This window comes from Pleurodeles waltl, chromosome 12 (assembly GCF_031143425.1).
Source record: "Pleurodeles waltl isolate 20211129_DDA chromosome 12, aPleWal1.hap1.20221129, whole genome shotgun sequence".
Lineage (NCBI taxonomy): Eukaryota > Metazoa > Chordata > Amphibia > Caudata > Salamandridae > Pleurodeles > Pleurodeles waltl.
The window spans coordinates 157,128,894-157,273,072 of NC_090451.1; positions in this window are offsets into that span (position 1 = coordinate 157,128,894).

Below are 144,179 nucleotides of genomic sequence, written 5' to 3' on the forward strand. Positions count from 1 at the left end.
ATGGTGATGTCATGGCTTTGTTTACTGTTTGATATGGTGAGTATTTCATCTTGTGTTGTCCAATGTGAGCATGTATGGTGTTAGACTTGTCACCATGATATGGATCATGCATTCATCTAATGTGTGGTAGCTTGAGTTTTGTTTGTGCAGACATGGAATGTGTTGAATTGTGCTACCTTTGTTTGCATTTGACTGTGTATGTGTCCATTTATCTGTGTGTGCCTTGCAGCTAGTTCATATAGATATATGTCCTATGCAGTTGGATTTGTATGTGCTTTGTTGACTTGCACTTCCACATTGTGCAGAGAGGCATATCATTTGGGTCTAGTATTGTTTGTTCCTGAGATACATGTAGGTCCAGTTCCTGTGCAAATGTTGTTGAAGGGGCATGTGCAAAGTGAAATGTGTCACGGTGCAGCCTTCTTCCCTGAGTGGTCCTATTATTTGCATTGTGAACTTTGTATATTTATCTTTCTATCTATTGTGCATTCCATTGTCCTTCCACTGTGTTGCAATGTGGGTGATGTGTGTGTCCATTGCACAGCTGTTTACTGGGAGTGGTGTTAGTGTCCCATGCCACATTCATACAAATGTGTGTTGAATGTGACAACAGTCCATGGCATGTGAGGAATGTGAGTGTGTTAGTTGTATTTGTAGCTCTGATTTTGCTGTGTTTTTGGTGTTCTATGAGACAATATTGGGTGCACTTCACTGTCCCTGTGCCTTAGATGGTCAGTTGTGTGCTTTTGTGTAGTGTTGTGGTGCAGTGTGAGTGACCTGCGCAAAGTGGGCATATTGTGACTGTGAATGTGTTCTTCTTTGTGTCTGAATTTGACCCGGGACACAATGACAAGGGTGCGTGAGGCCCCTAGAGTGACCCCCGTATGATGAGGATGATGGCGCAATGATCTATTGTTGAGCTTGATAACAAAGGTAGGTGTGTGTACTTACGGTCAGTTGTGTCCATGGAAGAGTGAATTTTGTGCTCCATCGATGATCATCAGCACTGACTGGATGTGTTTTATGGACTCCATGGTGGCACTAGACATGTGAGGCTGCCTGCAGGTGAGTGTCTCCCTTTATATTCCCCGTTTCCACCTGCTGAGATATGGTGGTTAGACTACCATGGTCACATTGGCAGTGTGCAACCTCATACTGTGTCCGGCGGCAACAGAGGCTCCGACGGCTAGTTTTGCTGCTATATGACTGTGGTGGTCTGTACTGTCTGGTGGTTCTAGAGGGACCACTGTGGTCTTTGTCCAATAGGCCCGCATTACTCATAATGGCGGTTCGACCCCCTACACAATGGCGATTGGACCTCCAATGCTGCCATGGTAGTCCACGGTCCACCAAACTTGTAATGAGGCCCTAAGTATTTCTTCATTTCCGTAGTAGAATGAGTTTTATATCAGTACATTGTAGTGATTGGCTACTTCTGTGACAGGGACATATGCTAGTGCTATCATCTTTTTATTTCAAAGGCAAATTTGCTATTTGAGGAGTGTTCTACACTCAGTGCAGATTTTAGGAGGTGTCTCCATATACTTTGATTGAAATGATAGTAACAGCCTTGCATCACTGCGTGAGGGTATATTTTAGAATGGTTTGAATCATGGCTTGCTCAAAGTCCATGATTCCTTTTGGAGGGTAGTCATTGTTTGTCTTATGTTTTATATGGTTTAAGAGCTTGCAGTAAGTGCTGCTTTGTTTATTTGATAGTAGGGGACATATAAAAGGGACATTTGTGTTGTGATATTCTCCATGTATGGTGTATATCTGAGTGAGTGGTTTGGGACATATTTTGAAGGTCCCCTCCATCATGCAGGTGTGACATTGGCTAAGTTTAATTATGTTGTTAGCTGTTGTGAGTATTAAGATTTGTTTATCATCATTTAGGTTATCATGTATAAGGAAAGGTTCCTCATTTTGTGTAATTGTTAAATATTCAGGTATGTCTATGTCTTCGTATCCTTTGGGGTGGTGGGTGCGATTGGTTGCTTTTTTAGTGTGTGCAATTAAACATTTTAAAGTGGGGATAGGTGATAGTTGCCCTGTCATGTGTTTAGGAACTGTAGGTAGTATATTGTTAAGATTTTTGATTGTGGGTTCCTGGGAGCCAGTGCTTTTCTCTTTTATCTCCTGCAATATTTCTCTGACTTCTATTTCTGTCACATTTGGGGGGTGGTTGTGCTCTTTTACATGAAATAGAACATCATCTTTTGTTGTTCGCCAAATTATAGCATGCATTGGAGTAATATTTAGTACATTTCCAGTTCACAGTTTTTGCTGTTGCACTTTCTTGGCTTGCGACGTAGCCCATGTGGTTTAGTAACTGCTTTTCTGCCTGTACAGTGATACATTTGTCGGCCTCTGTCATTCCATCTGTAAGCAGTTTAATTCTACAAATGTATATTATATTTTAACTGTTGCTCATTTGTTAGTAACGTGTTAAAAATGCAAGTACTTTTTTAAAAACTTATTCTGTTGAGAAGGTTTTGCAGCTTTTCCTGTGAGGGTGTTCTAAGGTGGAGCAGGATCTTTCGTTTCTGTTGAATGACAAAAATCATAAGTGTCATTTTAAATGTCACCTTGCTTGTAGTTTGTAGAGGTTGAGATCAATAGGTTTATTTTTTGCTCGCTATTTGGGTGACTTTATAATTTGTTATTTATTCATGTATACTTACTTTCCTATATCTTTTTGCTGGTATTTGATAGTTGTTATTTTCTGGCAGCTTATTCTTCATGTTGTAGATTTTTTCTTATAGGAAGTCTAAGTAAAATGATAAAAGTTGGAGTATGTGTTAATATTTATTTGCAATTTTTATTTTTAAGTTTAATAATAGTTACATTTGCATTTAAAGTAAGTATTGCTTAGGGCCTGATTACGACATTGGCGGTCGTAGGAGTGCGAATGCCATGGTGGCCGTCGGCCAGCCACACTCCAGGTGGTCCAGCTGCCACATTATGACCCTGGTAGTCGGATCACCAGAGGACCAGTGTGCCCGCCAGGAACATGGCTTATGAAGGGCTAACGGCAGTAAAAGTCATAGTCAGCCATGGTGGTGCTGAGTTAAGCACTGCAGCACTGATCAAGAGTCCAGTTTCCACCAACCTTTGGACCGCACCATAAAAAGGCTGGGGGAAACACGGTGCCGGGATCTGCACTTCCCATGCCTATGCCCAGCATCCTCTGGATGTGCACTGTCTGCTTTGCAGGCAGTGCACATTCTGAGGGTGCTGTTGGCTTTAGTATTGGCCTCAGATCCCTTAAGGGAGCTGAGTCCAATACCGTAGCACTGTTACCACCGGGCTGACCTGTGAGAACATTGTAATATAATGTTCCCACCAGTCAGCCCAGTAAGAGCATCGGAATACGGCGAGGGGTGAGGCAGCCAGGTTGGCGGCTGCCTCATCTCCGTGAGTTTGGCGGTCAGCTCTTCCGAACGCCAAACTCGCAATGAGCCCCTTGGTTATTTAGTTGTCAGATGTATATTTTTCTACTTTCACAGTTTGTTGAGAGTAACCAGCAGCATTTTCTCATCTTGCAGCATTTATCATTTTTGAATTATTTCATTTTTATATCAGTGTGCCTTTTTTATTTTTTTTTTATTAAATTTTTTGTTTGACTTTATTGGTTAAAGTTGTTTGCACTTTTATTTTACTGATTGGCACCCTCCAGGAGGACACCAGCCCCGCCAGGAACATCATTCCCGACGGGGTGATGGCAGTCTGAGTTGTAGTTAGCCATGGCAGCACTGAACTCAGCACTCCCGGCCTATTACAGCTCAGTGTTCTGACAGCCTTTCCTTGGCAGAGGCCCGCCATGGAAAGGCTGACTGAAAGCCAATGCAGGGTGCCCCCCTGCCCAGCACCATTGGAATGTACAATGTCTGCTTTGCAGACAGTGGCTATTCCGATAGTGCTGATATGCTAGGATATTGGCCTCGGTGACCTTAAAGGGGCTAAGGCCAATATAGTAGTACTGTTACCGCTGCTCAGCCGGTGAGAAAGCGTAATACAATGTTCCCATCTGTCAGCCGGCAGTAACATTGTAATACGCTTGGCGGGAGCACCACAGATATGACTGTGGTGTTCTCCCCACAGCTTTTGCGGTCCGCTTTTAGGACCGCCAAAGTCATAATGAAGCCCATAGTTTGATATTTTTGGATATAATATTATTTTTAAATATTTATTAATATGTATGTTGGTTTTTATATGTTTGTATTTAATGTTAATGTGTGGGATGTTTTATATTATGTATTTTTGATACATATATATTTTGGGTAAATGGTTAATATTTTTTGATATAATACATTTTTGTTTCATTTAAATATGTGTATAATAAGTTTAGAGTTTATTTGATGCAAGTGCTTATCTGAAAAGTGTTTTTGTCTTTTAATGAATGATTATTTACTTTAGTGATAATATTGCAGTCAATATTGCGTGGATCAGTATTTTTGACATATATGTTTATTTAAAGAGAACAAGATTTTTGTTTTTGATGTTTCTGTTTTTGATATTAGTACAAATTTAAATATTTAACAACAATATTTGTGTTCTCGATGTTTATTGTTTTTGTAGATAAGCATAGGGAATCAATATTTGTGTTATTTAATTTCCAGTATTTTTGTGTTCTGATATTTTATGGATCAATATTATGTCAGTCATCTGCATGATATGAAATGTCTTGCATAGGTCAAGTAGTCTCTGAAAGCATATCTTTACTAAGTAAATATTTTGTAATGGGCTGGCATGTGACAAATCACCATTCTGTAGCATGATTGAAATATTGGCAATGGTTAAAGTAAACCACTTTCCAGGTGTTGTACTGTCGCAAGCTGTAGGAAAATCAGTGCCTAATTTGTGGTGGTAGTTTCAAGTGGTGGGCTCCAGCCCTCATTTCTGGTGACCCGGTCTTATTTGTCATCACCAGACTTTGACCCAGAACTAGAGAGACAAAGGCAGAAAAGGGAGAATGAGGAAGATAAAGATAGGAGAACAGTGATAAAGTGATAAAGCAGGGATGAATATTTAGGTGTAACAGTTGCATAAAGGATAAGAAGTGGAGAATTGAAGAAGAAAGAGGCATGAGGTGGAGTCAAAATAGGCAATATTGATATTCAGCAACCTCTTCATTCACCTGCACCATCACCTGGTTCCTAAATCATACTTTGGACCCCAGCATTTTTTTAACAATCTGGGCACTGAGGATATTTGACAGTGAGTATATTTCAGATCTCAGCTTCTACGCTTGGGGGGGTCATTACGAGTTCAGGGGTCTCATGACCACCCTGTTGGCGGTAGCTGTCGTACGTCCAACAGGCTGGCAGAGAAGGTCACAACATTATGACCATGGAGGTATTCCCAACAGAATACAGCCAATCCACCGCCAGCATGACTGTAGCCACCTTCAGGCTGGCAGAGACCACGCTCCCGCCAGACAGATTACAAGGCTGCACACCACCAATGTTTCTGTTGCGATCACACCACCATGGAAACCCTCGTGGAAACCAACTCTATAAAAGGAGGCCCTCACCTAACACGTACCCATCCAGAGCCACCATGGAACCTAAGCTACACAGCTTCCTGCTGCTGCTGCTCACCCAAGGGATCTGGAACTAGTGACAACGACGAGGACAGCAACCATGAGCAGGCACACTTGCCTATCACTGTGGCACAATGCCAATGTGTCCATGCACACACACCATACACATCCTGAACGGGTGGCGATGGTGACACACACGTACCCTCACACTGACAGGCATTCCCACACACAGCCACATTCATGCACGCACATACATAGTACACACACTACGGCCACCACACACACACACTTCCAAAACATACACCAACCCGCAGATAGACAGCACCAGCATAGGCAAACACAACAACACAACCAAATGACACTACACCACAACCGCAACACCTCAAAAGCACCGTTAAGCATCCACAAGTCACACCTCTTCTTGACAAATCATACATACACCACTACGTAACAACACTAGAGAACCAACAAAACACAATCACACATCCACCCAACGAGGCGTACGTCATACCCTGCAAACACACATCACAACAGATCTGACATGCCAATTACCACACACACTCAGGCACACAGTACAACCCCACAAGGGCACACAACACTCCAAATAACACGTCAGCACATTGTAACCTTAGAGCCATCAACTGGTTGGTCTAGATGTATGTCAAGAAATAAATAGATATACAGAACTATGTACAAAAGAAGAAGGCCATAGGCTGGTCCAAACACATCTGTGCATAATGTACATATGGCACTTCCAAGTGCCCCTACTTGACTCCTGACTGCCATATAACCTCCACAGGCAGGGGCACCTAGGAGGCAGGCAGGCACCTCACGGATTCGAGTGGGTGGGGGTGTTTAGGCTTAAGTTTGGAAGGGGGATCCTTGGGCTTGGGCTTGGGAGAGGAGGCTTAGGTTGAGGCTTAGGGGAGGGCAGGGAACTCTTGGCGGGGTCGACTTTGTGGCAGGGGGAAGAACATGGCTTCCTGTAGGGGGGGCATGGAAGGACTTGGAGGTGGAAGGGCTGGACTTGGGGAGGGACACAGGTCTTTTGGTGGTCTCACGTGGTGGGAGAGGATGTCCCGTGATGGTTAAAACAACTCTATTACAGACCACACAGCACCTGCCATTCGAATCACATGCTTGGCAGAACTCTCTTTACATATATGCCATAATGGATACAATCACTGATTTAGCCACAAGTGGCACTCCCATACAGGTGACATTTGATGTGCAGAATACATGTCTGGAGAACACCCATGTCACTACATGTACCAAATGCCAGAGGGATAGCTGCAGACACTAAGCACAAATATACCACCTCACTTCATACATGCATGTGTAGCTACAGTGGCCTACATAGCACACATGAGCCATCCACTGACAATCACTGAGTGCAGTGAAAGAACAACTAAACATTATTCAGCCACAAAATACATCATAGGGCCCCTGACATTCCACCTGATATGCAACTACAGTTCCACGACATGACTACATGAGTAAACCAAGATCACTCACACCATTCCTGACATGTGATCACCTGTACCTAAGTCCAGACAACACACATATCCCACTGAAAAGACATGTACACATGATGTACACATGGACTTATACAACTGCTATTGCACTGACAACATATCCCACAACAATAACACCTATATTACAAATAGTAGTACAGCTAAACATTACATTTTGAAATAAGAAGTCAATCAATACCAATTACTGTCCAAACTGGCCACATCAGCTAGGCTAAGGGTAGCAATGACTGTCCCACTCTATAACATGTGCCCCCAAGTAACCATAGAGACATGATGTAGGCAGCTAATAACATATGTTGCACAGCTATTGGTAGGGAATTGACACACATAGCATGGACATTGCATACTGTCAAAGGCTAGCTCTGCCTAGCCACTTACATTCTCTAGAACAAAGCCATTGGGATAAAAGTGATTTGCCCACATGTCAAAGGCATGGAAATGCATGAAAAGGGCCAATAGACAAATGCAGTCACCCAAAGTAGAATTGCCTTCTCTCACAATGTTCACATATCCCATAGTATGAAGATGAAGGGACAATGGGGATACATCTACAAACTCATACATACAGTCCTATACTGGCCATATCTGTGGAGTGATTGAGATGCCTGCCTCATATAGAGTTAATACCCATACCAGGACAAAAGATAAATAGCCCCTGTACCATATATGTAAGGCATCCAGTTGCAAATGCAGGTGATCAAGACCGATGAGAGTGGTCAGGCACTTTAGAGATACTAAAAACACATATGCTGATGGATGGACCTGGAAATACTCTATGGGTAGGACGATACAACAGCTTATATCCATATAAATGGCTGGGTGGAGTCACACATGGGGCATTGTCAATTGAGCATCTCCACATGCAGTCACAGATATGTCTTGGCACAGGTGACCTAAACGTACACCTGGCAAACCATGATGCCAGATCACATCTAATAGTCAGGCAATGTGGGTACTACGTATTCCCACTAGTCTACATACATGTAGCACCTTACGTTTTCACAGCTGCTACAGTGTGACTGCAAACACCATACAACCTAAGCCAAGTACAAGGATACAGTCAGTACTTACCCCCTTTTGGCTGTTGTGCTGCCCTCAAATGCCCATCCACTTCAGGGTAGGCCACTGCCAAAATGCAGGCCATTAGGAGGGGTCAGGTTCAACGGGCATCCCCCCCTCATTGGGAGGACATCCACAGCTGGGCCTCAGTGGTCTTCCGAGCCCAGCGTCTCAGGTCCTTCCACCTCTTTCGACACTGGGTGCACCAACGGCTGTGGACCCCCAGGGTCCGCACTTGCTTGGCGATGGCACACCAGATCCCCTTCTTCTGATGGGTGTTCACCTGCATGGATGACACAGACAAAAGCAGAAAGTCATGTACACATGCACCATTCCAATAGGAGTGGTCACTACACATCTGTCATAGCAAGAAGGCACACATACCCACCCTCCCTGTTTAAACGCCTTCACAATATGCCATCATCATGCATCTACACCAGTTTACATGCTCGAATCAACATCACTCACAACACCTATCATGCATGGCTGGGTCATTGGACTCACCTGCTCCTCTGGTGCCCCATATCGCTCTTCATACAGGGGTAGGACCTCCTCCACTGGCTTCTCCAGCTGTTCCGGAGTGAAGGCAGGGGCCCTATCACCTGCAGGATGTGTCATGATGGCTCCCAGAGGCAGAACACAGCAGCTCATGGTGTGGAGGTCTTGCTGGCAACAATGTCAGGAGTCAAGTGAGTAAAACTGCATAAAGTGGGGGTCACAGCCACCATGTACAGAACTGTCACTGCCGGCGGTCATGGCCATTGGCCGCAGTCTGCCAAAGGTAGGAATGTTAACCAATGGAAAGTTGCACAGCGATTGGGACCGCCATGACAACTTCCATTGGTGGATTTAGGTCACTTCCAGCTGTCCACTAGAGTAGGTCAGGCACTTGCCATTTTGAGCACATGTAATCGATGGATGTATTTCAGTCACTTATTCCCCCAAATGTCAGGGTAACCGTATGTTATGCCATCATGGTTCTGCAACATAATGGCCCTCATTTTTGACCCTGGTGGTCCGAAGACTTCCGGCGCCACGGGGGCAGTCTCACCGCTGACGGGCCGGTGGTGAAGACCACCACATTATAAGTGGTGTGGGTTGGCCTGTGCCAAACCACCGCATCCCCGCTTGTGCCACCAGGGCAGTTGGACAACTGGGCCAGAGATTAGCTACCGGCGACAGGAAATTTCTTTCCTGTCACCGGCAGACGACTCCCCAACCTCCGTACTGCAAACCGAAAACCCCACCCTCAATACCAGCACCCACACCCCCCTTCCACATGAGTACCCCCACCCCCACCCATTCCATACCAGCACTCCCCACTCCTACCCCTCCTGCACACACGCTCACACACAGCCACACGCACCCCGCATACACTCATTCACCTACATTTACATACATACATTCACTCACATGCATCCATGCACACATTCACTCACACACATCCAAACTTGCATTCACTCACATGCATCCATACACACATTCAATCACACACATCCATACTCGCCTTCATTCACACGCATGCATACACACATTCACACAAAAATTCCAACACGCAATCACTTCAACATTCATACATGCATTTAAACACCCATACACACAAGCATACACACACGCATTCAAACACCCATCCACACATGCATGCGCACTTACATTCACACACACAGACAACACCCACTCACACACGCACACACAACATACCCCTCGCTCTGAATCCCCTCCCCTGTTGGACGATCGACTAACCTTGTCTGGTGAGGAGGCAGTCTGGCAGGAAAAGGGGAACAGGCGCTTCCACCTCCAGCAGTGCCCCACCATAAGGACACTGCCAGGCCGTACTACAGGTAGTAATATGGCTGACGTAGTCCTTTTTGCGGGGTGGGGCTGATGGTGTAACCGCCTCTGCGCCTCCGACCGCCAGCACGACTACTGGAGGATTTCTGCACGAATTGTGGTGGAAATCCTTCAGTACTCATAATGTGGTGGTCAGAAGACCACCAGCACTGTCAGTCTTCTGGCGCTCGTGACTTCGGCGGTCTTCTGAAAAGACTGCCGAAGTCATAATGAGGGCAGTTGTGTCAATCTTTACACAATGATGTGTTGAGGCAGTATATATCCTGAGAATTATGTTAAGCTACTCTGAGGTACATATGCCATGGATAGATATAGATAGATTCCAAAACATATGTGTGATTAGTGCAAGACAGCTAAGTTATCCACACATGTACAATTACATATGTTTTATATGTACAATTAAATTTATATGTTAGTCAATGTGCAGCTATGAGGGTGAATTAGGTACATATCTATGGTCTGTATTGTATATGTCAGCAGTGCTATGCATCGTCTACAGATGTTAGGTGTCAGGTAATGTACAATGTTTTGATTATGTGTGCATACTGCATAAGTCATTGTACATTCTCTCCTCTCAACATAGATGTCCTGCCATGAGGAGAGTGAGAAACCATCAGTGTACCATCCACTAGTAGACCTGACAACCATGAAGGACAGGCCTGTCATCCAGACATAGGCCCTCATTCCGACCCTGGCGGTTTCAAACCGCCAGGGTGGAGGACCGCGGGAGCACCGCCGACAGGCCGGCGGTGCTCCAATGGGCATTCCGACCGCGGCGGTAAAGCCGCGGTCGGTCCGGCAACACTGGCGGTCTCCCGCCAGTGTACCGCCGCCCATTGGAATCCTCCAAGGCGGCGCAGCTAGCTGCGCCGCCGAGGGGATTCCGACCCCCTCTACCGCCATCCAGTTCCCGGCGGTCCGCCCGCCGGGAACCGGATGGCGGTAGGGGGGGTCGCGGGGCCCCTGGGGGCCCCTGCAGTGCCCATGCCACTGGCATGGGCACTGCAGGGGCCCCCGTAAGAGGGCCCCTAAATGTATTTCACTGTCTGCATAGCAGACAGTGAAATACGCGACGGGTGCAGTAGCACCCGTCGCACCTTCCCACTCCGCCGGCTCGATTACGAGCCGGCTTCATGGTGGGAAGGTCGTTTTCCCCTGGGCTGGCGGGCGGCCTTTCGGCGGCCGCCCGCCAGCCCAGGGGAAAAGTCAAAATACCCGCCGCGGTCTTGCGACCGCGGTACGGTATTTTGACGGCGGGACTTTGGCGGGCGGCCTCCGCCGCCCGCCAAGGTCCGAATGAGGGCCATATTGTCTGAATGGTCATACCATCAGGGATCTATTTACATAGTTGGAGCCAGATCTGATGCCAGCCATTCGCAATCCCTATTGCATACCTCCTATCGGGTTATATGACGGAACACCGAATCTTAAACTACTACTAACCTTAACAACGAGGTCGGAACACCGACCTCGTCTTTACTACTAATGATTTTACCACGAATGCCTTAACCACGATATTTCGTTGTAAAGGCATTCCTGATAAAATCATTAACAATAGGCACCATTCACCCTACATCCCTCACCCCACCCCCCCAACCCCACCCCAAAACCTAAAACCCCCTGACCCCCCACCCACTCCCCAAAACCAAAAACGCCCCACCCCCCAACCCCACCCTAAAACCTAAAACCCCCTGACCCCCCACCCACTCCCCAAAACCAAAAACGCCCCACCCCCCAACCCCACCCCAAAACCTAAAACCCCCTGACCCCCCCACCCACTCCCCAAAACCAAAAACGCCCCACCCCTCCAACCCCACCCTAAAACCTAAAACCCCATGACCCCCCACCCACTCCCCAAAACCAAAAACGCCCCACCCCCACAACCCCACCCTAAAACCCCCTGACCCCCACCCCTCCCCAAAACCTAAAACCCCCCACTTACCTGATTCGTCACCTTGTCATCTGCGTCTTCCTCCTCAGCCGACTCCCTTGTTTGTACCTTAACCATGCATGTTCGTTGTTCAGGACATGCGTGGTTAAGGCACAAAATAACGAAGTCGTGGTTAAAGAAAGCGTTGTTCCGCTTTCGTTAACCATGACTTCGTTATAAAAAATTCGGCATAAAGGTTGTTTACCCTCCTATCGTATTGTCAATACTACACTTCCTGGCCACAGGGTCATTTCAGAATACTGTCGCCTTAACAGCACAGATGTCTGAGCCCATGTTCAGTCTAGCATTGAAGTATGTACTGTGTGCATTGTTGAAACACGTGGAGAGCTACATCAGGTTCCCCCAAAGAGCAGATTTGGCGTATGTGACGGCAGACTTTTATGAGATGGGACACATTCCTCATGTGGTAGGAGCCATTGATGGCACCCATGTAGCCCTGGTCCTTTCCAGTGCCAATGAACAGGTGTGGAGAAACAGGAAGGACTACCACTCAGTCAACATAGAGGTGGTGCGTCTGGCAGAGCAGTACATCTCACAAGTCACAGGCAAGTTTCCTGGATCAGTGCATGAGCCCTACATAATGCAGAACAGCAATATCCCATATATGATGGCACAACTACAAACAGAGAGGGCCTGGCTGCTTGATAAGTATGCATTGTTGTGTGTGTTTCAGTGTTAAGTCACCTGTCATCACAATATAGCTAATCGCAGCACCTATTTATTAATTGTGTATGTCAGGTGGACCTTTACAAGTGTTGAATGTGCACATTTTGAAGTGGATGGCTGCCATTACACCTCCTGGCTTGAATCATCAGTGGAGGAGTAATGAGCTCCAATGCTTACGTGTGAGTTGTGGAAGTAGATATATAGGGCCAGATTTATACTTTTTGAAGCAAAACTGCACTAACGCAGTTTTGCGTCAAAAAGTTTAACGCTGGCTAGCACCATTTCTTAATGCCACCTGTGCATCATATTTATACTTTGACGCTGGGTGGCACTAAGATTAGAGTCTGTTTTCTGATGCTAACCATTGCGCCTTGTCATATGACACAATGACGTTAACGCAGGAATAATGACTCTAATCTGGTTTACGACATGGAAACATGTTGCAAAATGGATATGCGCCATTTTTCACCGCAATAGCATAAAAAAGCGACGCAAAAGGAGCAAGCAGTGCTAAGGAGCCCCAAAATGGATCCCAGAAGCCAGGAGAGACCACAGGGAGATCTCAGACAACCAGGAACCTGCTAGGAGGGCACAGACAAGACCCAGGGGAGAGACAAGAGGAAGAGGAAGTGTCTGGTGAGAGAGGTGACGAAGCACCAGCATCCACTCTTCATCACTTCCAAATTGCCAATTGGGAGGAGAGAGGCAATTTGGCAACAGATTGTGGACAAGATTAACAGTGTGCCAGAGGTCAGGCGAACTGTCACTGAGTGCAAGAAACATTGGCATGACTAAAAGTGGAGGACAAAGGAAAAAATGGCAAGGAACAGGAAGGCAGCACTGCAGACAGGAGGTGGGAGTCCAGCACCGCAAGTGGACTTGGACGAGATGGCGGGGATGGTTGCAGCCATCATCCTGGAGGAAACTGATATCGCAAGAAAGCTCAGACTACCAGGAAACAACACATATGCAGGACAAGTTGCATGTGGGACCAAAATGCCTAAATGTCAAGTACAAGTAGGGGGAGGCACATACCTACTACACAATGCATATCAGCCCTGCAAATCAGGCAGTGGAAAGTGAAAATGCGCACGGCAAGGGTCTCCCTGCACTCCCCATGCCAGGTTCATGGGCTGTGCAGGGGCATCCAGAGGCACAGCACAACACAACACTAACAACCTTTTCATGGGGGTACACCGCCATGCCAAGGCTGCTGGAAATGCTGAAGCAAACCAGGAGGCTAAGGTACAACGTAAAACTGGTCTGGTGTCACAGGACAGCTGGTATTGTCAGAATATAAAGTAGAGGACAATGCCCAGTCTCAGGCCATTGGCTCAAGCGGCATTCACCATTGACAACATTTGCCACAACTACCTGTACTGTGTGCGCTGGTCAATTAGGAAATGGCTGTTAAGTGTCCATGGAACAAACACACTTGAAATGAGGGTTCAGTATGACTACGTGATCAACCCCATCAATCCCTACCCAAGTGCAACTCCTGTCAACTGGTCATGTCCATAGACTCAATATCCAGCAGGCACTGTCACATACATAACGATGTACACAGCAGTAATCTCATACCCATGCTGTCCATCCCTGGGTTTACCCCTGTGCCTGTGTCACAATATCTGCAATGCCACCATGCAACATCTCAGGTTTCATAGTGCTAAGACAACCGCATTGAGAGGAGGACATATGTGTGTAGGTAGGCAAACACACCCGCACAGTCACAAGAGGAAATAGAACTCTGCCAGGTCCATCAGTGCAATTCAATGTAGCACACATACGCAAACATCAACATGAGAAACTACCAATGGTAACATACGCATTGTCTCATGGAAATACCATGCATGGTGTGGTGCTAGGTCTCAACACCGCCTAGGTGTATGAGAAAAATGATAGACTGGGACAGGGCCAGATTTTTATGTGTGATGCTGTGGCATCAACACAACAACAATCATTGCAAGGCCTCACCATGCAAATGGAAGTAGAGGAAGGGTTGATGAGGACAAGAAGGTGGCAAGCCACAATGTGGACAGAACCCACACCTAGAAGATGTGATGCAGACAATTGCCCAAACTGCCCACACTACATGTGACATGCAGGTTGGGCATAGGGCTGAGAGACTGCATACATTATTGACAGGAACAGTGAATGGGAACCAAGACGGTAATGTACCACCAATAGGAAGTCAGTGACGTCACATTACAACTGGCACAACACAGACACACTAATTGTACAATATCTCATTGCAGAGGACAATGGCTTTTCTGTGGATCTGCCTGTCCTGGACTACCCTGATGACCTGGATGACTAGCTGACAACCATCAGCCAGGAAACCCTCCAAGATGTCCTGGGAACCCTCCAGACACCACCTCCAGTTGCAAGGAGGAGCATTCATGTAGAAACCATCCCAGAGGATCCACCCACCACCCCAATACTACGACCTGCCAGCTCAAACACATCTGAGGACTCTGATGACACAAGGATCACCTTTGAGAGGACAGTTGTAGGAGTACATCAGGAGCTGGCCAAGGAGGTGCAGGTAGGGATGCAAACTATGGCAGCCAGCCTTGAGGGGATATGCATGTGCATGATGACGTCTTCAGAAAAGACAGCAGCCAAACAAGTCACAGAATCCCTTCTGCATGGAGTCCAAAAGTATGTGAGGGACTTAACCACTGCTGTGAGGGAGTTGCCACAACACCTGCCCTCCCAATCTTGCTGCTGCATGCATGACAACAAGCTGGACTGCATGCACCGGGAACTGGCCTCCCTCAGGGCAGACATGGCTGCCTACCACAGGGATGTTGCTGCCATACTCAATAATCAGCAGCTCCTCCTTGCTGCAGTGATGCCATATGCAGTTTCACAGATGGCAGCTGCCGTGAATTTGGTGTCCACTTCACCAACCACTGAAGTGTGTGTGGCCGCCTCAAACCCACCAGCACCACCATCAAGGGCAGAAGAGATGACACACACATCAGAGGATGAAGATGTGGAACAGATCATCTTCACCCGTAGGTGTACCCGGTAGCACCAGTCCATGCCACATGGGCACTGATTTTCCTTTGTCCTGTGCTTGACAACATACCAGTGTTGCTACAGTTGGTAACATGCACTCTTCACCGACACACTGTTAACCTTTCCACTACGGACTGCACTTGTCTCTCACTACTCAATTGGCAATTCATGTTCCTCTGCACTGAATGACACTTCATCTCAGCATGTCCAATGACATGTCCCTCAACCTTCCACTTGTGATGCGTCACAATAGAATGCTTTACACTAATGGGGTCACAGACCTGAACTATGTAAATATTGCACTACAGCACTTTAAAATAAATAGCACCTACACATCCACTTTGTCTCTGTGTAATGTGACACATCTACTTTGCTGGAGATTTGTGATGTGTGTTACATGTCTATGAGTACAAAGTGTCAATACCAGAGTGCAGAAATAATGTGGGCAGATATCTACGCACAAGGTATCTACAAGATGAACGTCAATGCTGGCCATATCCCCTACAAGCAAGTCACTGTGTATGACGTTTGCTTTAAAAACGACATGCCTCACCCACAACATACAGCAGGAATGGCTGTGTAAGAGTGCTCGGCCAATAACGTCAGCTGGGGGTACAAGTAAAACACATTGGTGTGAAATCTGTATACTTGACCTCGTCTGAAATTGGCACTACTCAGTTTAGCAGTGTTCACATGAATTTCATGCTGCAGGCAGACATCCCACAGTGCCCAACATCACGACACATGATCAAAACAATTACAGCTTAAAAAGCACACCTACCTGTCCAATACATGGGAACCATAGTCCCGTTGAGTGGTGGGTTCAATGGATGGCAGATGCATTGAGATTGAGATTAGACGAGACACATGCAGGACAACATATACTAACCTAAGGATATACTATCTATACTAAACAAATATATATTTTTTATATTGTTTTTTTTTTTAATACACAAAAGCCCCAACATTAACATCCTACCCACCCACCCACAAACTAACATGTAATAATATGAAAAACCACCCCAAACCTACTTATCCTATCTAAACAACTACCCTACTCTAACCTACCACTAAACCCCTTAAACGCACTACAAAACTGGATGAGGAATGAGGACGGAGGCAACTGAATTAGGGGTTAGGAGAGGCAAGAGTTCACAGGTTGGCCCTCCTCAGTGTCTTTTAATTACCTTCAGTCTCCATGTGTTTTTGTCCACATCCTTTTGAATGGTGTCAAGCTTTTTTAACACCTTCTTCATGTCCCTCTGGAGCTCAGCAATTGCGGCCATGTCCACTGCAGCAGGTATGGTGGTCTGTGTTGCAGAGGTTGATGGGGCAGCAGGTGTGAAGGTCTGTGGTGCAGAGGTTGACAGTGCAACAGATTGGGCAGATGTGACATTGGTTGCTGTGGTACTGTGTGTATTTGTGGTGGTGGCTACAACCTTTGTGGCCAATGCCAGTCCCCCTTGGCTGAAAGCCCACCATTCCCCTGTGTCTCGTTCTCTTTGATTCTTTGATAGCGTCTTGACATCTTTCGATACCCAGACTCCACATCCAAGATGTGTCAGTATCTCACTGCCTACTTCTGGAAAGCCCTGATTTCTGGCATATCCATGTTGGCAGCTGTGAAAATGAGACAGGCAACCATCAGTGTCATCATTGTGTGATGCATGTACAGATGATAATCTAACACTCTGCCTCGATTTGCACATGCAGTCCAAATCACATTCCAGATAATACAATGTCCCTGATGAATGTAATGGCAACACTGTCTACCCATCATGTCTTTTACACCACAGCAAAGCACAACAAGATTTGGACCAAGTAAAGTGATCTGTGCATTGATGTAGTGCAATGTGTCACAATGCAAAGACAGCAACTATTTCACATGGGCCAGGCCGACTAATCTTTATCATCTGAGTCAACTTCAAAGCACACAAAACCAGTGACTTGTAGATGTAATTGGCAAGATGGTATGCAGTTGCTAATCATAAGGGGTCAGTGTTGTTTGGGACACATGCATGCTTAAATGAGATGACTGTAATCTACACTGTGACCATCACATCTACCTACATATGTTGTTCCCCTACCCCTGTGCCTCAGGGTGGATGGGCATGCAATATATCATCACAACTGTCGAGTACAACCACAAAAGCATGTTCACTTGTACATGGATTTAGTGAGTGGGACATATGTGAGGAGGGTTGCCACCTAGGAAGGTCATTGACATCTACATTTATGTGTCCAGTTGTGGACAACCATCAACATCTGATCTGTAAACACAATTCCCAAAACACCCACATAGAGGCCACCACATGTCTGGCCTTTACCTGCATGCACACCTATTGCCTACCACATATGTGTCAAGTAAATGGAGTGCAACTAATAGGGCTAGATGCTGAGGGACAGTTACCCATACAGTCTTACATGTACGTTACAATACAGGGATGCACAATTTTGTGTGGAAAACTGATGCATCACTGTGTTGTGAGAATGAGGGTATGACTCAGTGACAATATACTGACACTGGAGCACTTCCAAGTCACATGTGGGCCTACATGTGGCTAGTAGTCACCTTGTTCACACTCTGCTGCCTATTGCGCAGCACAAGACCCCCAAGATATGGCTCTCTGCCTCTGATTGTCTAACCCTTGCATGGAACACTATATCAACATCCAGCCAAGTAATATATCAGATCACGTGCCAGCTCATCATATCTTGCAATGAGTGCAACACACAAGAGTCACTCACACAACAGCTGCAATCACGACACAGGACAGACATTATCACACTTACTGGATATGACTTTGTCCTGAAATTGAGCCACTTCCCCGATGGTATAGGGGGCAGGTCCACCTGTAAGATATGGAAAGGAAATATATGCTCAATGTCAGATCACTGTACAAACGTGTGAACAACATATCATAGTGTGTAACATTTCACATGAGTGGGTTGGTGATCCTGCATGTAGACAGTCCAACAGACATACCACTGCAAACTCACATTGACGCTGACACTCCAGTGAGTGATAGCCACACATCTGCACACATGCACTGGGCCTAACAATCAGGTGGTGCTAAACCCGACTACAACCATTAGTAGCTAATCCTTTTCAGATGGTACTCCATGGCATGATTTGTATTTTGGTGATAATTTCAATGGCACTTCCCTGGTGCACTGCAATATAAGTGACTCAGGTATTGTGGCTTGTGCATCAAGGGACACTGAGTTACTGTGTGATGAACATGTGGCTCAATTTTCAGTCTGCAATTATCATGCATTCAGTGGTCCATGACAGATGTGGCACATTTGTATGTAGGTAACAAATGCCCCATTAGCAGTGTCCCCTAAGCCGTGTATGCCCCCTTTGCCAACATAATGGCAGGGATCATGTATGTAATGATGACAATGTAGTGCTAAACATGGATTGGCCACTTTGCTGTCCTGATAAGTGAAATGTGGTATGCTGACACTGTCTTACCTGATCATCATTGACATAATGCATGGCACAGGTGTTGCCATTGCACCTGAAATGTGTAACTAAGGGCTACCTGTACGAAGATCAGGTTTTGTGAGTCACACATTGCAAGACTTAGCAACTCGCAATTTGCGAGCAGGATAATCTGATGTACAACACTGTCAATAACACTGTTTGCAAATCCCAAATGGGGTAGCAAATGCCCTACCTCATGAATCTTAATGCGGTAGGTTTCATTTTGCAAACCCCTTGGAAATTGCGGCACTCACAGGGATGCTGGCCTGCTGGGCTCAGCAGAACACTATGCCTGTTACTGCTTTCAAATAAAGATGTATTTTATTTGTTAAAGTGCAGCCTCATCTTATTAAGGGTAAACAGAAAGCATGTCAAAAACAAATATTATAAATGTATTTTATTTTTAAAGCAGTCATTGATCAGTGGGACCACGGCCTGCTCTGAAACAATTTTTTGGCATGCATTCACAAAGGGGAAGGGATCCCATGGAGACCCCTTTCCTTTTGCGAATGGGTTTGCACCAACTTGAAACTGGTGGTATATGCAATTGTTTTGTGACGACATTCACGGTCACCAAACAATCAATCAGCGGACTGCGACTCGCAAATAGGAAGGGAACGCCCCTTCCTAAATGCCACTAGCAAACCCTATTTTGTGATTCGGTAATGTGATTGCAGAATTGTAAAATTGGGTGTGTGCATTTGAATAAACATTTTCTCTTGACGTAAACACACAAATTCTGAAAACTAGGCTGTTTGTGACAATTAAAAATAGCTTGGTACATATTGCCCTAAGTGATAGTCGTACATGACTCAACAAACCTCAGGATTGCATTGTTAACATGTATAGACATGTGGACTCCATCTCAGTACATGAACACTAACACTTTGGCCCTCATTCTGACCCTGGCGGTTCTCTACCGCCAGGGCCAACGGGGGCGGGAGCACCGCCAACAGGCCGGCGGTGCTCCCTTGGTCATTCTGACCGCGGCGCTTTGGCCGCAGTCAGAACGGGAAAACCGGCGGTCTCCCGCCGGTTTTCCACTGCCCCTTAGAATCCTCCAAGGCGGCGCAGCTCGCTGCGCCGCCGAGGGGATTCTGACCCCCCTACCGCCATCCTGTTCATGGCGGGAAAGCCGCCATGAACAGGATGGCGGTAGGGAGGGTCGCGGGGCCCCTGGGGGCCCCTGCCGTGCCCATGCCCAAGGCATGGGCACGGCAGGGGCCCCCTAACAGGGCCCAACTAGGCTTTTCAGTGTCTGCGATGCAGACACTGAAAAGCACGACGGGTGCTGCTGCACCCGTCGCACGCCTTCCACTCCGCCGGCTCGATTCCGAGCCGGCTTCCTTGTGGAAGGCGCTTTCCCGCTGGGCCGGCGGGCGATCTGAATCAGATCGCCCGCCGGCCCAGCGGGAAAGTCAGAATACCCCTCGCGGTCTATTGACCGCGGGGCGGTATTCAGGCGGCTTCCGACGGGCGGGCGGCAACCGCCGCCCGCCTAGGTCGGAATGACCACCTTTGTGTTGCTTGCATTCAACATGGCCACAAACATTGCATGCAACACGTCAAGATGTCGTCTACTGCCACTCAGAAGCATTCTACTGTGCACATTTGTCAATGTGATACTCACCAACAGGGCCACCGATCACCACACCCAGGTGGTCCAGCATATCCTGCTCTCTGGCCACCAGGTCAGGCCAGCGATACTTCAGCTGGTGCTCATTCCTGCTCGAATGGTAGGCTCTTTTGAGGTGGTAGAGCACCTTGCCCCACCGCAGCCACCTTGCCTTTGTGTGATACCCCTGTATCACACACCCACCCATCTCCAGCATCAAGAGAAGGAAGTGGCACACCAGCCACACAAAGCCCCCAAGCTCCTCCTCCCCCATGCGGGTCACCCTCACCCTTCCCGACATGTCCTTGCACAGCAAATCAAAACTGAAAAAGTGTAAAAAAGAAGGAAAATAAATTTAGAAAAAGGAAATTTACAGCCCAAACCTAGGAACCTCATCTAACTCAACTAATCTAACCCCCAGACAGATACCCAACAGTACAAATACAATCTGAAAGACACTAAACTGCACAAAAGCACATACACATGTACAATAAACAGAATTCACAAACGACACAAGAGAGACACCACAAAATATAACAAATCGAGACACTGACAACACGGAGACACAGTCAAGAAAAAGCACAGACTGTAAAGTGAAAGTGAAAGTACACTCACTGTACCATGCCTGTAAACAGGATTTCCTATTACATCACTTCCGGTGCCCTTTTGAGGCCCGTTTTCCATCATGCGTGTATCTTTTTGACACATACAATGTTTACATGAATATCTTCAACGCATAACATACAAGTTCGTCAAAATACCACGCTTTACCTGTAGACTTCAGTTTCAATGGATATCCGCATACGTGTGGTGCTCAGGTGGAATTCACGCTAAGGGCCCATGTATGGTTAGTTAGTGTTTGTGTGATTTTTTGACACATTTGCATCAACATTTTTGACTCAATCTGTGATTGTGTGATTTTCAAATATTTTACTTGCATGCACCCTGTATCAACATGAAGATAGAATGGTATGGCCTGCAGTGGGTGGTATAGTGGTTGGCTACCTGTGGTAGAGCATGCAACTGTGTGTTTTGGGTGTGAATCATCTGTAACAACAATATGTGGGTTTCTGAAGGAACGACATGCAATACATTGAACGTAATGCTAATGTATGAATGCGTTCCAAATGGGTATCTACATCTGATGGCAATCAGTGATCTATAACAGTCATGATATGTGTTTGTAACATGTGTTGACTCATGTGATGAGTGTAGTTTTTGACTTTGGGGACATTACATTTCACATGACAAACAAAACTCAGGGATGATTGAGGATGGCTGTTGAGTGCTATGTAGGATATGTCATTAATTGTTGGATACAACTTCATGGTGACATGTGTGAACTACACAAATGTCGGACATGTCTACATGTTTGGAACGTACTGTGTTGAGACACTGTGCTTTCCACCCAGAAAATGTTTCGTACACAATAGTTTGACTCATAACAATTACCTATGTTACTTGTGCTGCTCTGGTGGACCTGCTGCCGTGGCTGCATGTGTTCACATATTTTCAGATGTGCATTCCACAGAAGTGCCCAGTTCAAGTGTGTGGGCATGTGTACACTGTGTCAGGAATAGGCTCTATGGTGTTACGGTTTCGGGTGGGTCTAGTCAGGACTCTGTTAGGGGCACCCTTTGAGTTCACAGAGTATCTGTCAGAGTCACCAGATCCTCAGGGTCTGTACACGTTCCCAACACTTCCACCACAAGACAGCTCCAATACTCTGATTAGAATTGTCACAGAGTCTAAGAGAGTCCAAGTGGGGAAAAGGGGATTAGGAAGGGAACAGCTGGGAAGGAGACCTGTAGGAAGCAAAAAAGTTAAAACACACAATATCAAAATTACATCATATGAATATCAATACTAGGCTATGACCCTAAGCATTGTCATTCTGAAAACATGGACAACCTATGCATTGAACTTAAAATGATTAGGCTTCAAGATGACTGGATACCTGTGAGGGAATCAAGAAAGGTTAAATGCAATTTTCAAATTCAAAAATGATCATTTACATGAGGATCAGGAAAGAATCTGAATGATTTCTAAACCATCATATGAATCATGTTTGAGAAACATATTAGGAACACACAACATTACATCTAGAAACCTGGGGCCAGATGTAGCAAACGTTTGCGACTCGCAAACGGGCCGATTCGCAATTTGCGACAGTGCAAAATCGGAAATGGGATGCAAAAAGCCCATTTCCGACTCGCAAAAAGCGATGGGACCCGTTTGCGAGTCGCATCCGTTGCGACCCCATTTTGCGACCCGCAAATTGCAAGTCGCAATTTGCGAGTCGCAAACCTTATGCAATTGCAACTCGCAAATTGCGACTAGTCGCAAAAAGCCCAGTTTGCAAGTCGCATTTACCACTAACTCAGAGCAGGTGGTAAATATTACCAAAGTATAAAAGGAGACCCAGAAGGCATCTGGGTCACTCAAGATGGCGGACATATACCTGATAGCAGTGAGGAGGAGAGTCTACGCAGCCCAGCAGAGGAGGAGGAGGGGCCACAGACAGGAGAAGATATATAGAACAAGGCAGACCCTTTTACAGCAAACTGAAGAGGAGATCTATGATAAATACCGCCTTAGCAGCGCTGGCATTCTAGAATTAATAGATTTACTAAAACCACAGCTAGAACACAAGACTCTGCGTGGCTGCGCCATCCCTACGCATGTGCAAGTACTATGCGCACTGCACCTCTTGGCCTCAGGGAGCTATCAGGGGGTCATTGCCGTGGCAGGTGGGGTATCCCAAAGTGCAGTGTCAAGGTTCCTCAGGGCATTCCTAGATGCCTTAGTAGCGCACAGGTCTCAGTTCATATACTTACCAAGGAATGAGGCAGAAATTAACAGCACGAAGCTGGACTTTTACCGCATTGCCCACTTCCCCCATGTAATTGGATGTGTAGATGGGACACACATTCAAATATGCCCCCCGCTAATCTGGAACATATTTTCCGCAACAGAAAGTGTACCCACTCACTCAACATACAGGTTGTTTGTGATGCCCATTACGTCATCACGGACATCGTAGCTAAGTTTCCAGGCAGTACCCATGACTCATACATTTTTAGACAAAGTGGGATACATCAACGCCTGGAACGTGGGGAGTTTGGAGACGGATACCTCCTAGGTAGAGCTGCATACACCTTGCAGACATACACACAGGTCACTGTGCACGACTATCTGGACTTCCTTACCGTGTACTTTTGTGCCCAACAGGTGACAGTGCATATGCTCTAAGGCCATGGATCATGACTCCATTTTTAACACCCAGCAATGATTCAGAGAGGCAATACAACAGTGCGCATAAGAGGACCAGGAACCTCATAGAGCGCACCTTCGGACTCCTGAAGGCAAGATTCCGATGCCTCCACCGCAGCGGAGGCGCCCTCCAATACACCCCCATTACTGCTTTCAAAATTGTGGTTGCATTCGCCATCCTCCACAACATAGCCACCCGACGTGGGCTACCTCTCACCCCTGCAGACCCAGATCCTGATGATGAAGAGCAAGAACAACCACATCGCCATCATGGGGATAGGAGTCTAGCTAATCAAGGCAGACTGAGACGGGACCACATTGCAACGCAATATTCTGGACGGTACGTGTCAACTCCCACCATACTCACCTATTAACCATTTGTTAAGTGGAACAAAAATAACTGTTTTATTAATGTCATGAAGAAACTATATACAAGTTCAAATTGTCCATGGGCAGGAAAATGCCAACCAGTCATGTGGCACATTAACGCCATGTGCCACATGAATCTGTCCTGGCTGTTATCTATGATCTCCTGCCCCTCCTGCCAGCCTGGCTGGTCCCTGCTGCGTCCATGGTGCTGTGCCTACCACTCCTCAGCACGCTACTGTGAGTGGCAGAGACACTGCTCACTGTTGAGCCCTCCTCCCAGGTGTATTTGGTAACTTCCTGGCTGTGATGTCATCATCATGTGCCAGGAAGTGTTTCCAGGGTGTTCTGGTATGCTTTCTGGTGTGTTCTGCTGCATCTGCAAGCAATTTTGAAGGTATTTGCAATTTGCGACACCCACTCGCTAATTGCGAGTTCGTTTTTGCACACTCGCAAACAGCCACCTCGCAAACTGCGGACTCGCACACAGCGTTGCGAGTCCGGCTGCGAGTCGCAAAATCGGATCGCTTTTTTTTCTGGCATTCCACTTTGCGACTCGCATTTTGCGAGTCGCATCAACTCGCAAAATGCGAGTCGCAATTTTTATTTTTGCTACATCTGGCCCCTGGTTCTTTGTTCTCTCAAATTGCTGGAACATGAATTGCGCACATTGCAGATCTTTACATAGGTAGTAAAAATACCATAGGTTGATTGTGCACCATGAATAACACAAATTAGTCTCAAGAAATAAATCATGCGACTTGCCAACTCAAAAGCCACCAAGTAAATGCCTTAAAATGTTAGCGCGTAGTGAACACCGGGATTTTAAGCACAGGAAATTAATTGCGTGTCTTGCCGATTCGAATGCCACCATGTAACTGCCAAGGAAAAGTAGCGCACAATCAACATCATGAATTAAGCACGAGAAACGAATTGCGCGTCTTGCCGATTTGAATGCCACCATGTAACTGCCAAGGAATGGTAGCGCACAATGAATATCATGGGTTAAAGCACAAAAAAACGAATTGCGCGTCTTGCCGATTCGAATGCCACCAGGTTACTGCCAAGGAATGGTAGCGCACAATGAATATCAAGGGTTAAAGCACAAGAGAACGAATTGCGCATCTTGCCTATTCGAATGCCACCATGTAACTGCCAAGGAATGGTAGCGCACAATGAATAACATGAATTAAGCACGAGGAAAAGAATCGCGCGTCTTGCCGATTCAAATGCCACCATGTAACTGCCAAGGAATGGTAGCGCACAATGAATAACATGAATTAAGCATGAGGAAAGAATTGTGCGTTTGGCCGATTCGAATGCCACCATGTAACTGTCAAGGAATGGTAGCGCACAATGAATATCAAGGGTTAAAATACGAGAAAACGAATTGCGTGTCTTGCCGATTCGAATGCCACCATGTAACTGCCTAGGAATGGTAGCGCACAATGAATATCAAGAATTAAGTATGAGAAAAGAATCGCGCGTCTTGCCGATTCGAATGCTACCTTTGTAAATGCCATAAGATGGTAGCGCACAATGAATATCAAGAGTTAACACACAAGAAAACGAATTGCGCATCTTGCCAATTCGAGTATCAGCATGCAAATGCCATGAAACAACCAAGCGCACATTCACACGCACAAGAGTACTATAGATTATCATGCAAAGATTAGGCCCAAGAACTCAAGAGTTTTCGATAATGGGGTCGGGGGCCCAGCCCGACCACCGTCTTACAGCCCTGATCTAGGATCACCAATGAAAGTGCAAAAAGGGGAAGGTCTGGAAGATCAAAGTCGGCCGCCGGAACAGGAGCTCAGGAAGTTGCTGCTGCTCTGCACCGGGACCTCTGAATAGTGAGCATGTGGAGCTGGGCTGGCTCCCTTTTATAGAGTCTTAACCCAGCCCACCGACCACACCCAGGCATGCTGCAGGGAAAGCTTCTAGAAGGCCCTGGAAAGGGACCACACCCTGACACAGTCTGAAAGCCTGCAGCAGTACATTACATGAGAACAGTATTTATGTGCATGATGAACAGAAGTCCTCAGGATTAAACTCTGCAATGCAAAAGGTTAAACAACATCATACCAGCTCAATGCATAAATTATGTTAGCTGGAAATTATTAGGTTTTTGCATTCTAGTTGCCCGTAGAGCGCGCACTGCCCTGATGTTGACAGTATGTCACAAGGAGGTAGTGTACCAAAGCAGAAGAGCAGCTAAAGGCATACAAGGGGAAAAGCTAGCTATGGTAAAGCAGAGAAAACAGAAATGTGAAGGCAGGGGGACCTGTCATGCTGAGTCACTCCTGGCTTCACTACGTCTTTCTTCCTGCAAGGACAGGCACTCAGACATGCTTTCTCTGTAGGAAAATATGTTTTTTGGCACTAGGCGATCCTTCATCTGCTTCAGCAAGAAATGTAGATTTCAGATGATTTTGCCTCACCTCTAGGAAACCAGCAGCCATGCAGAAATAAGCCCTGGCCACACAGCAGTATCTTGAATAATCTCTGGAGCATTCCTTTCCTTGGTCATGAAGAACGCTGAACTGTAACAAAGTGGGGTAAAGTGCGATGGTTTAGGACTCACTTTTATCTTCATTTACCAGACAGGGGACAAGATTATTCTCTTTCAAATGTACCTTTCTTGTTATTTCTCAGATACAGCTTTTGTGCAAGATGATGGCTGTCATAGCTAGCAACAAGCAGAGCTATATAACACCAGGGCACAATGAAGTATGAGATCTTTGCTCTTGGCTATCAATAGCCTTTCAGAAGCATTAATCGGGGACAGACTAAATGACAGACCCTGCCAAGAAACCCCTTCATCGTGAGAAACACATACTACAGTCCCACCTTCACACCTATGATTCACCAAATGGTAGTGCTTAGGAAGAATTAATCAACAGTCAGTCATTTGATATCAAAGACCTTTCAAAGTCTGCACTGGTCACAGTCCTCCATCACCTCAGTGTTTCAGTCTCCACCCTCCAGTCTCAGGAAAGCAATCAACAGACTTCCACTGACTGTGGAACCTATGCCCATTTGCCATTGTATTCCAGGCACTAGACATTGGAAAAGGATCCCACTGGTACGACAACTCAGTTTCATACCACACAAAGTATCCTACAGTCATACATATCCTACATAGTAACTGCATATACATGCACTCAACTCACACACATGGAATATCAGTTCACGGGTCTTGGGTGTACCTAAAAGTAGAAATTTATAAATGAGGGTCATTAGATTGTGCTATCCTTTTATTCAGGAAAAAATATATAGTCATTCTAATGAATCACAGTAACCCATTACACTGCCAACACAGCTTTATGTGACTTTTCCAAGACTTAGGGCCAGATGTAGGTAGCCTGTTGCGCCCCGCAAACGGTGAAAAATGCTGTTTACGAGGTGCAAAAGGCCTCACGCGATGCAGAAACACATTTTGCGAGTCGGTACCGACTCGCAAAATGTGTTTCAGACTCGCAAATAGGAAGGGGTGTTCCCTTCCTATTTGCGAGTCGCACCGCGATGTAGAGTTGATTTGTGACTGCGAAAGCGGTCGCAAATCAACTCGCAGTTACCATCCACTTGAAGTGGATGGTAACTCATTCGCAAACGGTAAAGGGTCCCCATGGGAACCCTTCCCCTTTGTGAATGCTCACAAAATTATTTTTTCAGAGCAGGCAGTGGTCCTATGGACCACTGCCTACTCTGAAAGAAACCGAAACAAAAAGGTTTCGGTATTTTTTTCTATTTGCAGCTCGTTTTCCTTTAAGGAAAACGGTCAGCAAGTAGAAAAAAAAACTGCTTTATTTAAAAGCAGTCACGGACATGGTGGTCTGCTGTCTCCAGCAGGCCACCATCCCCGTGAGTGCCTAGACTCGCTATGGGGTCACAAACTGCGACCCACCTCATAAATATTTATGAGGTGGGTCTTTGCCACCCCATAGTGAGTCGCAGAAGGTGTCTGAGACACCTTTCTGCATCGCGAATTGCGAGTTGCAATTTGCGAGTCGCTCTGACTCGCAAATTGCAAGTCACAATTTGCCACTTACCTACATCTGGCTCTTAGACAGTAGACCTATGCAAGCTATGAAGGTACACTTGGTGTTCTTCTTTAGATCACAGAACATGTCCTGGACCTCCAGTTACCATGGACAGCCTGGGCCTCTGTGCACATGAAAGACTAATGTGATGGCATTGCCAAACAAAAAGTTATGATAGTTTAATTTGCAGTTGGGTACTAAGGGCAGGGGTACATGTCCTTCTACCATATACGTGGCATTCAGAGCTGCTGCTGTAATCTTTCAACAGAAATCTTGTCAGGAGGGGTACTACTGGAAATGAGGCACCCCAATTTCCAATGGTGAGTTTCTGATTATCTTCCTCCCTGAGAGGTGGTGCAATGCTCCCTTTCAGCATTGAAAAAAAGGTAGCTGCCTTTAATACGCAGTGTCAAGTGGCCTTTTAATGTCCCTGGTGTGGGCAGATGGATGGGGTCTCTGGTTACCCAGAGAAGGGAAAATGGTTTTGAAATTATTTATGTACACCTTGGTGGGAGTCAGCTCTATCCCAGGAGGCTGCCCCACAAAATAACTTTGTGCCCCTGTCTCCCCTTTCCAATGTTGTTTCTCTCATTGCCTCAGCCCACAGTGGTCATAGAATGCTTCTTTGCACCCTAGTGAGAGAACCTGACCTCTGTAGGGGAAGGTAGTGCAGAGGCCATAGTGAAAACTCCTGCAGTATATGGCTTAAAAGCATACATCTCATTCAAAATAAAAAGAAATATAACATTAAATATAGACAAAAATGTTCGAATAAACATGCTATCTTTGCTAAGAGAACAATTATTCACTCACAAACATAGAGGTGCCCCCAAAAGTGTTAAATGTTATTATATATTCTGCACACATATTAGTGTGTAATTGAAAGAAACTTTCTTTACCTTTTTGTACCAGATTAAAATGCTTTCTTTCAATGTTTTCTATTCCCCAGGCAGGTACACTGGAACATAAGGCTATAACGTTCTAGGTTGAATAAACAGAAACAAATGTAACATTGTGACATTGTTGTTTCCATGCATGGAGATTTGTCAAAAAAATTATTGGCTATTCTAGACTTCAAAGACAATCCAATCCAAAGTGTTCCTTTGAATGCTGCAGGGACAAACACAAACTAAATATACAGTAGTTTTCCTGTGTTTCGCAATAAAAGTTCTCTGCCTTGCACTATGCTTCCTTAAGATGCTTCAAAGAGGACATCTGCCTGTTGGACACCTATATTAATGACTGGAGAGGGTTCATCTCTCAATTGCACTTGTAGGAAATTGGGGTATTAGTTGGCGGGGTTAGGTACCCACTTTATGTACTAACCACAACCCTTGTTGGGGTGAATCACTAAAGCCACTAAAATACTAGAGCTCATCCCCCTGGTAGCTAATGTCTGAGAGTAGATAGGCTTAACCTAGAGGCAATGTGTGAAGTATTTATGCAATATCAAAACAGTAATAAAGGGCCTGATTATGAGTTCTGCAGATGGGATGACTTGTCGCTGAACATCTGATGGGGAGGTTTCCGCCTTACTGGCTACCTCCCTGCCAGACGTATTACGACTTTCCCACTGGGCTGACGGGCAGAAACCAAGGTTTCCACCCATCAGCCCAGCAGGAAAATGGTGGCAGCATTGTTGCCAGCTCGTAATCGAGCCGGCCACAATGCTGCCACCCGCAGCGGGCACTGTCTGCTTTGCAGACAGTGTGCATAGCGAGGGTGCTCGGCATGGGGACCCCTGCACTGCCCATGTCAAGTGCATGGACAGTGCAGGTGCCCCCGTAGCCCCTGCACCTGTTCTCGATTAACCTTTTCTTGGTGGTAAAACAGCCATAAAAGGGCTGGCGGAGAAGCAGGTCGTAATCACAGGACAGACCTGCACCCGCCAGAATCTCATCAGGATCACTGACTGGTCCTGACTGACACCGTGAGTCTGGCGGTCTAGCGACCGCCAGACTGGTAATCAGGCCCATAGTCATAACACAATACAAGCAATATTTAAATAAATAAAATGACCTCAAAATGGAAGTTTTAATAAATAAAATGACACTAAAGTTGGAAATGTGAATTTTAAAAGTTTCAGTTGTAAAGTAGCACCAAAAAGTGTTAAGCACTAAATGCAGTCAACCTTTCATGGTAGACTGGTACCTAGTTATAAATTAAGGCTGACCACTATGGAGCATGGGTAAGATATAGAAATTAAGTTCAGTCCAATAGGAAGTTTTACCTTCCTACTTATGGCCTCATTATGAGTTGGTGCTCCTTGGACCGCTGCAATCCTGGCAGTCTGACCACCAGATTACCACCAGGAGACCCCCACCTCCACCAGGATCAGGGATCCCAATGGGTTTGTGGCAGTTAAAGTCATGGTCAGCCACAGCAGTGCCGAGTTCGGCACTGCCGTGCTGATCATAACTTTCCTTTCTGCCAGACTTTCCATGGTGGGGTCCCCGCCATGACAAGGCTGGTAGAAAAGCAAAGTTGGGGGCCACAGGAGGGGCCCCTGTACTGCACATGACCATGTCGTGGGCAGTGCTGGTGCCCCCAGTCGGCACCCTCGGAATGTGCACTGTCAGGCAGTGCGCATTCCAAGGGTGCTGTGTATGACAGCAATGGCCTAAGCTCCTGAGAGAGCCAATGCCGCTGCACTGTTTCTACCGGACTGAACGGTGGAAACGTTGGAATATGGCATTTTCAACAGTCAGCACAGTGGAAACATTCTAATACAATGTGGTGGTGAATGGAAGTAAAAGATCCTCAGGGGTGCAAGGCAGCTGGTTGTGGCCGAAGACCGCTCCATGTCATAGCATAGTTGCTGGATGAGGTCTTTGTGAAACTGCTGACTTTTGGCAGGAAAGTTCCAAGCTGAAGTAATTTGAATTTTACGCCCATAGAATGTCCGTTGGGGGTCACCTACTTTTGGCACCTTGGCCTGATGGAGATTTCTATGTTTGAGTTATTCACTTTTTTGAAACTCAGATTCTTCCAGTGGAGCAAGGATTCAGGCTGTAGCCGAAGAGTGCTTCACAAGGCTAGATACTTTCTCTCTGTGGTCCCGCTAAATTGGAGTTGTTCCTGCAGAAAAGCTCTGAATGGGAGCAACCTGAATCATTGGCTCAGTGACAATACATCTTCATTAGATCGGATTGGTAGGTTGGTCCTGGTCCCCAGATGCCATAGAAGCCAAAAAGTTTCTAAGTTCCAGGTTTCAGGATATGTTAGGAAGAGTGCACTCTGACACCAGCTTAGGTTCCAGGATCTGGGGAGAGCACTTGAGTGGGGGGGGGTTAAGATTCACTCCAGCAGATGCCAACAGCAGGATCTAGGCCAGGTTAAATTATTCTATTTAATAAGTGATATCTTTCAATTGGGAGCAAGTAGGAATGTCGAGTTGGGTGTCTAAAGGATTATAATTTAAAACCCTCTTTGATGGTAAAGTCAGATGTTAAGTCACATTTTTTAAAATGGCACTTTTCAAAAGTTGCCATTTTCTTGTTCCTTCCATTTGCTGCCTGCAGCCTATATCCGGGATCACTTGACTAGGTGTAGCTGGCAGTTGGTCTTTTTGTATTGCTCAACACAGTGAGACACAGGGGGAATAGATGTTGGCAGGATAGGCCATATCTGACTTGATGAGTGGGAGGAGCTGTCACCTACCAAATTTGCACATTACAAAGGCTTTGCCTGAACAAACTCACAAAGGCGTTGACTGTAGTCCTTTGTGCTCCCAGACAAGCTGGGTCCAGGGCTGGGAGGAAGAAAATTCCAAGCACCTCCAGATGTAGACACCCCCAGAACCATCTCCTACTTCAAAGCTGGCACCAGGTAAAAATATTAGACTCTGAGACCCAACTGTTCAATACACCTCTGGACCGGTGGAAGACTCAGAAGGACTGTAGTATGGCTCTGCAAGAAGGAATGCTGTTCTGCTTGTAGGAAAGTGGGTTTCTTTGCAGATGCCCCCCATTTTTTGTCCCCTTTTAGAACTACTGGATGCTAGTTTTTGACTCTGCAGTGCACTGAGGCCTGCTAAACAGACGCCAGTGCTATTTCCTTAAAAGCAAGTTATGCCTAATTGTTTACAATTGGCACAGGACTTTAGCATCCCCGTATGTCCCTTGTAAATGGTACCCCTGTTACCTAGGGCATACATACGAAAGAAGGTCCCTAAGGGCTGCAGCATACCTTGTGCCAACCTAAGGGACCCACACACATATTGCACACAGCCTGCCATCACAGACTACGTGTCAGGGTGCAAAACAGATAAGGCATGCGTCCATGACCACTGCCTTGCCACCATAAACAATTCAGTCTTGTGTACTGTGTTGAGTATAAACTTTGCCACAAGCCAAAAAGTGCAGTGCAAGCACTCAATTTAGTGGATGCACTCAAATTCAGCCCAATCAAATTCTCTATTCAGGGGAAACAACATGCTAATGGAGCTTAAACCCCATTACCATTAGGACCATGAAACCTCGTTATTGTCGTTCACAAAAGGTCAAGGGGCAGTTGTACTTTCAAACCAAACCTAAATATTCTCATAGATTATTGCAACCCTTTGTTCTCCAACACAAAATTGCATCCTGAAGTCTAAAGTTAATAACTGCCTTGAGGGTATCAAAGGCTTTCTGACAGGCCCCTGTCAAGATCACCAGTCTGGGCTGCTTCATTGAAGTCAGCTCTGCTAAGGGAGCCACAGTGTTGCCATATCCATTAACAAACTTCCTATAGTATCCTGGGAGCCCACCAAAGGCCTCCACCTCTGTTGGTGTTTTAGGTGGCTGCCAGGTCAGGATAGTCATCATCTTGACCTTTAGGGCTGTATCTTGCCTCGTCTACCATGTGGCCTATATAAACCATAGAACCCTACCCTATCTGGCACTTACTGGCGTTGATAGTCAGGCCCACCTGTTGCAGAGCCTGAGTCACCTCCTTGAGGTAGTACAGATAAACTTTCTAGATGGAGATGTAAATGTCATCCCGGCAGGCAGCACAGAATGCATCCTTCCCAGTTAGGACCTTGTTGACCAATCTCTGAAAGGAGTTATGGGCATTCTTCAAACCAAAGGACATCACCCAAAACTGAAAGTGGCTCTCTGAGATTGAGAATACTGACATCTCCATTCCCCTTAGTCTGCCAATACTCTGATGTCAAATCAAAAGTAGTGAGAAATGTGGCAGTGCCCAGGCTCTTTATGAGCTCATCACACCCCAGTCAGCCAGTAACCCAATTTCTGACACAGGTGTTCAGCGGTAATGGGTTATGCATCAGTCCTCATGATGGAATTGAGACTGTGATAGTCCGCATGGAACCTACATTCTGGGATGGTGCCCGTTGGGGCAGCCTTGGGTACCACCACCCTGGGGCTGGACCAGGGACTGTAGGAGGGCTCAATCACCCCTAAAGCCAACATCTTGGAGACCTCCTCCTTGATACTAGCCCTTGCCCTATCTGACAACCTGCAAATTGTATTTTTAACAGGTGGACTATCCCCAGTGTCATTACCTTGGATGCACAAGTGTGTGAGTCCAGGGGTGAGGTAGAAGAAAGAGGCGAACTGCCCCTGTAACAGGCAATAGTCACTCTGCTGTTGTAGGCTCAGAGTAGGGGAGAGTTTGCCACCCTCCACTGACCTATCATGTTTTTGTCAAGACAGGAGGCCAGGGAGAGGTTTGCTGTCCTCTTCTACTATCTCATCTGTCACCATCATGCTTATCTCGGAGCTCTCAAGCTCAAGGTTTGAGGCGGTTGATGTGGAACAACCTAAAGGGATTCCTAGGGCTATTGAGATCCACAAAGTAGGTAGACTCCCCCTTCTTCCCCTTCAACTCATATTGACCCGTTCAGCAATTCTGGAGACCTCTAGGCTCCACAGGCGCCATAGTCTAAAACTTCTGGCCAGGTTGAAACTTACCACAGTGGCCTTCTCGTCATACCAGAATTTCATAGCATCCAGACTGGCCTCAAAATTACATTTTGCCTTTTTCCTCACACAGTGCCTTTACAGAACTCCTTGAGCTGAGTCATAGTGTAGGACTCTATGTTTGCCAACTCCATTTCCATGCTTGTAGAGGTGGATTCAGGTGCCACAGACAGATAATTTTGAAAAAATCAAAAATGCCAGTCAGGGAGAACTTAAATTTGATTTGACTTTGGATATGGGGTGGCAGTGTATACAAAATCATTGTATGGCACTGCACAAACACAAGTCTAATCCTCAAAGCTGAACACCTATGTCAGAAATTGGGTTACTGGTTGATTGGAATGAGAGCCCAAGTCAAGCAGCAACCACAGTCATTGTCAGGGTAAGGCACAAGCAAACCTAAAATTAGCCTGTGCTCAACACCCTGGTAGCTTGGTACAGAGCAGTCAGGCTTAACTTAGAGGCAATGTGTAATGTATTTGTGCAACACTTCAAGCAGTAAATCAGTGAAAACACCACACAATAAGATCCCACGCCAGGTGTGAAAAACAGAGCTTAATTTAATAAATAACACAAGACCAAAATGGCAAAAATCCAATCAGTGAAACCGAACATATGAATTTTACAAAATAAAGGTAAAGATAGTGCCTTAAAGCATAAAGAGCTAGCCATGGTTATCTGGTTGCGCTGGACCAGGTCAAGGTCAAAAGATCAGGCTGACCGCAATCGAGTGACGGTCTGATGCAGTCCCAGATTATTCCATTTTTATGTGTTACCTTCTTAGGTTTTGTGCCAAGAGACCCGTTTGCATTGGAGAGGGTCATGGGGAGCAAGGAGAGTGTTGCTGGTATTAGTCAGCATGGCATGAAAATCAGGCTGGACGTCACAGATGGGTGAGCTAGAGATTCATGTTGGCCAGCCTCCATGAGTAATCAATGCTTGTTAAGAGACAGGCTGGTGGTGGCTTGTGTTGATGTTCTTAGCAATGTGAATGGGCACATTTGCTGCCCCAAAAAGCCCAAAAGCTTGATTTCAAGAGCACTGAGCCACACCAAGGGTCCAAGACTTGAGGGTTACCACTTGGGGGTTAGGAAGGAAATGCAGCTGGGTCCAGGAGCTGGTTGAGGAGCTTTTTATGTACTTGAGACTCAGAATAGGAGGCCAGCAGACTAGCTCTTTGAGTCATTCTGGGGTTCTGGGTTCAAGATTAAGTTGCATGTCTAGTTCTCCTTCCCCAGGCAAGACGGCAGCAGGTCAGCACAATGGGGCAGCAGTTCCTTTCGAGCAGTAATCCAGCAGAGTTGCAGTCCTTGTAGCAGCACAGCAGTCCTTCTTCCTAGCAGAGCATCCACAAGTTCAGAAATGTACTAAAGAGTTGGTGTCTGAGGTCCTTCTTGTATAGACGGTTGTGCCTTTGAAATGGAGAGAAACTTCTAGGTGTATGCTTTTGAAGTGCACAGATTCTCTGCCTTCCTTTCACTGGCTCCACACTACTCAGGTGTAAGTGGGTATGAGCCTAGCCCCTCTCTTTCTTCCTCCCAGTGATTGCCCATCCAGGCACATGTATGTTCCCTGTTGTGTGCAGCTGACTAGAAGGAATACACTCATCTGTCAGCTACACCAAGCTATGGGACCTGGGACAGGCTACAGGCACTAAATGGCTAAGGAAAGAAAATACCAATTTATTTAAAGTGTAATTTTTGCAATTGCAATTTCAAATCTGACTTTACCATATGTTAGGATTTGAAGTTGTGATTTCAGAGACGCCAAACATACCCTGCTTATCACTTCCCACTTGTGAACCACACTTATCAAATGTAATAAGGCAACTCCAGTGTTATCCAATGGGAGAGATAAGCCTTGCAGTAGTGAAAAAAAAATATTTTAAGAGCTTTTCACCACTAGGACAAGTAAAACATAAAGTACATGTCTTACCTTTTACATACATTGTGCCATGCCCTCGGGGCTATCCAGGGCCTACCCTAGGGATGAGATATGTATTAAAAAGGAAGGTTTGAGCCTGGCAAAAGCTTTATATTGCCAGGTTGAATTGCAAGTTTAAAACTGCACACAGAGGCTCAGCAATGGGAGGCCTTAGACATGTTTAAAGGGCTACTTAAGTGGGTGGCGCAATCATTGTGATAGTCTTACAGGTATATTTTATTTTACACGCCCTGGGCACATGTAGTGATAATTTACCAGTGATTATAGGTAGATTAAATATGCCAATCGGAGATGCATCATTATTATCATGTTTTAAGGAGTGAGCATATGCACTTTAGCTCTGTTTAGCAGTGGTAAGGAGTGCAGGGTCCTAAGGTCAGCAAAAACAAGATCAGGAAAAATGGAGGAGGAAGGCAAAATGTTTGGGGATAGACCACCCTAAGGCTAACAGGTCTAACACCTCCCCTCTTCCCATCTCTGATGCTACACAGACGCATTGCAATACCATGTGTGTGCCCCTGAAAGTTCAAGCTCAGGAGGCTAGATAAATAAATAAAAGGATCACAGCTGTGTGAAGGACAAACATTATTTCTGGAAGCATATAACTTCTGTGTAGTGAAAACGTACTCCTGTCTCCCAACATGTAGGTGCAGCAAAAGACCCTTTTCTAGTGTTTCACGCATAATTGACTAGCGACAACTGAGCTGACAACCCAGATCATAAGAAGGAAACATATCCACAGGCATCCACTACCCTAAAAAGCTAATTGTCTTTTATCCATTGATCTTTACATGTGTCTGCCCTGCAGAATCTTTTGGGGGCAGGGGGTTTTGGGGTGGTACACCTCCATAATAAATGCATTTTCTAGAAAATAGTTGGGTACAGGTGCTGTCAGTCAGGTATGGTGAGATGTCTGTTGGATTTCACAAGGAATTTCTACACACATGCAGACAAAATATCACCCACACACCCACACACTCTCCCTCTCTGCTTTCAAAGTCTACATAAATGTTGGTTATTTTACAAAATATTGACCCATATTTACACTTTTTGATGAAAAATTGTGCAAACGCAGTTTTCCATCAAAAGGTATCGGGCCGGTTTGCGTCATTCCAAAGCACCAGCCAGGCACCAAATTAATGGATTCCCGCAAGCAGGCACAAAGGGTGGGCTAGCATCTGGGAAAATGACGTTAGCCGGGTGGGGGTGGCGGTATGGAGGAAGGGGGGTTTGCCTCAAAAAATGATGCTAGGATGGTCAGAAGCAAGAACATGCCTTTAACAGGGCTAGCATGATTTCCTGACGTCAAACCGTCCATACCACATGACTCCTATCTTATAAAAAACAGGAGTCATGCCACCACCACAATAGCCAGCAAAGGGGACAAGGGTCCCCTGGGCATGGCCATTGCACCCAGTGCCATGTAGAGGGGCCTTTTAAATACTTACCTTTACTTAACCTACTTACCTGGGATGGGGTCCTCCATTCTCTGGCGTCCCTCTGGTGTGGGTGGGGGTGTTTCTGGGGCTTGGGGTGGGCACCTGTGGGCTCTTTCCATGGTGTTTCGCCATGGAAATGGGTCCACAGGTCCCCTAACACCTGGCCTGACCCAGGCGTTAAATGGCACTAAGCAGGCTTTATGCTATTTTTTAGGCCTGCCTCCCAACCCCCCCATCCACCATTTTTGCATAGGAGGATAAATAAGGCGTTAAGGGCTCAGAGTCATTTTTTGGACTGGAACGCCTATCTTGCATCTCATTGACGCACGGAGGTTTCACACATCGAAAAAACGATGTTAACTCCAATATTTTGACGCTTGATGCGTCAAGCGTCAAAATATAAACATGTAGTTAAGTTTGCGCTGAACTTGTGTAAAACAAATTACGCATATTCCGCGCAAACATAGTATAAATATACCCCATTGTGTTTTCGCTCTCTCAGTACCCCTACCAATCCACATTTTTCTCTCTTTCCACTGCCCCTTCAGCCCCCCTCATGTGCCCTGCTTGCCCTGTAATGTGTTTTGACATTATATACCAGCGGGGTTGTTGGAAAATGTGAAGCTCCCATCTCCAATCACACTGACCGAGCTGTGCCTCTGCTGCTCTGCATGCCCTAAGCCAGGTTGCAGATCCTCAAGCCTAAACAAACATGAGAAATTAATCTAGAAACAACCGCCCTTTAAAAATCAGCCATTGAAAACATTTTGTAACGATCAGAGCTAAAGTTCCACAATGTCACCTAACTATGCTCAATACTTATGGTGAACTTTGCGGTAGTGACTGCAGGCAAAGAGTGAGTAGTATTTTCTCCCCAGTAGTAAAACCCAAAACTTCTCTCCCTATTGCACTTGCCCTATAAAAAAATGATTTTATGCTCAAACGTTGCTGCCAAACTTTGCTCAAACAGTGCTGCCAAACCAAAAATCAACTTGACATGACTCTCTTCCTGAAATCGATGGCCAGCAACAAAAAACAGGTGCGGACAGCCGCCGCTTGTGCTCTGAAATCCTTGCAGTACTGTTACCTTTTCCTAGGACTGCTTTATTCCGAATGAACTCTTGGTTATGTTACCGCGTCCTTCTATGTTAATTTATACGCATTAGGACTCATTTTAGGCCGATGAATCTTTTGACCCAGTGGTGAGACACCGTAAGACGAGGTAACTGATCAATATATCAAGCAATACATCAATAATATTATCAACATATATCACCACAATATATTTCAGTTTAGACATTTAGTTAACTGTCGGCGCAATCATGACCTTTCAGTCACGAATAACCACACCTCTGTTGAAGTTTTGTGAATTTTATTCCCTATTTATTACAATCTAACAGCAGATGTATTAATCTCAAAACCAAGAAGCAAGAAACATAGTCACGATATGGCAACTGTGATAGGATTTTGACAATGTAAAAATCAGAGCCATTGAGACACTAACATAAGAGATACACAAGTCAGAATGCATAGATCATCATATAATCCCAGTTCAGCATAGTACAATGTCAGTCACGTCTGTTGGTGTCAGTCAAGGTGAATACCTAATCTAACCGCTAATTGGCATCAGCATGTTGGACTTCATGCAAAACAATTTAGAACACCAATTTGGAAAACATCTATCTAGGGTTTCTAACCAAAAATACAGCAGTTGGTACCTAGAAAGGAAAAGCATTTAGACAAATTACAATAGTAGTTGTCATAGTTACCCTCCTCGGAATGAGTCAGCATACAGGATCAGTCTTCGTCTTCAGGACATCAGTAAGAGCGCCAACAGTCTATCTTGTCTAAGGACAGGGGACACTTCCCTCATAAGGAGGGAAAGTGTAAATGGGGCAGTCTATGGGTGAGGATGGTTTTGTCTAAGTCTCAAATCACCAAAGAGAGTGACAGAGTTTCTGGATGCAATCGATATCATTCCCTACCTAGTGCTCCCGAGTCTCCTGTGTCATGAGTTTTTATCCCTTTTTCAAAATACATTCCCCCAAAATTCTATTGTATAGTCACTTCACCCCACTATCTTCGACCTATCAAATTATACATTAAGTAATGCACTTGTCATTTCACGATAATTCTTAACATTTTGATTGGTCTCCATAATTGAAGTTTTTCGTAGGTGGCGCATCCGGGGTTACTTCATTTTCTGGCACGTTCATCAGGTCAAAAGTTCTCTTTTCCATGGTAGAATGTCCTTGGAAGTTTCCACATTTTGTTTCAAAGCGTATAAACTTTTACACTAAAGCAGCTAGCATGCGGATGAGAAAAACTAGCATTGTTGCAAATAAACGAAGAAGAGAACAAATGCGGGGTCATGGCCCTTTTGCAAGTCAGCACACTGGAGAAACAGAAAAATATGCTTTAATATGAGAGCTACACAGCTAATTCTTCGACTCACGCTAATTTAAGGCTTATGGATTCTAATAAATGCAGTCTTCGTACGTTTTAACATATTCAATTAATCATAATACAAGCAATCATTTCTTATAGTTGATATTAGTATATGCATACAATAATTCTCCATGTTTAAAATACGTTTCAATGAATAATATTATTAATGCAGCATTGTTAAGTATAAGCATTTCACATCTAAAATAGGTAATATTTAGATTACGCTCTCACATTTACATGACGCAACATTTTGAGCCAATGGTGGAATTCAGAGTCAGTCCCAGTTGTTATCAGCAATCACAACTGAAGGGAACTAAAGGGGAGGAAACTATTCTGAAAATACATTGATCCATGTCAGTGCATCTCCACTCCCAGGAAGTGAGGAAGCGTAAGTGGTCCTCATTATCTATTAGCCACAGCGAGTTTATCTGCAGAAAAGGTATTGAGACCATGATTATGGACCAGTTACTTCATGTGACGTTTTAAAAGGATAATACTGCAGCATATCTATTACAAATTTGTGTTTTCTAAAGATTTTTCCTTATTAACTCTACATCACAAGAAATAATTGCAACGTATATCCTAATTGAACTTAACTTTAGAGTGCACAGCTTTACGCTTCAATAGTATTTATTGGTTTCTGCAAAGGTTCCATTAATGTGCTCAGTTCTAAAGATGTTTAGCTGTTCACTTGTAACATTTGACTTAAGGGCACGTTAATGTTTTTAAATGGACATGCTTTTACAGTTTATATTTCAGATTTGAACACTAAGCAGTTGTGCCTCCCTGATTTTGCAGGTCTTCAATTGTGAGCGGTAAACCTTTCTCTGGCAAGCACACATTGGGTATTTGAGCAGGCTGTGCCATTTGTGAACATTTTGTAACTGACTTGCAAAAATGTCAGGTATGCCAAATCAATTGCAAAGAAGGGTTCCTTGTTTAGAAATGGGCAGATGGTGTTAGTTTGTTTTTGGGATGGCCTGAAATGACAAGCGTTCAAACTTGCCTGCTACCCATGGTCCAAAAGTCAAAAGAAATCATTCCTTATAAACAAACAAGACAGAGGTGTTAGCATAAGAAATTGTTAAATGTCACTTTTTAACAGTTTGCGGGGTGGTATTACTACTGCCCATCACAAGTGCACAAATGATTCTTTCCCAACATGTGATTATCAACACTGCACACAGACATGTAAGATGTAATAATGAGCAAAGGTTTCTGTCACTCACAGTGTGCTATATACGGTCCATCTAAATTTGCAGTATATTGTTAAAATAAAATTACCTGTATGTACAAGATGTCTCCCAGATTCTGTGCTTCGAGAACCTCTGGATTGGTGCTCCTCCTACAACATGAAAATATGTAATATTTTATATACTCTTTTGAAATTGGTTTACTCTTACCATATTGTGTGTCCATGTTAATATGGAATTGTCTGAGATTTGGCAGGTCAGTAGGCAGTCATTTAGTGGTCTGGATTATTAAAGAGCAATTTGTGTATGTTAGCTGTCATGTAGAGTGGTACTTCTATCTGGCCATATGTGCTCTTGTATAATTGATTATTGGGCTAACATGGAATCCGTATCTTTTGCCAACTACAAAGTACCATGCACCCGCAACTGAGTCTCACCTAAAAATACTACTACTAACCTCATATGAATCGTGGCAAATACTAACTTCATATTAATAATATAATAATATATAATTATATATAATATATATTATTATCATGTTATAATAATACATATTAGAAGTAATATTGATTTGGGGTATTTAACTAATAAATATCAAACCAGAACTACAATTTTTCTACTGTGTAGCTAACTTTACAAGTTCAATTTTTTGTTATACTTTGTCAATTTTCAAGGAATACATAAAATGCAAATCCTTTCTTAGCATGTCAAATCTGATCGTGAAATCTGTTTATAAAATATGATTTGGCAGAAAAGCTTTCCTTCCACAGGGTTTGTTTATGGGCAGGGAACTCATTTTCATTTGGCACAATCTGGAAAGAATGTGTAAAGTGCTTTCGTGACTTTGCTGGTCTGGGTGACACACAAGTCTGTGTATTTTTTATTGAGGAACAATTAAGATCCTTTGACATGCATAAGGTGAATAAAAACTAGCCAGAAGATCCCCTTCTTTAAACTGTTGTACTCATTTGAAGCTCCTATGACCATGTTGTTTTGTCCAGCAGTCACAGAGTACATTATTTCTCTGCCTCTATTGTCCTTGTTCTGCCAGTGGATTTTTAATATTTATGTAAGTTGGCACTAATGACGACACACCTTACGCTTCAATGAATTTCAGAAAAAGTTCATAGAAAACATCACCAACTCAAGCCTCTGTTATCTTAAATGAAAGTCTCTCAAAGGCGTCAACAAACACAATTACCTCTATTGCTGGATCTTCTGAGGGGGGTTAAAAAGAGTATGCACACAGAAAGCAAACTCCCATCTTTAAAGTATTTGTGCTTTAGAAAAGGATGATCATATTCACGCATTGCCTAGGCCATTATGAAAATCTTTCACTTGACAATGAAGGCACAATCAAAGCGATGGGTGGTTGGAAAGAACAATACGACGAATGGACTGTCGCAAGGATCGGTCAATTGTAGGCAATGGGCCATTATTGATGAATGTAGAACTCTACATGAACAGGAACGCCTGTGAATCTGTCTCAGCTCCTCAGGTCAACTCTGAAAGTCTCATAATGGATTAAGCCTCTGCATAAATTGCATTCCATGCCATGGTCGGGCATCATTAGTGACTATCTGCAAATGCAATGTACTTTGAGAGAAGCCTACATACACGGACTCAAAAAGTGTTGTTAACGCGTCCCTTTATGATAATTTATTACACACCAGGACTCGTTTCAGGCCAATGAATCTTTTGACCCAGTTGAGAGATACCTTAGGACGAGATAACTAGTCAATATGTCAATCAATACGTCAATAATATCATCAATATTTATCACAACAATACATTTTACTTTAGTCAAAGTCATTAATCAATTCAAGACACTACCATGACCTTGCAGTCATGAATAACCACACCAGTTTAGTAGGATTTTATGAGATATACTTCCTGTTGATTACAATTCTAAGAGCATATGTGTTAATTTTATTAGCAAAACACTCAATAACATTGTCATAATTTGGCAACTCGAATACGACTTGACCAACGTGAGGAACGCAATTATTAGAACATAACACAGCGTCAACATAAGTCAATTTTAGCAGAATGTCATCAATGCGTCAGTTCAACAAAGCATAAATTCAGTTGTTTGTCTATTTGCGTCAGATTAGTGAACTCCTGTCCTAACCACTGATTAGCATTGGCATGTTGGGCTTCATACAAAACAATTTAGAACACCAATTTGGAAACCATCTAACTATGGTCTCTGTCAAAAGTAAGCAGTTGGTACCTAGAAAGGAAAAGCAAACAGACAAATCACAATATCATTGCCATAGTTACCCTCCAAGATTTAGGTCAGCACTCAGGTTCAGTCTTCATCTTCAGGACATCAGTTAAATCGCCATCAGTCAGAACTCAACTCCGGGACAAAAATGGGGGCACTTCCCTCATAAGGAGGTAAAGTGTAAATGGGCAATCTAAGGACGAGGATGGTTCTAAGTAAACCAAGAAGTCACTAAACAGAGTGACAAAGTTTCTGGATAAAATCAATAGCATTCCCTATACCTCTATGGCTCCCCCTGTCATGGGTTTTTATCCCTTTTTCGTTGTACATTCCCCTAAAATTCTATTGGATCTTGGTTATACCCTACTATCTTTATCCAAATGGAAAATGTATTAGGTCATTATTCTTTCACCCCATATTATTTTACAAGCTTCTCATTGGTCCTCATGATTAACGTCTTCAGAGGTAGCACGTCCGGTATGATTTCATCCTTCTGTAATTTTTTGCACATCTTTTGGTCAGTAGCTCCATTGTCTTCACCGGTTTAAACGACCTTGCACATTACATTAATCTACACTGTTGCATTTTGTCTAATATTTCTACAAGCAATGTGCATTTTCATGGGAACGGATCTACTATGTTTACATTCAGCTTCTAGTTTGAAGAAAACAAGGGGTCATGTCCTATTGCGAGTCAGCACACTGCAAGATAGGAAAAATATGTTTAATATAAGAGCCAAGCAGCTAAGCTTTGGCTCATGCTAACTCAAGGCCTACAAGGAATTCAGCACAAATTCAATAACACAATTATTAATAATTAGTATAAAACCTATTCAGTATAACATTTTATAAACATTTTAGTCATCATTATTAGTCCACGTATACATTTGGCGGCCACTCCCCGTGGTCACAATTCAAGTGCACGTTTAAGCAAAATTCACTACATCTGTTTCTATGCAGCATTATCACACATTAATTCATAAACATTGCATGTATAGATTATATAAGCTACGCTCTCTCAGACCCTTCTCTGATGACGTTCGTCATCACACAAACCTTTCCCTTTAACCTTTCACTTTTAATTGTTCACCTGCGCATAATGCGCATTTCAACATCGTGTCCTTTGTGTGAACTTTCCCAAATTTTGTTAAACATTTTCTCCCTTTCACTTTCCTCATTCTTCTTCTTTCTCTTTGTCCAATTTCTTTTAATTTTGTCATTAATTTTGCATGCTCCCCATAAACCTAGTAAACAGGCCAGGACAATTAATAGACCCCCTAATATTTTTGCAAGAACCCCATTCCAAATGTTGCTAAACCAGCTCTCTACTCTGGCTATTCCTTTTCCCACTTTCTCCCACACTCCAGGTTCCTTCAGTTCCTTTGAATCTGTACTATCTCTAGTTAGGTTAGTAAGCATACCTCTAATCTTTTTACTATTATCCGGTATATACGAGCAACAATGACGCTCGTTGAGCATCTTGCAGACTCCGCCACTCTTTGCTAAAAGAATGTCTAAAGCAAGCCGATTTTGAAGAGTCATAGCTCTTTCCACAGCAATTTCAGTGTCCATCAAGAGTATAGCTCCTATAAAATTTGTCAGCATGTTATCCACAATTGTAGACAACTTTCAAATCTTTATGGAGTTTAAGATAACCGCTACTGAAGGAATTATGGCTCCAAATATGTCACCAACGACAGCAGCCGCTGTCTCTCGTTTTTGTCTAGCATGTTGTATTTCAGACATTTTAGGTATTTTCTTTAAGTCATCAATCTGGTAAATCTTTGGGAAAACTATCCCCAAATAACATGTCCCATACCATCCCTTAGGGAGACGGTAATAAGCATTAAGTCCACAGATATAATAGATCCCAGGGATCCTGTCCATTTAACATGAATGTCCATTTACTCTGAAACAAAAACACATGCCTGCATTCACTTGTTCCCACAAATAAAGTGTCATGTTCAGATTTCGGCCTATATATACAGAGCCTTCCTACATGTAATGCATCTATAGCTAGTTTGCCTTGTGTCTTTATTGGAGTGTAAGCATAATCATTTGCGTATGTGTGTTTCTCTAGCCCTTTTTCTAATCTTTCTTTCAGTGCTTTGCGTCTATCATCAGTGTGATCTAAGAAGCTTTTCTCTACAGGTGTTAATAAGCAAGTCAGATTGCTGCGGTGTGCATAAGCTCTCCCAAATGTAAGTGTTGGTTCAAAGAACCCTCTAACTAATTTTATACTATGCTCCTTAGCTAACGTGTTCAGAAACTCAATCACTGGCACAAAAGAAAACACCACTTCCAAATTTGAATAAAAGTATTGCACATGCTCCTGATTATAGAATCTTGTTAGTAGTAAACTACAACTTATCCCGTAAGTTAATGGAAGACTTTGATAATTGACCCCTTCTTGTACTGATGAAGGAATTGTTGTGCACACATAACAGTTTTTCGCATCCATGGTCTCAACATACTCATTCAGCAAGCAATAGAAGACGTTAGTGGAGAGTTCCCCTTTTGAGTTAGTTCCCTCATGCAAGTGTTTTGTATCTTGCTCAAAGTTTTCCCACGGTGTTTGTGTTGTAGTCTCAGGTTTTGAAGCATTGTTAGTCGCTTTCTTATCTAACCACGGCATTCCCACAATCACACCTACAATTTATTATTGCACACACAATACCTAATATAAGGCTTAACCAACCACACACTTTACCCTTTTTGATACTACCTCTATTATAAGCCATGGTCTGTAAAGAATCAGATAGCAGAATAACTCAAAGAAAACAATCAACTTGAGAACAATATAAACGCTCTTTTTTTTTTCTTCTCAATGTGAAGACTCTCTCTCTCTCTCTGCGTGTATTTACAGCGTTTTACTCACTCCAGGACCCTTTTGTCAAATCAGGTTAGCAGCTTGTCATAATCGGGTTTCAAAGTCAATTCAGGTTATCAGTGTCACATCCGGTAGTTTATAAATCTCTTTCTCAGCTTTTCGGCTTTCAATTTCAATTTTAGTTTTAACACAGCCTCTTTCTCTGATTGATTTCAGGTACCGTAGTATTGGCCTGGTACTTCTCGATCAAAACAGAACGCCAAGAATTCTTGTTGCCATTCAGATGTCGTTGCACATGCCCATTCAGGACCTGCGTACCTTCTATTTGCTGTTCTTTTTCTTTTCAACATGCGTTCACTTTGTAATTCTCCTTCACTTAAATCCTCTACTCGGGATGTATCAGTTTCTTCTGCTATTGCTTCACCTGGTACGACCTTTTCTTTCGCAACCTGCTTCTCTGGCCAGTTATCACCTTTATGCGTCTTCTTCTTGCTTGTCCTTTCAAGACGCTGAACAGCACCCGCCTCTTGTGCTGTGGTGTTTTCTCTTGACGGACCTGCAACTGGCTCAGGGGATACCGGTGTGCTTTGACCTCTCTCTACTATTTCCCCTTCTTCTTCTTCTGGGTCTGTAACAGGTTCAAGCTCTAACACGTATCCGTCTACTTCTGGGAGAACCTCTCCTTGATTTAGTTCTCCTGCTGCCTCTACTGAGATAGGCTCATTGTCACCTCTCTCAAACTCGTTTACTCTTTGAGGGACTAAGCCGTCCTCACACAAGGGCTTAATCACCTCATTGTCGAAGTGTCTGCCACTATCTGATTCTAAAGAGACCGGAAAACCGAACCTGGGTATTAGTTCTCTAAGCAACAGCTTTGCAACTGTGAGACTGTCATTCCTACGTGTGGGGTAAGCTTCAATATAGTGGCTGAAAACACACACTATCACCAACACGTACCTCAATCCTCCACAAACAGGCATTCCAATGAAATCCATTTGCATCTTGCTAAATGGACCACCAGCTCTCCCTCTGTGGCTCAAAGTTACCACAGTTCCTTTTCCTGCATTCATCTGTTGACAGAGGATGAACATGTGACAAGTAACCTCTGCGGCTTGGCTGAATTTCGGGTTAAACCAGTCAATTTTGAATAACCTGATCATTGCATCTCTCCCAAGATGTGCCTGTCCATGATAAAGCCTTGCAAATTGTGACAGGAGACTGTTTGGTAAAACCAGCTTCCCCTCCTCTGAGACCCATAAGTCGTCAGCTCTCTGTACACATTGCATTCTCTGCCAGGAGCGTTTCTCCTCTCTGCTAGAACGACCCTGTAGTGATTTTAACTCATCTAATGTATCAAACACCCTTAGTGCAAAGTTCAAGCATTTTCATTTTCAGTTTGCGGCAACAATTCCCACTGATCCTTGAACGATATACAGTTCAATGCGCAAAACCTCGCGACTTGATCTGCATAGCCGTTTCCCATTGACACAAAGTCTTGTGACTTGACATGAGCATTGCATTTTACCACGGCAATTTTAAGAGGTAACTGAATCGCATGCAACAAGTCCTTAACCACTTCGCTGCCAGGCCTTTTCCCCCTCCTGTGCCAGGCCTTTTTTTGCCTATTTGGGGCAGTTCGCGCTTAGGCCCTCATAACTTTTTGTCCACATAAGCTAACCAAGCCAAATTTGCGTCCTTTTTTTCCAACATCCTAGCGATTCTAAAGGTACCCAGACTTTGTGGGTTCCCCTGAAGGAGGCCAAGAAATTGGCCAAAATACAGTGAAAATTTCGTTTTTTTCAAAAAAATTGGAAAAAGGGGCTGCAGAAGAAGGCTTGTGGTTTTTCCCCTGAAAATGGCATCAACAAAGGGTTTGCGGTGCTAAACTCAGCAGCTTCCCAGCTTTCAGGAACAGGCAGACTTGAATCCGAAAACCCAATTTTTCAACACAATTTTGGCATTTTACTGGGGCATACCCCATTTGTGCAATTTTTTGTGCTTTCAGCCTCCTTCCAGTCAGTGACCGGAATGGTCATGAAACCAATGCTGGATCCCAGAAACCTAAACATTTCTGAAAAGTAGACAAAATTCTGAATTCAGCAAGGGGTCATTTGTGTAGATCCTACAAGGGTTTCCTACAGAAAATAACAGCTGAAAAAGAAAAATATTGAAATTGAGGTGAAAAAAACATCAATTTTTCTCTACTTTTTACTCTGTAACTTTTCCCTGCAATGTCAGATTATCGAAAGCAATATACCGTTACGTCTGCTGGACTCCTCTGGTTGCGGGGATATATAGGGTTTGTAGGTTCATCAAGAACCCGAGGAACCCAGAGCCAATAAATGAGCTGCACCCTGCAGTGCGTTTTCATTCTATACCGGGTATACAGTAATTCATTTGCTGAAATATAAGGAGTAAAAAATAGCTATCAAGAAAACCTTTGCATTTCCAAAAAGGGCACAAGATAAGGTGTTGAGGAGCAGTGGTTATTTGCACATCTCTGAATTCCGGGGTGACCATAGTAGCACGTGAATTACATGGAATTTCTCAAATAGATGTCTATTTTACACACACCCCTATATTTGGAAGGAATAAATGTAGAGAAAGACAAGGGGCAATAACACTTGTTTTGCTATTCTATGTTCCCCCAAGTCTCCCGATAAAAATGATACCTCACTTGTTTGGGTAGGCCTAGCGCCCGCGACAGGATATGCCCCAAAACACAACGTGGACACATCACAGAAAACAGAGCTGTTTTTAGCAAAGTGACTACCTGTAGATTTTGGCCTCTAGCTCAGCCGGCACCTAGGGAAACCTACCAAACCTGTGCATTTCTGAAAACTAGAGACCTAGGGGAATCCAAGGAGGGGTGACTTGTGTGGCTCGGACCAGGTTCTGTTACCCAGAATCCTTTGCAAACCTCAAAATTTGGCTAAAAAAACACATGTTCCTCACATTTCTGTGGCAGAAAGTTCTGGAATCTGAGAGGAGCGACAAATTTCCTTCCACCCAGCATTCCCCCACGTCTCCCGATAAAAATGATACCTCACTTGTGTGGGTAGGCCTAGCGCCCGCGACAGGATATGCCCCAAAACACAACGTGGACATATCACAGAAAACAGAGCTGTTTTTAGCAAAGTGACTACCTGTAGATTTTGGCCTCTAGCTCAGCCGCCACCTAGGGAAACCTACCAAACCTGTGCATTTCTGAAAACTAGAGACCTAGGGGGATCCAAGGAGGGGTGACTTGCGGGGCTCGGACCAGGTTCTGTTACCCAGAATCCTTTGCAAACCTGAAAATTTGGCTAAAAAAACACATGTTCCTCACATTTCTGTGGCAGAAAGTTCTGGAATCTGAGAGGAGCCACAAATTTCCTTCCACCCAGCGTTCCCCCACGTCTCCCGATAAAAATGATACCTCACTTGTGTGGGTAGGCCTAGCGCCCGCGACAGGATATGCCCCAAAACACAACGTGGACATATCACAGAAAACAGAGCTGTTTTTAGCAAAGTGACTACCTGTAGATTTTGGCCTCTAGCTCAGCCGCCACCTAGGGAAACCTACCAAACCTATGCATTTCTGAAAACTAGAGACCTAGGGGAATCCAAGGAGGGGTGACTTGTGTGGCTCGGACGAGGTTCTGTTACCCAGAATCCTTTGCAAACCTCAAAATTTGGCTAAAAAAGACATGTTCCTCACATTTCTGTGGCAGAAAGTTCTGGAATCTGAGAGGAGCTACAAATTTCCTTCCACCCAGTGTTCCCCCAAGTCTCCCGATAAAAATGATACCTCACTTGCGTGGGTAGGCCTAGCGCCGGCGACAGGAAACACCCCAAAGCACAACGTGGACACATCCTAAATTTTGGAAAAAAACAGAGGTGTTTTTTGCGAAGTGCCTACCTGTAGATTTTGGCCTCTAGCTCAGCCGGCACCTAGGGAAACCTACCAAACCTGTGCATTTCTGAAAACTAGAGACCTAGGGGAATCCAAGGAGGGGTGACTTGCGGGGCTCGGACCAGGTTCTGTTACCCAGAATCCTTTGCAAACCTCAAAATTTGGCTAAAAAAACACATGTTCCTCACATTTCTGTGGCAGAAAGTTCTGGAATCTGAGAGGAGCTACAAATTTCCTTCCACCCAGCGTTCCCCCACGTCTCCCGATAAAAATGATACCTCACTTGCGTGGGTAGGTCTAGCGCCCGCGACAGGATATGCCCCAAAACACAACGTGGACATATCACAGAAAACAGAGCTGTTTTTAGCAAAGTGACTACCTGTAGATTTTGGCCTCTAGCTCAGCCGCCACCTAGGGAAACCTACCAAACCTGTGCATTTCTGAAAACTAGAGACCTAGGGGGATCCAAGGAGGGGTGACTTGCGGGGCTCGGACCAGGTTCTGTTACCCAGAATCCTTTGCAAACCTCAAAATTTGGCTAAAAAAACACATGTTCCTCACATTTCTGTGGCAGAAAGTTCTGGAATCTGAGAGGAGCTACAAATTTCCTTCCACCCAGCGTTCCCCCACGTCTCCTGATAAAAATGATACCTCACTTGTGTGGGTAGGCCTAGCGCCCGCGACAGGATATGCCCCAAAACACAACGTGGACATATCACAGAAAACAGAGCTGTTTTTAGCAAAGTGACTACCTGTAGATTTTGGCCTCTAGCTCAGCCGCCACCTAGGGAAACCTACCAAACCTGTGCATTTCTGAAAACTAGAGACCTAGGGAGATCCAAGGAGGGGTGACTTGCGGGGCTCGGACCAGGTTCTGTTACCCAGAATCCTTTGCAAACCTCAAAATTTGCCTAAAAAAACACATGTTCCTCACATTTCTGTGGCAGAAAGTTCTGGAATCTGAGAGGAGCCACAAATTTCCTTCCACCCAGCGTTCCCCCATGTCTCCCGATAAAAATGATACCTCACTTGTGTGGGTAGGCCTAGCGCCCGCAACAGGATATGCCCCAAAACACAACGTGGACATATCACAGAAAACAGAGCTGTTTTTAGCAAAGTGACTACCTGTAGATTTTGGCCTCTAGCTCAGCCGCCACCTAGGGAAACCTACCAAACCTGTGCATTTCTGAAAACTAGAGACCTAGGGGGATCCAAGGAGGGGTGACTAGCGGGGCTCGGACCAGGTTCTGTTACCCAGAATCCTTTGCAAACCTCAAAATTTGGCTAAAAAAACACATGTCCCTCACATTTCTGTGGCAGAAAGTTCTGGAATCTGAGAGGAGCTACAAATTTCCTTCCACCCAGCGTTGCCCCAAGTCTCCCGATAAAAATGATACCTCACTTGCGTGGGTAGGCCTAGCGCCTGCGACAGGAAACACCCCAAAGCGCAACGTGGACACATCCTAAATTTTGGAAAAACACAGAGGTGTTTTTTGCGAAGTGCCTACCTGTAGATTTTGGCCTCTAGCTCAGCCGGCACCTAGGGAAACCTACCAAACCTGTGCATTTCTGAAAACTAGAGACCTAGGGGAATCCAAGGAGGGGTGACTTGCGGGGCTCGGACCAGGTTCTGTTACCCAGAATCCTTTGCAAACCTCAAAATTTGGCTAAAATAACACATGTTCCTCACATTTCTGTGGCAGAAAGTTCTGGAATCTGGGAGGAGCTACAAATTTCCTTCCACCCAGCGTTCCCCCACGTCTCCCGATAAAAATGATACCTCACTTGTGTGGGTAGGCCTAGCGCCCGCGACAGGATATGCCCCAAAACACAACGTGGACATATCACAGAAAACAGAGCTGTTTTTAGCAAAGTGACTACCTGTAGATTTTGGCCTCTAGCTCAGCCGCCACCTAGGGAAACCTACCAAACCTGTGCATTTCTGAAAACTAGAGACCTAGGGAGATCCAAGGAGGGGTGACTTGCGGGCTCGGACCAGGTTCTGTTACCCAGAATCCTTTGCAAACCTCAAAATTTGGCTAAAAAAACACATGTTCCTTACATTTCTGTGGCAGAAAGTTCTGGAATCTGAGAGGAGCCACAAATTTCCTTCCACCCAGTGTTCCCCCACGTCTCCCGATAAAAATGATACCTCACTTGTGTGGGTAGGCCTAGCTCCCGCGACAGGATATGCCCCAAAACACAACGTGGACATATCACAGAAAACAGAGCTGTTTTTAGCAAAGTGACTACCTGTAGATTTTGGCCTCTAGCTCAGCCGCCACCTAGGGAAACCTACCAAACCTGTGCATTTCTGAAAACTAGAGACCTAGGGGAATCCAAGGAGGGGTGACTTGCGGGGCTCGGACCTGGTTCTGTTACCCAGAATCCTTTGCAAACCTCAAAATTTGGCTAAAATAACACATGTTCCTCACATTTCTGTGGCAGAAAGTTCTGGAATCTGAGAGGAGCTACATATATCCTTCCACCCAGCGTTCCCCCACGTCTCCCGATAAAAATGATACCTCACTTGTGTGGGTAGGCCTAGCGCCCGCGACAGGATATGCCCCAAAACACAACGTGGACATATCACAGAAAACAGAGTTGTTTTTAGCAAAGTGACTACCTGTAGATTTTGGCCTCTAGCTCAGCCGCCACCTAGGGAAACCTACCAAACCTGTGCATTTCTGAAAACTAGAGACCTAGGGAGATCCAAGGAGGGGTGACTTGCGGGGCTCGGACCAGGTTCTGTTACCCAGAATCCTTTGCAAACCTCAAAATTTGGCTAAAAAAACACATGTTCCTCACATTTCTGTGGCAGAAAGTTCTGGAATCTGAGAGGAGCCACAAATTTCCTTCCACCCAGTGTTCCCCCACGTCTCCCGATAAAAATGATACCTCACTTGTGTGGGTAGGCCTAGCTCCCGCGACAGGATATGCCCCAAAACACAACGTGGACATATCACAGAAAACAGAGCTGTTTTTAGCAAAGTGACTACCTGTAGATTTTGGCCTCTAGCTCAGCCGCCACCTAGGGAAACCTACCAAACCTGTGCATTTCTGAAAACTAGAGACCTATTGAGATCCAAGGAGGGGTGACTTGCGGGGCTCGGACCAGGTTCTGTTACCCAGAATCCTTTGCAAACCTCAAAATTTGGCTAAAAAAACACATGTTCCTCACATTTCTGTGGCAGAAAGTTCTGGAATCTGAGAGGAGCCACAAATTTCCTTCCACCCATTGTTCCCCCACGTCTCCCGATAAAAATGATACCTCACTTGTGTGGGTAGGCCTAGCTCCCGCGACAGGATATGCCCCAAAACACAACGTGGACATATCACAGAAAACAGAGCTGTTTTTAGCAAAGTGACTACCTGTAGATTTTGGCCTCTAGCTCAGCCGCCACCTAGGGAAACCTACCAAACCTGTGCATTTCTGAAAACTAGAGACCTAGGGGGATCCAAGGAGGGGTGACTTGCGGGGCTCGGACCAGGTTCTATTACCCAGAATCCTTTGCAAACCTCAAAATTTGGCTAAAAAAACACATGTTCCTCACATTTCTGTGGCAGAAAGTTCTGGAATCTGAGAGGAGCTACAAATTTCCTTCCACCCAGCGTTCCCCCAAGTCTCCCGATAAAAATTATACCTCACTAGCGTGGGTAGGCCTAGCGCCTGCGACAGGAAACACCCCAAAGCGCAACGTGGACACATCCACAATTTTGGGAGAAAACAGTGCCTACCTGCGGATTTTGGCCTGTAGCTCACCCGGCGCCTAAGGAAACCTACCAAACCAGTGCATTTCTGAAAACTAGAGACCTAGGGGAATCCAAGGAGGGGTGACTTGCGGGGCTCGGACCAGGTTCTGTTACCCAGAATCCTTTGCAAACCTCAAAATTTGGCTAAAAAAACACATGTTCCTCACATTTCTGTGGCAGAAAGTTCTGGAATCTGATAGGAGCCACACATTTCCTTCCACCCAGCGTTCCCCCAAGTCTCCCGATAAAAATGATACCTCACTTGTGTGGGTGGCCCAGGTGCCTGCAACATAATAAGGCCCAAAACCTGAAGGGATAGAAGGGATAGCACAGCAAGTTTATAAGGGCATATTCTTTTATACATCTTTAGACGGACTCTGCTTTGGGGACCCACATAAGTGAGGTGTCATTTTACTTGGGAGACTGAGGGGAAAACTGGGGAGTAGGAATTTTGTGCTGGAGCGGTGATCCTACTAAGAAAAATCAGGAAAATATGCTTTTTTATGCAAATTGTGAGGTTTACAGAGGAGTCTGGGTAAGAAAATGTTGGGGGAGCCACACAAGCCACACCTCCCTAGACTCCTTGGGGTGCCTAGTTTTAAAAAGTTTCTGGGTTTTGTAGGTTTCCCTACATGACGGCCGCACCCAGGACCAAAAACATAGGTGGGCCCTCCCCCCCAAACACAGGTATTTTTGGAATATATCACTTTGATGTGTGCACATACGTCCGTGATGTGCCAAACACTAAAATTGTGAAAAGAAACACACTTAGGTTATGTGAAGAAGACCCCTCACCCACCAACCAAGTTGGTGGCATGCTTCATCATCGGGGTCCCACCTGAGGCACCTAGCGTGTCTCAAGTGTGCTGCGACGCCTGATTACAGCGGAGCAGGTTTTGTCATTTGTACCACACATTCTGCTTGGATTTGGCACGAGGGTGAGTGATGGTTCAGTAGATCAAATTTTATTAACAAGAGATTTCACAAAAGTGAAATGCACTGGTAATAACTGAAAGGCCAAAAAACTGAACCAATGACTCACAGCTTGTGAGCTGTAAAGCCACGACAAGGCACCAACCGCTTTACAGTCCATTCACACACCTTTCATACATGACATGCACTAGACCATTCACGCCGCCAGCCACGGGCCCAGCACATTACAAGACTCGCATCCACAGACAGCGCCAGTCAAGGGCCCATCACTTTCATACGCCCACATGCCTGATACAGCAATCACACCAGCTGATGAGTGTGTGGACTGGCGTTTGGCCGGCACTGCCAGCCAAGCGCCACCCCACCCACACCACCAGCCAAGCGCCACCCCACACACACCGCCAGCCCAGCGCCACCCCACACACACCGCCAGCCAAGCGCCACCCCACACACACCGCCAGCCAAGCGCCACCCCACACACACCGCCAGCCAAGCGCCACCCCACACACACCGCCAGCCAAGCGCCACCACACCCACGCCGCCAGCCAAGCGCCACTCTACACATGCCATCCCCTTTTTTTTGTTTTTAAACAACAAAGAAACCACTATTAGTACAAAACTACAAACACAAAAGCTCTAACTGAATACATGACTAATGCCAACCGTGAAACCGAACATATAAAAATATAAAACACCAGTTTACGCTCACGGAATTTCCCAATAATTCTTCTGTGTGTGGTAGCTCCTGAAACAGCCACCCACACACAGCCCAGGCTTTGAAGGACAATCAGGGCAGTACATCCTAGTCTCCTTCCTGATACCTCTTCGAGCACAGACTCTACATCTCTTAGCAGGAAAGTTTTTTTTGGCCGTGGGAGGAATGTGCTCAGCAAAGTGACGATCTTTCAATCTAGCCACATCCTCCACCACTGCTTCTCTAGGAGCTCTTGCCTGTTCCAGCACAACAAGGCTAGCTATGATAGACTCCTGAAATTTCACAAATGTCATCCTTGACTCTGGAGAACTATCCTTAAAGACAACAAAAGCATTAAAAGTTGCCAAGTGGAACAAGTGAAGCGCTAATTTCTTATACCACACATAAGACTTACGAGCAGCAGTGTAAGGTTCTAACCTCTGATCTACTCTATCAACACCACCCATGTGCTTATTATAGTCTAAGATGCACACAGGTTTGCGCACTTCGGCAACCTGACCCCAAACAGCCACAGGTGAAGTACTCTCATCATGGATGGTGCTTAGCATGTATACATCCCTCTTGTCTACAAATTTCAGAGCTAGCAGCTCATCATTCCGCAAGGCACTGCACTGTCCCTTCTCAAGTTTTTTACAGACAAGCTCTTTTGGATAGCCTTTCCGATTAGAGCGGATTGTGCCACAAGCAACAGTGTCCACTCTGAACAACTCCTTGAACAACCGAACTCCAGTGTAGAAGTTATCTACATATAAATGGTGACCTTTGTTAAACAGTCGTCTACCAAGTTCCCACACAATTTTCTCACTAACTCCAAAAGTGGGAGGACAACCAGGGGGGTCAATATTGGAATCCCTACCAGTGTAGACCCGGAAATTATAAACATATCCTGTACTACTTTCTGACAGCATATACAATTTAATTCCATACCGTGCCCTCTTGCTAGGAATGTACTGCCTAAAAACCAAACGACCCTTGAACAGGACCAAAGACTCATCTACAGATATTTCTTTCCCTGGAACATAGATCTCTGAAAACCGATCTACCAAATGATCAAGGACAGGTCTAATCTTAAAAAGACGGTCAGAATCAGGATGATCTCGTGGCAAGGCTAAAGCATTATCTACAAAATGCAACATCCGAAGAAGAAGCTCATACCGGTTACGACTCATGATGGCAGGAAATATAGCAGTTGCCATCAAGGGACTAGTAGACCAATATGAAGACAGCGACGGCTTCCTTATCAGCCCCATCAAAAAAGTTAAACCCAAGAACTTTTTCAACTCTTCCAGATTTGTGGGAATCCACCGGCTAGCTCTAGAGTGTGGCCTAAGTCTGGCAGCGTTGTCCCTCAAAAACTGCTCTGCATACAAATTAGTCTGCTCAACAATCTCTTCCAAAAATATATCGTCCATAAACAACTCAAAAAAGTTGACGGGCAAAAAGTTTTCTGTATTAACTCGACACCCTGGAAAACCAGTAAACGCAGGCAACTGTGGCTGCTCCATGTTTGGTGCAACCCATGCGTCAGGTCTTCCAATGGGAAGCCTTTCAGCCGCTGGCTCCTGCACCATTGGCACATCACTGTCCTCCTCTAAAACAGGCCCTTCATCAGCACTGAGAGTGGCTTCATCATCAGATGATTCATCTCTGACAGAAAATTCACTTCCAGAATCCTGCACTTCCTCCTCTGCCTCAGATGCAGAGTCAGTCTCATATTCATGGTCAGAAGATGACTCAAAAAGCACACTAACAACCTGCTGAGCGGTCATCCTACGGCTGGCCATGATCCTTCCTACTAAAATTAACTGGACAAATACACCACCAACAACCAGCACTGTGTAAGATAAGTAACAAAGTATAGGTTTATCACTAAGAATTATAAACTCAAAAACTATACTGCTCACTTGCCTGAAAAAGCTTGACTCACCAGCAACTACTCTGCACAGCCACAGCAATCACCAACGGTATCCCACTAAAAAGAGAAAAAAAAAAGCAAATTAGACATAAGACAACACAATAATCATTGTGCATAACTCTAAGGACAATTTCACACACAATCCTGCATTCAGTACACCACCTACAAACATGTCATTCATGCATTGCAACAATACTCACTTGGAGTACATTTATTTACTTACCTAAAACATGCAACTACGCAAACCGCAGGACAACTACTGCCAAAACTGCAACAAGCCACAGCAAAGTCAGCAAAAGCTTTGAACTAAAACAAAAAGGAGAAAAACTGTTATTATCATAAAAGTAAATACTTCGCCAGTTGACAAACACTCCGCCACTAACCATTTTTTCATTTTCCCGTGTCTAGTCTTCTCTGCTTGGGGGAAGATGGGCCTAAAAAAAAATAGGCCAATCTACCCCCAAGGGGAGGGGGCAGAAATCGCCCAGATTACATTGCACCCTTTGGGGGGGGGGCGACCCTTGCCCAAGGTGCCACACCCCCACACAAAGCACACACACACATACATAGTATCCCTGGCGCTATGGGGATTCTGCCCCCCTTGGGGACAGAAAGGCCTAAAAAATAGGCATATCTGCCCCCTAGGGGGGCAGAACTGCCCAAAAATACATGTGGGCCCCTGGGGGCGACCCTTGCCCAAGGGGCCACCCCCCAACACAAAAAATAAAAATCAACAATAAAATCCCTGGTGTCTAGTGGCTTTCTGCCCCCCTTGGGGGCAGATCGGCCTAAAAATAGGGCCAATCTGCCCCCAAGGGGGGCAGAAACGACAATAAATACATTGCGCCCCTGGGGGGAGCGACCCTTGCCCAAGGGGCCACCCCCCAACACAAAGCACACATACATACATACTATTTCTGGCGCTATTGGGATTCTGCCCCCCTTGGGGGCAGAAAGGCCTAAAAAAAATAGGCCTCTCTGCCCCCAAGGGGGGCAGAACTGCCCAAAAATACATGAGGGCCCCTGGGGGCGACCCTTGCCCAAGGGGCAGCCCCCCAACACAAAAAATAAACATCAACAATAAAATCCCTGGTGTCTAGTGGCTTTCTGCCCCCCTTGGGGGCAGATCGGCCTAAAAATAGGGCCAATCTGCCCCCAGGGGGGGCAGAAACGACGTAAAATACATTTGCCCCCAAAGGGGAGCGACCCTTGCCCAAGGGGCCGCCCCCCAACACAAAAAATACAAATCAACAATAAAATCCCTGGTGTCTAGTGGCTTTCTGCCCCCCTTGGGGGCAGATCGGCCTAAAAATAGGGCCAATCTGCCCCCAGGGGGGGCAGAAATGACGTAAAATACATGTGCCCCCAAAGGGGAGCGACCCTTGCCCAAGGGGCCGCCCCCCAACACAAAAAATACACAGCAACAATAAAATCCCTGGTGTCTAGTGGCTTTCTGCCCCCCTTGGGGGCAGATCGGCCTAAAAATAGGGCCAATCTGCCCCCAGGGGGGGCAGAAACGACGTAAAATACATGCGCCCCCAAAGGGGAGCGACCCTTGCCCAAGGGGCCGCCCCCCAACACAAAAAATACACAGCAACAATAAAATCCCTGGTGTCTAGTGGCTTTCTGCCCCCCTTGGGGGCAGATCGGCCTAAAAATAGGGCCAATCTGCCCCCAGGGGGGGCAGAAACGACGTAAAATGCATGTGCCCCCAAAGGGGAGCGACCCTTGCCCAAGGGGTCGCTCCCCTACACTAATATTCACACACACACACATACAGAAATCCCTGGTGTCTAGTGGGATGCGATCGGGCAGCAGGAATGCTCAAAGAGACATCGAGGGAAAGGAAAACCCTTTCCTTTCCCTCGATGCCTCTCTGAGAGCACCCACACCCCGCAGGAAGGTGAAATACTCACCTTCTCCCTTGATGCGCTGGAAGCAAATGGCTTCCAGCGCGTCATTCCCCCTTTCCATGAAATCAGCGCGCGATCGCGCGCTGACGTCATGGGGGGGGGGGGGCGGGGGGGGGGGTGGGCGTGAAAGGGGAAGGGATTCCCCTTTCAGCCCTGGCCTGGGGGTGTTGGGGGGCGGCCCTCGGGGGAAGCGCTAGCGCTTCCCCCGACTGCCAGTCCCTGGACGTAATGGTTACGTCCATGGCGCCACACGGGCGCTGCCATGGACGTAACCATTACGTCCGTGGCGGGGAAGGGGTTAATGTGTTCACCATTTTTCACTGGAGAACCAGAAGAGGTCATGAAACCTCTCTGCGACCATAATTGGCCAAAATCATGTACAATTCCAAATCCATATCTACTGTCAGTATAGATGGTGACTCTCAGGTTTTCAGCTGCGTGGCATGCCTTAGTAAGGGCAATTCATTCTGCCACTTGTGCGGAATACACTCTCTCGAGCCAGGAAGCTTCGATGATACCAGCTTTGGTACATACAGCGTAACCAGCTCTCAGCATTCCGACTGAATCTCTCAAACAGGATCCATCAACAAACATAATGCAGTCATTTTCTTTTAACTGCGTATCTTGAATATCAGGTCGGGGCTTGGTACATAGCTCTGTTACCTTAAGACAGTCATGCTCCACTTCCTCTTCATTATTAATCTCAGTATTTTCAACAGGAAGTAGAGTTGCCGTGTTCAATACAGTACATCTCTTCAAGGAGACATTTGGTGACCCCAAAATAATTGTCTCATATTAGGTAAGTCTGGCATTTGTCATGTGCTGAGTTTTAGTTCTAGTCAACAGAATTTCAACTGAATGTGGAACCATTACTGTTAAGGGATGTCCAATCACTATGCCTTCACACTGCGTAAGGCTTTGACCAACTGCTGCAACTGCACGCGAACAACCCGGTAAGGCTGTTGCGACTGGGTCCAAGGTAGCTGAAAAATACGCTACAGGACGGTTTGCACCTCCATGGACCTGTGCCAAGACAGACAAAGAACAAGCATCACGTTCATGACAAAACAGTAGAAAAGGCTTCATATAATCAGGCATACCTAAAGCTGGTGCCCTGCACCTGCACTCCCTCAATTCCCTGAATGACTCAAGCTCTTCCTTGGACAAAGTTATGGTATACGGTTCATCCTTAGTTTCCTTGCCTGTCAGCTTTATCAATGGTTTTGAGATAATTGAGAAGTTGGGAATCCACTGGCTACAGTAGCCCACCATTCCCAAAAACATCCTGACATCTCTCTTTGTTGTCGGGGGGTTCATCTGTAGTATGGCTGTCACCCTCTCCTTTGATATTCTCCTGGACCCCTTTTCAATCAAGTGCCCTAAGTATTTCACCTCTTTCTGACAATATTGCAGCTTCTTTGGGGAAACTTTATGTCCGTTCTTTCCCAAATGATTCAGTAAGGCAATTGTGTCATACCTGCAGTCATCTTTTGTTCTGGATGCAATTAGCAAGTCGTCAATGTACTGCACTAGACTCGAACTGAAAGGCAGTTCTAATGACTCCAAATCCTTCTTCAATATCTGATTGAAGATGGATGGTGACTAAGAAAACCCTTGAGGAATTCTGCACCAACTGTACATCTTATCCAGGAATTTGAAACTGAAAGGAAATTGGCTGTCCTCATGAAGAGGCACCGAAAAGAAAGCTTGTGACAAGTCTACAACTGTGAACCACTCTGCATCACATGGAACCTGAAACATAATCACTGCTGGATTTGGCAATATGGGGAAACATTTTACCACAATCTCATTTATTTTTCTCAAGTCCTGTACAATTCGAACCTTCGCACAAGGCTTTTTCAGACCCATTATTGGGGAATTACATGGGCTGCTCAACACTTCTTCCAAAACTCCTTGCTTTACAAAATCTGCAATTATCTGTGACACCTGAATAAGGACATCTTGTGCCATATGATACTGCAGCACCTGGGGAAACACTGCATTTGGCTTCACTTGTACTTTAACTGGCTTTTATCAGCCCTACTTCTTTTCCTGTCAAATCCCACACTTTCTCTGTTACTGTTCCCTGTAACTCAGCTGGTAAGTCAGTCACTGTAAGCATCGGAAATAAGGTTATCAAAGGGCAATCCTCATTCGCAGTCTCTGTCTCTATCTCTGAGAACTGACCATCATCCCCTTCATCATCACTGTTTGTATGCACCTCAATTCCATTACTGGAACAGGTAATCAAACATTTCGTCTTGCACAATAAGTCTCTTCCCAGTAGGGACACGGGACTTGAATCACAGACTACAAACTTATGTAGTCCCTGAAAGTTGCCAATCTCAACTTGCACCGGATCCGTGATCGGGTTTGTCAAGTACTGGTTTGCTACTCCTACCACTCTTATGGTACGCCCTGAAAGTGGCAATTTCGAAACCTCTGCACTCCTGACTGTAGAGCGAGTAGCTCCTGTGTCAACCAAAAATGAAACCTTGTGACCCATCACTTTCCCCTCTACATAGGGTCCTCTCTGGTCTACTTCTAAGGACGCTGCAAGCCTGCACTCTTCACTGTCTGAACTCTCATCCGACCATTCATCATTCATCCCATCTTCACCACGTAATAGGAATTGCTGTACTATTTTGACTCACTACTTGACCTGTGACCTGCTGAGGAAGCATCACCTGTTGCTGTCCCATCAGAGCTAATGGTAATTGCATTTGCTGTCTAGGTATCATGGGAACCTGCTGTTGTACTTGCTGCATTTGTGCTGGTTGAACATGCGGCATCTGCATTTGCTGCATGGGCTGTAACCCCTGCATCTGGACCATGTTATTTTGGAAGTTCTGGTTTTGACCTCTCATTTTTGGACCTCTCACATTTTGAAATGTACCTACATCAGTGCTTTGTTGAACAACACCATCATGCACCGCATTTGGACATTCCCGCTTCCAATGCCCCACACCCCGCACGCGTGACATGGTGACATCTTTTTTATCCCTTGTACGTCATTTTGAACTACAACAGTATTCAAGTCTGGACCGCGATTCGCAAAACCTGGACCTCAGCCTCTCGGTTGTGCCTGAAACAACCCATTCCCTTGCGGTTGTTGCTGTACTATCTGCTGGATTCCATTCCCTTGCATACCTGCCTGCGCTGCCCTTATCTGCATCACCATCACTTTCTCCTTCAGTTTTCTCTGCTTCAGCTCAATCTCGTCACTACAGTATTTCGCATGTTGCAACAACTCATCAATCGGCTTCGCTTGCCAACAGATCAATTGATTCTTAATCATCTGACTAACCTCTGGTCTCAGCCCTTCAACAAATCTAAACACAAGATGGATCATGTCTTTCGGCTCAAAAGTCTCAGTGCCACTGTAATGTTCGAATGCTTTCAATAACCTCTCATAGTAAGCATGGATCGATTCTTTAACCTCCTGTGAGGTCGGGTCTATTTTCTGCCAATCTGTCACTTTCGGCGACACTTTCTGCTTCAAAAACTCAATCACTTTGTGAAAGTACGTCATCCCCTCCTCAGAGGGTGCTCCAGTCACCTTATCCCTTGCCGGCTCCTGTGTCGGCCAGTCTACACCTCTCTTGCACTCAAGCCATAAGTCGGGTGGAACAATGATCTCAAACAAGGTATTTAAGTCTTCCCAGAGACACTTTGCAAGCTTTACAAACCTATCTGTCTGCTGATACCACTCTATTGGCTTCTCCCTCAACCTGGGATAATCATTAGTGAATGACAGAATGTCCCCCCTAGTCCATGGTACAAGGATCAGAACCCCACCCGCTGTTTCTCCCATCGGTAACATCTTTACTGATCCCGTATCTGGTGAAGCTTCAGCCTGACTTGATCCCGGACTGTCACTTTTCTCCTTATCTCTTTCTTTGCCCATCTATCTTCCCACTTTTCTAAGGTTCCCCAAATCTGAGCACTTTGCAGTATTTCTTTTAGATGCGCTTTCATTCCGGCAGACCTCATGTGCTCAAAGTCCTTTGAGTCAAAGTGTAATCTGTAGCTTCTTTTCAAATGTTTGGTATTTTCAATATCGATATTGTATTTGTCTGCCAGGTTTGCTAATCTCTGATGTACCTTACCTAATTCTTTAGTGTTGGAAAATGGGTTATTGGTAGGGCAGGTAGGTACCTACACCTAGCAACAAGCCACTAACCTCCACATAGGTACAGTTAGGTCTCAGTAAATTAATCCCAGCTCTACCCTTGGAAGCTTGGCATCGAGCGTCAAGGCATAACTTAGGAGACAAAGTGTAAAGCATTCAAATATCACAAAACAGTAATTAAATAAAACACAGGAAACAGTTTAAAAATCCAAAACCAATTTATAAAAATAGCTTATATTTTTATCTTTAAAATGACACAAAAACTATTAAAATCGGTTCAGGGGAACCGGAGATATGAATTTTTAAAGAATTATTACTTTTCTAGCGCTTAGAAACAAAAAGCGCCAATCGTGTCATCTGGTTGCATCTCGACCGGGGCAAAGTCAAACTTTCAGGCCGACCGCGATGGAGCCCTGCTCGGCTACAGGTCGCGGGAGGCCTCGGTTAAAAAGTTACCTTCTGACTTAGTCTTTATTTTGAAGTTTTTCTTCACCGGGACGAACCTGCCAGTTGAATCCGACCTCCTGGAGCCCTTGTCCGGATACGCGATGTGGGTTTCCTCGGTGGAGACTTTTACCTTCGGACTTAGTCGTTTTTTCGAGATGAAAATCCTTCGACCGGGGTAAACCTGGATCTTGATCTGACGTCCATGGAGCCCTTCTCGGATACGATGGCTGGGAGGTCCCGGTCAACTTTTTACGTTCGGACTTAGTCTCTTTTTTTGGATGTTTTTCTTTACCGGGACGAACCACGAAGTCAGGCCGGGTCGCGGTTGAGGCAAGCCGGCTAGAATTTCCGCGGCGGGTCGGTCCCTCTCTGGAGCTTTTTTCCAAAAATTCTCAAATCTTTTCCAAACTTCTGGGGCTTCACCCAGATGTTCTTTTAAGGTTCTTTTGGGGTCCACAGCTCACCCCAAGGGTCCAGAAGTTCTGTGATGGTCCTTGGGGGGTGCGGACTTCAACTCCCAGAATGCACCTGGCGCAAACTCCTTTTTGGCCACTGGACAGTGGTCAGCTGGTCGCTTTCTTCAGGAGTTGGTGCAGGGGACTCCGGTTAGCAATTTTTCACCTGTAGCAAACAGGGAGTCCCTCCTTGAACCAGTTGAAGCCAGGCAAAGTCCTTCTTGTGGTGAAGCCCAAGTGTGCAGCTGGTGCAGTCCTTCTGAGTGCAGGGTCCAGGTGCAGGCCAGGGGTCCAGCAGGGCAGTCCTTCTTCTTCTTTAGTTCCTTTCTTGTTGAATTCTGGAGGGGATCTGAGGTGTGGGTGCAGGTCTGCCAGTTTTATCCTTGCTCCTGGGTGAAAAGCAGGGGGGCCCTGATTCTCCAATCAGGTACAGGGTCGTCCCCCTGTGATGACCACTTCCTGGGAAGTGTGGCAAGAATCCATCCCAGAAGGCAACAGTCTCTAAAAATCCAACATGGCTGAATCTGATTTTTGGAGGTTACATCTGGCTGAGCCCACCCACTGGTGTGGCTAAAAATCATAAACACACCCCTCTCCTGCCCTCTCCTAATCTAATCAAGGGGGCACCTAATTGTCTGGGGTTGCAGGATGTGGGGGTGTTGCTGGGTGCTCCAAATGTCCTTCTCTGCCTTTGAAGACCAGTTTGGCCGCCCTCCCCCTTCCTGCCTCACCATCTGCTGAGGGGAGATTCACTCCCCCAAGCACATTCCTTTGTGTGAAGTCAGGCCACTTCACACCTCATCAAGGTAGCCTGGCAGAAGCTGCTGCAGGCTGGCCAATCAGAGCACAGTAGCAAAAACAATGCAGAGCTGAAATTGGCAACTTTTTAGGTAAAGTCTAAACTTTTTACCTGAACAAGTTATATTAAATCCAACAACTGGAAGTTGTGGGATTTAATACAACAATTAATTTAATACCACATTCTTGGTATGTAACATTTAAGGAGACTTTAAAATTTAAAATAAAGTCTGCCCATTCTAGCCTATGAAGGCCATTTACTTCAATGAGGGAAAAACGAATTTGGCTGTTTTTACCTCACCAGGGCTTATAAATCTATTTTTATAAAGTCCCTGCTTATAGTTACATGGCACCCAGCCCTAGGGGCACATAGGGCACACCTTAGGGGTGACTTATATGTAAAAATAAGGTAGTTTAAGACTTTGGAAGTACCTTTAATTCCAAAGTCGAATTTGCATATAACTTTAATTTAAAAGCAGCCAGCAAGGCAGGCTTGCTTTTAAAATGACACTGGGCACCTCAGCAGTGCACCTAGGTGTGCACCACCTATGCTGTGGTCCCTAAACCTACATGCCCTACCATATACTAGGGACTTATAGGTAGGTTAACTTAGCCAATTACAATTAGCCTAATTTGCATATCCATTTTACACAGAGCACAGGCCCTGGGACTGGTTAGCAGTACCCAGGGCACCATCAGAGTCAGGAAAACACCAGCATAAAGTGGAAAATGGGGGCAAAAAGTTAGGGGGCCTCTGCAATCAGCCCTGTTTTCTCACACAACCCCCCCCCCCAGCCCACACGCCCAGGAGACTCAGCCCAACCCTGGGAGAGTCTTCCTGGCTTGTTAGGCGAGGAAGACAGTGAAGAAAACTGGCTGTCCCTTTGCAGGGCCTACTCTGCCTTACATCCTCCTGTCAGGGTCACTCCCTCTGGGTAGTGAAGCCATCCCAACAGTAAAAGGACCCAACTCAAACTGAAACTTCCCTCTAGGGGGGTCTTCCTCCTCTCTCTCTGCCAACTTGGGTAGTGAGGTGCCCACCTCCCCTACTCCTAACTTTGCTAGGGCAACACCTAGCTTACCCAAAGAGGTCACCCAACACTTGAGCAACCCCACCATGACCAATAGGGTCAGGGGGCCTACTTTGCTATTGGCCCTGGGGTCTGCCTCCCAGGCCAAGTACAGTGCTGCCAGGAAGGCTAGCACCCAGCAGAGGCTACTGACAGCTGTCAGTACCCAGAACCACACCCTAAGCTCTCCACTGACAGGTGGCTGAGCTGCTTTAGGGGCAACTTTGGGGTCCTGGCACCCCTCTTGCTGTCTAGAGTGGGGGGCTACCACCTCCTGTGGCAGACACCCTCCTTCCACTCTCCCTTCTGTCAGTGCAGGGGCAACACCTTGCATCTGGACAGCTGCCTGACTACTCAGGACTTCCTTGGGGTCAGGTGAGGCCTCACCAGTGACAACTCTGGGCTCCCCCCTTACTGGGGCAGAAGGCCCTTGGCTCCCTGGAACTCTCTTTAAGAGTGGCCTACCCTTCCTTTTCTTCTTTCCTTTTCTTGGGGACCCCTGTCTCCTAACTGTAGGGACTGACTCCCCAGGACTTTGGGTTGGGGGGGCGCCCTGGGCGACCACCCCATCTGTGACCAGACTCACCTCTGGGAGGTCATTGCCCAGGATACAATCTAGGGGGAGGTCAGCACTGACTACAACCCTAATCCAGTCAAGGATACCCTCCCTCTCTAGGGGCACTATGGCTACAGGTTTGGAGGTGACCTCCCCTGTGGCTATCCTGACTTTCTTTGTCTTTCCTGGGACATACATGTCTGGGGTCACTAACTGGTCATTCACTATAGTGTGACTGGCACAGGTGTCTCTCAGGCCAGTGGTAGGGATCCCATTTACTTGAATGTGGTGGAAGTGCCTACTCCCACCCTCAGGGATCACCAGCTTACCATCTGGTCCTGTCTCCCAGCACAATGCTAGGAGGACTTCATCATCTGAGGAATCCTCCTCTATGGCTACACTGGACAGCCCAGTGCTAACCACCTTCCTTGGACAGGCTGCATCTCCTCTGAAGTGACCTGTCTGCTGACAGTCAAAGCAAGCCCTACTGTCCAAGAGTTTTTTTAACCCTGGGTCTCCCTGTCTCTGCTTGTCAGAGTGGGAGTGGGATTTACTCTCCTCCTTCTTAGGGTTCTGGGGTACAGAGGGAGTCTCTGTGGTGGGCTTACCACCTCCCTCCTTAGGTTTTTGGGGACCTGTCCCCCCCTTCTTGGAGTCTCCCCCCTGGGACTTGACAACCACCCTGGTTCTCAACCACTCATCAGCTGCCTCCCCTAGCTCTCTAGGGTTGGTCTGCTTAGAGTCCGCTAGATGCTGGCGTAACCTTTCTTGGGTACAATTGGTCAAGATGTGCTCTCTCATGATCAGATTGTATAACCCCTCATAAGTATCTACTGTGTTACCAATAATCCAGCCCTCTAGTGCCTTTAGTGAAATGTCCACAAAGTCAACCCAAGACTGGGTACTGACCTTCTGGGTGTCCCTGAACTTAATTCTATATTAGTCTGGGGTCAGACCAAACTTCTTGGCTAAGCACCTCTTCATACTAGGGTATGAATCTGCCTCCTCCCCCCTTAAGGTCAGAAGCCTATCCCTCCCTGAGTTGGGGACCAACTCCCACAAAAGGGAACCCCAGTATTGAGGCCTAACCCTTCTCATTTGGAGTGCCCTCTCAAATTCCCCCAGCCACTTATCTATGTCATCCCCCTCTACATAAGCAGGAACCACCCCCTTGGGTAATCTGGGGCAAACTCCCCCACCCATAGACACCTCAGCTTCTTTATCGCTGCTTCCATCTCTTTTCTCTTTGTATGCCCACTTTTTCTTTTCTAGGGCCAGCTTCTCTGCTTCCAAAGCTATGTATGCTAGCTGGGCCTCCAGCTCTCTTTCTCTGATGGATGGGTTCTCTCCTCCTGAAAGGACCCCCTTCCCACCACTAGCTTTGGATCTGCCCCTAGTGACTGTATTTACTGAGGACCGTTCTTCCTCATCCTCACTTAGGCTCAGATGCCTTCCCTCCCCTGAGTGGTTAGAGCTAGCATCCTCCCTTCTTTCTCCCTCCTCTGGAGCTTCTTCTGACTCTACCTCTTGGGCCTCAGCCCATGCTGTCAGGGATGTGATCAGGATTTGCTTCCTGAGATCAGTGGTTGCAGGCAACCCTCTTTCAAGACACAACCCCCTAAGCTGGACTACTGTCAGTGTGGGTAGGCTAGCCAGATCAAGCTCCATGGTTCCCTAGTTTTGTGTCAACAAAAACTTTTTGCAAAAATTGGAAACAAGAATTTAGAAAAATTACAAAAATTCAATATTTGAAATTAATCCAAATTAAAAATTAAAAACAATTTTTGCACTAGGACAATTTAAAGGATTTTTAATTTGTTTTACCCAAAACTGTAACGTGATATTGAACACAAGTACAGGATCCCGTCGCTGCTTCCAATTATGTTGGAAAATGGGTTATTGGTAGGGCAGGTAGGTACCTACACCTAGCAACAAGCCACTAACCTCCACATAGGTACAGTTAGGTCTCAGTAAATTAATCCCAGCTCTACCCTTGGTAGCTTGGCATCGAGCGTCAAGGCTTAACTTAGGAGACAAAGTGTAAAGCATTCAAATATCACAAAACAGTAATTAAATAAAACACAGGAAACAGTTTAAAAATCCAAAACCAATTTATAAAAATAGCTTATATTTTTATCTTTAAAATGACACAAAAACGATTACAATCGGTTCAGGGGAACCGGAGATATGAATTTTTAAAGAATTATTACTTTTCTAGCGCTTAGAAACAAAAAGCGCCAATCGGGTCATCTGGTTGCACCTCGACCGGGGCAAAGTCAAACTTTCAGGCCGACCGCGATGGAGCCCTGCTCGGCTAGAGGTCGCGGGTGGCCTCGGTTAAAAAGTTACCTTCTGACTTAGTCTTTATTTTGAAGTTTTTCTTCACCGGGACGAACCTGCCAGTTGAATCCGACCTCCTGGAGCCCTTGTTCGGATACGCGATGTGGGTTTCCTCAGTGGAGACTTTTACCTTCGGACTTAGTCGTTTTTTCGAGATGAAAATCCTTCGACCGGGGTAAACCTGGATCTTGATCCGACGTCCATGGAGCCCTTCTCGGATACGATGGCTGGGAGGTCCCGGTCAACTTTTTACGTTCGGACTTAGGGCCTCATTATGACCCTGGCGGGCGGCGGAGGCCTCCCGCCAGGATCCCGCCCTCCAAATTACCGCGCCGCGGTCAAAAGACCGCAGCGGGTATTACGAGTTTTCCCCTGGGATGGCGGGCGGTTCCAGTTAAACCGCCCGCCAGCCCAGGGGAAAACGACCTTCCCACGAGGATGCCGGCTCGTAATCGAGCCGGCGGAGTGGGAAGGTGCGACGGGTGCTACTGCACCCGTCGCGTATTTCACTGTCTGCAAGGCAGACAGTGAAATACATTTTGGGGCCCTCTTACGGGGGCCCCTGCAGTGCCCATGCCATTGGCATGGGCACAGCAGGGGCCCCCAGGGGCCCCGCGATCCCCCCTACCGCCATCCTGTTCATGGCGGCTTTCCCGCCATGAACTGGATGGCGGTAGGGGGGGTCAGAATCCTCATGGCTGCGGAGCGCGCTCCGCAGCCATGGAGGATTCCAATGAGCAGCGGAAAGTCAGCGGGAGACCGCTGACTTTCCGCTTCTGACCGCGGCTGAACCGCCGTGGTCAGAATGCTCATTGGAGCACCGCCAGCCTGTCGGCGGTGCTCCTGTGGTCGGTGGCCCTGGCGGCCACCGGCCGCCAGGGTCAGAATGACCCTCTTAGTCTCTTTTTTTGGATGTTTTTCTTTACCGGGACGAACCACGAAGTCAGGCCGGGTCGCGGTTGAGGCAAGCCGGCTAGAATTTCCGCGGCGGGTCGGTCCCTCTCTGGAGCTTTTTTCCAAAAATTCTCAAATCTTTTCCAAACTTCTGGGGCTTCACCCAGATGTTCTTTTAAGGTTCTTTTGGGGTCCACAGCTCACCCCAAGGGTCCAGAAGTTCTGTGATGGTCCTTGGGGGGTGCGGACTTCAACTCCCAGAATGCACCTGGCGCAAACTCCTTTTTGGCCACTGGACAGTGGTCAGCTGGTCGCTTTCTTCAGGAGTTGGTGCAGGGGACTCTGGTTAGCAATTTTTCACCTGTAGCAAACAGGGAGTCCCTCCTTGAACCAGTTGAAGCCAGGCAAAGTCCTTCTTGTGGTGAAGCCCAAGTGTGCAGCTGGTGCAGTCCTTCTGAGTGCAGGGTCCAGGTGCAGGCCAGGGGTCCAGCAGGGCAGTCCTTCTTCTTCTTTAGTTCCTTTCTTGTTGAATTCTGGAGGGGATCTGAGGTGTGGGTGCAGGTCTGCCAGTTTTATCCTTGCTCCTGGGTGAAAAGCAGGGGGGCCCTGATTCTCCAATCAGGTACAGGGTCGTCCCCCTGTGATGACCACTTCCTGGGAAGTGTGGCAAAAATCCATCCCAGAAGGCAACAGTCTCTAAAAATCCAACATGGCTGAATCTGATTTTTGGAGGTTACATCTGGCTGAGCCCACCCACTGGTGTGGCTAAAAATCATAAACACACCCCTCTCCTGCCCTCTCCTAATCTAATCAAGGGGGCACCTAATTGTCTGGGGTTGCAGGATGTGGGGGTGTTGCTGGGTGCTCCAAATGTCCTTCTCTGCCTTTGAAGACCAGTTTGGCCGCCCTCCCCCTTCCTGCCTCACCATCTGCTGAGGGGAGATTCTCTCCCCCAAGCACATTCCTTTGTGTGAAGTCAGGCCACTTCACACCTCATCAAGGTAGCCTGGCAGAAGCTGCTGCAGGCTGGCCAATCAGAGCACAGTAGCAAAAACAATGCAGAGCTGAAATTGGCAACTTTTTAGGTAAAGTCTAAACTTTTTACCTGAACAAGTTATATTAAATCCAACAACTGGAAGTTGTGGGATTTAATACAACAATTAATTTGATACCAAATTCTTGGTATGTAACATTTAAGGAGACTTTAAAATGTAAAATAAAGTCTGCCCATTCTAGCCTATGAAGGCCATTTACTTCAATGAGGGAAAAACGAATTTGGCTGTTTTTACCTCACCAGGGCTTATAAATCTATTTTTATAAAGTCCCTGCTTATAGTTACATGGCACCCAGCCCTAGGGGCACATAGGGCACACCTTAGGGGTGACTTATATGTAAAAATAAGGTAGTTTAAGACTTTGGAAGTACCTTTAATTCCAAAGTCGAATTTGCATATAACTTTAATTTAAAAGCAGCCAGCAAGGCAGGCTTGCTTTTAAAATGACACTGGGCACCTCAGCAGTGCACCTAGGTGTGCACCACCTATGCTGTGGTCCCTAAACCTACATGCCCTACCATATACTAGGGACTTATAGGTAGGTTAACTTAGCCAATTACAATTAGCCTAATTTGCATATCCATTTTACACAGAGCACAGGCCCTGGGACTGGTTAGCAGTACCCAGGGCACCATCAGAGTCAGGAAAACACCAGCATAAAGTGGAAAATGGGGGCAAAAAGTTAGGGGGCCTCTGCAATCAGCCCTGTTTTCTCACACAACCCCCCCCCAGCCCACACGCCCAGGAGACTCAGCCCAACCCTGGGAGAGTCTTCCTGGCTTGTTAGGCGAGGAAGACAGTGAAGAAAACTGGCTGTCCCTTTGCAGGGCCTACTCTGCCTTACATCCTCCTGTCAGGGTCACTCCCTCTGGGTAGTGAAGCCATCCCAACAGTAAAAGGACCCAACTCAAACTGAAACTTCCCTCTAGGGGGGTCTTCCTCCTCTCTCTCTGCCAACTTGGGTAGTGAGGTGCCCACCTCCCCTACTCCTAACTTTGCTAGGGCAACACCTAGCTTACCCAAAGAGGTCACCCAACACTTGAGCAACCCCACCATGACCAATAGGGTCAGGGGGCCTACTTTGCTATTGGCCCCGGGGTCTGCCTCCCAGGCCAAGTACAGTGCTGCCAGGAAGGCTAGCACCCAGCAGAGGCTACTGACAGCTGTCAGTACCCAGAACCACACCCTAAGCTCTCCACTGACAGGTGGCTGAGCTGCTTTAGGGGCAACTTTGGGGTCCTGGCACCCCTCTTGCTGTCTAGAGTGGGGGGCTACCACCTCCTGTGGCAGACACCCTCCTTCCACTCTCCCTTCTGTCAGTGCAGGGGCAACACCTTGCATCTGGACAGCTGCCTGACTACTCAGGACTTCCTTGGGGTCAGGTGAGGCCTCACCAGTGACAACTCTGGGCTCCCCCCTTACTGGGGCAGAAGGCCCTTGGCTCCCTGGAACTCTCTTTAAGAGTGGCCTACCCTTCCTTTTCTTCTTTCCTTTTCTTGGGGACCCCTGTCTCCTAACTGTAGGGACTGACTCCCCAGGACTTTGGGTTGGGGGGGCGCCCTGGGCGACCACCCCATCTGTGACCAGACTCACCTCTGGGAGGTCATTGCCCAGGATACAATCTAGGGGGAGGTCAGCACTGACTACAACCCTAATCCAGTCAAGGATACCCTCCCTCTCTAGGGGCACTATGGCTACAGGTTTGGAGGTGACCTCCCCTGTGGCTATCCTGACTTTCTTTGTCTTTCCTGGGACATACATGTCTGGGGTCACTAACTGGTCATTCACTATAGTGTGTCTGGCACAGGTGTCTCTCAGGCCAGTGGTAGGGATCCCATTCACTTGAATGTGGTGGAAGTGCCTACTCCCACCCTCAGGGATCACCAGCTTACCATCTGGTCCTGTCTCCCAGCACAATGCTAGGAGGACTTCATCATCTGAGGAATCCTCCTCTATGGCTACACTGGACAGCCCAGTGCTAACCACCTTCCTTGGACAGGCTGCATCTCCTCTGAAGTGACCTGTCTGCTGACAGTCAAAGCAAGCCCTACTGTCCAAGAGTTTTTTTAACCCTGGGTCTCCCTGTCTCTGCTTGTCAGAGTGGGAGTGGGATTTACTCTCCTCCTTCTTAGGGTTCTGGGGTACAGAGGGAGTCTCTGTGGTGGGCTTACCACCTCCCTCCTTAGGTTTTTGGGGACCTGTCCCCCCCTTCTTGGAGTCTCCCCCCTGGGACTTGACAACCACCCTGGTTCTCAACCACTCATCAGCTGCCTCCCCTAGCTCTCTAGGGTTGGTCTGCTTAGAGTCCGCTAGATGCTGGCGTAACCTTTCTTGGGTACAATTGGTCAAGATGTGCTCTCTCATGATCAGATTGTATAACCCCTCATAAGTATCTAATGTGTTACCAATAATCCAGCCCTCTAGTGCCTTTAGTGAAATGTCCACAAAGTCAACCCAAGACTGGGTACTGACCTTCTGGGTGTCCCTGAACTTAATTCTATATTAGTCTGGGGTCAGACCAAACTTCTTGGCTAAGCACCTCTTCATACTAGGGTATGAATCTGCCTCCTCCCCCCTTAAGGTCAGAAGCCTATCCCTCCCTGAGTTGGGGACCAACTCCCACAAAAGGGAACCCCAGTATTGAGGCCTAACCCTTCTCATTTGGAGTGCCCTCTCAAATTCCCCCAGCCACTTATCTATGTCATCCCCCTCTACATAAGCAGGAACCACCCCCTTGGGTAATCTGGGGCAAACTCCCCCACCCATAGACACCTCAGCTTCTTTATCGCTGCTTCCATCTCTTTTCTCTTTGTATGCCCACTTTTTCTTTTCTAGGGCCAGCTTCTCTGCTTCCAAAGCTATGTATGCTAGCTGGGCCTCCAGCTCTCTTTCTCTGATGGATGGGTTCTCTCCTCCTGAAAGGACCCCCTTCCCACCACTAGCTTTGGATCTGCCCCTAGTGACTGTATTTACTGAGGACCGTTCTTCCTCATCCTCACTTAGGCTCAGATGCCTTCCCTCCCCTGAGTTGTTAGAGCTAGCATCCTCCCTTCTTTCTCCCTCCTCTGGAGCTTCTTCTGACTCTACCTCTTGGGCCTCAGCCCATGCTGTCAGGGATGTGATCAGGATTTGCTTCCTGAGATCAGTGGTTGCAGGCAACCCTCTTTCAAGACACAACCCCCTAAGCTGGACTACTGTCAGTGTGGGTAGGCTAGCCAGATCAAGCTCCATGGTTCCCTAGTTTTGTGTCAACAAAAACTTTTTGCAAAAATTGGAAACAAGAATTTAGAAAAATTACAAAAATTCAATAATTGAAATTAATCCAAATTAAAAATTAAAAACAATTTTTGCACTAGGACAATTTAAAGGATTTTTAATTTGTTTTACCCAAAACTGTAACGTGATATTGAACACAAGTACAGGATCCCGTCGCTGCTTCCAATTATGTTGGAAAATGGGTTATTGGTAGGGCAGGTAGGTACCTACACCTAGCAACAAGCCACTAACCTCCACATAGGTACAGTTAGGTCTCAGTAAATTAATCCCAGCTCTACCCTTGGTAGCTTGGCATCGAGCGTCAAGGCTTAACTTAGGAGACAAAGTGTAAAGCATTCAAATATCACAAAACAGTAATTAAATAAAACACAGGAAACAGTTTAAAAATCCAAAACCAATTTATAAAAATAGCTTATATTTTTATCTTTAAAATGACACAAAAACGATTACAATCGGTTCAGGGGAACCGGAGATATGAATTTTTAAAGAATTATTACTTTTCTAGCGCTTAGAAACAAAAAGCGCCAATCGGGTCATCTGGTTGCACCTCGACCGGGGCAAAGTCAAACTTTCAGGCCGACCGCGATGGAGCCCTGCTCGGCTAGAGGTCGCGGGTGGCCTCGGTTAAAAAGTTACCTTCTGACTTAGTCTTTATTTTGAAGTTTTTCTTCACCGGGACGAACCTGCCAGTTGAATCCGACCTCCTGGAGCCCTTGTTCGGATACGCGATGTGGGTTTCCTCGGTGGAGACTTTTACCTTCGGACTTAGTCGTTTTTTCGAGATGAAAATCCTTCGACCGGGGTAAACCTGGATCTTGATCCGACGTCCATGGAGCCCTTCTCGGATACGATGGCTGGGAGGTCCCGGTCAACTTTTTACGTTCGGACTTAGGGCCTCATTATGACCCTGGCGGGCGGCGGAGGCCTCCCGCCAGGATCCCGCCCTCCAAATTACTGCGCCGCGGTCAAAAGACCGCGGCGGGTATACCGAGTTTTCCCCTGGGCTGGCGGGCGGTTCCAGTTAAACCGCCCGCCAGCCCAGGGGAAAACGACCTTCCCACGAGGATGCCGGCTCGTAATCGAGCCGGCGGAGTGGGAAGGTGCGACGGGTGCTACTGCACCCGTCGCGTATTTCACTGTCTGCAAGGCAGACAGTGAAATACATTTTGGGGCCCTCTTACGGGGGCCCCTGCAGTGCCCATGCCATTGGCATGGGCACAGCAGGGGCCCCCAGGGGCCCCGCGACCCCCCCTACCGCCATCCTGTTCATGGCGGCTTTCCCGCCATGAACTGGATGGCGGTAGGGGGGGTCAGAATCCTCATGGCTGCGGAGCGCGCTCCGCAGCCATGGAGGATTCCAATGAGCAGCGGAAAGTCAGCGGGAGACCGCTGACTTTCCGCTTCTGACCGCGGCTGAACCGCCGTGGTCAGAATGCTCATTGGAGCACCGCCAGCCTGTCGGCGGTGCTCCTGTGGTCGGTGGCCCTGGCGGCCACCGGCCGCCAGGGTCAGAATGACCCTCTTAGTCTCTTTTTTTGGATGTTTTTCTTTACCGGGACGAACCACGAAGTCAGGCCGGGTCGCGGTTGAGGCAAGCCGGCTAGAATTTCCGCGGCGGGTCGGTCCCTCTCTGGAGCTTTTTTCCAAAAATTCTCAAATCTTTTCCAAACTTCTGGGGCTTCACCCAGATGTTCTTTTAAGGTTCTTTTGGGGTCCACAGCTCACCCCAAGGGTCCAGAAGTTCTGTGATGGTCCTTGGGGGGTGCGGACTTCAACTCCCAGAATGCACCTGGCGCAAACTCCTTTTTGGCCACTGGACAGTGGTCAGCTGGTCGCTTTCTTCAGGAGTTGGTGCAGGGGACTCTGGTTAGCAATTTTTCACCTGTAGCAAACAGGGAGTCCCTCCTTGAACCAGTTGAAGCCAGGCAAAGTCCTTCTTGTGGTGAAGCCCAAGTGTGCAGCTGGTGCAGTCCTTCTGAGTGCAGGGTCCAGGTGCAGGCCAGGGGTCCAGCAGGGCAGTCCTTCTTCTTCTTTAGTTCCTTTCTTGTTGAATTCTGGAGGGGATCTGAGGTGTGGGTGCAGGTCTGCCAGTTTTATCCTTGCTCCTGGGTGAAAAGCAGGGGGGCCCTGATTCTCCAATCAGGTACAGGGTCGTCCCCCTGTGATGACCACTTCCTGGGAAGTGTGGCAAAAATCCATCCCAGAAGGCAACAGTCTCTAAAAATCCAACATGGCTGAATCTGATTTTTGGAGGTTACATCTGGCTGAGCCCACCCACTGGTGTGGCTAAAAATCATAAACACACCCCTCTCCTGCCCTCTCCTAATCTAATCAAGGGGGCACCTAATTGTCTGGGGTTGCAGGATGTGGGGGTGTTGCTGGGTGCTCCAAATGTCCTTCTCTGCCTTTGAAGACCAGTTTGGCCGCCCTCCCCCTTCCTGCCTCACCATCTGCTGAGGGGAGATTCTCTCCCCCAAGCACATTCCTTTGTGTGAAGTCAGGCCACTTCACACCTCATCAAGGTAGCCTGGCAGAAGCTGCTGCAGGCTGGCCAATCAGAGCACAGTAGCAAAAACAATGCAGAGCTGAAATTGGCAACTTTTTAGGTAAAGTCTAAACTTTTTACCTGAACAAGTTATATTAAATCCAACAACTGGAAGTTGTGGGATTTAATACAACAATTAATTTGATACCAAATTCTTGGTATGTAACATTTAAGGAGACTTTAAAATGTAAAATAAAGTCTGCCCATTCTAGCCTATGAAGGCCATTTACTTCAATGAGGGAAAAACGAATTTGGCTGTTTTTACCTCACCAGGGCTTATAAATCTATTTTTATAAAGTCCCTGCTTATAGTTACATGGCACCCAGCCCTAGGGGCACATAGGGCACACCTTAGGGGTGACTTATATGTAAAAATAAGGTAGTTTAAGACTTTGGAAGTACCTTTAATTCCAAAGTCGAATTTGCATATAACTTTAATTTAAAAGCAGCCAGCAAGGCAGGCTTGCTTTTAAAATGACACTGGGCACCTCAGCAGTGCACCTAGGTGTGCACCACCTATGCTGTGGTCCCTAAACCTACATGCCCTACCATATACTAGGGACTTATAGGTAGGTTAACTTAGCCAATTACAATTAGCCTAATTTGCATATCCATTTTACACAGAGCACAGGCCCTGGGACTGGTTAGCAGTACCCAGGGCACCATCAGTCAGGAAAACACCAGCATAAAGTGGAAAATGGGGGCAAAAAGTTAGGGGGCCTCTGCAATCAGCCCTGTTTTCTCACATTTAGTGATTTTAGGGCACAGATACCTCAATTCTGCTTCGGTGTATGACTCTAATCTGTTCACCCCCATTGTTCCTTCCACTAATTCAGCAGCCTCCACCCCCAGGCTCACAAAGTTCAGGTACTCATCCTTCTTCGACCTTTCTGGCTTCTCTGCAGTTACTGCAGTCTTTTGTGAAGCATAAGTCTTCTCTAACCACTCATTTAACTGTTGTACCGTAAAACCTTGCAGTGAAATATTCCCTGCATGTATCATTAAAATGTAAAAATGTAAATTAGCACTTGTATAGCGCACTACTCACCCGTTAGGGTCTCAAGGCGCTGTACTCATACCGCTATGGAACCCCTCCTGGCTTTTCCCTGTGAGGCGCCCACTCCTGAGCACCCCCAGGGTGAAGCCAGGCATCCAAGCGCTGTTGGGGCCGTTGTGGAGATTAAGCAAGCTATTGCCCAGAGTTGCAGAGTGGGACCCATGAATTAGATTAGGCACTGAGGCGAGAATTATCTGGTCAAGGGGAATTGAGCCCAAGACCTGCCGAAGCGGGACTTGAACCCTGGTCTTGAGCCAGAGCTCTGCTTCAGGGTCTGCCGCTCTAACCATTGAGCCACACTTCTCCATCATTGGCGATTGTGAAGCATTCGTAATTATTGTCTGTGGGGTTGGCACACCTAGCCCTGCCTGTCTCATTGCCTCCAACGGGGCTTCAACCGGGCTAAGGTCTAACAAAGACCTTGGTCTTCGTCTGATTGCTCTCCCGGGGCCATTAACTGGGGAGTTCCTATGGACCCTCCTCCTATTGTATCTTGGGTCATTACTCCCTGATCACACATACCAGGCTTACCTTGCGCATACAATGGCACCGGTGGACCAACAGTAATTGGTAACGATATGGCAGCAGGTGTCTGACCTGGTCCCAAACTCCGTGGGGCAGCAACTCCAAAAGTTTGATTCTCTGAAGCTGGGGCAGGTACTAATGGAGGTCCTGCTGCTGGATTATACCCTGGTATCAGCTGTTGCTGCGGCTGGGGCAGCAATTTTGGATTTGGCTCAATCTGTATTAACCTTGATTTTGTATATATCGGGTCAGGCGGCACTATCAGATTTGTAGTAGTCTCTAGTACTGGGACGTATGGATAGATTCTCTGTATCTGCGGTGGAGGTTGCAACTGTATCTGCATGTCTGGTGCAGTGGGTACACTGACACCATTTTGTGTCAAAACCGTATCACTAGTCTGTACTGTATCGGTAACTCCCTTCTCCTGTGTCTGGTTCCCAGGACCCGCACTAGTGCTCGGGACATTGTCGCTTACCGCATAAGGTGGCGGGCGATCATGTAATATCTGATTTAGGAATTCTTCATCATCTGAATCGTCTTCTTCTATCCAAGATCTCTTAGTCTCTTTGGGCTTACTAGAGTCCTTGTCTGTCTTACATGTGGCTTTCTTCCCCTGCGTCTCGTCTCCCTGTGCTATTGCTGGAAACAATTTGAGTCCGTCAACTATTCCCCGTCTCCACATTTTGCTCTCATTGTCCCACCTAGCTTCAGCTAGAGTCTTTTCTACCCTTTTTATTCTCCTCTCAAATTTCTGTTGCCTTTGTTTAATAGCCATTAAATCCCAGACTGCTAAAGCCTCGTACTGAGCCGGCCTCGGAGGTGGTTTTTGTACACTTAACATCCACCTCAAGTTCTCTAGAATTCTTAATTCTTGTATTGATCGTTCCGTGCTCCGGAAATGCCAAGCATCCCTCCTTCTCTGTCAATTTGCGCCATTGTTTAATTCATAAGCAAGGCGCGACACCCTTTTCCTCCATGACTAAATAAGCGGGAGTACCCTCAGGAGGTGTAGGATCCCCTTTACTCGCCATAATGTATGCTTCTCCTTTCAGAGCGCTCCTAAAAGCTTTGATAAAATTAATCTTTGCGTCTTTTCTTTTGTTTGTATTTAATCAGAAAGTGACTTTAATTCCCAGGACACTCTTCACCCACCTTTCTCAACCTATTGCCTCTCACGGACGGCAGCCAATCCGTGCGCGACCCTTCTCGACAACTGACCTATCTCAGCGCGGCACCACTGACGTCACACTCACACACTGCAGCTGACCAAGTCTTGCGGCTCGTCCGCCCCTCACTAGATTCACACCAAACTAATGCAACATATTGCGAGCACCTTTAACAACAACAACAATTCAAATTTGCTGGTTTACTACAGGAAGGGTACACAAACGCTGCAGAACTTTACAGAGATTTCACTTGAAGCCTCGCCCGCTACTCTCTCCTTCTCAGTTCCCACACCCGCAAGCAGAATTCGACCCGCAAATCCTACTCTCGACTTGTCAATGGTTTGTTCTAGTGCACTTTAGAACTTGCCAAATCTCCATCGAAGGTTTCACACATACAATTTGACTCAAACTGGCTTGTCAACCACACCCGATTGACCTATTAAACCGCACAAATTACAACATAAACCCAAGAGTCCCCTACACTTGTCAATATACTCCGGAGTCTTAGACCATGACGGCTCCGTACATTAACAACCAACCACATGGATAATTTTGAGCACAAAGCACCACACTCATATGAAGTACGCTGACTTCCTTACTCTAATACTGTGGAGTACGCCCACTCCTACTGATAGAACATTACCTGGCCTAAATACACACAAGCTTCACAAATCACCTGCAAAATGCATAAGCTGAGCAAGCGCAAATCCTACACCACACATGCTAAAACGCCAAGAACATCCCCAACTCACTTAGGCAGGCTCCAAGATCCCAGGAAAGTCAAGGTGAATTTAGAAACGCATCATCTCTCCAACTTGCATGTCCCTTTATGATAATTTATTACACATCAGGACTCGTTTCAGGCCAATGAATCTTTTGACCCAGTTGAGAGACACCTTAGGACGAGATAACTAGTCAATATGTCAATCAATACGTCAATAATGTCATCAATATTTATCACAACAATACATTTTACTTTAGTCAAAGTCATTAATCAATTCAAGACACTATCATGACCTTGCAGTCATGAATAACCACACCAGTTTATTAGGATTTTATGAGATTTATTCCCTATTGATTACAATTCTAAGAGCATATGTGTTAATTTTAGTAGCAAAACACTCAATAACATTGTCATAATTTGGCAACTCGAATAAGACTGGAATAACGCGAGGAACGCAATTATTAGAACATAACACAGTGTCAACAAAAGTCAATTTTAGCAGAATGTCATCAATGCGTCAGTTCAACAAAGCATAGATTCAGTCGTTTGTCTATTTGCATCAGATTAGTGAACTCCTGTCCTAACCACTGATTAGCATCGGCATGTTGGGCTTCATGCACAACAATTTAGAACACCAATTTGGAAACCATCTAACTATGGTCTCTGTCAAAAGTAAGCAGTTGGTACCTAGAAAGGAAAAGCAAACAGACAAATCACAATATCATTGTCATAGTTACCCTCCAAGGTTTAGGTCAGCACTCAGGTTCAGTCTTCGTCTTCAGGACATCCGTTAAATCGCCATCAGTCAGAACTCAACTCCGGGACAAAAATGGGGGCACTTCCCTCATCAGGAGGTAAAGTGTAAATGGGCAATCTAAGGACGAGGATGATTCTAAGTAAACAATAAGTCACCAAACAGAGTGGCAAAGTTTCTGGATAAAATCAATAGCATTCCCTAACCCACCTCTATGGCTCCCAGTGTCATGGGTTTTTATCCCTTTTTCGTTGTACATTCCGCTAAAATTCTATTGGATCTTGGTTATACCCTACTATCTTTATCCAAATGGAAAATGTATTAGGTCATTATTCTTTCACTAAAATATTATTTTCAAGCTTCTCATTGGTCCTCATGATTAACATCTTCAGAGGTAGCACGTCCGGTATGATTTCATCCTTCCGTAATTTTTTACACATCTTTTGGTCAGTAGCTTCATTGTCTTCACCAGTTTAAACAACCTTGCACATTACATTAATCTACACTGTTGCATTTTGTCTAATATTTCTACAAGCAATGTGCATTTTCATGGGAACGGAGCTACTATGGTTACATTCAGCTTCTAGTTTGAAGAAAACAAGGGGTCATGTCCTTTTGCGAGTCAGCACACTGCAAGATAGGAAAAATACATTTAATATGAGAGCCAAGCAGCTAAGCTTCAGCTCATGCTAACTTAAGGCCTACAAGGATTTCAGCACAAATTCAATAACACAATTATTAATAACTAGTATGAAATCTATTCAGTATAACATTTTATAAACATTTTAGTCATCCTTATTAGTCCACGTATTCATTTGGCGGCCACTCCCCATGGTCACAATTCAAGTGCACGTTTAAGCAAAATTCACTACATCTGTTTCTTTGCGGCATTATCACACATTAATTCATAAACATTGCATGTTAATATAGATTATATAAGCTACGCTCTCTCAGTGTAAATGATGAGATGAGTAAGTGGTGCCTCTGACAGGCAGAAAGTGTGAGCCCATATTTAAAAGAAAATGACGGTGCGCATTGCTGCACCAAAATTAACAGCGCCCACTCCGTCATTTTCACAATGCAGGGATGTGCCGTATTTAATTAAATACAGTGCACCCCTGTGTTGCCCCATGCGCTGGCACTAAATTTAGATGGCAGCACCAATGCAGGTTTACTTGCACCATTGTGCAAGGATGTCTGTGTCGAGGGATTTGATTGTTTATGTGTGGGAAGGTGTCCCTTCCTCCACATAAATAATTACTAATGCGGATTTGGCACTTCTGTTTGTGCTGCAAAATGCAGCACAAACAAAAGTGCCAAATCGTCATTTTGAAATGATTGTTTTTGTGCAGGAAGGGACACCTTCCCACACAAAAATAATCATGTCTTGCGTTTTGCTCTTTCTATGTGTACTGAAGAATGCAGCACACAGAAAAATCAGAAAAACAAGGAGGAATAAAAGTATTCCTTCTCGTTGCACCTTGCTAATGCCACCCCTGAGATGGTGTTAGATTTTGGCACTGCCTCGGTTTACGAAAACTCGTAAATCTGCAGCAACATCAAAATGCAATGAGTGTTGCTGTGGCATGCCCACAGCAACACCCATTGCACGCCCCTTACGCGCAAAGGGCTGCGAGTGAAAGGTTCGTATTTACAAGGTGGCGTTAAGCCACAGAAAGTGGCTTCACGCCACCTTGTAAATACAGTGCAGGGCATAGCCCCATCGGATTGTCACATAAAGTGACGCTCCGGTAGTGCAATGGGTTCATAAATATGCCCTGTGGTATCTCCCTGGCTCCTTCTTTGACACACCCCTTCAAATGCCGACTGGCGTAAGTATGCAGAGTCTACACAAACGAATAATCTGCCTATTCATTTCTGACACATACGGGTGCTTCACCCATTGTGAATCGGCATAAACTAGGCATGTGTAAGTAGCTGGCATAATTCGGATTTGAGCATGGAAAACATATTTGTAAGTTCACTGCATAATACTTGCATTGAAGAAACCTACAGTTTATTAAAAGCAGACTTCTTCAAAGCAAATGTTTAATGTCATTCAAGCGTTCATTAATTGTATCTATAGACATGTTTCTTCAATGTGTATTACACTACATTGAACTATTGTAATAAGAGACATACGTTATTGTTATTGTAATAGCATTTATATAGCGCTTACTGCCCCTGATGAGGCTTCAAAGCACTTTTTGGTGAGTAGTACGCTGCTCCGCAACCCAAGAGGAATTAGTGGTGGATTAGTATAGGGAAATAGAAGTACAGAATTTGTATTATTATGAGTTAATCTGAGCCGAGGATATGTGCGTTTGATAGTTGGATTAACTAGAATAATGGAGGGATAGAGGAGGGAAAATTCAGAAGTGTTGAGTGGGAGTTTATAGTAATAGGATGATGCTTGAGATGAGTAAAGGAGAGATGGAGGAGGCAAGAATCAGTGGAAAGGGTTAAGGAGATCATAGTAGCAGGAGCAGTTTTGGATGAGTCAAAGGTAGGATAAATGACGGAGAATTTAGTAGGGTTGTTTGGGAGATCATGATAGTAAACTGAGGCTTGGGGTGAGCTGGATGTGGAAGAGGAGGGAAAACCTTATGGAGGGTTATTTTGGAGATGAAAGTAGAAGAATGGATTTAGGATGAGTCAGAATGGGGATGAAGAATAGATAGATAGAGACATGACATAAGGTGGTGGGCAGACAAAGTAAAGCTTAAAAGAGTAAATGTATATTATTTTATGTGTTATTGATCTATTACATCTCATTTGGAAATCCAGGTAATACCTACATTGGTTGAGGGCTTATACATTTACCATGTGTTGGCATGCCATGTGGATTAGCAAGTTTTAGTCCTTGACTTTCCTTTTATAAACAATTGTTAAGGGCTCAATGCGATCATTTAACTAAACACGTGCTACAAAACTCACAATGGGATTGTGGTGTAAGCCTAACTCTACAGCAAATAACAAATGGTCCTCTCGACATGGGCCACTTTGGCAAACCTAAGTATAAATGAAGTGAAAAAAATAAGACTTTTCACGTGTTACCTGTGAAGCAGTAATACCATGGTACTCGGTCCTCGTTAATTTACACTATTGGGGGAACTGTTGTGGTTACCAGTTGACTCTGTCGTCAAGAACACTACATTCCAAGAGGTTTCTTGTTCTACAAATCATTGAACTATTGAAACTTTGACCAAATTAAGTGTACAAGGACTACAATCCACAAAATGTATTTGATTATTTAACGGAAGCCCTATACAGAAAACTGACCTCTAATGAAGAACAGTAAATGACATTAGCTGCAGCAAATTAAGGGGTTGATTCTGACCGCGGCGGACGGCGGTCGCCGCCCGCCAAGCGGTTCCTGCCGAAAGACCGCTCAGCGGGTGAACCGCCAGGAACTGGATGGCGGTATGGGCTGTCAGAATCCCCATGGCGGCGCAGCAAGCTGCGCCGCCATGGCGGATTCCTATGGGCAGCGGAAAGTCGGCGGTACACCGCCGGCTTTCTGCTTCAGGCCGCGGCTGTACCGCCGCGGTCAGAATGCCCTACCGCCAACCTCCGCCATGGCGGTAATTACCGCCAGGGTCAGAATGACCCCCTAAGTGCCAAAATGTTTCTCTGTATATTTATTCTGCACTTCCGGTTCTTCAATTTCTTTTCTTCTGGTATGTTCCTATTTACTCAATTCTTCCGCACATACAGATGATTCTGTTCACATACCTTATGTCACTTTTAGTTTGCTTCTCTGGTACAAAATTGGCTCACATTGTAATGTAAAACTATCGCAAAAAAGTAAGTCAATGTGTGCCAAATTCTTACAATTACTTCATATTTACATGATTCCTCATTATAATTCTGTAATTTAGGAGTGCTCGAAAAAGTATCGTCCAAAAGTCTGAAACATTAAATACAATCTAATAGAAATATGAATTATATATTTCACATCCTTCCGTGGTGATTTCACACTAATTAACAGGAAGATTGCTTTAATATAATTAGGAATATGATTTTCACTGCGTCACAGAGTATAGAAAATTCACAGATTCGAAGGCAGTGAATCTCTCACTTTCGTCCTCCATGTAATCACATATTCAGCAAAAATGACTGGTGTTGTCAGTCTATGAGTTACAGGCCCTTATTCTTAAAGAGACAGCGCGTATGCACCTCTTTTGGGTGACACTCTTCTGTGTTTGGCTAAGCAAATTCCATTTGTTTAACTCATTCATGCTAAATATTTTAGCGATCTTAGGTTAAAAGACGTCGCCTGTCTTGTGAAAGTGTAGGCCCTTCTATTAGGGGCGCAAGAATGGTCTGCTATTATCATTCATTATATGTCCCCCCTGGCTGTTGCAACAGGAGAACATGGTATTCGCTGTTTTCATTTGTAACATTGTAAAAAAAAACTAGGGCCAGAGGTAGCAAAGGTTTGCGACTCGCAAACGGGCAGAATCGCAATTTGCGACAGTGCAAAATCGGAAATGGGATGCAAAAAGCCCATTTCCGACTTGCAAAAAGCGATGGGACCCATTTGCGAGTCGCATCCGTTGCGACCCCATTTTGCGACCCGCAAATACCAAGTCGCAATTTGCGAGTCGCAAACCTTATGCAATTGCAACTCGCAAATTGCGACTAGTCACAAAAAGGCCATTTTGCATGTCCCATTTACCACTAACTCAGAGCAGGTGGTAACCATTACCAAAGTATAAAAGGAGCCTCAGAAGGCATCTGGGTTCACCAAGATGGCGGAGATATACCTGATAGCAGTGAGAAGGAGAGTCCACGCAGCCCAGCAGAGGAGGAGGAGGGGCCACAGACAGGAGAAGATATATAGAACAAGGCAGACTCTTTTTCAGCAAACTGAGGATGAGATCTATGACAAATACCGCCTTAGCAGCGCAGCCATCCTAGAATTAATAGATTTACTCAAACCACAGCTAGAGCACCAAACTCTGCGTGGCTGCGCCATCCCTACGCATGTGCAAGTGCTATGCTCACTGCACCTCTTGGCCTCAGGGAGCTATCAGGGGTCATTGCTGTGGCAGGTGGGGTATCCCAAAGTGCAGTGTCAAGGTTCCTCAGGGCCTTCCTAGATGCCTTAGTCACGCACATGTCCCACTTCATATACTTACCAAGGAATGAGGCAGAAATGAACTGCACCAAGCTGGACTTTTACCGCATTGCCCACTTTCCCCATGTCATGGGGTGTGTAGATGGGACACACATTCAAATATGCCCCCCTGCTAATCTAGAACACATTTTCCGCAACAGAAAGTGTACCCACTCACTCAATATTCAGGTTGTTTGTGACGCCCATTATGTCATCACAGGCATTGTAGCTAAGTTTCCAGGCAGTACCCATGACTCATACATGTTTAGGCACAGTGGGATACATCAACGCCTGGAACGTGGGGAATTCGGAGACGGTTACCTCCTAGGTAGAGCCACAGACACTTGCAGACATACACACAGGTCACTGTGCACGACAATCTGGACTTCCTAACAGTGTACTTTTGTGCCCAACAGGTGACAGTGCATATGCTCTCAGGCCTTGGATCATGACTCCGTTTTTAACACCCAGCAATGATTCAGAGAGGCAATACAACAGTGCACATAAGAGGACCAGGAACCTCATTGAGCGCACCTTCGGACTCCTGAAGGCAAGATTCAGATGCCTCCACCGCAGTGGAGGTGCCCTCCAGTATACCCCCATTACAGCATTCAAAATTGTGGTTGCATGCGCCATCCTCCACAACATAGCCACCCGACGTGGGCTACCTCTCACCCCTGCAGACCCAGATCCTGATGATGAAGAGCAAGAACAACCACATCGCCATCATGGGGATAGGAGTTTGGCAAATCAAGGCAGACTGAGACGGGAACACATTGCAACACAATATTTTGGACGGTACGTGTCAACTCCAACCATACTCACCTATTAACCAAAAACTCCATTTGTTAAGTGGCAAAAAAATAACTGTTTAATAAACTATTCACAAGTGAAGATTGTCCATGGGCAGTAAAATGCCAACCAGGCATGTGGCACATTAACGTCATGTGCCACATTTAATGGTCCAGGGTGATCTCTAAGACCTTCTGCCCCTCCTGCCAGCCTGGCTGGTCCCTGCTGCTTCCGTGGTGCTCTGCCTGCCACTCCTGAGCACCCTGCTGTCAGTGACAGAGACACTGCTCACTGTCGAGCCCTCCTCACTGTCCTGGGGTGTTTCCCCTGTGGCCCTCGACATTTCCCGTGTCTCCATCAGTTCGATAATGTGGGTGAGAAGTCCCAGGCCCCTTGCCACATCCCCAGCGAAATGGCCCATCTCCACTTGCAGCCCAACTGTCCTCCTCGACAGGCCTGTGGTATTCATGGCGAGCCTGCCGATGGATGTGGCCATCCTGTCCAGTCTGTGCATGATCTGCCGATCCCTGCGCCGCCCACCCTCTGCCTGGGCCAGTAGTCCTCCTGCCAGTTCCCTCATGGCAAGGGCAAGGTCCCCAGTGTTACTGCAGATCATGTCCATCCGTGTGTTGAGGTGCTGCATGCTGGCATGGTTGTTGCGCACAAAGCGGTGCAGCACACCACTAATTCTGCCCAAAATTCTGTATTGCAGGCACTGACCACGCAGCAGATGTGCCTCACTGGTGGTTGGAGGAAGTAGCCCGGATGCAGACTGCAGCCCAGATGGTATTGACCTGCTACGCCTGCGCAGCGGTGGCTGCCCTGTGCTTCCACCTGTCTCCTCCCTGCCTGTTGCTGGGGCAGCCTCTTGCGGAATTGTTGCAGCAGGTGTGGCTACTGCAGGGAGCTGCTGACCGTGCAGGTGGGGGTGCTGGGGGGTCCTGGGGTGTCCTCATGGGCCTGGGTGCTTGGAGTGTTGGTGGTGTCTTGCTAGAGACCTGTGGGACATGGGGAACAGACTGTCAGTGTCTACTATCTATTGCACACTTCCTAATAAACATTTGCCTATGAACTGCCTACTTGACTACATTTCCCATAATGCATCATTCTGGCATTTGCTACTCTGAAATGGAGCTATTTTGGTTGTGCATGCCCCTGAGTACATGGTGGGTGGGGGTATGGCATTGATAGGGGTACAGGCATATCACATGGTACTCACCGGTTGATGTGCTGGGCTCCGAGGTGTCCAGGTCCCCAAATCCAGACACTGCCTCCTGCTCCAAGGTTTCTTCCACCCTTTCTTCCAGGGGTGTGGGTGGTGGCACAGACAATGGTCCCCCTCCTGTGCCTCTCATCTCCCGGAGCCTTTCAGCCACCCTCTCCTTGGTCCGGGAGCGGAGGTCATACCACCTCTTCTTGATGTCGTCGATGGTCCTATGGCTCACCCCCAGGGAATTGATCTTGTCCTGGATGTCCTGCAACAGTTGTTTTTTTGTGGCCTCAGGAACATTGTGGGCTGCTCTCCCAAACAAGTCATCATAGTGCTGACAGCATTCCTGTGTCAGCACCTCCAGCTCCCTCTCAGAAAATTTGAGCTTCCTCTTTCTTGGGGTTCCCTCCATGGCAGCTGCTGTTTGTCCTGTGTGAAATTCAGCAGTTATAAAAGGGTGTGGTCCTCCCTCCTCCCAGGTGTATTTGTAAACTTCCTGGCTGTGATGTCATCATCATGTGCCAGGAAGTGTTTCCAGAGTGTTCTCGTGTGGTTTCTGGAGTGTTCTGCTGCACCTGTAAGCAATTTTCAAGGTAATCGCAATTTGCGACACCTACTCGCTAATTGCGAGTTCGTTTTTTGCACACTCGCAAAAAGCGACCTCGCAATCTGCGGACTCGCACACTGCGTTGCGAGTCCGGGTGCGAGTCGCTATTTCGGAACTTTTTTTTTCCTTGCATTACAAATTGCGACTCGCATTTTGCGAGTCGCATAAACTCGCAAAATGCGAGTCGCAATTTTTTGTTTTGCTACATCTGGCCCCTAATTCCTTATAATCAGTCATTTGGCAGTATGCCTTTTCTGTAACAGCCAGGGTGTAGAACTACACTGCATGGCTCGAATTAGCCACACTTTTCGAAGGCTCTGAGTGAATTTGGTATTTTATGTCTTAAGTGATATAAAAATACTATCTAATGATAATGTTTGAGAGTAAAGCAGAGTGAACGAGTCCTAGGAAACAAATATAAATACATCATCGGGGAGTAAGAAAATGAAAACAAATGAAAGTGTCCCTATAACAAACAACAAATGTACGTTTTGTGTAGAAAATTAAAGTAAGGGGTTTCCTGCAGGCGTTGCCACACAGGAGGACGTGGTTTAGACCACTGATATTCTATTAGGTATCACATACGGGATCTCTCACAGAGTGCCCATTTCCGTGTTTACCTGCTAAATATCAACATGTGCATCTGCTCTACATCACCATTTGACTTGTCCCTAATCTACACCTCCCTGAGTGCTACCCTGATGCACAAACCCAATGCCCACCTGAGGCACACCACTCAGTGCTGCTTATTGCTCAACCTAGTGCTGCACCCTACTCAGTACTCCCCTTAGGCACACCACCCAGTCCAAGCTTGGGGCTCATTCTTTCCTGCTTCTCTTTGACACATAAGGCAACGCTTCTCTAAAGGTGGATCACCGTCCGCCAGTCTGTTGATAATACCTGGTAAAACCTTGTTATTAAATCACCCAATACTTCTATGGTTCCGATCAACGTACTCTCCTGGTCCAAATCAATAGGTGCTCATCTAGCTTATCACCCTTTACTTCCTCTCATGTACATGATTTCGTTGGATTCTGCTGAACATCACCGTGCAGTCCCTTGATGCACATCACTCATTGAACCCTTCTGCATAGGGTTACAAGTTATCTATGTGCATATGAATGCTCATTAGCTTGTGTGCATATTTATTCTACATGCATGGGTGATGCAGGTGTCTCTTTTATCTGATTGGGTATATGCCTGAATTCTGGGTAACAGCATGGGAGCATCCATAACTGCTGGTCCACGTGAATGGCTGTCTGTAGCCATTTCTCTGTGCATGTATATATCTGCCCTAACCTTCTTTGCCTTTGCTAGCATTCACTCTGTTAAAGCAAAATCTATTGACTTTGTCAGTGCTTGTTCAAAGAGGCATATGCAGAAAATAAACAGCAAATTATTGAGAAAAGCCGTTTCATCTAGGAGCTCAGCATAAGAATTTGTTCAGTACTTTTTATCATTGCTTCAGTAATTTTAGGTCCATCAAGAGGGTGATAAATTGTCTATCACAGCCGGTGTGTTACTTGTTCTGGGCATCTGCCTTAAGTATTGTTTCACTACTTCATCTCATGAGTCTGATAAATGGTCTCTCCTAAAATGGTTTAATCATACACAATATGAGCTGTGACCTGAAGCTAATGAACTGCAAGCACGGGCCTTAACAGCACTTGTCATAAAGAATATATTGCTGGTCACACAGGTGAGGCCTGTGGATGTTTTACAAAGATCTTCCTGAAGTTTAATTTTCAGGAATAGTAAATATAGACTCTTGTGGCACAATGTGTGTCTTTGTTTGCTGCACTAACCTGAGGTCACAATGCCCTTGATTATGCAAGGTTTGCAGGATAACCGCTTTACCAAATATGGGCGAGGGGAAAAACAGCACATTCCTGATATTAACCATGAGTGCACTCCCTTAAGCACAAACAATAAGGACAAAGGCACATTGTGCATTATACTAGCGTAATTACAGTAATTTTGGTGATTTTTGCATTACTCTTGTTACTCAAAATTCCTGAAATTACAATAGTGTAAATAATATAAGCAAATATGATAATAATATTATATAGTAACATTTCCTATAATTATGCTCCATTTGGGGTGACAATTTACAGCACACTCATGGGGACAACTTGAACGAAAGAACATGTTGTTCACAATGCTTTTGGGTTTTTTTGCACTTTTTTTAGCGTGAATTGCATCCTCGTTGCCAAGGTGGAGACAAGGATACAGCTCACAGTGAAATTCAGCACCAAATGCAAGTTGTGCTTTTTGTGTCATTACGCATAATGTTGCCAAAAGCACACATAATCAAGCAAAAGCAAATTGTGTGAAATTTGCAAACCCCCACTAAAAATCTGACCGCAAAACATTAAAGTGGTTTCTATGGGGAACACTGGGCTCTCTCTTAGTAGTTTGGCTGAAGCAGCAAGAATTTCTTTAGAGAAATGCATCTGGTATAAAATGAAAAATGTAAAAGTTCCAAAAACAGATGAGTAAAAGGATACAAATGTATTAAGTAAAATGGTATAAAAAACTAAAGGGGAAATATGTTATAGTGAAAAATGTTGGAAAGTGGATTATTGGTAAGGGCAGATAGGTACCTACACTTAGCAATAAGCCACCATCCCCCACTAGGTCCAGTCAGAGTCTCAATAAATTATTCCTTGCTCAACCCTTGGTAGCTTGGCCCATGAGCAGTTAGGCGTAACTTAGGAGACAGGTGTGTAAAGCATTTCATATCAACAAAACAGTTAATAAGTAAAACACAGCACACAATTAAAATCCAACACTATTTTATACAAATAGACAACGAAATGATCTTTGAAATGACACCAAAATGACAAAAATCCAATGTATAGAACCAGAGATATGAATATTTAAAGATTTAAAATAAAAGTAGCACTTAGAAGGAAATAGTGGAGAAAGGGATACAAAAGGTTCACGAGACACGGACAAAGTCCAGAGTTCAGGCCACCCACAATGCAACACTTTTACACTCACTTTCAGAAATGTTACTTGATTCACGAAAGTGGTCCGCAGCACCAGCCAAGTGTTGAGAGGCTCTAGCTTGCCTTTTGAGGTCTGGGACTACAACTCCCACAATGCACCTCTTTCACTTATGGTGCTTTTTACAACAGTTGCTTCAAACTTATCCAGACTTCTGTATCTTCTTCCAGAGGTCCCTTTGGGTTCTTGAAGTGTCCACAAACTTGATCCATGGTTCCAGGAGCTTCGAGTTGTTCCTTGGGAGTTGCAATTACAATTTCCAGAATGCACCTGGTCAGAATCCTCAAAAGGAATGTTCTTGATGAAAAACAGCTTGTTAAACCGTCTTCAGTTCTTCAAGGGCTATCAGAAATCCAAAGATCAGCTCTGCAGACATCACTATGGTCACAGTTAGGCGATGAAAGGTTACGGCTCCTAATGTTTACAGATGAAATAGGAACTATAGTTGTTCACAGTAATTATAGTAATTAATGTTTTTAACATGTTTACATTTTTCTGTACTCCAATATATTTATGGGCATCTGTTTTTTAAAAAATGATCTACTCATACTTTAATTGGAAATAACTGGCAAAACCCTATTGTTTCAAATTGGGTTTGTGATTGAAGGGGGTAAGGATCCTTCTGAATCAACAACCACAATCCCTGTCAGGATGAACCACCAAAGGCACTAATTTGTCCTGTTTTTAGTCGCTACTACTTGGCACAAAAGCAGCCAAGCTTAATTTAGAGGCACTTTGTTAAGCATTTGTGCATCACATAAACAGCAATAAAGTACAGACACAACACAGAAAAGATTCCACACCAATTCAGAAATATTGAAACAGTTTTAAGAAATTGTTTGAGATCAAAGTTATTTAAATCCAAAAAATGGAAGGGGGGTTATGAATTTTTAAAGTTTTAAATGAAAACCAGTGCCTAAAAGACCAAAGCACCAACCAGGGGTATCTGGTTGCATGAAACTAGGGCAAAGTCAAATGTTTAGGCTGACTGCAGTGAAGCGTGGTTCGGCTAAATTAGGTTGATTGGGCGCAGTTTTGGTTTACCTTCAGACTTAGAAGAAATATTGAAGAAAGGTTCCTGAGAAGGTAAAGTTCAGAGGGGCAAGGCATCCAGCGGTTTCCGAGTAGGAGGCGTCATGTGTCATAGGTGATCCACTGGACAGAGTCACAATGAAGATTTGTGCTTTCGGAGTTTGTCACTTTTTTGGAAGTCAACAATCTCCAGTGGGAAAAAGCTTTGGGCTGTAGCCAACAAGGGTTCAATGAGGCTGGATACCATTGGTTGAAGGTTCCACAGAACAGGATCTGCTGCTATGGAAAATAATGTAGCAGGAGCTACCACACAGTCAGGCAGAGCAGCTGGTAGATCCCAGTCTTCTCTAGGTGCTCAGGCCACTTTTTGGTGGAAAATGTTCCAATTCCCAACTTTTAGGGTTAGTCTGGTGCAGCATTGTAAGCATTATCCCAAGGGTCCAGGACTGGATGGGAACCACTTGTTGGGAAAGAGGATCAGGACTCACTCCAGCAAAGGCCAGATGCAGTATTCAAGGTTTCTGGAACTTATTTCTCTGTAGCTTACACAGGATAGTCAACTAGACGTTGGAGTCACTCTGGAAGTCCTAGTTTCAAACTGCAAGGTTGGCCTCAAGCAGCAGAGCTGTCCTCTGGGTGGTACAAGGCAAGCCTCAAACAGAAGGGCAGTCCTCTGGTAACAGCAGGGCAATCATCCACAGTACAAGGCAAGCCTCTGGCAGCAGGGCAGTCCACTGGGGGTCCAAGACAGTCCTTCTGATTTTCTCTGCAATTCAAGATTGTACTGAAGAGTTGGTTTGAGGGTCCAATATTTATACCTGGTGCCTGGCTTTGAAGCAGGGGAACCCTCTAGGCTATCCCCACACCTGGTTCCAGAAAGTTCCTGCCACTGTTTAAGCTCAAAGTAGTCTAAAGTGATTACAAGTTGGTGACAAGTTCCTTTGTGGGTGTGTTGGAGGCAGTCCTTTGAAAGGTAAGTGGGACAGGGAGCAGCTCTGCCCTTCCCGCCATCCTGCCAACACTTAGCCCCCTTCGTCTCACTATGTGAGAAAAATACAAAAAAGGCCAACTGCCAAGATAGTCACAGTCATGTGACCCAGAACACAGGTTACAGGCACTAAATGGTTAGCAGAAGAAAATGGCAACTTTTTAAAAGTGGCATTTTTAGACTTGTGACTTAAACTTTACCATTAAAGAATATTAAAATTAAAATGTATTTAAGAAAAACATGACATTCCAACCTGATCCTAATAAAATGTTTTCAGTTATTAAATGTAATAAGGTAACCCAATGTTTTCCTAAGGGAGAGGTAGGTCCTTAATTTAGTGAAAAATATATTTAGGAGTTTTTTCACTACCAGGACATATAAAACTTAAAAACACGCCTTGGATGGATGTCGTACTGATATAAAAGAAGGTCATCCTCATCCAAAATTGCAGAGATTTTTCCAAGATATCCCCTGGACGGGAACAGAACTTGAATGATGGTGGCAATTTGAAATAAATTTTGAGCAACCTGTACTGAGTATAACTCTTAGCATTCATTAGGGTTATTGACCTGAATTTTGCCATCTGCAGAACTAGTATATATATTTATTGTTTCAGTTATTTAAAACCATTAACAACCATAACAGATTCAACTCCTATTTTCAAATATGTACATTTTAAAGAAGTGTTTTATGCACTTATATATATATTCACTGAAAAAAAACAAAGGTTACAGGGATGTTATTGATAGGAAACCAAATTAAAGAAAACAAAGAAATTCACTTGAAAACACAAAGGTTACAGCGATGTTATAGTTAGGCTTACATTTTAAATGTACCGAACCATGGACATTCACCAGTTATAGTTAGAAGGATTTTACATAACTATAACTCATGCCATAAGGTAAGTATAACTCATGCCCTTGCCATGGTTAGCTTCTCGTCGAAAGATTCTGTACTATATGTATGGTATTTGTAAATTCCAGAACCTTGCTACAATGACAGGTGCAGATTGAGAGAAGCACAGGTCTGTTGCCGTTTTGCAGGTTCGTACCCTGTGAGCCAATAGCAGGGAGAGTAACAAGCAATTACGTTCTTCTTTAATTAGGGTCAACAACACAGCAGATGGTACCAGGATTCATTGCAATGTTTGCACATCCTACATGATCTTCCCTGACCTTCCTTTGCTCAGGAGGGAATAAAGTATATTATTGGTAAGGCAAGGAGGCGCATGTCAACAATTTTGAGAAGGGTGATGTTGCCTATTCCTTGGTGCAGTTAGGGCTGTGCTTTCACCGCTATTTATGAGTGGTAAAGTACTTCTGTGAGCATAGAACCGCATAGATTAAGCATGTCCTGCTCTACTGAGATGTTTCTTACCTGCAAATTCTCTCTTTTTTCCAAATCGAGAATGGAATGTCAATACGCTGGAGATTGCTAACTTCAGTAAGTAGGTTTTTGATCGCTTATGAAGATAGTTGTGCCACCAATTGTTGGCTTCATCACATACTACTTTAAGCCAGGCCTTAAGGGAGTTCTCTGGTGCATGTATAATCCTGATGTAATATATCAGGAATGCTCCTTGGCAATCTAATTGTTGGCTCACGATGACAACTCTGGTCTGAGTCTCATCTTTCTCATATGCTGGGGTATGTGCAGGATTTTCTTGTATGCTACGCATTGGATGGAGTAGAGTCAGTGAACTTGGGGAGGCTTGATAGCCATAATTTAGTGATTGTAACAATTTGGCCTTTAGCACTCTTAGACTGGAATCAGCTGTGGGGCTCATTAAGTGAATGTTTCGGTGTTTTAGACCATGAACTACACCGGCTCCCTTGGATCTTAGATGTTGTAGGTGTACAATTGATTTGGTCCCTTCTGAAATCCAAATGCCTAAATAGTTATATTTTGTTGTTACAGAGATTTGCATCTGTCCACATAATCGATGTATGAGTTTTTGTGGATATTTGCCAAATATGAGGACTTTTGTTTTATCTTGGATTGCATGGACTTTGTTGTTACCGTTATTCCTGTAGAGTGCATTGAGTGCTCTATGTAGGCCTGCCTTTGTATGGCCCATCACCTCAATGTCGTCAGTGTACTACCAGATAGGGTGTCCTCATGTTCCTGGCCTCTGTGTGAATATGCTGGAGGCTTCTAGAACTTTCCCAGGTCTGCTGTGTACAGGTGAATAAGCGGGGGACAGCACACACTCCTGCTTTAGACTGCTGTTGGTTGGGTTTTTACCTTGCAGTAGAGGGACCAATTTTATATGCAAGCCCAGATTCCCATGTATCAAGATTACCTTTAAAAGCGAGGGCAGGGCCTCCTCATGCCTGTAGTTTCCTCCACAACATCCCTTAGTCCACCTATCAAATGCAGCACTGTAGTCAGTAAAGCAACAAAATAATGGGATTGATTTTTACCGGTGGCATGGTGTGTCAGATAAGCTAGTGCTGTGATATTGTCAGTAGTTGAGGCAGCAGCTTTGAATGCTGATTGAAAGAAAGGGAGGAAGTCATTCTCTTTCACCCAGGACTCCAATTCCTCAAACAACATTTGAGCATAGGCCTTGGCTTGCAGATCTTATAGGCCAATGAGCCGATAGTAGGGCTAGAACAGCCTCCCGTTTTATGTACTGGAAAGAAGATGGAACCCCTCCAGGAATAGGGGATAGTTGATGTTGCAAATGAGAAGTTGTAGAGCAAGACCAATAGGCTTCCCCAGAAGTCTTGCGTGGACTTGAATGTTTCAGTGTATAGGCTGGGAGGGGCAGGTGCGCCAGTGTTCCTAATTTTCCATGTTGCTTTTATGATGTTGGCTTTGATGACTGAATCGCTTAGCTAAATTGGTGGGCCTGAGGCAACTACAACTTTATTGTTATTTTGGCCACCTACTTGTTTGTCTGTGTATAGTTTTTTGCATAGGTTTTCCAGTCCCTCTCTACCACTCCAATTTCCCTGGGCTGAGTAAAGTAGCTTAGTTTGTGTAGGTACTCCCAGAAACTGAAATTATTTCTCTCTTGCAGCAATGTATAGGTCTTTATCCATTCTTCCTCAGCTTTCTTTCATTTCAGTCGCCATCCTTTCTTTCTATGAAATGGCCTGTTTTTCCTAACTGCTAGTTTGGATCTCTGTGTTCTTGCTCATTTGTAAACCGACAGGGCTTTTGCTGCATAGAAATGACTTGGAGTTTATTAGGGGACAGGATGGCCTGCTGTTTTTCCCTATACTTCTCTCCACCTCTGGTGCTACACTAATTATTGTCCACCATGATCTTGTCCCAGTATTTTGATAAGGTGTTAGCTTTGAATGTGCTGAGGTCTCACTGTTTTGTTACAAACCAGCCCCCATCATTGTTCAGGAATTTCCTTTCCATTTAATCCTTTTCAGGACTTTGTGAAGTTCTTTGCCAGTGAGGATAGATGAGTAGATTGATTTGATGCTATCTCAAGAGACCCATGCAGGGCTCTATGGTGACTTTCCATCTTGTTGTTGACTTCAAAAGAACTAAGGATGTTTGTTTACGGTCCAGGGAGGACCTGGCCTGGCAGTTCACGCTGGACTGTTCCCATGGGGAGCAGGGTCAAGACTGATTTGCGTATGGCTGGGTCCAAACTTGGGCCGCATGGTGAGCAAAAGAATGGATGGATTAAACCCAGATCTGTGACTAGGGGTGAATGTTTGATTGGTTCTGCATTCCGTCCATCATTTGTGTTTGTTTGCTTCAAAAGAACTAAGGCTCGGAGTTAGTGTGACGTTGATAAAGATGTAGTCAATGGTTAAAATGTCCCTGAATGTTGTCAGGAAAATGTTGTGCTACTCACTTGTTTTCTTAAGATTTTGCACAGAGTCTAACGTATAGGTTTTAAGGAAGCTCTGGAATAATCCTCCATCTGTCAAGGTGCGGCTTGGTGAGATCAGGTGACCAAGGCCCCGGATATTGAAATCGCCCAATAAAATGTTCTCATGGATTGGATAATAATGAAGTACATTTTCAAGTATTTCACACAATTCCTCCAAGGCCAGGACTTTTTGCTTCTGTCCAACATTGAGAATGCAGTTTAGGAGCAGCAATGAAAGTTGTTTTTGACTGCGCTTTAGGCTCTAAATAAGGCTTGCAGTGAGAGTGAGTTTGTACTGATTGGGGTTACTTCGAGTTTATGCTCATGCTTCATGGAGACCGAGGGGCCTCCTGATGGATGGCCAAAGATGTTACATGTAATAGCTGAAGTTAAAACTTCATTGAATCCTGGCAGCATTGTCATGCTTGTGGCCCAGGTCTCCTGCAGGCATGTAATATCCCCTGTGTTTAGGTAAAATAATACTGATTCTCCCTTCTTGATTCAGCCACGTTCTATTAAGTTATCATTAAATGTGTGCTAGAACTGTGGTAGTCTGGCTTATGTTCTTTTTGCTTGATAGGAATTCCAGTGCTGAGCTGATACTTTTGGAATTTATAGCAGTTCTCGTTGGAGTCTTAGACGGATTATTATAAGTTATTGTATTATTGGTAACACTGACCTTTTGAAATAGAGGGTTTAAAAAATATACACAGCAGTGCTTAATTTGTGCTTGTTGTTTCTGGTGCTGAGCACCAGCACTTATTTTTGAGGGTCGGGCTTATTCTTCTGCCTCAAGCATTTTCTGCGAGCAAAAGACACATGGGAAAGACGGAGGAAGAGAAAAACGAAACAGTGTCATAAAGGGAGAAAGCAGAAAGCTGCAAGAGTGAGCTGAAGGGGCAGGGAGTGGCTGTAAATTGATTGAAGAGGCCCGAGATGGCTTCAGGATTACGCTGCCTCAGTATTCCGTGTTCCCACATTTAATTGCAGCAGCTGTGTGTTTAAGTGGAGGGCTTTGAGCACCAGCACGTTTTTATTTACAAATTAAGCACTGAAACACAGTAATCACTGAGAAGCATCAGAAAAAGGAGGCAGACCAGGGACACAGTAAAATAGTCAGTTCCAACTGGTTTTCTGGAATTCCTTGCATCAGTAATTGCTTTCTCTGTTCACTGATATTCAGCAACGCCTAGTCACAGGAGGGAAGATCCAGAGGGCCAAGAAGGAGAAATGTGCAGTTTTAACACCTCCACTGATTGTTTTCTCCCAAGTAGGCAATTATGGTCTTCCTCCTTTGGGCCAAGTCAGGACGTTAAGGAAATGAACAATAACATGATAATTAACATCACGAATTTATACCATTAAGAGTTACCCAACCGTTACCATGGTTGTAAACACCCAAATGATGCCATTATTCATAGTGTGCAGCCAACCGTCATTGAGGAAGATCCACTGGCCACGTGTGCAAAAAAAAAAAAAAAAAGAATTATGGCTACCTTGCACTCAAGATTTCATAAGTACACGTGCTCAGTGAATCATTAGCATGCAGCCCAAAAAGTATTCCTTATTTGCATTCAGCAAAAAGACCTTGTGCCACAGGTGACCCCCACCAATCACAGGTATAGAACATCAAGGAACAATCAGTCAGTTATTGGTGATGCCCCCTAAATAAATGTGTAAATACAAGTACAATTCTCAGGCATCGCCATTAAATAGTCCCTCTTACCACAAATCAAAATGTTAAATCCATTGTTTAGTTCTGCAGTGTTCATCCTATCTCCTAAACTGTACACCAGGACAGTCCTAACAGTTCCACAAAAGTACAAGAAAGGATCCTGTCCCCCAGTGGTCCATCAACTTCAGGCCTCCATCTCTGCCTGACTGCAATATTCATTTCATGCCTAATACTTGAAAGGGTGAGTGCACTGCAACTGAGTTTCATAATTAAGTTTTCATTTCAGGTTTGGGAACACATTTTGCCTTTTTAATCTGGCCTTTACATATATTTCCTGTGCCCTGCCTGCTTCAGACTCTAGCTCTGAAAAGTGGGACGTATGTGTAACATGAAGAACATTTGGGGGGAAGTCAGTTAGGAACAAGGATCTCTTCACAAGTTTAAGCAAACTCTATTCAATATTTCCAAATATTCCCAAACTAACATTCACATTATGGGTTAAAAATTCTGACCATAGTAGTGATCCTTTCAAAGCATTTTGCCTAAAAAGTGTGATTTTGAATCTCGGAAAGCACCTTACTGTAGAGGTTACCAAAGTAAAGACATAGGACTTCATGACAGTTTGACATACTAATACGCAAACAGCTGAGGCAGTGGCTACACCACCAAATTTAAAAAGAAAAAAAATGCTTTAGTACACACACAATGAAACACTATGCACAAAATTACAGATATGTACAAAATGGCAGCTGGACAAAACTATTGAAATCCGATCTAAAGGGATCTTGTGAACTATTAGGGAATACAAAACGTATACCCAAGATCCTAGATGTGCCTTGAGTAACTCCAGTAAAAGGTACAAAACTACTAAAAGTCAGGCCTACTGACATTGTCAAAGGGTGTTCACATTTCAAGTCAGTAATGCAAAAATGGACAATCCATCACTGATAAACATTACAGTGCAAATGCTTTTACCACATATTCAATGACAATTGACCTTTCGTTAGATCGAAGGTAGCTCTACTGGCTTTGAACATGAGAGAGCGTAGCTTATATAATCAAATATTAACATGAAATGTTTATGAACTAATGCATAATAATTTTGCATAGAAAATGTATTAATATACTTTTGCTAAACGCATGCTTGAAATGTGCCCACAGGGAGTGGCAACCAATGTATACAGAGACTAATGAAATTGACTAATAATGATGAAATGTATTAATAAAATATGGTTTTACACTAATATTAAAAGGGTATATGCTAAAGTTCTGCTAATAAATCGTGAAGGCCTTAGTTAGCATGAGTCGAGGCCTAGCTGCCTGGCTCTCATATTAAATGTGTTTTTCTAACGTACAGTGTGCTGACTTGCTGAAGGACATGAACTCTTGTTTTTCCAAAGCTAGAAGATGAATGTAACCATAGTAGATCTGTTCTCATGAAATTCGACTTGCTTGTAGAAACATTTTAGTTGAATGCAACAGTGTAGATTATTACCTGGTACAAGGTCGCCTGAACCGGTAGAGACAATGGAGCTACTGACTGAAGATGTGCAAAGGACCACGAGAGGATGAAATCATACCGGACATTCTACCCACTGAAGAGGTCAATCATAAGAACCAATAAACTACGTGAGAACTGTTATGGGGTGACACATTTGATGAGCTAATTGAATCCTTATTGGAGGGAGATAGTGGGGTACCGACTTTGACCAATAACATTTTAGGGGACTGTACAATGAAAAAGGGATAAAAACCTTTGACACAAGGAGCAACGTTAGACCAAGGACAGACGGAGAGATGAGAAGATTAGTTAGGGAAATGCTATTGATATGATCCAGAAACTTTGTCACTCTGTTTGGTGACTTGCTAGATTGGTTCTTAAACCATTCTTGCCTTATATTGCCCGTTCATACTTTACCTCCTTATGAGGAAAGTACCCTTTACCCTTTTGCCCGACTTGCTGAGTTCCTGACTGATGGCGAATCGACTGATGTCCTGATGACGAAGACAGAATCTGAATACTGACCCAATACGGAGGGTAACTATATGACAATGAAATTGTGATTGTCTGTTTGCTTTTCCTTTCTAGGTACCAACTGCTTAATGTTGACAGAGACCATAGTTAGAGGTTTTCTAAATTGATGTTGCTAAATTGTTTTGCATGAAGCCCAACATGCCAATGCTAATTTGAGGTTAGTTAAGGGGCTCACTAAGTAACGCAAATACAAATGACTGACTCTATGGTTTGTTGAACTGACGCGTTAATGATACTCTGCTAAGGTTAACCTATGTTGACGCCGTGTTATGTTCTAATAATTCTGATTCTTGCTTTGATGAAATCTTATTCGAGTTGACAAATTATGACAATGTTGATTAGCTTTTGCTATTGAGATTAATAAACTTACTATTAGAATTGTAATCAATAGGGAATAAATATCACTAAATCTTATTAAACTGGTGTGGTTATTCATGACTGAAAGGTCATGGTGGTTTCTGAGTTTTATTAATGTCTTTGACTAAAGTGAATTGTCTTGTGATAGTAAATATTGATGACGTTATTGATATATTGATTGTCATGTTGATTAGTTATCTCGTCCTAAGGTGTCTTCAATCAGGGTCAAAAGATTCATCGGCCTAAAACGAGTCCCAGAGAGTATAAATTGGTCATAAAGGGACGCGTTAGCAGTTCTGGTAGCAGAGTTCGGTTTGGCCCTTTGGGGGCCCTAGGACGGAAGACAATTGTTTAATTTTTTTTTTTAGATAATGCAAATTGGAGTTATGATGTGTTTCTAAATTCCCCATGACTTTCCCGGAATCTCAGAGCCTGCTTAAGTGAGAGGGGTATGTTCTTGGCGTATTAGCATGTGTGGAGTAGAATTTGCGCTTGCTCAGCTTATGCATATTGCAGGTGATTTGTGAAGGTTGTGTGTTTAGGCCAGGTAATGTTGCCTTAGTAGGAGTGGGCGTACTCCGCAGTATGAGAGTAGGGAAGTCGGCGAACTTCATGTGAGTGTGGCGCTTTGTGCTCAAAAATTATCCACGTGGTTGTTGGTAATGTACAGACCCGTCGTGGTCTAAGACTCCGGAGTATATTGATAAGTGTAGAAGACACTTGGGTTTATGTTGTAATTTGTGCGGTTTAATAGGTCAATCGGGCGTGGTTGACAAGTCAAGTTTGACTCAATTGTGTAAGTGAAACCTTCGATGGAGATTTGGCAAGTTCTAAAGTGCACTAGGATGAACCATTGACAAGTCGAGAGTAGGATTTGCGGGTCAAATTCTGCTTGCGTATGAGGGAGCTGAGAAAGAGAGAGTGGCGGCCGAGGCTTCAAGTGAAATCTATGTAAAGTTCTGAAGCAATTGTGTTACCCTTTCCTGTAGTAAACCGGCAAATTTGGATTTTTGTGGTTACAGGTGCTCGCAATATATTGCATTAGTTTTTGCGTGAGGAGGACAAGCCGCAAGACTTTGTCAGCCGTAGTGTGTGTGAGTGTGACGTCAGTTGAGCCGCGCTGGGATAGATCAGTTGCCGAGAGGGGTCGCGCACAGATTGGCAGCCGTCCGTGAGAGGGAATTGGTTGAGAAAGGTGGGTGAAGAGTGTTCTGGGAATTAAAGTCACTTCCTGATTAGATTCTAAACAAAATACAAAATGCAAAAATGAAGTTTTTCAAGGCTTTAAAGTGTGCCTTTAAGGGAGATGCATTTATTACAGCGAGTGTGGAAGAGCCTACACCACCTGAGGGTACTCCAGCTTATATTGTAATGGAGGAGAAGGGAGTCGCGCCATGTCTTTGGTTAAAGCAATGGTGCAAACTGACAGAGAAGGAGGGATGTTTGGTGTTTCCAGATCACGGAACGTTTAATATGAGAATTTTGGAGAATTTGCGGAGGATGTTGAGCATACAAAAACCGCCTCCGAGGCCAGCTCAGTATGAGGCTTTATCAACCTAGAATTTAATGGCCATACGACAAAGACAGCAGAAGTTTGAAAAGAGAATGAAAAGAGCAGAAAAGACTTTAGCTGAGGCCAGATGGGATAACAAGAACAGGATGTGGAGAAGGGGAGTAGTGGATGGACTTAAGATGTTTCCGGCAATAACTCAAGAAGATGAGACGCAGGGAAAGAAAGCCACTTGTAAGACAGATAAGGGCTTTAGCAAGACAAAGGAGACGCAGAGGTCTTGGGTAGACGAAGATGACTCAGATGATGAAGAGTTTCTTAATCAATTGTTACATGATTGCCCGCCATCATATGCTATGAATGACAATACACAGGGCCTGATTTTAACCTTGGCGGACGGCGGAGGCCGTCCGCCAAGGTTCCGCCGCCAAATGACCGCACCGCGGTCACAAGACCGCGGCGGCCATTCTAACATTTCCTCTGGGCCAGCGGGCGCTCTCCAAAAGAGCGCCCGCCAGCCCAGAGGAAATGCCCCTGCAACGAGGACACCGGCTCAGAATTGAGCCGGCTTAGTTGCAGGGGTGCGACGGGTGCAGTTTGCACCCGTCGCGTATTTCAGTGTCTGCATGGCAGACACTGAAATACTTTGCGGGGCCCTCTTACGGGGGCCCCTGCAGTGCCCATGCCAGGAACAGGATGGCGGTAGGGGGTGTCAGAATCCCCATGGCTGTGGAGCGCGCTCCGCAGCCATGGAGGATTCCCCCGAGCAGCGGAAAGTCGGCGGGAGACCGCCGACTTTCCGCTTCTGACCGCGGCTGAACCGCCGCGGTCAGAATGCTCGTGGGAGCACCGCCAGCCTGTTGGCGGTGCTCCCGTGGTCGGTGGCCCTGCGGTGGCCGCCAGGGTCAGAATGACCCCCACAGAGTACTAGTGTGGGTCCTGAAGATCCGGCACAGACTAAGGGAATAATGAGTACAGCGCAGACAAGTGATACAGTTTTGATACAAAATGGTGTCATTGTACCCACTGCGCCAGACATGCAGATACAGTTGCATCCACCACAGATTCAGAGGCTCTATCCAGATGTCCCGGTATTGGAGACAACTACGAGCTTAATGGTGCCGCCTGATCCGGTATACACGAGATCAGAGTTAGTGCAGATTGAGCCAACTCCACAATTGCTGCCCCAGCCGCAGCAACAAATGGTTCCGAGTTACACTTCAGTTGCAGGGTCACAGCCAGTAGCTACCGCACCTATGATAAATCAAGCTGTGGGAGTTAATGCTCCGCAGGTTGTGAGACTTGAACAATCACCAGCTGCCATATCGTTGCCAATTACTGTTGGTCCACCAGTACCGCTGTATGTGCAGGGTCAACCTAGCGTATGTGATCAGGGAGTAATGACCCAAGAGGTGATAAGAGGAGGGTCTCCAGGAAGCTTGCAGGGAATAACACAGGAAGGACAGTTAGCCGAAAGGTCTAGATCCTTGTTAGATTTTAGTCCAATTGGGGTTCCTTTGGAGACGATGAGGCAAGCAGGGTTAGGTATGCTAACCCCACAGGTAATGAGTACAAATACGACACAGACACCAATAGTGCAGTCTGGAAATGTCCCGTTGCAAGGCTTAACAGCACAACAGTTGAATGAGTCATTAGAAAAGCTCAATACTCCGCAAACTACTACTGTGACTGCAGAGAGGTCAGAAAGAAACGAGTACCTGAATTTTGTAAGACTGGGTGTAGAAGCCACAGAACTAGTTGAAGGGATAATGGGGTGAACAGATTAGAGTCATACACAGAGGCAGAATTGAGGTATCTCTGCCCCAAAATAACCAGAGAAGTGAGCAAGGTGCACCAGAGGTTGGCGAACCTGGCAGACAAATATGGCATAGACATAGAAAATACTAAGCACCTGAAGAGTAGCTACAGGTTAGACTTTGAGCCCAAAGACTTTGAACACATGAGATCTACCGGAATGAAGGCACATCTTAAAGAAATACTGCAGAGTTCTCAGATTTGGGGAGCATTAGAGAAGTGGGAAGGCAGATGGGCAAAGAAGAGAGATAAAGAGAAAGGTGATGGTCCGGAACTGAAACAGGCTAAAGCCGCACTGGACACGGGGACAATAAAGATGTTAATGTTACCCAAGAGAGAAACAGCTGGAGGAATTTTAGTCCATGTACCATGGTCAAGAGGTGATATTCTGTCATTCACAAATGATTATCCCAGGTTGAGGGAGAAGCCGATATAGTGGTATCAGCAGACAGACAGGTTTGTGAAGCTTGCAAAATGTCTCTGTGAAGACTTGAATACCCTGTTTGAGATCATAGTTCCGCCTGACTTATGGCTTGAGTGCAAGAGAGGTGTGGACTGGCCGACAGAGGAGCAGGCAAGGGATAAGGTTACTGGAGCACCATCACAAGATGTGATGAGGTATTATCATAAAGTGATTGAGTTTCTGAAGCAGAAAGTGTCGCCGAAGGTTACTGATTGGCAGAAAATTGATCGGACCTCACAGGAGGCCAAAGAGTCAATCCATGCTTACTATGAGAGGTTGTTAAAGGCGTTCAAACACTATAGTGGCACTGAGACCATAGAACCGAAAGACATGAATCATCTTGTGTTCAGGTTTAATGAAGGGTTGAGACCAGAGATTAGCCAGATGATTAAGAATCATTTGATCTGTTGGCAAGCAAAGCCGATTGGTGAGGTAATGCAGTATGTGAAATACTGTAGTGATGAGATTGAGCTGAAGCAGCGGAAGTTGAAGGAGAAAGTGATGCTGATGCAGATTAAGGCAGCGCAGGCAGGGATGCAAGAAAATGGAATACAGCAGATGGGACAGCAGCAACCGCAGGTAAATGGAATGTTTCAGGCACAGCCAAGAGGACGAGGTCGAGGAGGTTTTGTGAACAGGGGTCCGGATATTAATAACGTCGTGGTTCAAAATGGTGTGCAGGGGATGAAGAAGGTGTCGCCATGTCACGCGTCCCAGGGCGTGGGGCACTGGAAGCGGGAATGTCCAATGGTGGTGCAGGATGGTGTTGTTCAACAAAGCATGATGTCAGTACATTTCAGAATGTGAGGGGTCCAAAAATGAGAGGTCACAATCAGAACTTCCAAAATAACATGGTTCAGATGCAGGGGTTACAGCCCATGCAGCAGAAGCAAATGCCGCATGTTCAGCCAGCACAAGTACAACAAGTACAACAGCAGATTCCCATGGTACCTAGACAGCAAATGCAGATACCATAAGCTCCGATGGGACAGCAACAGGTGATGATTCCTCAACAGGTCACAGGTCAAACAACGAGTCAAAATAACACAGTACAGAAGTTCCCATTGCGTGGTAAGGATGGAATAAACGATGAATGGTCGGATGATTGTTCAGACAGTGAGGAGTGCAGGCTTGCAGCTTCCCTAGAAGTAGATCAGAGGGGTCCCTATGTAGAGGGAAAAGTAATGGGTCACAAGGTATCGTTCCTAGTTGATACAGGAGCTACACCCTCTACAGTCAGAAGTGCAGAGGTTCTGAAATTGCCACTTTCGGGGCGTACCATAAGCGTGGTAGGAGTAGCAAACCAGTTCCTGACAAATCCGATTACAGATCCGGTCCAAGTTGAGATTGGTAACTTCCAGGGATTACATAAATTTGTAGTCTGTGATTCGAGTCCCGTATCCCTACTGGGAAGAGACTTACTGTGCAAGACAAGGTGTTCAATTACCTGTTCCAGTGACGGGATTGAAGTTCAGACAAACAGTGATGATGAAGGGGACGATGTTCAGATCTCTGAACTAAAGACGGAGATGGCAAATGAGGAATACCCTTTGATAACTCTATTCCCGATGTTCACAGTGAATGAATTACCATCTGACCTGCAGGGAACAGTGACAGAGAAAGTGTGGGACCTGACAGGAAAGGAAGTGGGATTAATAAAAGGAGTAGAGCCAGTCAAAGTAGAGGTAAAGCCAAATGCAGTGTTTCCTCAAGTACTGCAGTACCACATGGCACAAGATGTCCTTATACAGGTGACGCAAATAATTGCGGACTTTGTGAAGTAGGGGGTTCTGAAAGAAGTAATGAGCAGCCCATGTAATTCACCAATAATGAGTTTGAAAAAGCCTTTCGGGAAGGTTCGAATAGTGCAGGATTTGAGGAAAATAAATGACATTGTGGTAAAGTGTTGGCCTATAGTGCCAAATCCAGCAGTAATTATGTTTCAGGTTCCGTGTGATGCAGAATGGTTCACAGTTGTGGACCTGTCACAAGCATTCTTTTCGGTGCCTCTTCATGAGGATAGCCAGGTTCTCTTCAGTTTCAAATTCCTGGATAAGGTCTACAGTTGGTGCAGAATGCCTCAAGGGTTTTCTGAGTCGCCTTCCATCTTCAATCAGATATTGAAGAAGGATTTGGAAGCATTAGAGTTACCTTTCAGTTCGACCTTAGTGCAGTACATTGATGATTTGCTGATTGCGTCCAGGACAAAAGATGACTGCAGGTATGACACAATTGCCTTATTGAATAATTTGGGAAAGAATGGACATAAAGGGCCTGATTCTAACTTTGGAGGACAGTGTTAAACCGTCCCAAAAGTGGCGGATATACCACCTACCGTATTACGAGTTCCATAGGATATAATGGACTCGTAATACGGTAGGTGGTATATCCGCCACTTTTGGGACGGTTTAACACCGTCCTCCAAAGTTAGAATCAGGCCCAAAGTGTCCCCAAAGAAGCTGCAGTACTGTCAGAAAGAGGTAAAATACTTAGGTCACCTGATTGAAAAGGGGCCTAAGAGAATATCCAAGGAGAGAGTGACTGCCATACTACAGATGAATCCCCCGACAACAAAGAGAGATGTCAGGAAGTTTTTGGGAATGGTGGGCCACTGTCGCCAGTGGATTCCCAACTTCTCGATTATCTTTAAACCTTTGGTGAGGTTGACGGTTAAAGAGATTCAGGATGGCCCGGGTGCTATAACCATGTCCGAGAAAGAGATGAAAGCATTCATGGAGCTGAGGGAAAGTATGTGCAGGGCACCAGCTTTAGGTATGCCTGATTACACAAAGCCTTTTATACTGTTTTGTCATGAACGTGATGCTTGTTCTTTGTCTGTCCTGACACAGGAGGTGCCAACCACCCAGTAGCATATTTTTCAGCTTCTTCAGACCCAGTCGCAGCAGCCTTCCCAGGTTGTTTGCGTGCAGTGGCAGCAGTTGGTCAAAGCCTCACTCAGTGTGAAGGTATAGTGATGGTACATCCCTTAACAGTAATGGTCCCTCACTCAGTTGAAATCCTGCTGACCCGAACTAAGACGCAACACATGACGAATGCATGCCTTACCAGATATGAAACAGTTATTCTGGGGTCTCCAAATGTTTCCTTGAAACAATGTACTGTATTGAACCCGGCAACTTTGCTTCCTATTGAGAATGCAGACATTGATGATGCTGAGGAAGTCGAACATGATTGTCTTGAGGTAACAGATCTGTGCACCAAACCGAGACCTGACATTAAAGATACTCAATTAGAGGAAAATGATTACATTATGTTTGTTGATGGTTCATGCCTGGTAGACACTGTAGGAGTACTGAGAGCTGGATATGCCGTGTGTACAATCACTGGTATCTTAGAAGCTTCCTGGCTCGAAAGAGTGTACTCCGCTCAAGTGGATGAATTAGTTGCTCTTACCAGGGCATGCCACGCAGCTGAAAATCAGAAAGTCACTATCTATACTGACAGCAGATACAGATTTGGAATTGTACATGATTTTGGCCAACTATGGTCACAGAGGGGTTTCATGACCTCTTCTGGTTCACCAGTGAAAAATGGCGAGAAAATTAAGGATTTGTTGCATGCGATTCAGTTACCTCTTGAAATTGCCGTGGTGAAATGCAATGCTCATGTTAAATCACAAGACTTTGTGTCCATGGGAAATGGATATGCAGATCAAGTCGCAAGGTTCTGTGCATTGAACTGTATATTGTTTCGAGATCAGTGGGAATTGTTACCTGAAACTGAAAATGAAACATGCACAGGGTATGCATTAAGAGTGGTTGACACATTAGATGAGTTAAAATCATTGCAGGGACGTGCTAGCAAAGAGGAGAAACGTTCCTAGCAGAGAATGCAATGTGTACAAAGGTCTGAAGACTTATGGGTCTCAGAGGAGGGGAAAATAGTTTTGCCAAACAGTCTTTTGTCACAGTTTGTGAGGTTTTACCATGGTCAAGCACATGTTGGAAGAGATGCAATGATCAGGTTGTTCAAAATCGATTGGTTCAATCCAAAATTCAGACAAGCTGTAGAGGTTATCTGTCACAGGTGCATCATCTGTCAGCAGATGAATGCGGGGAAAGGGACTGTGGTGAATTTGAGCCACATTGGGAGAGCTGGAGGTCCATTTAGCAGGATGCAGATGGATTCTATTGAGATGCCTGTGTGGGGAGGACTGAGGTACGTGTTGGTGATAGTGTGTGTGTTCAGACACTGGATTGAAGCCTATCCTACACGTAGGAATGACAGTCTCACAGTAGCAAAGCTGTTACTTAGGGAACTCATACCACGTTTCGGGTTTCCGATCTCTTTAGAATCAGATAGGGGCAGACACTTCGACAATGAGGTGATTAAGGTCTTGTGTGCCGCATTGAACATTGAACAGAAGCTGCATTGTAGCTATCGCCCTGAAGCATCAGGACTAGTGGAACAGATGAATGGTACCTTGAAGTCGAGGATGGCAAAAATGTGCACAGCTACCAATCTGAAATGGCCAGATGCATTGCCCTTAGTGCTGATGTCAATAAGAAACACACCTGACAAGAAGACAGGAGTATCTCCTCACGAGATTCTAATGGGTCGAGCTATGAGATTGCCCACAGTGCCTGCAAATGCTATTGTGAATATCACGGATGATATGGTGTTGGACTACTGCAAGGATCTAGCTGATGTGGTCCGCTCTTTTTCTCACCAGGTGGAGGCCACTACATTGCCACCGATCAGTGATCCAGCTCACACTCTGAAAGCCGGTGACTGGGTTGTTGTCAAGAAACACGTGAGGAAGTTGTGTTTGGAGCCACATTGGAGGGGGCCATACCAAGTGATACTGACAACTACTACTGCTGTGAAGTGTGCAGGTCTTCCAAATTGGATTCATGCCAGTCAACTTGAATTGTCCAAAACAACAGCTGCACAGAAGGAAGTCTCAGGGCTGGAGAGAAATCAAATGGGAACTGAGACTGAAGGAGAGCCTGCTGAGGACGGCTTAGTCACTCAAACAGTAAACGAGTTCGAGAGGGGTGACAGTGAGCCTACCTCAGTCGAGGCAGCAGGGGAACCGACGCAGAGAGAGGTTCTCCCAGAAGCATACGGATACAGGTTTGAAGTTGAGCCCATAACAGAAGCTGAGGGTGAAGGAAGTGAGGCAGAATGAAATCAAGGTGTTCTGACTCCTCCTGAGCCGCTTGCAGGTCCATCAAGAGAAAACACCATAGCACAAGAGGAGGGAGCTGTTCAACGTCCGGAAAGGCTTAGGAGAAAGAAAACACTGAAAGGAGATAACTGGCCGGAGCCGCAAGCTGCAGGGGAGAAAGTGATCCCTAATGACATAATAGAGGAAGAAGTTGATACAACCAGGAAAGAAGATCGCAGTGAAGGAGAGTTGCAAGGTGATCACAAACTGAAAAGAAAGAGAGTTGCAAACAGAAGATACGCAGGTCCTGAATGGGCATATGCAACATCAGCTGAATGGCAACAAGAATTATTGGCGTTTTGTTTTGATCGAGAGGTTCCAGGTCAATACTACGCACCTGAATTGAACTCTAGAGAGACTGTGATAAAATCAAAATTGAAATTGAAAGCTGAAAAGCCGAGAAAAAGAGACTGATAAATTACCGGATGTGACACTGCTAACCTGAATTGACTGTGGAAAACCGATTATGACAAGCTTCTAACCTGATTTGACAAAAGGGACGCTGTAAATACTTGCTGAGAAAAGAGAGACTTTGCATAAAGAAGAAAAAAACAAAGAGTATTATATCGTCCTCAAGTTGATTGTTTTCTTTGTATTAATCTACCGCCTGATTCTTAACAGATCATGAGTTACACTAGGGATAATAGTAGTAAGGGTAGGACTTGTGCATGTTTAGTTGTTGGTGTGGTAATTATGTGTGCAGTAGTAATTATAAGTGTGATTGTGGGAATGCCGTTGGTGGATAAGAAAGTGACTAACAATGCTTCAACTCCTGAAACTGCTACACTAACACTGTGGGAAAAGTTTGAGCAGGATACTAAATACTTGCATGAGGGAACTAATTCAAAAAGGGAACTATCTACTAATGTCTTCTATCGCTTGCTGAATGAGTATGTTAATACAATGGATGCAAAAAATTGCTATGTGTGCACAAAGATTCCTTCGTCAGTACAAGAGGGGTTACTTACCATAGTATGCCACTCACTTACGGAATTAGTTGTAGTTTACTCTTAACGAGATTCTATAATCAGGAACATGTGCAATACTTCTATTCTAACCTAGATGTAGTGTTTTCTTTTGTGCCCATGATTGAGTTTCTAAATAAATTAGCTAAGGGTAATAACATAAAAATAGTTAGGGGTTTCTTTAAGCCGACACTGACATTTGGGACAGCTTATGCGCACCACAATAATCTAAATTGCTTACTAACGCCTGTAGAGAAAAGCTTCTTAGATCATACTGATGATAGACGGAAGGCATTACAGGAGAGGCAAGAACAGGGCGTAGAAAAACGCATGTTTGCAAATGATTATGCTTACACTGCAATAAAGACACAGGGTAAATTAGCAATAGATGCACTGCATGTAGGAAAGCTTTGTATATATAGGCCGAAATCTGAGCATGACACTTTGTTTGTGGGAACGAGTGAATGTAGGCATGTGTTTCTGTTTCAGAGTAAGTGGACGTTCATGTTAAATGGACAGGATCCAGCGATCCCTGTGATCTAATATACAGTATATGTGGACTTAATGCTTATTACCGTCTTCCTAAAGGATGGTATGGGACATGTTATTTGGGAATAGTTTTCCCAAAGATCTACCAGATTGATGACTTAAAGCAACTACCTAAAATGTCTGAATTACATCAAGAAAATGTATTAATATACTTTTGCTAAACGCGTGCTTGAAATGTGCCCACGGGGAGTGGCCGCCAATGTATACGGAGACTAATGAAATTGACTAATAATTATGAAATGTATTAATAAAATATGGTTTTACACTAATATTAAAAGGGTATATGCTAAAGTTCTGCTAATAAATCGTTAAGGCCTTAGTTAGCTTGAGTCGAGGCCTAGCTGCCTGGCTCTCATATTAAATGTGTTTTTCTAATGTACAGTGTGCTGACTTGCTGAAGGACATGAACTCTTGTTTTTCCAAAGCTAGAACATGAATGTAACCGTAGTAGATCCGTTCTCATGAAATTCGACTTGCTTGTAGAAACATTTTAGCTGAATGCAACAGTGTAGATTATTACCTGGAACAAGGTCGCCTGAACCGGTACAGACAATGGAGCTACTGACTGAAGATGTGCAAAGGACCACAAGAGGATGAAATCATACCGGACATTCTACCCGCTGAAGACGTCAATCATAAGAACCAATAAACTACGTGAGAACTGTTATGAGGTGACAAATTTGATGAGCTAATTGAATCCTTATTGGAGGGAGATAGTGGGGTACCGACTTTGACCAATAAAATTTTAGGGGACTGTACAACGAAAAAGGGATAAAAACTTTTGACACAAGGAGCAACGTTAGACCGAGGATAGACGGAGAGATGAGAAGATTAGTTAGGGAAATGCTATTGATATGATCCAGAAACTTTGTCACTCTGTTTGGTGACTTGCTAGATTGGTTCTTAAACCATTCTTGCCTTATATTGCCCGTTTATACTTTACCTCCTTATGAGGAAAGTACCCTTTACCCTTTTGCCCGACTTGCTGAGTTCCTGACTGATGGTCATGTTGATTAGTTATCTCATCCTAATGTGTCTTCAATCAGGGTCAAAAGATTAATCGGCCTAAAACAAGTCCCAGATTGTATAAATTAGTCATAAAGGGACGCGTTAGCAAACACATTTTACCACAATGAATATTTTGCAAGAAGGAACATTGCAGAAAAAAATCAATACTCTATTTTTTACAGAGGGTTGCTTAATAACCTCATAGGACCCAAAACACCAGGCATTCAACAACACTTCTAGGACAATATATAAACTCGGGCCTGGGAGGATCTAAAGCAAGTCATAATTTTTCTGAGTTCGCCAACTTCTTTTCCTAGGAGAATTAAGATGTTGAGTTTTTGCCTGCAAAGTGGGCTTGTGCGGGGAAACTCTCGCCGCTGGGCCCCCTTAACACTCTTCAACAATTTTTCTTTTATTGTCATTATTGTTTCTGCATTACAACATTGGCCACAAAATAACACATCATGCAATTAAAGAAAGTAAGTATACCAAAATACACACAAAAACATTAAAAACAATACAAAGAGTACCTATGATGCAAAGCTTTTACAAGTAAGGCCCACATTTATACTTTTTTAGCGCCGAATTTGCACCGCTTTTTGACGCAAAAGCAGCACAAATTTACAAAATACTATTGTATTTTGTAACTTAGTGCACGCTTTTGCGTCAAACAAATGACATAAATGCGGTGCTAAAAAAGTATAAATATGGGCCTAAGTTTCATTCATCCTGCGCAATTTATCCTTATTAAAAATCAATGCAATATCTCTCTCATGAAAATTATTAGTAGTAAATTACAACATAAACAAATGGGTAATACATCTCAAGGCACTAACAATCAGTATAAATAGCTTTCCTGAGTAGGATAACATAAGGGGATGGCCGCCAAGATATGGCGGCCATCTTGTGTTTTTAAGAGCTGTTAGCTTTCCAGCATCTTAGTGTGTATTTCAGTCTTTGAACTGGTTATCTAAGTGCGGCCGTGGTGCAGACGAGCCATTGGCGTGCCTAAGACACACCAAAGGCAAGCCCATCTGCGCTCATCCACCCACTATGCTGGCACTTAATTGGCTGGTAGACAGGTTTATTCTGCTTCTGTGTTACTTGCACTACGCCCCATCCCACCAGAAGATTGCAGTCATTCACTTGATATTTTAGAAGGGAAGATTGAATGTCCACATTGTTCCTTTCAGCTCACCTCCTCCTGTTTCAAACATCCAACTGTGATAAATACACTGGGAGATCATAATGAAAATACTATGAGAGCCCCATATAAGCATGATGGTACAAAGAAAGAAGCAAACACTGGGTCTTGTACATTTGTTAGCTTAAATTGTCGCTATCTAGTGAAATATCAACAAGATCTGTTTGATTTTCTACTTGGCCAGAACCCAGACACCTTGTTTCTTATAGAAACATGGTTAAATGAGAACTCTGACCCTGACTTTGTGGCAACCTTGCCGACTGGCTATTGTATCACCCATACTGACAGGAAAGGGGGTGGTATTGCCATCATATTTAAGGATAAGTTTTCCTGTAAGATTGAGAAACTCAATATCCTTGACTGTGAGGCGTTGATGTTCACCATTGCTTTAACAAAGAAGTTCACTATGGCGGGAGCATTCATTTACTGCCCTCAGGGTAAAATTGGTAGTAGGTGCCAGATTCTTATTGAAGTGTTAGCCCCAGCTATTCTCAAATATGGAAATTTCACCGTTCTCGTGGTTTGAATATACATTTCGAGGACAATTGTAACACCGTGGCTACATCCTTAATGGAAGACTTCGTGGCTTAGATCTGAAATTAATAAATCAGTCTCCCATTCATATTGCAGGCCATTTGCTGGATTCTATTTTTACAAATGAAATGGCTCAGGCCGATGTGCCTTTACTTCTGACATGGTCTGACCATTTTGCAGTACCCTGCGTCTTCTCAATAGATCCTTGGTCGTACTGTAGGGATATGCAACCTGTTTTTTTCTAGTGGAAGCTGGGCAAAACTTGATATATCTAAATGTAATGCTGTTTTAGAGGCAAACACTCTTCTACTAAGTAATTCAGTCATATTCGATTTGACAGTGATAGATAATTGGCTAAGATCTTCCTTCAATACTGTAGTACCAATCACTACTAAGAGACATCATAGATCTCTACCTCTGGCGCCATGGTACAATGAATCTCTCTATAAGGAAAAGAAAGTATGCAAACAATTACAGAGAGCATGGTGGATAACCTGCAGTGATGTGGACAAGATAGCTTATGAGAATGCCTTAAAGTCTCATCAGAGGGCTTGTTCAGAGTCCAATGCCACTTACTTTACAAACCAAATTACTTCAATGCAAAATTGCTCTAAGACTCATTTTAGAATAGTGAAGTCGCTGTCAGATCATATAAAGCTGGCACAACTACCTTTTTTGCTTACCCATACACAATGTGAGGAAATAGCTGACTTTTTCATAAACAAGTGGAGGACATTAATGTCACCTTTTCCAACATAGCTGAGGCTAATTTCCACCCAAAGTTAATACTACTCTGGTGAATTTTCAGCCCTTGTACATAGCGTCTGTAAAGGCCACTCTTTAGTCCATCAAGTTAGGTTCCCCACTGGATCCTTGCCGTGCAGAGATTATGGCTAAACCTTCTCTGCAAAATTTAGAGCAGATCGGTCACCTACTTAATCAGAAACTGCCAGTAGAGGTAGTTCCAAATAGTCTGAAAACTCAGTTAGTTGCTCCATTGTTGAAAACATCTAATGCAGAGCCCCTCATGTGGTCCAATTATAGACCAATATCCCTTCTACCCATATTTTCTAAAGTGTTGGAAACACATTTGAATCTGCAACTTACAAGACATGTAGAACAAAATGACTTACTCCATCCTCCCCATTCCAGATTTCGGGCAGGTTATGATAGGGAATCAGCACTTTTGGGGGTCAAGGAATACTTGAGACACCCATTGGATAAACATGGGGCCGCTGCACTGCTTTTATTAGATCTTGGTGCAGCTTTTGACACTGTCAACCAGAACACACTCCTTTCAGGTTCACTCCAATCAACCTGGGATACAAATTACACTCTCTCACCTCAGTTGTGCCTCAGGGATCCATTCTGAGTACTCTGCTTTTCAGTTTATATGTGAGTCCCTTGGCTGACATTGTGGAGAAAACTCAGCCTTGCCTTCTTGTATGGCTCAAGTGTCAAAATGGATGGGTGCTAACTCCTTAAAGTTAAATGGTGATAAAAAATGAGGTTTTGCTGGTAGGAACTCCATCTATTCCTTGGAGCGTACAATTGTGGCCTGATTCCATGGGCAATCCTCCCATTCCTGTTCCTGCAGTATAAAACTTAGGAATCTGGCTGGACCAAGAATTGACTATGAAACAACAGTTTACAAAGGTAGCAGCCACTTGCTTTGGCTTATTGAAATGGCTTAAGAAGGTCCTCTATTGTCTTCCGGTTGGTACCCAGAGAAATGTAGACCAAGCATTAGTTACTTCTAGACTGGACTAAGGGAATGTTTTATATTTGGTGGTGGCAAAATCATTAATCAAATGCTGCCAAACTGTGAAAAATGCGGCAGCCTGTCTCTAACTATGCCCCCTCAGATTGTGAGTACCGCATCTTGCTAAGGTCTCTTCATTGGCTGCCTTTTGAGCAGTGGGTACAATTTGAAGCACTGTGCTATATGGACAAATGCTTACATAACACCGGACCCATTTACTTGAGTTCCTTGGTCTCGTAAAATGCTCCTAATTGCTCCTTGAGGTCCAGCAATGAAAAATTGGTTGAAATCTTCTCAAGGAGGCTGGTCCTTTTCTTATCTGGGCCCTAAACTCTGGAATGATTAGCTGGTAACTTTAATAGAACATGACTCTCTTCTTGCTTTCCAGAAACTTTTAAAAAGATCTCTGTTCCCCACCATCGGATCTTGAATAATCCTTTATTATTGGCTGCGTGCTGGTGTTCTGAATTTTATGCCAGCTCTGGGAAACCTTGTTGGTAGCAATGCACTTTACAAAACATGTATAGTAATTGTAAGGCCCTCAAAATTACTATGGCTATCATTCTTTTTATCAGTAACTAGTAAAGTGTAATATTTCCAGACAAGACAATATAACAACTAACACAGAATGATATTTTGATGAATAATGTATCTCCTACACTGCAATTAAGGCCAGCTAAATGTAACCGGTCTACTAAAAAATGGCAGAAATAAGCACCACAAATTATTGTACAAAGGGTTATAAGATGATTAAGACAAATGAACATTAGTATCTTCAACTGTACAAGAAGGCTAATAAAGTGCTACTTGTTAGAATCATATAAGACAACTCTAGTCTTTGTGGCGTAACAAATACCAATGGATCTCAATGTCATTCACTCTGCAAATAGCTATGAAAGTGCATCATACTAAGATCATCTAAACGCATCCTTGCTAACGTAAACCTCTGCCCAAATGTATCTATATGGACAGATAATAATCACAGCTTAGCAAACTGTCATTCACTTTAGCAGGGGCGGCTCCTCCACAATGGCGAAGGAGCATCACCCCACTGTCTAAAAGCCACCAGCTGAAAGGTATAGCATGAAAGCAGCACCAGGATTGCATGGGGAGCCTGTGCTGGTGTCCCAGGGACTGCTGGGACAAAATCAGGAGGAAGGAGGAGCAAGGTGGCCGGAGGCAGCAGGACAGGTACTTTTAAAATTATTCTTTTATTGTTTCCCCCATCCTTGTCATCCCCTCTCTAGTCCCCCCTTGAGATTTGCGGCGGCTGCCACTACACTTTAGGTGCCCATTCATTGATAAAGGTAAAGTACAAAAATGTTTCTAATGCTGCCGTTTCGACCATCAGGCAAGCCGATTCAGTGTACTACGTTAGCCAGAGCTTCACATATAGGGCATGACCAAAGGTGCAGTATAACCATAAACATCAATGACTCTATGCTGTCCTTGAACAGTCGGGAAAACCAGTTATGTGTGATATTTTTGTACTGGGCAACTTCTCACATGTGGAGTATAACCTATAATAGTCTTCATCAACAGATATGTCATACCAATTAATAACCTTTCATAAAATCCACATATGCAGAATATTAAAGATTAAACACACATTGATCAAAATATATAGTCATGCTGAAAACTCAGATAGCACTAATGCATGTAGTAAAATGTAAGTGCAAATTTTGAAATTAGCGTCCATTAGTTCAAGGCAATAGTAGCAAATTAACTTGCTTATTATCATAACTTGCTATGGTCATTAATTTCACATCTCTGTTTTTTGTCAGATTTTCTAGCCTTCCATGTAGCATATCTGTAGGATATACTGCTTGATAAATTTCTGACCAATCTGTTCTGTGACAAAGTGTTAAAGAATCCTTGTAGTTCCTCTTATTCTATTTTAAAAACAGTGGATGGAGAACTTCAGGGAGCTAATTGCGTGGCACAAACAAGTATTAAGTGCATAAGTGATTCTTGGCTGCCCAGAGAGCAGCTGCTCAATGTCAGCTCTGGATCAAGAGACCTTGGAACAAGATATGATAAAGAACTGGACCTGTAAAGTTCCTATTTTAAACCTGAAACGTGGAGCCCTTTTCTCAGATGGAAATATCACATGAAGGATCGGTCTTCAATGCCAGATATTGCATTAGTAAGGCACTTTACTTAGCCTCATGCTTTCACCGTGTATGAGTCCAATATTTTTTTTTCACCATGTTGAAGCATGGCTTTTTTATAATGCATTGATTGATCCAGAGGTCTGAGCAGTCTATTGTCTTAAGGATGTGCTTGACATGTCTGAACCAATGTAGACTGTTACAGTTCTGGCTTCTCAGGATATCCTGCAGGGTCTGCCTAAACTCTGCAAGATCTGGGGTAGTCCAGTCTCAAAACCTATAGCCTACAGCAGTGGTTCCCAACCTGTGGGCCGGGGACCCCTGGGGGTCCGCGAAGCCTCCTCAGGGGGTCCACGGCTGCTTAAATTTTTTTATAATATTAGGTCCCAGCAATCAGTAATGACTCCTTGGGGGTCCCCATGTTCCAATAATGCTTCAGTGGGGGTCCCCGGGCTCCAGTATTGATAAAATGGGGGTCCACAGAAGTCAAAAAGTTGGGAACCACTGGCCTACAGGATGAAAGGCAATAAAGTTCTCCACAATTGTCCTTCCTAGCTTTGCTTCAAGTATTACCATTGGGGTTCCTGGACCTAAGTATAATAATCTTCTCACGAAGGAATTTTCCAATTTTTGTAAGGTCTGCACATTTATGTGTCCCCAAATTTTGGCACCATAAGAGCTCCCTGCCACAGATTTTGTCCTATACGTGGTTAGTGCAAGCATAATTAAGAGATTTCTTCAACTATCTGTGAATCTTTATATCACTGTAGCCTGTTAGTACAGTATTGCTTGGGATTTGGGTGCCTCTGAAAAGGTGATCATCAGTGCAAATACCCAGGTAGTTACAGGTTTTAACCTGCTCTATCGGTTTTCCATAGACCATGAAGGACAATTCTAGCTTAGATTCGGGTTTTATTATCAAAGTGTAGGAACACAGGACTTTTTGCACCCATTTGGACGATTAGATGCTGATTTTCTGACTCTAATTGTGCCCTGAGCTCTGCTAACCAGGCCCAGATCCAGTGCTCTGTTTAACAGGTATGTGGTAATTAGGCATAATTACAATTGGCTCTGACATCCTGCATGTTAGTACCAAGTATATGTTAGGACATGTAGGTTTAGAGACCCTAGTGGACTTAAGGCACTTAAGTGTGCACTGCTGTGGTGTCTGCTGTCATTTTAAGGCTTGCCCTTTCTTGCAGGCAAGTTTGAAACTAAAATTATGTCAAAATTTGACTTTGGCATTAAGAGTACTTCCAAAATCTAAAACTACCTTTTTGTTACATAAAAGTCTCCACTAAGGTGTGTCCTAGGAGCCCCATGGGTAGGGTACCTTGTTATAAAAAGCAGGTACATTCTAAAAAATGTTTTATAGGCCCTGGTGAGGGAAAAACTGCCAACTTCATTTTCCTCCATTGTAATGCTGCTTTCTCCATAGGCTAACATGGGAACGCTTTTTAAAATGTTATTGAAGCCTAACATTTGACAGGAAGGAGCTAGAACAGCCATTCAAAATAATAGTTACAATAAATTCAACAACTGGCCAAGGTCGGATTTATTATAACTGTTGCAGGAAAGTACTTTTAAAACTTGATCCTGAAGTCACCTAATATAGCCCTGTAGCACTCTCTTCTGATTGGCCAGCTCTTGACAAGCTGCTCTGTTGAAGTGTGAAGTGTCCTGTACTGAAACAAAGAGACCATCTGGTGGGAGGAGATCTGCTGCTGCAGATGCCAGAACAGGAAGGGGACTGGGTAGCCAAACTGGTCTTCAAAGTGATAAAGACAGATAGTGCAGGAACCAGATCCATCTCCACTTCCTTCACCCCAGCCAGGTGGGAACCTCTCTAATTATATTAGGAGAGGGGTTGGAAGGGGAGTGTAGGGAAACGTTAGCCACACCTTTGGGTTGTGTTAGCCAGACCTGAACCTCCAGGAGAGATTTTCTCCATTTTGATTTTCACTGATATATGCATTCGGGGGCAAAAATATGTCACACCTCAAAGTTGTCATCACAGACGGTGGCAACCTGTACCCAATTGGTCAGGGGTGCCCCCCCCCTTGCCAGCCCAGAAACTGAAATAAATATTGGAGAGCTGCTCAGCAACTCAGATCCCTGTCTGAAAACATCTGTAGGAGGACTTATCTGCTGAACCCACAGTCTGCACCAAGAGAGGATTGCACTGAAAAGGATTGCACCTGCTTCACACTGGGCTTCACAAGGGAGGACTTTGCCTTGCTTCCAAGATGAAGTGGACTCCCTGAAAGCAACAGGTGTGAAAGAGCTACACAAAGTCACCTGCACCAAGGACAAGCCCAGCTGACCAGGTCACCTGGACTTTAAAGGATTTGACCAGGTGCATTGTGAGATTTGTAGTCCCAAAACTCCAAGTGGCAACTCAGAGCATCTGGACCCTTAGATGGTGTTGTGGACCCTCAAAGATACAAAGGAGACCTTCTGGAAGATGATCCAGAGGTTTAAAAACATTTGGACAACTTTTGTGAAAAAGCTCTATAAGTTGACTGACCCCCTATGATGAGAGTCAGGCTGGCGATGTCAAATTGCGACTCGGCCTGAAATTTAGGTTTGCCCCTCTGAAGCTCTTTGCTGTCACGACGAGAACTAAGACCCCCAAGAAATCACCAAGGCTTCAAGCTAAAGATAGCTGACGTCCTCCAACTGCAACACGGCACGCTGAGAATACTCGCTTGACATCAAGGGAAAAAGAACCTAAAAAGAATAAGTGCGAAGGTAAAAACTTGACCAGGCCCAACCACTTGTTGTATGCGACCCACGCTCCATCGCAGTCAGCCTAAAACTTTGACTTGGTCCCAGTCCAGCACTTCCAGATAGCTGCATTTGATGCTTTTCATAGTTGGTGGAAAAAGCACAAATCTACATTTAGGCCCTCATTACAGTCCTGGAGGTTGGTGTTAAAGTGGTGTTAATACCGTCAACAGGTTGGCGGTAACAGCCACCAAATTATGACTATGGCAGAAAGATCTCCGAAAGACAGCCAATGTACCACACACGGACCGCCAGGGTGGAAACAACAGCCACCACGGCGGTAGCCGCCTACAGCCAGGCTGAAGTCAATGGTCCGCCCACCATATTATGACCCTGCAAACCGCCATCTTTTCCGGGGCAGTACCAACAACATCAAAAACCTGGCGGAAACTGAGCTCAGAGGGAAAGGACTCACCATTGGAGACACAGGGAACAACCATGCCGCCATGGAGCCTGAACTGCATGTCTTCCCCATGATCTTCCACGTTCTGCTCCACCACGAACACCAACGCCGAACGTAATGTAAAGAGATCAACACAGCATGAAAAATAAGATAGGCAAGATAATAGATATATACATATGTACAGAAAAAGGGACACAGCCCAGTCCACTATTTGCGTAGTCCACATTGCCACAGGCCAAAGTCCAAGGCCACACATGTCACCTGCTTCAACAGGGAGAGAACACTGAAGGGGCATCAGTTGGTAAATAGGCAGGCACCTCAGGGGAACAGGGAGTGGGGGGGCACCTCAGCCAGGAGATGGAACAAGACCACTGGTTCTGGAGGGGGCAACATGCCCTGTGCTTGGTCCTGGGGAGTGCAAGGTCACAGTCTGTCATGTGGGTGTCTCACCCACTGGTTCTGGAGGGGGCAACATGCCATGTGCTTGGTTCTGGGGAGTGTTGGGCATGTGGGTGTCTTACCCACTGGTTCTTGAGGGGGTATTGTGCCCTGTGATCTTGATCCTGGGGAGTGTTGGGCATGTGGGTGTCTTACCCACTGGTTCTTGAGGGGGCATCGTGCCCTTTGCTCTTGTTCCTGGAGAGTGTTGGGCATGTGGCTATCTTACCCACTGGTTCTGGAGGGGCATCACGCCCTGTGCTCTTGATCCTAGGAAGTGTTGGGCATGTGGGTGTCTTATCCACTGGTTCTTGAGGGGGCATCATGCCCTGTGCTCTTGTTCCTGGGGAGTGTTGTGCATGTGGATGTCTTACGCACTGGTTCTGGAGGGGGCATCCTGTCCTGTGCTCTTGATCCTGGGGAGTGGTGGGCATGTGGGTGTCTTGCCTGCTGGTTCTGGAGGGGACATAGTGCCCTGTGCTCTTGATCCTGGGAAGTGCAAGGTCACAGTCTCCAAGGTGGGTGTCATACCCACTGGATTTGAAGGGGGCAGGCCGCACAGCAGCCCAAGGAGGCAGAGTTACATACCAACCGCCAGTGGTGACGGCTGCTCAGTGGTGGTGCTGCTGGTGGGGGGTGAGGCTCCTGCCCATCCCTGCAACCTTGGATGGCTGCTCAATGATGGTGGTGCTGCTGGTGGGGGGAGGCCACTCCCCATCCCCTGCAACCTCGGAGGGCTGTTCAGTGGAGGTGGTGGTGCTTCTGGGGGGAGGCTCCTGCCCATCCCCTGCAACCTCAGACGGCTGCTCAGTGGAGGTGGTGGTGCTGCTGGGGGGGGGCTCCTTCCCATCCTCTGCAACCTCGGATGGGTGCTCAGTGGAGGTGGTGGTGCTGCAGGGGGGGGTAAGGCTCATGCCCATCCCCTGCAACCTTGGACGGCTGCACAACCATGGTTGGTGGTGGGGGCTCTGTCACAGTTCCTGCTCCAGGCCCTTTGGTCTTCCTGCCTTCTGGTGCAGGCTCCTTGCTCTTCTTGGCAGCTGGGGCAGGCTCCTTGCTCTTCTTGGCAGCAGGGGCAGGCTCCTTTCCCTTCTTGCCTGCTGGGGCAGGCTCCTTTACCTTCCTGGCAGCTGGGGCAGGCTCCTTTCCCTTGTTGCCTGCTGGGGCAGGCTCCTTGGTCTTTCTGCAAGTTGGGGCAGGCTCCTTTCTCTTGAGGCTACCTGGTGCTGGTTCCTTCACCTTCAGGACATGTGGCCTGGATCCTTTTCCACCATAAGTGGGTGTGGTGACGACTGGGCCTGTGGACTGTGTGCCACCAGGGGACCTATGCTGCAATGTCAGGCCTGGCCTAGGGGCACCCACTAACACACATCCCCCACTTGGATACCACCATACCATGCATAAGCTGTGATGAGGGGCACTGTACTCATCCCAATGTGGCTGCTGTGATGCCCTCAAATGCCCATCCAACTCTGGATAGGCCACCGCCAGTATGCGGGCCAAAAAGAGGGGTGCAGGGTTCGACCGACACCCCTTCCTTGTTGGGAGTCCATCCCCAGTTGGACCTCCGCCATTTTCCGTGCCCAGTGTCTCAGGTCCTCCCACCGTTTGTGACAGTGGGTGCTCCGCCTGCTATAGACCCTCAGGGTCCGCACCTCCTTTGCAATAGCACGCCATATTCCCTTCTTTTGATGGGCGCTGACCTGCAGAGGCAATGCACACAGGAAAATAAAATTAGACAAACAGTCCTGCCTGTTACAACTATGGCCCACCATACTCCTTCACATCACCATTTACACACACATGGCCCAGCACACAACCTACATGCCGGCCAGAGGACATCTACCCACCCCTTACACAACGCTTTCACACACTCCACTCCATGCATTCCTGCCACATCCATCATGCCCACAGTGTACTCACCTGTTGGTCTGGAGGCTCATACAGCAGTCTGTACTGAGGTAGGACCCCATCCACCAGTTTCTCCAACTCCTCTGAAGTGAAGGCCGGGGCTCTTTCCGCAGTCACACCGGCCATGGTAGGTTCCAGACACAGGTCACAGCAGCACATGCAGTGTAGGTCCTCTCCTGTGGAAGATCAGGTAGCAAGGGATCTGATAGAAAATGGCAGTTACGTCTACGGCAGTGCATACCGTCACCGCCGGCATAGATCACCATTGGCCACTGTAACCCTTAGGGCTCAATGTTAACCAATGAGGAATTGTACGGCGGTTCCCAACCACCTCCCGCAATGGCGCACAACTTCAGTGGAATTACCTCACTTCCACCTGTCCCTCCACACAGGACAGGCGGATGCCATTTCAGGGGGGGCAGGCCCTGGAAAATTGCTGTGTCACTGGTGATATTAGAAGATACTGGACAAATCACACTGACCTATTACAAGTTAACAGCATGTAAAGTTCTGTTGTAGCTCCATTGTTCAGTTTGTAACCGGCTCCTCACTCTTTTGACCCAAAGATTCCTACCGCTGTGGATGAAATAGGAGATGGAGACATCCCCCATGTACAAACCCCTGATGGACTTGGCAACACTGGAGGACAGGTACATAATACTCACCTTTAGATTTGAAAGGGCCTCAATCACTGAGCTGTGTGCCCAATTGGAGCCTGACCTGATATCTGCTATCTGTCACCCCACTGGGATCCCCCTTCTTGTACAACTTCTATCAGTGCTCCATTTCCTGGCAACTGGTTCTTTCCAAGTGACAGTGGGCTTGATAGCAGGAATGGCACAGCCAATGTTCTCTAGAGTGCTGACAAGAGCGTTGTCTGCCCTGATTAAACACATGTGCAGCTACATTGTTTTTCCCCAGGTTGAAAATTTGGTCACAGTGAAGGCAGAGTTCTATGCAATGGGACATATCCCCAACATAATTGGGGCGAATGATGGAACACATATTGCATTTGTCCCCCCCATCAGAATGAACAAGTTTTCAGAAATCTGAAGAGTTTCCACTGTATGAATGTACAGATGGTGTGCTTGGCGGACCAGTACATCTCCCACATCAATGCTAAGTATCCTGGGTTGGTGCATGATGCCTTTGTCCTGAGGAATAGCAGCATCCCAAATGTGATGGACCAACTACAGAGGCACAGGGTGTAGCTAATAGGTGAGCCCTGGTTCCCACCAGGTATATGTTGGTGTATGAGTATGGTGGAGGCCATATGGGATAGTGTGTGGCTAAATGTTGTCCCTCAATATTTCAGGTCACTCTGGTGACCCCAACCTATCATGGCTGCTGACCCCTGTGAGGAATGCCAGGATAAGGGCAGAAGAATGTTATAATGAGGCCCATGAGCGAACCAGAAGTATAATTGAAAGGACCTTTGGCCTCCTGAAGGCCAGGTTCCAGTGCCTCCATCTGAAAGGTGGCTCCCTGTGCTACTTACCCAGAAGGTCTGCCAGATAGAGGTGGCATGCTGCATGTCGCATAACCTAACCCTTAGATGCCATGTTCCATTCCTGCAGGAGGAGGAGACTGGAGATGCCTGTGTGCCAGCAGTGGACCCTGTTGCCAGTGAGGATGAGGAGGCAGAGGCAGAGGCAGAGGATGAGGATGAGGATGAGGATAAGGACTTCAGAACATCAGTGATCAGACAATACTTCCAATGACACACAGGTAGGACAGTGTTACTTCACATTTAAATGACATTTGCTTGGATTTCTGTGGCACTGGCATGCTTATATTTCCCACCTCTATGCCCACTTACTGTTCCCACTGGCAATTAATTTTGCAGATGTTGGTGACCTCACATATACTCCTGGTGTGATCACTGCAGCCAGCTACAGATCATTAATCTATGTTCATTTTCTGTACAGTTGAATTGCAATGTTTGTACCTGTTTCAATGAATATATAATTGAAAAAAATGACATACTCCAAACTTTTTTTTTTTCCAAGGGTGTTCATTGAAGTGCTAAAATATTGAAGGGCAAGTGCAAGGGGATGGGGTGATGATGGAGGAAAGTCCAGGGTATTGTTCCAGTCTGTTTGTAGCACAGATGAATTGTCCAAGGGGACATAAGAAGGGGAGCAATGGCAGTTCAAGGTGGAAAGGGTGACTGAGTGGGACACAGGGGTGACAATCATTAGAGTCTAATTTCCTGGTGGGGGTCTTGGCAAGTGACTCTGGCTTCTGTCTGGATCGCAGGGAACGTTTGCGGGGTGGTTCTCCTTCTGCAGGGGGAGGAGTACTGGTGGCCTGTGAGTCCTGTGGTGTGGCCTCCTGGCCACTAGCGGAAGCAGAGGTGGAAGCCTGTTCAGATGTCTGGCTAGTGGCAGGGTCCCGCTGTTGTGTGACTGCCTCCCTCATAATATTGGCCATGTCTGCCAGCACCCCTTCTATGGAGACTAGGGTGTTGTTGATGGCCTGCAAGTCCTCCCTGGTCCCTTGGTACTGTCCCTCCTCCAGTCACCTGTTCTCCTGCACATTGCCCAGGATCTGGCCCATCATGTCCTGGGAATGTTGATAGGCTCCCAGGATCTCCTCAAATGCCTCCTGAGAATTGGTTCCCTGGACCTGTCTTCCCTCCTGGTGCACAGCAGTCCCCCCAGTTTCCCTGTTGGCCTGTGCCTCTGTCCCCTGAACCGTGTCCCCACTGCCACTGACCCCAGGTCCCTGATTGTTTTGGGTATGAGGTGTGGCCTGGGTTCCCTGTAGAGGTGGACACACTGCTGATTGATGTACCCTGGGGACAGAGGTGTGGATACGCTGGGTGGGTGCTGTGGTGGTGTTTCCTGATGGGGGAGGTTCTGTGGTGGTGTGTGACTGGGCCTGGGTAACTGGCTGTCCAGATGTCTCTGATGGGCCAGTATGGTCATCCAGATCCTGAAGACCAGAGTTGCTGTCATCACTGTGGGACTCTTCAGTTGGGGGACTGGATACTGCTGGCACCTCCACTCCGCTGACATTCGCTGGGGTACCTGTGGGGATGTAAATGATGTGTTATGGTTTCTGTGTCTGACATATTGTGCATCCGTGGCTTGCCCTCTTTGGTTATATTTGCCCTGCCAGCTATCACTTTTCTATCTTAGTGGATGGTGGGATTGTTAGTTCTCTATGGTGTGCATGCTTTAGTGATGAGTGTCCATGCAGGGCTGTGAGTGGTGTCCATGCATTGGTAGAGCATGCAGGGCTTGGCACTGGGATAAGTGAGATGTCATGGTGGGGTGTGTGGGTAGTGGTGGAGTGATGGGAGTGAGGGTGAGACTGGGGGTATGTGATGACATGCAGGTAGGGGGGTGATACAAGTAGAGAGTTGACTTACTAGAGTCCAGTACTCCTCCTACTCCAGCCAGGCCCTCAGGATGCAGGATTGCCAAGACTCGCTCCTTCTGTGCTGTTAGTTGTGAGGGAGGAGGTGGGGGTCCACCGCCAGTCCTCTGTACAGCAAGATGGTGTCTTGCTGCAATGGAGCATACCTTCCCCCATAGGTCGTTCCGCCTCTTCCTGATGTCATCCCTAGTTCTTGGGTGCTGTCCCACGGCGTTGACCCTGTCCACGATTCTCCGCCATAGCTCCATCTTTCTTGCTATCGATATCTGCTGCACCTGTGCTCCAAATAGCTGTGGCTATACCCTGATGATTTTCTCCACCATGACCCTTAGCTCCTCCTCTGTGAAGCAGGGGTGTCTTTGTGGTGCCATGGGTGTTGTGTGAGGTGTGTAGGTGATGGTGTGTTGGGTAGTGTGTTGGGGTGTGTGATCTGGGGTGCGTGAGTGGTGTATAGGTGTATATAGTGTGTGGCTCTGGTTGTGTCAGTGGTTTTGGTGTCAATCTACTAGTAGTAATTGTTGTTTGTAAAGGGTTGTGGGTAATGTGGGTGTGTGTTTTATAGTGGTGTGGGTGTGTGGGTGTGGTGTGTGTATGGGTGTCAGGTGTGTGTTGTTTGAATTGGCCAATGTGGTGTTGTTTTGTCTGTGTGTGTCCATTTCGAGCACGGCAGTATGTACCGCCAATGGTTTACCGCCTTGAATGTCTGCCGTGGTGATTCATGGGTCATAATGTGATGGGCGTAGTTCTGGTGATGTAACAGTGTGGGTTTTGATACCGCACTTACCTACCTATGCCTTCCAGTAAACCACTTTCCAACATTTGGTGGCTGCCTGGGATCCAGTACGTGTTTCTAATATCACATACAGCATTTAAGTGACAATCTTTAAAAATCCCCTAAATTGATCTTCAGCACCCGCCCAATTATGTTCTCCAAGGAGTCAGTTTCAGTCCCAGAATTTGAACCACATGTGGTACCCAAAATCTCTCTTACATTGTCAGTAAATGATTGACTATATACCGACCAGGAAGTGTGCGCAGGTGCTATCAATGGGGATAAGTACTCAAAGGGGAGGTTTTGCCCTATCCCTGGAGTTGATATAGTCAATTCTGAGATTTCAATAATGACATGGAATTTAGCTGGCCTTGATAGGAAGCTGGGGGACCAAGAGTGGGTTACTTATATTAGTAATTTGGATATTTGTTTCTTTCAGGAGACTTGGGCTGAGGAGAATATTTACATAGATGGGTTCCTTTCCTATAGCACCCCAGCCCAACCACCGGAGAAAGGTCTGGGTCATGCTAAATGGGGCTTATTGGTGCTTTTAAACAAGAAACTCCAATGTGATTATCTGCTATTAAAAATAGACTCAGAGGACCTAATTGGAGTACAATTTACATTCCATCGGGATCTTAATATCACTTTAATTAATGTCTATGCTCGATCTGTCTCTCGGGGATCTGAGTCTCAGAACTTAGTCCAACTGTCAGAATTACTGGATTCTTTGCATCCCTCGATCTTTTTGATAATAGCAGGTGATTTGAATTGAACCTTTGAACCCTCCTTTTTAAATGATGGATTAACGGATGAAGAAGATGAAATCTTGGGAACCCCACAGTTAACGAAGAATCGTCAGTGTACTCGCTCTTGTGTGGCATCCCAGTTGGCCTCCTTATATCTAAAGTATGGACTCAGGGCCTGTAATGGTCATACACCCTCTGACCTAAATACAGCACCTACATTTAAACGAAGGATGTCCACTAGTGTAATTGATTACTTTCTAGTGGATGTTAGGTTGTGGCCTTTACCAAAAGATATGAAGGTGGAACTGCGGTGTTAGAGAGTGATCATAATCCATTGTTTCTTACTTTGAATGGGTATGTAATTAGGAGATCGCTGAACTTACAACGTACTGTGGTTCCTACCCCATTGTTGAACAACAATTACACAAGGGTTTGCTGGCCTAAGGTTTTGTCCAATCCCTTTTTGATAAATGGGATCTACAAATTGTTCATTGAGGAGATGGCAGTCTACAAGGAATATGAAGCTGACAATAGTCCCATTCTTAGTATCCATGAAGAGATGTCGAAGAAATTGCAAATGTTCTTCTATAAAACGTCTAGCCTTAACCCCTTCTGTGCCGCGGACGTAGTGGTTACGTCCTGCGGCACAGTGCTGCTGTGCCGAGGAAGTAACCACAACGTCCTCGGCACACAGCCCAGAGGGAGCGCTCTCGCTCCCTCTGTGTGCTTCCCCCCACCCCCCAAAGTCAGGGATGGAAGGGGAAGCCCTTCCCCTTCCACCGCCCGACCCCCCCACCCCCCATAATGACGTCAGCGCACGATCGCGCTGACTTCATTATGGGGTTCTCGCCGCACAGGAAGCCATTAGCTTCCTGTGCGGCGAGCGGAGAAGAGGTGAGTTCCTCTTCCCGGTGGGTGGGGGGTTTGGGCTAAAGAGGCACCGGGGGAAAGGAAAGGCTTTTCCTTTTCCCCGGTGTCTGAGCATTCCTGATGCCCGATCGCATTGCGATCGGGCAGCAGGAATGCCCACTAGACACCAGGGATTTGTTTTTTTTGGTTTACTGTCGTGTTTCTGGCTTGCGGGGAGCGGCCCCTTGGCAGAAAACACTAGATCACCAGGGTTTTATATTTTTATGTGTATTTATGTGGGGGGGGGTGCCCCCTTGGGCAAGGGGCGCCCCCCCAAGGGGGCAGAGAACTGTTGGCCTTTTCTGCCCCCCTTGGGGGCAAATCGGCCTATTTTTTTTAGGTCCATCTGCCCCCAAGGGGGGCAGAATCCACTTAGGCACCAGGGATTGTGTGTGTAGTGGATGGGGGGGGGGCCTTGGGCAAGGGTCGCCCCCCACTTTGGGGGCACATGTACGCAGGCCATTTCTGCACCCCTTGGAGACAGATCAGCCTATTATTTTTAGGCTGGTCTGCCCCCAAGGGGGGCAGAAACTACTAGAACGCCAGGGATTTTTTTGTATTTGTTTATTTTTGTGGGGGGGCGCCCCCCCCAAGGGGGGCATTGACCTGTTGGCCATTTCTACACCCCCTGGGGGCAGATGGGCCTATTTTTTTAGACCCACCTGCCCCCAAGGGGGGCAGAAGCCACTTAGACACCAGGGATAGTGTGTGTGTGTGTGTGTGTTAGTGGATGGGGGGGGGCTTGGGCAAGGGTCGCCCCCCACTTTGGGGGCACATGTACCCAGGCCATTTCTGCACCCCTTGGAGACAGATCAGCCTAATATTTTTAGGCTGGTCTGCCCCCAAGGGGGGCAGAAACCACTAGAACACCAGGGATTTTTTTAAATTTGTTTATTTTTGTGGGGGTGTGTCCCCTTGGTCACGGGGCACCCCCCAAGGGGGGCATTGACCTGTTGGCCATTTCTACACCCCCTGGGGGCAGATGGGCCTATTTTGTTAGGTCCACCTGCCCCCAAGGGGGGCAGAAGCCACTTAGACACCAGGGATAGTGTTGTGTGTTAGTGGATGGGGGGGGCCTTGGGCAAGGGTCGCCCCCCACTTTGGGGGCACATGTACCCAGGCCATTTCTGCACCCCTTGGAGACAGATCAGCCTATTATTTTTAGGCTGGTCTGCCCCCAAGGGGGGCAGAAACCACTGGAACGCCAGGGATTTTTTTAAATTTGTTTATTTTTGTGGGGGGGCGTCCCCTTGGTCACCGGGCACCCCCCCAAGGGGGGCATTGACCTGTTGGCCATTTCTACACCCCCTGGGGGCAGATGGGCCTATGTTTTTAGACCCACCTGCCCCCAAGGGGGGCAGTAGCCACGTAGACACCAGGGATAGTTTGTGTGTGTGTGTGTTAGTGGATGGGGGGGGCTTGGGCAAGGGTCGCCCCCCCACTTTGGGGGCACATGTACCCAGGCCATTTCTGCACCCCTTGGAGACAGATCAGCCTATTATTTTTAGGCTGGTCTGCCCCCAAGGGGGGCAGAAACCACTAGAACTCCAGGGATTTTTTTTTATTTGTTTATTTTTGTCGGGGGGGCGTCCCCTTGGTCGCGGGGCGCCCCCCCAAGGGGGGCATTGACCTGTTGGCCATTTCTACACCCCCTGGGGGCAGATGGGCCTATTTTTTTAGACCCACCTGCCCCCAAGGGGGGCAGAAGCCATGTAGACACCAGGGATAGTGTGTGTGTGTGTGTGTGTGTGTGTGTTAGTGGATGGGGGGGGGCCTTGGGCAAGGGTCGCCCCCCCACTTTGGGGGCACATGTACCCAGGCCATTTCTGCACTCCTTGGAGACAGATCAGCCAATTATTTTTAGGCTGGTCTTCCCCCAAGGGGGGCAGAAACCACTAGAACGCCAGGGATTTTTTTTTATTAGTTTATTTTTGTGGGGGGCGTCCCCTTGGTCACGGGGCGCCCCCCCAAGGGGGGCATTGACCTGTTGGCCATTTCTACACCCCCTGGGGGCAGATGGGCCTATTTTTTTAGACCCACCTGCCCCCAAGGGGGGCAGAAGCCACGTAGACACCAGGGATAGTGTGTGTGTGTGTGTGTGTGTGTGTTAGTGGATGGGGGGGGCCTTGGGCAAGGGTCGCCCCCCCCCACTTTGGGGGCACATGTACCCAGGCCATTTCTGCACCCCTTGGAGACAGATCAGCCTATTATTTTTAGGCTGATCTGCCCCCAAGGGGGGCAGAAACCACTAGAACGCCAGGGATTTTTTAAAATTTGTTTATTTTTGTGGGGGGGCATCCCCTTGGTCACGGGGCGCCCCCCCCAAGGGGGGCATTGACCTGTTGGCCATTTCTACACCCCCTGGGGGCAGATGGGCCTATTTTTTTAGACCCACCTGCCCCCAAGGGGGGCGGAAGCCACGTAGACACCAGGGATAGTGTGTGTGTGTGTGTTAGTGGATGGGGGGGGCCTTGGGCAAGGGTCGACCCCCCACTTTGGGGGCACATGTACCCAGGCCATTTCTGCACCCCTTGGAGACAGATCAGCCTATTATTTTTAGGCTGATCTGCCCCCAAGGGGGGCAGAAACCACTAGAACGCCAGGGATTTATTTTTATTTGTTTATTTTTGTGGGGGGTGTCCCCTTGGTCACCGGGCCCCCCCCCAAGGGGGGCATTGACCTGTTGGCCATTTCTACACCCCCTGGGGGCAGATGGGCCTATTTTTTTAGACCCACCTGCCCCCAAGGGGGGCAGAAGCCACGTAGACACCAGGGATAGTGTGTGTGTGTTAGTGGATGGGGGGGGCCTTGGGCAAGGGTCGACCCCCCACTTTGGGGGCACATGTACCCAGGCCATTTCTGCACCCCTTGGAGACAGATCAGCCTATTATTTTTAGGCTGATCTGCCCCCAAGGGGGGCAGAAACCACTAGAATGCCAGGGATTTTTTTTATTTGTTTATTTTTGTGGGGGGGCGTCCCCTTGGTCACGGGGCGCCCCCCCAAGGGGGGCATTGACCTGTTGGCCATTTCTACACCCCCTGGGGGCAGATGGGCCTATTTTCTTAGGCCCACCTGCCCCCAAGGGGGGCAGAAGCCACTTAGGCACCAGGGATAGTGTTGTGTGTCTTTTTCTTTTTTTTTTTTTTTTTTAGGGCTGTCCCCTTTGGCAAGGGTCGCTCTCCATGGGGACACACTACTAAAGGTATTTTCTGGCTTCCTTGGGGCAGACAGGCCTATTTTTGTAGTAGGCCCATCTGCCCCTATGGCAGAATCCACTTAGGCACCAATTTCTAAATGTTTGATGGTGGGGTGTTTGTCAACTGAAGAAGTCTTTGCATTTGTGATAAAAAATGTTTTCCTCCTTTTTGTTCTAGTTCAAAGCTTTTGCTTTATTTGCTGTGGCTCCTTGCGGTTTTGGTGGTGGTTGACCTGAAGTTTGCACAGTTGCATGTTTTAGGTAAGTAAAAACAATTTACTCCAAAGGAGTATTGTTGCCATGCATGAATGACATGTTTGTAGGGGGTGTACTAAATGCAGGATTGTGTGTGAAATTGTCCTTAGGTTTGTGCACAATGATATTTGTTTTGTCTTATTTCTAATTTGCCTTTCTTTCTTTATTTTTAGTGGGATATCATTGGTGATTGCTGTGTAGTTGCTGGTGAATCAAGCTTTTTCAGGCAAGTGAGCGGTATAGTTTTTGAGTTTATAACTCTTACAAACAAAGCTACACTTTGTTACTTGTCTTACACAGTGCTGGTTGTTGGTGGTGAATTTGTCCAGTTAATTTTAGCAGGAGAGATTATGGCTAGCCGCAGGATGACCGCTCAGCAGGTGGTTGGTATGCTTTTTGAGTCACAGTCTGATCATGACTATGAGACGGACTCTGCATCTGAGGCAGAGGAGGAAGTCAGAGATTCTGGCAGTGATGTTTCTGTTGGAGGGGAATCTTCTGATGATGAAGCCAGACTCAGTGCAGATGAAGGGCCTGTTTTAGAGGAGGACATTGATGTGCCAATAGTGCAGCAACCTGGGGCTGAAAGGTTTCCCGTTATAAGACCTGATGTCTGGGTTGCCCCAAACATGGAGCAGCCAGAATTGCCTGCCTTTACTGGTCTCCCGGGGTGTAACGCCAATACATAGAACTTTATGCCTATCAATTTCTTTGAGTTATTCATGGATGATATGTTTTTGGAAGAGATTGTTGAGCAGACTAATTTGTATGCGGAGCAGCATTTGAGGGACAACGCTGCTAGACTTAGGCCACACTCTAGAGCTGCCCAGTGGATTCCCACAAATTTGGAGGAGTTAAAAAGGTTTTTGGGTTTGACTTTTTTGATGGGGTTGATAAGGAAGCCGTCACTGGCTTCTTATTGGTCTACTAGTCCCTTGATGGCAACAGCTATAATTCCAGCGACCATGAGTCGTAATCGGTATTTGCTTCTTCTTAGGATGCTGCATTTTGTTGACAATGCATTAGCCTTGCCACGAGATCACCCAGATTCTGACCGTCTTTTTAAGATTAGGCCTGTCCTTGATCATTTTGTAGATCGGTTTTCGGTGGTCTATGTTCCAGGCAAAGAGTTAAGTGTGGACGAGTCTTTGGTCGTCTTCAAGGGTCGTTTGGTTTTTAGGCAGTACATTCCTAGCAAAAGGGCACAATATGGAATTAAATTGTATATGCTGTCTGAAAGTAGGACAGGATATGTGTATAGTTTCCGTGTGTACACTGGTAGGGATTCCAATATTGACCCCCCTGGTTGTCCTCCCACTTTTGGAGTTACTGAGAAAATTGTGTGGGATCTTGGTAGACGACTGTTCAACAAAGGTCACCATTTGTATGTAGATAACTTCTACACTGGTGTGCAATTGTTCAAGGAATTGTTTAGAGTGGACACAGTTGCTTGTGGCACAATCCGTTCTAACCGGAAAGGCTATCCAAGGGAGCTTGTCTGTAAAAAACTTGAGAGAGGACAGTGCTGTGCCTTATGGAACGAGGAGCTGCTAGCTTTGAAATTTTCAGACAAGAGGGATGTCTACATGCTAAGTACCATCCATGATAAGAGTACTTCCCCTGTGACTGTTTGGGGCCAGGTTGCTGAAGTGCGCAAACCTGTGTGCATTTTAGATTATAATAAGCACATGGGAGGTGTAGATAGAGTTGACCAGAGGTTGGAACCTTATACTGCTATTCGTAAGTCTTACGTTTGGTATACGAAGTTAGCACTTCACCTCTTCCACTTAGCAACCTTCAATGCTTTTATTGTGTTTAGGGATAGGTCTCCAGAGTCAAAGATGACATTTGTGAAATTTCAGGAGTCAGTGATAGAGAGCCTTATTGTGGTGGAACAGGCCAGAGTTCTTAGAGAAGCAGTGGTGGAGGATGTGGCTAGATTGAAGGATCGCCACTTTGCTGAGCACATTCCTCCCACACCCAAAAAAGACTTTCCAGCTAAGAAATGTAGAGTGTGTTTTCGAAGAGGTATCCGGAGGGAGACTCGAATGTACTGCCCAGATTGTCCTTCAAAGCCTGGGCTGTGTGTCGGTGCTTGTTTTAAGAATTACCACACCCAGAAGAATTTCTGGGAACAACCATGAGTGTAAACTCATGTCTGTTTTGTATTTTCATGTGTTTAGTTTCATGGTTAGCATTTCTGTCATGTTCTTAGTTAGAGCTTTTGTGTTTGTAGTTTTGTAATTCTTTCTACTTAGTTAGGGGTTCCTCTGTTTAAAAAAAAAAAAAACAATGATGCCATTGTGTGTGGAGTGGGGCTTGGCTGAGAGTGTACATATTGACTTGCTGTTGGCTACTGCAACACACTGCCAGCCAAACACCAGTCCACACACTCCCATCAGCTGGTGTGATTGTTGTATCAGGCATGTGGGCGTATGTAAGTGATGGGCCCTTGAGTGGCGCTGTCTGTCGATGTGAGTGTTGTAATGTGCTGGGCCCGTGGCTGGCGGTGTGAATGGTCTTGTGTGTGTCATGTATGAAAGTTGTGTGAATGGACTGTAAAGCGGTTGGTGCCTTGTCGCGGCTTTACAGCTCACGAGCTGTGAGTCATTGGTTCAGTTTTTTGCCTGTCAGTTACTAACAGTGCATTTCATTTTTGTGAAAGCTCTTGTTAGTAAAATTTGATCCACTGAACCATCACTCACCCTCATGCCAAATCCAACCAGTATGTGTGGTAAAAATGACAAAACCTGCTCCGCTGTAATCAGGCGTCGCAGCACACCTGTGACACGCTAGGTGCCTCAGGTGGGACCCCGATGATGAAGCATGCCACCAACTTGGTTGGTGGGTGAGGGGTCTTTTTCACATAACCTAAGTGTGTTTCTTTTCAAAATTTTTGTGTTTGGCACATCACGGACGTATGTGGGCACATCGAAACGATATATTACAAAACTACCTGTGTTTGGGGGGGAGAGGGCACCTATGTTTTTGGTCCTGTGTGTGGCCTTCATCTAGGGAAACCTACCAAACCCAGACATTTTTTAAAACTAGACACCCCAAGGAGTCCAGGGAGGTGTGGCTTGCGTGGATCCCCCAACATTTTCTTACCCAGACTCCTCTGTAAACCTCAAAATGTGCTTAAAAAAGCATATTTTCCTTACTTTTCTTCGTAGGATCACCACTCCAGCACACAATTCCTACTCCCCAGTGTTCCCCTCAGTCTCCCAAGAAAAATGACACCTCACTTATGTGGGTCCCCAAAGCAGAGTCAGTCTAAAGATGTATAAAAGAATATGTCCTTATAAACTTGCTGTGCTATCCCCTCTATCTCTACAAATTTTGGGCCTTATTCTGTTGCAGGCACCTGGCCCACCCACACAAGTGAGGTATCATTTTTATCGGGAGACTTGGGGGAACGCTGGGTGGAAGGAAATTTGTGGCTCCACTCAGATTCCAGAACATTCTGTCACCGAAATGTGTGGAAAATGCGTTTTTTTAGACAGAATTTGCGGTTTGCAAAGGATTCTGGGTAACAGAACCTGGTCAGAGCCCAGCAAGTGACCCCATCTTGGATTCCCCTAGGTCTCTAGTTTTCGAAAATGCACAGGTTTGGTAGGTTTCCCTAGGTGCCGGCTGAGCTAGAGGCCAAAATCTACAGGTAGGCACTGTTTTCAATGAAAAAATGTGATGTGTCCACATTGCGTTTTGGGGTGTCTCCTGTCGCGGGCGGTAGGCCTACCCACACAAGTGAGGTATCATTTTTATCGGGAGTCGAGGGGGAACACTGGGTGGAAGGAAATTTGTGGCTCCTCTCAGATTCCAGAACTTTCTGCCACAGAAATGTGAGGAACATGTGTTTTTTTAGCCACATTTTGAGGTTTGCAATGGATTCTTGGTAACAGAATCTTGTCCGAGCCACACAAGTCACCCCATCTTGGATTCCCCTAGGTCTCTAGTTTTCAGAAATGCACAGGTTTGGTAGGTTTCCCTAGGTGGCGGCTGAGCTACAGGCCAAAATCTACAGGTAGGCACTTTGCAAAAAAAACACCTCTGTTTTCCTTCAAAAATTTGGCTGTGGCCACGTTGCGCTTTGGGGCGTTTCCTGTCGCGGGCGCTAGGCCTACCCACACAAGTGAGGTATCATTTTTATCGGGAGACGTGGGGGAACGCTGGGTGGAAGGAAATTTGTGGCTCCTCTCAGATTCCAGAACTTTCTGCCACAGAAATGTGAGGAACATGTGTTTTTTTAGCCAAATTTTGAGGTTTGCAAAGGATTCTGGGTAACAGAACCTGGTCCGAGCCACACAAGTCACCCCATCTTGGATTCCCCTAGGTCTCTAGTTTTCAGAAATGCACAGGTTTGGTAGGTTTCCCTAGGTGGCGGCTGAGCTACAGGCCAAAATCTACAGGTAGGCACTTTGCAAAAAACACCTCTGTTTTCCTTTAAAAATGTGGCTGTGTCCACGTTGCGCTTTGGGGCTTTTCCTGTCGTGGGCGCTAGGCCTACCCACACAAGTGAGGTATCATTTTTATCGGGAGACGTGGGGGAACGCTGGGTGGAAGGAAATATGTGGCTCCTCTCAGATTCCAGAACTTTCTGCCACAGAAATGTGAGGAACATGTGTTTTATTAGCCAAATTTGGAGGTTTGCAATGGATTCTGGGTAACAGAACCTGGTCCGAGCCACACAAGTCACCCCATCTTGGATTCCCCTAGGTCTCTAGTTTTCAGAAATGCACAGGTTTGGTAGGTTTCCCTAGGTGGCGGCTGAGCTACAGGCCAAAATCTACAGGTAGGCACTTTGCAAAAAACACCTCTGTTTTCCTTCAAAAATTTGGCTGTGTCCACGTTGCGCTCTGGGGCGTTTCCTGTCGCGGGCGCTAGGCCTACCCACACAAGTGAGGTATCATTTTTATCGGGAGACGGTGGGGAACGCTGGGTGGAAGGAAATTTGTGGCTCCTCTCAGATTCCAGAACTTTCTGCCACAGAAATGTGAGTAACATGTGTTTTTTTAGCTAAATTTTGAGGTTTGCAAAGGATTCTGGGTAACAGAACCTGGTCCGAGCCACACAAGTCACCCCATCTTGGATTCCCCTAGGTCTCTAGTTTTCAGAAATGCACAGGTTTGGTAGGTTTCCCTAGGTGGCGCCTGAGCTACAGGCCAAAATCTACAGGTAGGCACTTTGCAAAAAACACCTCTGTTTTCCTTCAAAAATTTGGCTGTGTCCACGTTGCGCTTTGGGGCGTTTCCTGTCGCGGGCGCTAGGCCTACCCACACAAGTGAGGTATCATTTTTATCGGGAGACGTGGGGGAACGCTGGGTGGAAGGAAATTTGTGGCTCCCCTCAGATTCCAGAACTTTCTGCCACAGAAATGTGAGGAACATGTGTTTTTTTAGCCAAATTTTGAGGTTTGCAAAGGATTCTGGGTAACAGAACCTGGTCCGAGCCACACAAGTCACCCCATCTTGGATTCCCCTAGGTCTCTAGTTTTCAGAAATGCACAGGGTTGGTAGGTTTCCCTAGGTGGCGCCTGAGCTACAGGCCAAAATCTACAGGTAGGCACTTTGCAAAAAACACCTCTGTTTTCCTTCAAAAATTTGGCTGTGTCCACGTTGCGCTTTGGGGCGTTTCCTGTCGTGGGCGCTAGGCCTACCCACACAAGTGAGGTATCATTTTTATCGGGAGACGTGGGGGAACGCTGGGTGGAAGGAAATTTGTGGCTCCTCTCAGATTCCAGAACTTTCTGCCACAGAAATGTTAGGAACATGTGTTTTTTTAGCCAAATTTTGAGGTTTGCAAAGGATTCTGGGTAACAGAACCTGGTCTGAGCCACACAAGTCACCCCATCTTAGATTCCCATAGGTCTCTAGTTTTCAGAAATGCACAGGTTTGGTAGGTTTCCCTAGGTGGCGGCTGAGCTACAGGCCAAAATCTACAGGTAGACACTTTTCAAAAAACACCTCTGTTTTCCTTCAAAAATTTGGCTGTGTCCACGTTGCGCTTTGGGGTGTTTCCTGTCGCGGGCGCTAGGCCTACCCACACAAGTGAGGTCTCATTTTTATCGGGAGACGTGGTGGAACGCTGGGTGGAAGGAATTTTGTGGCTCCTCTCAGATTCCAGAATTTCTGCCACAGAAATGTGAGGAACATGTGTTTTTTTAGCCAAATTTTGAGGTTTGCAAAGGATTCTGGGTAACAGAACCTGGTCCGAGCCACACAAGTCACCCCATCTTGGATTCCCCTAGGTCTCTAGTTTTCAGAAATGCACAGGTTTGGTAGGTTTCCCTAGGTGGCGGCTGAGCTACAGGCCAAAATCTACAGGTAGGCACTTTGCAAAAAACACCTCTGTTTTCCTTCAAAAATTTGGCTGTGTCCAAGTTGCGCTTTGGGGCGTTTCCTGTCGCGGGCGCTAGGCCTACCCACACAAGTGAGGTATCTTTTTTATCGGGAGACGTGGGGGAACGCTGGGTGGAAGGAAATTTGTGGCTCCTCTCAGATTCCAGAGCTTTCTGCCACAGAAATGTGAGGAACATGTGGTTTTTTAGCAAAAGTTTGAGGTTTGCAAAGGATTCTGGGTAACAGAACCTGGTCCGAGCCACACAAGTCACCCCATCTTGGATTCCCCTAGGTCTCTAGTTTTCAGAAATGCACAGGTTTGGTAGGTTTCCCTAGGTGGCGGCTGAGCTACAGGCCAAAATCTACAGGTAGGCACTTTGCAAAAAACACCTCTGTTTTCCTTCAAAAATTTGGCTGTGTCCACGTTGCGCTTTGGGGTGTTTCCTGTCGCGGGCGCTAGGCCTACCCACACAAGTGAGGTCTCATTTTTATCGGGAGACGTGGTGTAACGCTGGGTGGAAGGAATTTTGTGGCTCCTCTCAGATTCCAGAATGTCTGCCACAGAAATGTGAGGAACATGTGTTTTTTTAGCCAAATTTTGAGGTTTGCAAAGGATTCTGGGTAACAGAACCTGGTCCGAGCCACACAAGTCACCCCATCTTGGATTCCCCTAGGTCTCTAGTTTTCAGAAATGCACAGGTTTGGTAGGTTTCCCTAGGTGGCGGCTGAGCTACAGGCCAAAATCTACAGGTAGGCACTTTGCAAAAAACACCTCTGTTTTCCTTCAAAAATTTGGCTGTGTCCAAGTTGCGCTTTGGGGCGTTTCCTGTCGCGGGCGCTAGGCCTACCCACACAAGTGAGGTATCTTTTTTATCGGGAGACGTGGGGGAACGCTGGGTGGAAGGAAATTTGTGGCTCCTCTCAGATTCCAGAGCTTTCTGCCACAGAAATGTGAGGAACATGTGGTTTTTTAGCAAAAGTTTGAGGTTTGCAAAGGATTCTGGGTAACAGAACCTGGTCCGAGCCACACAAGTCACCCCATCTTGGATTCCCCTAGGTCTCTAGTTTTCAGAAATGCACAGGTTTGGTAGGTTTCCCTAGGTGGCGGCTGAGCTACAGGCCAAAATCTACAGGTAGGCACTTTGCAAAAAACACCTCTGTTTTCCTTCAAAAATTTGGCTGTGTCCACGTTGCGCTTTGGGGCGTTTCCTGTCGCGGACGCTAGGCCTACCCACACAAGTGAGGTATCATTTTTATCGGGAGACGTGGGGGAACGCTGGGTGGACGGAAATTTGTGGCTCCTCTCAGATTCCAGAACTTTCTGCCACAGAAATGTGAGGAACATATGTTTTTTTAGCCAAATTTTGAGGTTTGCAAAGGATTCTGGGTAACAGAACCTGGTCCGAGCCACACAAGTCACCCCATCTTGTATTCCCCTAGGTCTCTAGTTTTCAGAAATGCACAGGTTTGGTAGGTTTCCCTAGGTGGCGGCTGAGCTACAGGCCAAAACCTACAGGTAGGCACTTTGCAAAAAACACCTCTGTTTTCCTTCAAAAATGTGGCTGTGTCCACGTTGCGCTTTGGGGTGTTTCCTGTCGCGGGCTCTAGGCCTACCCACACAAGTGAGGTATCATTTTTATCGGGAGACGTGGGGGAACGCTGGGTGGAAGGAAATTTGTGGCTCCTCTCAGATTCCAGAACTTTCTGCCACAGAAATGTTAGGAACATGTGTTTTTTTAGCCAAATTTTGAGGTTTGCAAAGGATTCTGGGTAACAGAGCCTGGTCCGAGCCACACAAGTCACCCCATTTTGGATTCCCCTAGGTCTCTAGTTTTCAGAAATGCACAGGTTTGGTAGGTTTCCCTAGGTGGCGGCTGAGCTACAGGCCAAAATCTACAGGTAGGCACTTTGCAAAAAACACCTCTGTTTTCCTTCAAAAATTTGGATGTGTCCACGTTGCGCTTTGGGGCGTTTCCTGTCGCGGGCGCTAGGCCTACCCACACAAGTGAGGTATCATTTTTATCGGGAGACGTGGGGGAACGCTGAGTGGAAGGAAATTTGTGGCTCCTCTCACATTCCAGAACTTTCTGCCACAGAAATGTGAGGAACATGTGTTTTTTTAGCCAAATTTTGAGGTTTGCAAAGGATTCTGGGTAACAGAACCTGGTCCGAGCCACACAAGTCACCCCATCTTGGATTCCCCTAGGTCTCTAGTTTTCAGAAATGCACAGGTTTGGTAGGTTTCCCTAAGTGGCGGCAGAGCTACAGGTCAAAATCTACAGGTAGGCACTTTGCAAAAAACACCTCTGTTTTCCTTCAAAAATTTGGATGTGTCCACGTTGCGCTTTGGGGCATATCCTGTCGCGGGCGCTAGGCCTACCCACACAAGTGAGGTATCATATTTATCGGGAGACTTGGGGGAACATAGAATAGCAAAACAAGTGTTATTGCCCCTTGTCTTTCTCTACATTTTTTCCTTCCAAATGTAAGACAGTGTGTTAAAAAGACGTCTATTTGAGAAATGCCCTGTAATTCACATGCTAGTATGGGCACCCCGGAATTCAGAGATGTGCAAATAACCACTGCTTCTCAACACCTTATCTTGTGCCCATTTTGGAAATACAAAGGTTTTCTTGATAGCTATTTTTTACTCTTTATATTTCAGCAAATGAATTGCTGTATACCCGGCATAGATTGAAAACCCACTGCAGGGTGCAGGTCATTTATTGGCTCTGGGTACCTAGAGTTCTTGATGAACCTATAAGCCCTATATATCCCCGCAACCGGAAGAGTCCAGCAGACGTAACGGTATATTGCTTTCGAAAATCTGACATTGCTGGAAAAAGTTACAGAGTAAAACGTAGAGAAAAATTGATGTTTTTTTACCTCAATTTCAATATTTTTCTTTTTCAGTTGTTATTTTCTGTAGGAAACCCTTGTAGGATCTACACAAATTACCCCTTGCTGAATTCAGATTTTTGTCTACTTTTCAAAAATGTTGCGGTTTCTGGGATCCAGCATTGGTTTCATGCCCATTTCTGTCACTGACTGGAAGGAGGCTGAAAGCACAAAAAATCGTAAAAATGGGGTATGTCCCAGTAAAATGCCAAAATTGTGTTGAAAAATTGGGTTTTCTGATTCAAGTCTGCCTGTTCCTGAATGCTGGGAAGCTGGTGACTTTATCACCGCAAACCCTTTGTTGATGCCCTTTTCAGGTAAAAAAACACAAGCCTTCTTCTGCAGGCCATTTTTCCAATTTTTTTGAAAAAAACGAAATTTTCATTGTTTTTTGGCTAATTTCTTGCCCTCCTTCTGGGGAACCCACAAAGTCTGGGTACCTCTAGAATCCCTAGGATGTTGGAAAAAAAGGATGCAAATTTGGCGTGGGTAGCTTATGTGAACAAAAAGTTATGAGGGCCTAAGCGCGAAAACTGCTCCACATAGCCAAAAAAAGGCTCGGCACAGGAGGGGGAAAAGGCCTGGCAGCGAAGGGGTTAAACCTTTCGATGTCACTATGAACAATAACAAATGGTTTAATGAGGAATGTGCTAAGGCCCAGTCTGCACTAAAATCTGCTATCATGTTTGGCTCCCAAGTGGAGATTCAATCTGCTCTATGTATTTATAAAAAGATTCTTATGCAAGCAAAAAAGTTATGGGAAGACTCCATTTGGCAGGGCTTGCTGGCCGCAACTACAATTAATAACAATATGATGTTTTGGGAGTTATTGTCCAAAGAACAAAGAGGGGACAAAAGGTGTATTAGGCATCATATACAACCTGAGAGCTGGGTGGATCATTTCGCCCAACTCTATGTTGCTCCCTGTGATTTTTCAACCTGTAACTCTCAAATTTGTGATTCATTCGTCCCATCGTTGGCCAGTTTCAGTGATCGCTCAGACTTATTTAGCCA